Source organism: Chrysemys picta, chromosome 20 (genome assembly GCF_011386835.1).
Source record: "Chrysemys picta bellii isolate R12L10 chromosome 20, ASM1138683v2, whole genome shotgun sequence".
NCBI lineage: Eukaryota > Metazoa > Chordata > Testudines > Emydidae > Chrysemys > Chrysemys picta.
The window spans coordinates 18,397,300-18,540,287 of NC_088810.1; the positions used below are offsets into that span (position 1 = coordinate 18,397,300).

At 46.1% G+C, this 142,988-nt stretch overlaps 5 protein-coding genes across 19 annotated transcripts in view; 1 reads left to right on the top strand and 4 right to left on the bottom strand.

The window, feature by feature from the left end:
* Positions 1-9,054: 9,054 nt before the first annotated feature.
* On the bottom strand, positions 9,055-52,485 carry RPRD2 (regulation of nuclear pre-mRNA domain containing 2). 4 transcript variants are annotated; one of them, XM_024106999.3, is made up of 11 exons: positions 52,149-52,485; positions 35,934-36,063; positions 23,907-24,007; positions 22,403-22,480; positions 20,985-21,037; positions 19,967-20,093; positions 17,924-18,099; positions 16,788-17,073; positions 16,111-16,371; positions 15,284-15,487; positions 9,055-14,358 (listed from the first exon to the last, which is right to left on the bottom strand). In XM_024106999.3, the coding sequence occupies exons 1-11, from the start codon at positions 52,348-52,350 to the stop codon at positions 11,636-11,638; spliced, it is 4,341 nt and encodes a 1,446-aa protein (XP_023962767.2). In that variant the 5' UTR covers positions 52,351-52,485; the 3' UTR covers positions 9,055-11,635. The 4 variants fall into 4 exon arrangements, with proteins under 4 accessions (XP_023962767.2, XP_065429809.1, XP_008168533.2 ...); XM_065573737.1 differs by lacking the exon at positions 22,403-22,480; XM_008170311.4 differs by lacking the exon at positions 15,284-15,487.
* A 5,244-nt stretch (positions 52,486-57,729) lies between these two features.
* Positions 57,730-80,923, bottom strand: PRPF3 (pre-mRNA processing factor 3). 8 transcript variants are annotated; one of them, XM_005293673.5, is made up of 17 exons: positions 80,764-80,923; positions 78,537-78,666; positions 75,871-76,053; positions 74,726-74,856; positions 70,779-70,925; positions 69,444-69,527; positions 69,095-69,315; positions 67,773-68,079; positions 66,732-66,898; positions 65,887-65,969; positions 64,731-64,874; positions 63,764-63,863; positions 62,497-62,610; positions 61,605-61,723; positions 60,815-60,898; positions 59,177-59,238; positions 57,730-58,013 (listed from the first exon to the last, which is right to left on the bottom strand). In XM_005293673.5, exons 3-17 carry the CDS (start codon positions 76,013-76,015, stop codon positions 57,867-57,869), a joined length of 2,055 nt encoding a protein of 684 aa, XP_005293730.1. In that variant the 5' UTR covers positions 76,016-76,053; positions 78,537-78,666; positions 80,764-80,923; the 3' UTR covers positions 57,730-57,866. The 8 variants fall into 8 exon arrangements, 5 of the variants coding, with proteins under 5 accessions (XP_005293730.1, XP_008168532.1, XP_065430141.1 ...); XM_008170310.4 differs by having other exon boundaries at positions 78,537-78,649; positions 80,764-80,921; XM_065574069.1 differs by having other exon boundaries at positions 64,731-64,955; positions 78,537-78,649; positions 80,764-80,921.
* A 1,973-nt stretch (positions 80,924-82,896) lies between these two features.
* On the bottom strand, positions 82,897-95,654 carry MRPS21 (mitochondrial ribosomal protein S21). The gene is made up of 3 exons (XM_065574072.1): positions 95,574-95,654; positions 94,522-94,725; positions 82,897-83,348 (listed from the first exon to the last, which is right to left on the bottom strand). Exons 2-3 carry the CDS (start codon positions 94,602-94,604, stop codon positions 83,168-83,170), a joined length of 264 nt encoding a protein of 87 aa, XP_065430144.1. The 5' UTR covers positions 94,605-94,725; positions 95,574-95,654; the 3' UTR covers positions 82,897-83,167.
* Positions 95,655-109,086: 13,432 nt separating this feature from the next.
* CIART (circadian associated repressor of transcription) lies at positions 109,087-119,972 on the bottom strand. 3 transcript variants are annotated; one of them, XM_008170309.4, is made up of 7 exons: positions 119,836-119,972; positions 117,268-117,434; positions 114,705-115,277; positions 113,804-113,879; positions 111,332-111,410; positions 110,369-110,492; positions 109,087-109,850 (listed from the first exon to the last, which is right to left on the bottom strand). In XM_008170309.4, exons 3-7 carry the CDS (start codon positions 115,263-115,265, stop codon positions 109,239-109,241), a joined length of 1,452 nt encoding a protein of 483 aa, XP_008168531.2. In that variant the 5' UTR covers positions 115,266-115,277; positions 117,268-117,434; positions 119,836-119,972; the 3' UTR covers positions 109,087-109,238. The 3 variants fall into 3 exon arrangements, with proteins under 3 accessions (XP_008168531.2, XP_008168530.2, XP_065430693.1); XM_008170308.4 differs by lacking the exon at positions 119,836-119,972 and adding an exon at positions 117,909-118,846; XM_065574621.1 differs by lacking the exon at positions 117,268-117,434 and having other exon boundaries at positions 119,836-119,927.
* An 18,102-nt stretch (positions 119,973-138,074) lies between these two features.
* Positions 138,075-142,988, top strand: part of CA14 (carbonic anhydrase 14) — a 20,423-nt gene continuing 15,509 nt past the window's right edge. For all 3 annotated transcript variants that reach the window (XM_005293670.5, XM_065574769.1, XM_065574770.1), the window contains exon 1: positions 138,075-138,294. In XM_005293670.5, the coding sequence (XP_005293727.3) occupies positions 138,237-138,294 (58 nt within the window). In that variant the 5' untranslated portion in view covers positions 138,075-138,236. The remainder of the gene's footprint in view (positions 138,295-142,988) is intronic.

A 142,988-nucleotide genomic window follows, 5' to 3' on the forward strand; every position in this document is an offset into this window, starting at 1 on the left:
CGCTAGTCTCCCACTGTGAAATCTTTATAGTATAGGGTAAAAGCACACAAAAGACCAGATTTCACCCGGGGGGGGGTGTGTGACCAGATTTCACGGTCCGTGACGCGTTTTTCATGGCCGTGAATTTGGTAGGGCTCTACTCATCCAGATTTAAACATGCATTCAGAAAGAGAAACAGCTACCCTTTGGCTCCAGGCACTCTTTGATACATTTTAAAAATACGATACAAAACAGCCCCCCACACCCTACCTCTTTGACCAATAATTCACATATAATCATTGGCACCCCACAGCTCCCAGTAACCTTAATGCTCACCACATCCTGTGCTTATAGACTTAGAGCCTAACATTACTTCTTTCATTCTCACTCCTGACATTTTAAGAATTTTTTTTTTAATTCCTTATTCCATGGAGCTGTTACCTTCTCTCCCGATGAATACAGCATAGCTTTGTTCTAAAAAGTGTATTTGGAATTAAGGGCTAAAGCCCTGATCGAGCAAAACATTTCAGTATGCGTGCACATCCCACTGACTTCAAGGCCTGTGCTTAAGTGCTTTAGCAGAACTTAGGCCCTGATTCATCAATCTGTTACACTGGAGTAAATCCAGCCACACCGTGGCAATCTTGGGAGCAGAATCCAGCCCTAAGTTTGAACATAGATTCTGCAACTGATTTTATTATGTAGTATTTCACTGTGATAGCACCTAAGACCTAGGATGCTAGACACCATACAAAAAATGAGGGGGTTTCATTGTTTGGGTCAGCTCATTGTCTTTTGATTCACCTGTTTTGATACCATGCAACAACAAAAAAAAAATTAATTTAGGCCCTGCTCCTGAAATGTATTTAGGCATATAACTTCCATTGATTTCAGTAGGATTTAGGTGCTTAGGAACCAAATTTTTGGAAAAGGACAGACATTGACAGTGTCAGACTGAAATTCGAGTAGTTGTATTGCCTCCAGCATGATCAACACAAGAAAGTTGACCTGGGTGTTACAGTAGATAAGTCAATATGCATCTACAGTCAAAAAAGCTAACAAGATGGTAGAATGTATAAGAAATGGGATGAATAATACAGCGCTATTATAATGTTTTATATAAATCGTGTGCTCTCATCCACATGTTGTGGCCACCCCATCTCACGAGGCTATTGCAGAACTAGGGGGGGTTCAGAGAAGAGTAATGAGAATGACCCAAGGGTATGGAAAAGCTCTCCTATGAAGAGACTGAAAAGATGGGGATTGTAACCTTGGAAAGGGGATGGATGAGAAGCGACAGATTAAAAGTATATAAATACTGAATGGTCTAGAGGAGATCGACTGTTTTCCCTGTCTCATAACACAAGAGTAAGCGGACAGCCATAGAAAAATAAAAATGAGAAATCCAAAGAGGATACAATTTTTTTTTTCAGAATGTGTAACTGGACTGCAGAATTCACTGCCACAGGATGTCAGTGAGGCCAAGAACTTAAGATTCAAACAGGGACTGGACATTTATACAGGTAGCAAGAACGTCCAGAATTATCATTGATGACAAGAGTTTTTGTAAGGGATATTAAAACTCATGTCTCAGGGTTTAAACCAATCTAAGTCTTAGAGATCAGGCTGAGATACAGGATACTGGACAAAACAGGCCTCAGGTCTGGCACTTCTTAGGGGAGTGTATGCTCCCACTATGAATGCCTCTCAGTCCTGTCCCAGAATACTCTTCTTGAGGGTAGAGAGCAGAGTTAAGTCTCCATGGCCTATTCTATCCTTAGTGGCTCTGCTCAGGCTGCCAATTAAGTGTCATCAATGAAGGATTGAGGTGTTTTTGGATTTGGGGGGGGTGTTTGGTGATGGAGACATTTTTTGGGGACCAGGCACACACCGATTCTTGTCATACAGGCAAACAGCCCACCATCAGACCATGCCGTTGCCCAGTCGCTAGTGACTGGAGTTGGTATTACTGTGATCGGATGGTAGCCTGTGTTTCAACTAGACATCTTAATTCAGTGACTTCCCTTTTCCACACACCCACTTTGTCACCCACAGAAAATGTAACTTGTTTGTTTCTTCTCTTGTACAACAAAGCTTCACAAATGAGACAGACACTAAGCATTTCTTGTATTTTGTTCACTCATAATTGTCAGAAATATTCCTTTAAAAAGAAAAAAAACAGTCCGCGCCCCTTCCCCCAGGAATGACATTTTCTAGATTACCAAATCCCATGTACATTTCACCTATTGCCTTGACAAGAGGCAGATTGGTCCAGTGCTTAGGGTATTGCACAGGGATTGAAGAGATGTGTTCATCTCCAGCCTACTGTGTGATTTTAGGCAAGTCACTTCCCCTCTCTATGCCTGTTTCTCCTCCCAGCCGTTACCTGGTCTTATTTAGTTTGTATAACACCTAGCACACTGAGGCCTTGACCTAGATTAGGATCTCTATGCATTATGGTAACACCACTAATATACCTCAACTAAAGATACAGCCAGGTTCCTTCACTTAATGCACCATAGGTGGTCAATCTGTTCCTCTAGTGAGAGCAAACCTCAAGGACTACCAGCAGGATCTTTAGAAGAACCCAGAACTGGCCTAACTCTGCTCCCACTGACTTCAATGGGTCAGAGCCAGGTCAGGGGTGGGTGCTTTGGAGAAATCCCACCTTCAGTATTTTCCATTAAAAAACAACTCTCCTTGCTTCTTCGTATTAGCGCTTTGGTGCCTGTTACCTGTTAATTCAGCAGCAGAAAGAAGAGAGCTGCCATTTAATTGCCATGAGGCTGAAGATATAAATGTGGTGGAAGAGCATGCTCTGGAGCTAGACCAAGACATGGGAATAAAAGACAACTACAATTAAAAGCGGTTTTTATTCAGCTATGGGTGTTAAAAGAGCTACTTGTGCTGTGGAGAAACAAAAGCAGTTGCTTATTCTCCTCGCTTTGATGAGAATAAGACAGGAGGCAAACAGAGGCGCGGTTGTTCCATACGTCAAGCCCTACTGGCGAGATACCCTAAAACTCCCATTAAAGGTAGGGGGCCTCAACCTCTTAAAGGATCTCTAACCTCATGCCCACAAGCAAAAGGTTGGGAGAAGTTGTTGGTTTATTACAGAAGTTGTCCATCGTCTCTTTCAATCAAGATTGGACGCTTTTCCAAACCATCAGCTGTAGTTCAACCATAAGAGCACTTGGCCTGTGTGACACAGGAGTTCCAACTGGATGATTCTAGTGACCCTAGTTTCTGGCCTTACAAAAAACCAACCACCCTATGAGTCTATGAAGGGTACGAACCTTTGCAACTCCCCAGCAAGAGACTATGAAGGCGTGATAAGAATTGGCCACCCGCCGCATGTGCTATTAGCTGCCAGATTGGGGGGTCAGGGTTGTCCCAGTTCTTGCCCAGAGAGCTTAATATATAAGGTACTTGAACAGCTGATATCAGATAAACTCGGACCAAGAAACAAATTCAGTACAGCATGGCAGGGAGGGGAAGGAGAGAGTAGAAGTGGAGGAGAAAGGCCTCAAAGTGACAACTAGGCCCCATGAGTGCTGCAAAATGCAAGTATCTTGGGATGTGCTACTCCAGCAGGGTTGTTTGAAATACAGATTCTTTCTGCACCTAGGCCAGTCTTGAAAAAATGGGACTTGCGACACTTCTGAAAATTTTACCCAAGAGCTAAAGCTTCTATAATGTAAGATGCTGCTCCCCAAGCCAAGCATATGTTAGCTGTGCAAACTGGAGGGGGAAGAGGAGAAATGAACAATGTAAGGCTAGGAGCCTAAGAAAATTAGGTGCCAAACTCAATTTCAAATGGGATTTGGGCATCTAACTCCCTTGGGCTCCTTTGCAAATCCCAGCCTTAAACCTATGCTGTCACACTGGAAGCCCAGACACCAAAGTCCTGTCCCTGATAGCACTATTAAAACGTCTTTGACGTTTATCACGGTTTAAGTGGGAAGTGTGATATTAAGTCAAATAGAAACCCCAGCCAAGGCTTGGGGGGGGGGGGGGGAGAAGAGGGAGAGGAGGTGGTAGCTAGTCAAACCACTGGTCAACACAACTGGCTTGTCAACTAGTAGCACAATGAAAACTAAACCAATGTCGAGCTTTGGTGTGTACAGGCCTCGGTACCTAAATGCAAAGCAATCCGGTCTGTAAAGGTAAGACCCTGCTGAATGACAGAGTTTGCAAATGTTTGAATTATTTACTTAAAAAACAAAAACCAAATGAGCTATTAATTCCTGCCAGCCTGTGGAGCAGAAATCAAGATTTTCAGAAGAGACACTGCCCATGTGGGGAGCGCAGCCCGGGCTGTTAACAATGGCTGATAGGGGAAAGGAGGGTTGAGGCAAAGAATTGGCATTCTCCGTACACTGTGGCGGCACAACGGCATGGCTTTGGATCAATGGCTGTGCTTGGCACTGCTACCCAGGACAAGGGCTTGACTACTGGGTTTGGCCTCTGAACTGTAGGAGCAAATTACACGTTGCTGGACAGCAGCCATTGTCAGCGGATCTCAAAGTGGCGCCATCAGCTTCCAAACTAAGCGCTGCACAACTCCACCGGAGCGAGGGGCCCCTTTGCTTTGCAAGGTCCACAGTGGGCAAGGGAATGATGGACATTAGTGTTGCTAGATGCGTGCCTAGTCAAGAAACGCCTAACCTCCAATCATTTAGCAGGAGGGATACACCACCCCTGTGCCATGTTCCATCCCCAAAGCTCAGCTCGCTACACCACTAATTTTCAGCACATTCTTACAAGGGTGAGAGACAGGGCAGTCACTGCCCTACCACATCATATCTTGGGACACGCCACAGTCACCTCAAAATGGCAAGCTCCCTCAGTTATGGTAGCACAGCAGTCGACACAGGAAGGGAGGGGTTTTTCAAATCACTTAAATGCTTTATAATCCCATCTGAACACAGCAAAGATGCCAGTCTATGGGACAAATGCATTCCCAACATTCTACAGTGCAGCCCGGGGCTGCCCTTGTCTTCAATACGGTGGCTCAGCACATGCTCTTGGCACACACTGATGAAGGTAGAGAATTGCATATAACCAGCAATCCCCAGGGGTTGCACTGATGTAAAGTGGGAGGAGGCGGGAAGTACCTGCAGAGTGCAGCTCTCAAGCTCCGGCCAAGTTGCTAAAACAGCCCTTCGGCTGGCATATGTTTGGATGCCCTTGCATAGGCTAAGAAGCGCGTCACTGCACGAGCAGACTGAAATCTATTTTGCAAGTCTGCAATGGGGGGTGGCCGGGTTGGTGGAAAATGGCATTCCTTCTGATGCTAACTTGCCAAGCTATGCATAAATAAGCTGAATGGAAGCTCACAGAAGAAAATCTTTCATGTTTAAAAATTTAAGCACAATTAGTTGATTCAAATGGGATTAAAAGACAATGGAGAATTTTGTAGCACTTCTACCCTGGGCTTCCTTATTGCTTGTACCACATAGCAGCCCACATTCAACCCAAACTCAAGGAACACCAACTGCAATTTAAGCAATTTTCAAATACCCTGCCCAGTTTTATTCGTGCGGGGAAGTTCTCTTTACCCTGAGCATTCGGAGTGCTGGGCTGAACCTAAGGGATCATATCCCCTTGGAAGACTGATGCTTCAGTCTCAAAGATAGTGCCTGTTCAACCAATCTGCATCACACTCTCAACACATGGGCCTCCAGTTATAGATTCTACAGGTCTGTCTGCATCAGGGATAAGTAACAGTACAGAAGAGGAATGCAGTGCCGGTGATACTTCAAACTGCAGCCCTGCTCTGAAAAGTAACTAAAGTGGACATATTTATGGAACAGGTCTGCCCACTCCCCATATTCAGCACTATGCATCATCTTCGTGACCTTGCAGAGCGCAAACAGCTATAGGACGAGCTGCTGGATTTTATTCTTATTTATAAGCTCATGCAGCAACTGCGAGTAGTTAACAATTCAGGACAAGACTTTTACACTTGTGCCTCCTCCGACAGAATTTGGCCATGCATGGTTCTGATGCAGCAGTCCAGCAGAAACCAGCCCAACTTTCAGATCCAAGATGAAGTTTTCAGGGCTGCCCTTTAAAAAGCTCCACACCCACCTTCACTTGAAAATAAGAAAGATCTTTAAGTCGGTGAAGTGCAAATATGGAACCCTACCAAAGTCAGTTTGAGGTAGGTCAGAATAGAGGGAAGATAAATAGAAAATATGGCAGGACTCATCTCAAGAGCAGGTAGAGAGATTCAGAACACCCACTGAGCTGGGGAGGAACCAAAGCCCCTCATGCTAGAGGGTAGCAAGTGACCTGCTCTATATTAGTACATCCATAGTGTGACCTCTCTTGAAAACCTTGGAAAGGACTTTGTGAAATCCTCTCAAGATGAGAAATGGTATCAAAAGCAATGAGATGAAAAGGGAGGGAAGGGAAATGGGTCATTTGAGACTGACAAGGAACAGTAATTGCCCTTGGTTGGATGCTAAAGGGTGAGTGGATGCAACATCACAATAAAATGACAAATTATACTCCCACTAAGACTGGCGGATACAGAGTGCTGTGCAGGAGATGACATATTTGTAATCTGACCAAATTTGCATGACACCTGAGCTAACGAGAGGAACTTTTATATTTCAGACACACAGTCTACTACTTTAGAGATGTATTGAAAAAGCTATAAATAGGCTTACTGAATTCAGCAGTATTCTCCCTCAGTCACAAAAAGCTTGAAAGGCTTGGAGTTCCACATGAAAGACAGCACTAAATACAGTAATCAGCATGTTCCCAAAACTAGGGCTGAGTATTCATTAGATTCACAGATACTGGATTAGAAGTGGCCTCTTCTTTTTGTATTGATTCCCAGAGGCCCATGAGTTCCTCATTTAATAGTGCCTTGCTCTTGAAATGTTTCATAACCTTCCCTGAATAGTTATTCTATCTAAATGATCTTTAACAAAATGACATGTGGACATAAGTTTAGATACAAAAATTGTAGCTTGGAAAATAAAATAGGTTTCCTATTCTAGAAACAATTTCAAATAAGAGTTCCTTGTTTATGTACGACTTTGAAGCACCTGGAAGCCAAATTACTACTACATTCTATTACTGTACCAGAATGCAGAGCGTAGCAGGCTATTCTTATTGTCCATATTAAGTGAAATGCAAAAAGTAGCCAATCAGCATAAGTGGCAAAAAGTAAATTCACTGTTTAAAATTCTTTCCATTTTGATAATCTAAGCTAGCCCAGCTAAAGCAATGTTAAAAATTAATGACCACGCACCTCTGAAGTTATTAAAAATTATACTCTTTAAATTGCTTCACATAATTGCTTCTTGCGTTATGCAGATATAGATTGAAAGTGAGGTTCTAGCAGTAATCACTCAGACCAGCTTCTCTCGAGACTGTGTAGCCAGCTGTTCCCATCCCCCCAGCCAACAAAAAAGGACAGGAAGCCAAGACAACCCTGAAAATCAACATTATCACCCTTCAAAATTACATGACAGAACAGAAGAGTATGTACAAGAGGCCAGAAGCTAGTAAACTGGTGCAAAGATCTTACTCTTTTGAAAGGAAACCACACCAAGTAAAGTACACTTTATTAATATGCAATACAAAAATAAATGGGGGCAGGGGGAAAGTAACTGTTGTCTCAGCCCACAAGTACAGGTAGAATATTCCATTTTCTGTGTTTTGCTCTGCGAATTAACAGTAATTTCAGATTTGCCTCCAAACACCGTCTCTAAAAATTAAAAGAAACAGAGCCATCTTCCAACAACAGTTTTAAATTTCTTTCAGTCTTCTTCAAAATGGTCAGAGCCTGAGCTGCAGGCAGATGTGTGTGTGTGTGTGTGTTTGTTTTTCTTTAATAAGAATTTAATAAAAAAAAAAAAGGGTTAGGCCACACTAACCCTAAACTTGTAATTCAGCAACGATGAAATAAAGCCTGGCTGTTGTTCTAGACTGCAAATGTTGAGCAAAAAACTGATGTTCTCTCTTCAGCCCAATATTTTGGTCATTTTCACGGATCAGGCAATCTTACACCCCCTGTACACTTAAATAGAGGTTCCAGTTAAAAAAGAATATCAAAACATTAGAACTAGTTATTTTATTAAATGTATTAATACACATTTCAAAATGATCTGCAGTTTTATTGTCGCTTCCTCTAATGCATGTTGCTTTCTCCACACGGAACACTTGAGAATATAAATCCAACATATCCAATTAATCTTAACAGGCACACAAAAAAAGCAGCCAATATTTACAGCAGTTTTGAAATAACAGCACTGCAGCTTATTTTTGAATAATTAATTTCAGGATATGATCATTTATTCTGCATGGTTTTTTAAAAAATTACCATTATTCACATTATCTAAACAGGTTTCTCACACCTGAACAATATTTTACAGGTAAAGCATCTCTAAAATGTATTTAGATCACAAAGTCAGCCACAGCTGTAGACCCTCCTCTCTGATACACAGCGCACACCATAGCGTATGTTGAATTCTTCCAAAGAGGCAGGTATGCGTACTGCGTATCTGAGGGGACAGTAGAAATCTAAATGGTGCATACTCATAAGTCTGGTGACAAGAATATCTGTACTACACTAGCAGAAATCTAGAACAGGGATACATTTTAAGTGTTTATAACCTCTAGTAAATGTTAATTCTATTGACTGCCGTTAAGCTGTACCAGTGTAACGTTTGGTTTGTCCTCTCGGTTTCTAGAACAGCTGGAGTGAACACTGAAGGCTGTCTGCAATTTGCTTTTCTTCTTTATGAAGTTATGTCCTTCATGAGAGACACTGTTTCATGCTTTATTTAAAAAATACATGTTTATTTCTTTTTCGTATAAGGTGAAATACAAAAGTTCAAGAACGGTTGGGTAGTTTAAATCACAGACAGGAAAAAACGCCTTCATGTCCAGAAATAAGTTGTGTGGTTTCTACATATGTACACGTGTCTTCAGTTACTGTAGACATTTTGTTTAAAGTAACAAGCACAGAATAAAATGAAAAACCTCAAACAAAAAACATGGAGCTTTCATCATTAAAATAGTCTTTTTTTTTTTTACAATAAGTTTTTGTGTGTGTTTTTTTTTTTTAAATCAGTCATTTTACTTTTCAAGTTACCCAAAAAGCCACCTCCAAGAGCAATGAAGCCACTTGCCAGGCATGTCAGATGGCATGGAGAGCAGTTCTTAGATGGTCACCATCTGATTTTAATAATTCTTTACTTCGAAATCACCACTTTAAGCAAGAGCAGCAGAAATAATTCACATTCTTTTATTCTAGAGGGAAATTTTTTTCTAGTCAATATTGGTTCCATTCTTACATCAGAATCTCCTGCGTTTTTTCACCCCCTTGGTTTCCTCCAACAAAGTATCTTTAAGCTATGACTTCTCTGAAACTGTCCCTTCAAGCCAGGATAGATATTAAAGCAATGGGATTGTGTAGTTTAGGTTTGAGGTAAATGGAATGCCACGCTGTTACTGAAAGCTTCATTTCAAATGTTCCAGTAGAGCAAAGAAGTTGGGCTAAGCTATGCGTCATTTCCAATATATATCAAAAGCTGTGAAATGTTTTCAGTTTTCGTGCTGGACATTAACATTAGATATTAAAATATATCCACTCCTACAAGTCCTAAAATTTAAGAGCTGTATGGCTAGACTAATGAGAAATATGATCAGACATTCTGAGTGCTGGTGTATAGGGAACTGAGTTAGATCATTTTACTTCATATCATAGGATAAGTGAATTCTCACATCTTATTACGTAGTTTTCTTGCTTTATATCTTGACTGCTTTGTTTTTACCTTCTGAACATTTTGCTTAACTTACACAAGCTACCCTCACAGTAGTACTTCGGTGTGTTATCCATTCAATAATCATATTGGAGGTTCACTGAAAGGAGCTGCGGTGTCCAAAGACAACAGAACTCAGAAGGAACGGAAAAGGAATAAATACTGTTTAAATTTAACCCAAAAGTTTAAACACGCAATGTTTGCATGAATTACACATGCAGTTACTTTTTCAGGAATTCTATTTAACTGAAACAGTCCACACAACAAGGTGCACCATTCCACGATGCTGCCTAAATACACCCCCCTATAGACCAGCAGCAGCGACGACTGCTGCTGGCTGCAAAATGAAGTGGAACGCACGTTTTTGTCCTAAGATTAGAAAACAGAGGTGGTTTTTATGCACTGGCACTATAACATCATTCTTTCTGTAAACCCAGGGCAATTCAATAAAATACACCCATACAACCTTCCGATTCACTTACTTGTGTATGGAAATATAATTATACATATTATATATATTAAATAAAACACACAGACCAAGCACAAACGAATGCTCCGCCATTTTCTCATTCTGTAGTTATTTTTATAGATATTTTCCCATACCTTTATCAGACACTAGTATGTTGTATTCTACTCACTTTAAAAAAAAAATCAAATAAAGTAATTCAAACTCCACACAAAGTCCTCTATGCACATGGCAGCAGAAGTGAGTTTATGAAAACGTGGGAAGAGAGTTTAGGTATTGTTTTCACATTGCTACATGCAGTTTCTCTCTCATCTTACATGGGACTATGTGCTTCAAACAAAGCACAAGGAAAGGTGTGATTACAAAAAGTGAAGAATACATGTATGTCAACAATGCTCCCAGCAAAAAAGTAAATATAGTTTACTAGACCTGGGCCTAGCTCTGTGATATAAGACAAGAAAAAAAATGATGCAGCTTGTACATGTGTATGCAGACACGTTTCAAATATACACTGTATACATTAAATGTGTGTGTAAGCACAGATTTGAGTTTTACCACTAGCTACCTCCCTGCATTCACTTATTTGAAATGCATTACTTGATTTATATTCAGCAAAATATAACCCTCTTAGCATGTTGAGGAAGGAAGCCAAGTTGGAGATAGGAAGTGCACATACTTTAGAGACTGTTTTCTGAAACCCAACTTAGGAGAAAAGTTCAAGACCCTCAGTGGCAAAGCTGTCAACTGTGAAAAGCAGGTTTTTTCCTTTTGCATTTTGAGAAAGGCAGAAAAAGCAAACAGAAGGGCTGAAAAACTGACCATGTTAGTTGCCTACCCTCTCCCTATTCCTATCAGCAAGATGGAAAACAGCAAGCAGCAAGATGTTCCAAGGCTTCATAGCAAGGGACCGACTGAGCAGACATCAGTGAAAAAAGTGACTGATTAACCTAAACAAAAGGCACAAGGAAGGGTTAATATTTCTATTGCCACAGGGAAGGCTTTGAAAGCTTGGACCCTTTATCTTCCTTAATCAATAGTAGCAACAGAGTTCCTTCCCCCACCTCTATTTTTTTGACATGGGTTCGGAGGACTCATGAAGCAAAACAATTTGGTAATCAGCTAAAAATAACATCCCAACATCGCACATTCAATCATTTTTTATGACTAGAAGTTTTATTTCAACGGCAATACTCTTCGGAAAATTCTTATTTTTTGTTAAAACATTTTGCTAGATTTACGCCAACTGGTTGGCTTAAAAAAATAAACAACCAAAAAAAGTACCAGAACATATTTAATTTAGAAAAATGTTATGGGGCTCTTTAAGGAAAAACAAAAGTGAAAGCGCTACTTCCACTGCTCTCTAGAATATCCAAAATACCTTCACTTACAGAGACGCATGTCTGTTTCAGTACCTGGGAGGAAAGAACGGGCGTTTTGGTGCAAAGAATGGAGGGCCCCTTACAAGAGGTGGCCGAGGCCTTTTTAAGCTGGGAAATGGGTCTCTGTTTATGAAAGGTTCCCTAGGCCTAAAGTCTGGTCGTGGGTTCCTAATCATCATTCCACTCCGGTTTACATTGTCTCTATGAGATGGGCCAATGTGAGGAACGCTATGGGATGGCCCATGCTGATCTCTCGAAAGGGAAGTTAGGCCTATGTTTTCTCGAACCCGACCAAGGGGTGGACCACTGTGGTCTCGCTGAGGTGGGGCCACATGGTCCCTTGGTCCTGAATGCACATTAAAATGCTCTTTTATAGTTCCTTGATGAATAGTACCGTGATCCTTGGAAAACGTGACACCACCATGTTCCACGGTCAGGGGAGGGGCAGGAAATGGAATGCCCCCGTGTTCCCCAGAAGGTGGCGGCGGGGTAGGGAATGGAACGCCACCATGTTCCACAGAGTGAGGTGGAGGGGGAGGAGTAGGAAATGGAAGCCCGCTATGTTCCACAGAAGGAGGAGGAGGGGCAGTATGAGGCAATGAGAGTGGAGAGGATTTTTCTTTTGAAAAAGGATTAGTGTGATCCACTGATGACATGTGTGGAGGAACTGAGTGATCCCTAGGAAACAGGCTTCCATGATCCTTAGGCGGAGCAGATGGGGGCCCAGCAGGTGCACCAACTTGTTCCCTCTGAAAAGGAGTTCCATGCTCTATGGGAGGAGGTGGTATGTGACGCTCAAAGGCAGTGCTGAAATTATTTGTTCTGAAATTGTTTACACTCTCCTGAAATTGTGGCACGTGTTCTTTGTACTGTGTTTGAAAGCTGGCAATTCCACTGCCAGTACCCATGGTGGGCAGCTCAGTAGCACTTGAGGGCCCATTATCAAAAGCACTACCTGTATTACTTAGCTCAAACCAGCCTACTCTAGATGCCTCTCGCCCGTGTCCTCTATTTCCTTTCCCAAGAACTCTTATAGATTCTACTGTCTGAATTGGTTCTCCTGACATTCCCCTATTGGATGCATTATGGTAACCCAGAGTTTCTATAGGGGCTCCTTTTTCTTCAGTGCTATCAGGCAAGTCTAAACAAGACGACGACACCCTAGTTTCTATACGATAGTGCTCCTCTTGCTGTTGCTGCTCTCCGGTAGAAGTTCCAGCTTGGCTGAGACTAGATAGGCTAACCCCTTCATGTGAGCTACCTTTAGGAACCTGGCTAAAATGCTTTTCCTCAGAAGGCTTGCGAGATGCATTTTTAAGCATGTTCTTAAACTCAATTGTTGAAGTGGCAGAAATGGAAGAACCTAAAGATTTCTCCACACTGGATGTGGGTGGTCTACCAGCAGGATTTGAAAGAGTGTTTTGAGGAGAGAAAAGTGATCTGTGAGGAAGTGAATGGGGAGAGTCTGGATACTGTTTCTGTGACAGGCCAGAATGCATCACAGATTTTGATAAATTATTATGATTGGAGTCTGGTGTGAAAAACACATCGTTCTTACTGGGTGAAGGGGAACCATCAGATCCAGAGTCATTTGCTCGTAGGCTGTAACTTCCATACATTCCAGAAGACGATGACAGTGGATCACAGCTCTCATTCTGATCAAGAATAGACCTCATAGATGGAGGAAAAGACGACTTCACACTAAACTCTTGCGCTCTTTGACTGTAACTAGAGAGAACTGGCTGGTACTCTGCAGCGTCGGCAAGCTTACTTGCTTTCAAAATGGATTTTGAAGGCTTCTTCTCCAGGTTCATGATGGCAGATGGTGGTGGCCCAGAATATTCAAAGTCACGATAATCTTCATCTTCTTGAAAAGATGTGTCTGGGTAAAACTTCTCCTGAGGGGAATCCATTAAAGAAGAAGGTATTTCCATATTATCGGACGACTGCTTGTACATGCTGGCTGGAGAATCCCTGCCGAGACCAAAAGACCTATAGGCAGGCACAGAATTAGACAGTTCTTGGGGATATCCATCATCTCTGCTCTGAGGAGGGGACCTTGTGCTACTGGGAGTAGATGATCCAGGGCTTATAATCTTTGATAATAAAGACATAGTGTCAACATTGCTTGATGTTGGTTTATCCATCATCTCATCTTGGGTTGGCGTTCCACTTCGTTCATCACGGACTGGCGTCCCATCCACATTGTCCATAGAAGTGCTAGTAGGACCACGCTGAAAGTCAGATGAATGGCTTTCTGATGTGATGTTGGACCCTAAACTGCTTAAAATTGGAATATTCAAGTTTAGACCACTGAAACCAGGGTTTCCCTTTAAAAAATTGTGTATCTTCATTTCCAGGCTTGGAGAGGTCGGTTCTGACTCCAGCTTTGTTTTTGAAATCTCAGAGGACTGACTCAATGAGGTTTCTGTTGGTAAAAGGGAAGGACTGGTAGGATGGGTATTGACAAATCCAAGGGAATTTGTTGGTGGTTTAAAACTAGAACTTGAAAGCCCTGGGCTATGTCCAACAGGAGCCTTGTTAACCGAAGTTGAAGAAACCTCAGCAGTAGAAGAATTTGGAGAATAACCAACATTTTTAGACATAAAAGACTGAGTATTGGAAGGAACATTCCTCCCTTTCATGCAAGAAACAGTTGTATTGGCTGGTGATGCTGAAGTGCTCTGAGATGCTGTTTCACTTGATTGGGCTGTATTTCCAGCAACGCTTTGAAGTAAGGATGATAAACCTGGAGAAAAAACAAAACATTTTAATTACATATTTTAAAAAACTTGTGCTAAGCCATCATCATGATTGGTTTTGTGGGCAGAGAAGCTACAAACTTACATTTTTGAAACTAGCTGACATCTGAGCCAACAAAATGGTTAGACTTTGCCATCTCTACGTACTATTAAATACTAATTACTTTGCATTTCCATAGTGCTTTTGATCTCAAATTGTTTTACCAATATAAATTATAACACACATCTAAACCACATCGGTATTATGTTCATGTTACAGCTAGTTAAGCAGAGGCATGGAAGTAATATTATTAACCAAGATCATACGAGCAAGTAGTAGAGGGAACCCCCCCTCCAGAATCTAGAGTCCTCCACTCCTAACCCCCTGCTCAAACCACTAAAACAAACCTCATCCCAGAGCTAGGAATAGAATCCAAGAGGTACTCACTCATGGGTCCCCTGCTCTGCTACATTTTTTCCATGCAACATAAGATTTTAGTAAACACATTACAATATAATTACTTGGCTAACTGGAAAGCCAGGGTGAAGTCCAGCAATTAAACATATTCACACTATTTGCTTACTGTGCATCAACAACAAGATTTAGTCATAAAAGTTACAACTAATAAAGCAAATATAAAATGTTCTAGGATGGTATCCAACACCATCAGATTTTAAAAAGATTTTTAAAAGATTAAACATATAGGAAAATACTCCCTGAATCTGTTGCAAAATTGACTTGCCCATGCCAAATACACTACCTTGCAAAATGTAACTTACATTTGGAAAAAGTGTTACAAACAAGCTAATTTCCTCCCAGATAAAGTCTTGTTTCAGGAGCACACAGTAGGATGCTTTAGTATTGATGCTGTCATCCAAATATAGATGCTAACTATTTATATTGTGCAAAAGGAGTGGATTTTAAATACTTACTTTGCAATGCTGGTGCAGTCTGGGTCTGGGTTTTGGAGAGAACTGACAAAATGCTTTCAGGAGTTATTTCAACTTTGGAAAGAATATTTGCTAACGGATTTGGAGGACCAGATGGAGTCCCCACAACAGGAGTCTTCAGGCCACTAGTAAGAGTCGTGGGGCTCGCTGGGGTTCCTGGGGAAGGTCTTGATGCAGGACTGACCCCTGAGGTGAAAACATTTGCTGCTCAGAAACACAAAATGCTACTTTCCAAGAGCAATGAAAACAGTCAATAAATACACTGCTCATACATGCTGCTTTATTAAGGTTTTCTGGCTACTTTCAACTATTACTAATACCAGTAGAGTTGCAGTAAGCTGCTAGTGTAGACAAGTCTCCTGAAGCAACCAGCATTTAACAGCATCACACAGACCTACATGACACTGTTAAAAATGTCAGCAGCTGTGGAAGCCTTGTCTACAACTAGCATGACCACCTTCACTACTGCAGTGTTAACAACAGTAGGAACTCTAGCACAGACAGGCCCTAAGATCACTATGGTGCACAGACTTAGGTAGCACCATGTCCTACTTTGAAACTCTACACTACAGATGCTTTTAAATCATTTAAAAGGAAGCATGTTTAAAACTGATATTGAGAGGGTTTTTAGTACAAATATGTCACAGCTCTCCTGAAGTACAGAGTGAATTACAATTCAATGTTTTAGTTCTAAAATGTTACAGAAGCAAAAAAAAGATCTGAGCAACAAAGTTATTGCTTGTATAATGCAGAATTCTGTCTCTGCTGAACAGCACCACTCAGTCACAACCTGCAATTTAGACACTCACCTGTATTCTTCATAACGGAAGTTAAGCTGCTAAGAATGGAGCTGATCTTTGCTAGGTCAACGTTGGCAAGGTTTGGCAGACCAAGTGCCGGCGATGGAGGGACAGGCACTGTGCTCACTGTCTTGGGAGTTGGAGGAGTCTGAGCAGGAGTTGTTACTGCTGGTGTAGCAGCAACCACTGTGGAGGTTGTTGCTTTGGGGACACTTTCAGTCTTTGCAGGTGCTGAAGAAGGAACAACCTGTTTCTCCTTCCTCTCCTCCACTAATTCAAATATAGAGAGAAAACATGGAATGTTCAATCTGCCTCCCAGAATTCTTTTGGCCTAAGAGCTGCAGGCTTCTCAATGTGTCCCAGGTTTAAAACAAACTACTGTAAAGGCTCAGAGGAAAAGCAATTGTTGATGCCCTTTACTGAACTGTTAGAGTGTGTAAGGACAGCCTCATGAAAAGAGGTTTTTTTATGCTTGTTTTTTAAGTTAGGAATATCTGGGTCTGACTTCCCTGTTTTTTTGCTGGAGGACTGGCATAGCACCTGAGCTGCAGTATTCCCAGAACAAGGAAAGTTTCTCACCATCCTCTTGATTCTATATGAGGTCTGGAAAAAACTGTTTGCCTAGATAGTTTTGTGGATAGTATAAAACTATTAGCCCATTTTACTGCTACTTCCACAGAACGTACCAATAATTTTAGATGCGTCATCTTCCACATCAGACAGTTCCATGTCCTCCACATCCCGATTATCTGCCACAGGTTCAGGAGATACAGACTTCTCGCTTTCCACTGCTGGAGACTGGATGTCGTCCTCTTCCCCCATTCCCTGGAAAGGGGACTCAGAACCAGTGGGAGATGGAGCATCCATACTTGGAGAAGGGACAGGAGACTCTTCTGGATCAGGAAGAGTTGCTTTCAATTGATCTAATTTTTTCTTTAGATTGCTCACTCTATTGGCAAATGTTTTATAAGCCTAAGACACAAAAAAAGGATATTTATCTTAGTGTCCTTTATAAAGAAGGAAAAATAACATACCTTTGAACCATTTCTATAGTATTAATAGCAGCATATTCAACTCCCCAGTCATCTCTGCCCCTGCGTTAAGTATTTCGCTTCTCAATATGGCTTACAGAGCAAGAACCTCAGAAGGGATATTCACGTGACTACTTTTTCAAATTTAGTTAATGCTTTTGCTGGAAGAATCTTTTCAAACCCATAAACTATCATGTTTGATACAGTGCTTCAAGAAATGAGGAAAAACTTCAGTACCCAAAGGTCACTGTCAGATCTAGATTACCAACAAAGGTGTTCAGCTTCTCGAAGTTAACTTTACACTCGGCATAACAATGAATCTTTTCTTTTTTCACATGCAGAGAATTTGCAAAAACATATGAGAAAAATGGTAGGTCAAATTATTAGCGCCTACCAACCTTAACAGCATCTAATTATCTCATTAGTTGAACTCCATCATCTCTGCTCTCCTTTTAAACCATTTGTGTTATAATCTCACACAATTTCTACTTCATTCATTAGTACACTGAGATTTTATCAGTCATTCTTCTAGTAAAGAGTTTAACAAATGCAGATAAACTTTGATTATCTGCATGACTCAGACATTTTGGAAATCTGGACTAAATAATCTGAGTTTATCTTCATTAATACAAATCCCCAAATATTAGCTGAATTACAACATTAAGATGGCTCGATGATGTAATAGACTTCAATAATCCACAACCATATCAGTTTGTATTCTGCATTATGTCCTCTTATTAGTAATGCTGTATCAATAAGATATTTGCTATTGGGGAAAACTTTGCACTTACATTTGCCACCACCTTGACTTCCTTATATTGTGCTTCATAAAAGATACCAGCATTCTCAAGCACTTCAATTAGTGAGGGTCCATTTTTCACCTGCTTGTCTAAACCATTTACAAATTCTTCTAACTTTGAACTCGCTTCTTCAAATTCCTTGGAGAACTTTTTTCCTCCTGTTTTGTCTGAAAGAGATAATATTAAAGACAAATTAAATTATGCACATTACCTCCCCTGGAATAAACAGAGCTCCTCTCTCTCTCTCTCTCTCTCACACACACACACACACACTTACTTGGTAAGTTGGTATGTGCACTTCATGGTTTTTAAGTAGATAATTAGTTTAATAATTGGTAACGAAGTCATTGTAAACGCAAGGCAACTAGCTGTCTGTATTCTTTGTTTTCAAACCAGTGATTAGTAATAACATCTAACAAGGGTGTTTTTTTTTTTTTTTTTAAAGAACAAAACCACATTCTGTATGCATGTGAGGCCACTAGAGTTAGCCTTTTGAAATTCTACTCTTCCAATCACCTGGAGTCAGTAGTTTTGATCTGTTTAGGGGGCAAGAAAACATTATTCAGCTTTCTTTCACCATTACATTGGTAGGACTATGTTTACTGGCTGCTACATTTTTATGACAAATTATGGTATCCATCTGCAGTAACTGGATACCAGGTACTTTTAAAGCAATTCTATTTTACAATGAAACTTCCTATTCATTTGGGCAATGAAACTAAATTTGTTTACTCCCTTGTAACATTATTTCCAATCAAGTTTACATAGCTTCCAAAATCTTAAATTATTGTAGCTTTATTGAAGAACTAAGCAGCTAATTATTAAATCTGTAATGTTAAAGTTACAGACTACTGAACACATTAAGAAATCCATGCATTCTGAAACACACATCCTCCGAACAGAGTAACAAACAAATCCTGGTCATTTACGGTTTGCACTTTGTACTTGCCAGCAGCTCTTGTACATATAGGGACAGATTTACAAAGGTATTAGGTGTCTAAAGCTGCAGATGGGCACTTCTGAAAATCTCACTAAGTGCCTATCTGCAACTTTGGACACTTAAATAAATACCTTTGTAAATTATCAGAGGGGTAGCCGTGTTAGTCTGAATCTGTAAAAAGCAACAGAGGGTCCTGTGGCACCTTTAAGACTAACAGAAGTATTGGAGTATAAGCTTTCGTGGGTGAATGCCCACTTCATTTTTCCATTACTTGCGCCTGACGAAGTGGGCATTCACCCACGAAAGCTTATGCTCCAATACTTCTGTTAGTCTTAAAGGTGCCACAGGACCCTCTGTTACCTTTGTAAATCTGCCCCAGGGCTCTTATCTCCATGCAGGCTATGTACTAAACTGATGAAGTGTTCCATCCCCTTCTCCTAGCCAGACCACAAAGGTTGGCAGCCTACTTCAGGTATCTGCAGTTATTCCTTTAGCTCAAGCAGCAGAGATGTGCTCAAGCTCCCAGGTTCAATCTCAGAGTTGAAGTTGTTACTACATCTTGAGGACAAGTGCTCTGAAGTTCTGTACTTCAGACTGAAAGGGCACAATGTGCATCTTTAAGTTATTTGAAAAATAAAAACATTCAATACAAGCATTGGGAGAACTACATTTTTAATTAAAAACAACTATAGAAGGATTACAAGATCTACTACATATGAAAGCAAGATATTGGGAGACTATGTACATTAGGAGGCAGTTGATGTGCTCATGACTGAAATCAGAAACATTTCAGTCCTGTGATTTATGAAATACTACAGTGACAGCTAAAAATTTTGCAGTATCAATATTGCTGTAATGTACTGGATCACTAAAGTAGAATACTGCAGTACTGTATTTTTTAAATAAAAGGAGCTGATACCTCTGAAAATGTGTTAATTGTGCTTTGACATCATTTAGCATTCTACAATCTGAAATTCATTAGAGAATACGGCAGAAATCTAACCTATGATGTAAAAGAGCCCATGAATTACTACAACTACTGATACATTTTTGTTTCCTTTGATAATATGACTGCCAGAATACAGGACTTGTACCTTTTAAGCATTTAAGTGTTTCAGTGCTGCATACATCCACCCTCATGGTGGAAAGCTGCTTCTCTTTCAGTTCTATCTGGTCTTCTGAACGCTTATATAACAACAATTCATCAACAAGGGATTGTGGCTGAAAAACAAGAACAGCATCCTCATTATATTCTGCAGAAGAGAAGCCCTAACTTTGCAATGATAACATCATGGACCTGTTTTTAAGTAACGGAAATAAATATTCCATTGAAAAGCTGTCTCTGTATCAAAGCAGATGCATTTTCACTGATGCTGGAATAAATTAATTCAGAGAAACATATGGTTTAAATTCATAACAACTGGAAGTGAAATGAACAAGGTGATGATCAGAACTCTATGTCTGGTAAACAGAAGAAAGATTTGCCAGCAGAGGTATGTCAGGAGTGTGGGGGGAAAAAATTACACCCTCAACTGACAAACAAAAGCCTTTGTGCAAATCCAGTTATACTGGCCAAAAATCCATTTGCCAGTGTAGCTAATTCCATTCATGGAACTGTTGTAAGCTGCATCTCCACTACGGAGGTTGCAAGTATAACTCTACCAGTAAATGCTTAAGTGTAGACAAGGCCCTAATAAGTGTTCCTATATTTAAACACACATTAAAACAATGGGCAATCATATAATCATACTCATTGGCTACAAAAGCTACAGCAGTTCGCTCTTAGCAAGAAGGCAAACTGCTTTCTTGCAGCAGATAATTCTAAATGGTATGGAAAATATTAATTGCCTTTACTAACCCCCTCCAGTCCCTAGCTCTATTTCCATGCCCTGTTTTTAAATAGCACCAGCCTACATGATGCCTTACAGAACAGGCAGCACGCCTGCAGAACTTGCAGCCTCAGGGCACTATACAATAACAAACAAATCAACACTGAGGGCCACAGCTTCAACACAAGCCCCGATGACTCTTGGATATAAACAAACTAGTCAACATTACTACGGTCCAAGGACAGAGGTTAATGCAAAAGATGTTTTCACTTGCTAAACTTACTCTGAATTCAGCAACAATCTTCGACTTTAGAGCAACCTTTGGATTTGTGGATGCTGTTGGTATAAAAATGTGTAAAGAAATTAACATATCAATTACAAAGATTAAGTACAACAAACACTCAGTACTGACTGCAAGCAAAATTCAGAAAAGACTGTTTTATTTCAAAAACCTTTTAACACATTTCTATGCAAAACATACACAGGATGCCATTTCATTGTATTTCCCCCTCCACACAGAACATTGAGTGACATCTATCTGCCTTTCAGACACATTAGAAAGCACAGAGCTATGATTCAGAAGCCAAGTTAGACTGTAGAGTTCCTGTATTATCTATGCACTACATAAACAGTTACTGTGAAAAACTTTTCCAGATCTATTGTATATAAATGTTCTTGTAATGGTTCATCCACTAACCTAAAGTGCTAGTTTATAATTCTCTGAAGAGTTCTTGACCTCTAGACACAGAGAACTGACCCTCTGAGTTTAGTATTTCCTTGGGATGATAGATCACTTACTCCTTTACTTGGACTAACCCATCTCCCTCCTAAAGATTTCCCTGCCCTTACAATTATGTTCTAATATCTCATTTAGAGATTGAGAAACAGAGGAGAAAAAAATGAGATCTAAATCCATGTTACTAAAAAATAGCAAAGAAATGTACAATAAGATGATCACATAAAAAACGCTAACTCCCTTGTCCAATTTTGTTCTAGAAAATGGTTTTCCATACATATCTTGTGGCCAAATTCTTTCTGGTAATCTAAGATTCCAACCCTCTTGTCCCCTTTTATTGTCCTCCTAGTCCCAGTTGTCTCAGCATTCACACAAAGTGGCATGTGCCAAGTTTTACATCTAATGTGCCATCATCTTGCTTTCTTGCCAACTCAAGGATTCTCCATAATACAGTTATTGCAAGGTTAGAGACTGATACATTATAAATGTGGTTCCAGCTAGCAAGCTGTACTCCTGATAGTTTTGAATGATGATTCATTAACTGCACTGCCTCACTGTAAGTATTCCATTTATCCTATAATCTAGTTTGCTGTCGAAGATGTATTCCTGAACTTGAAGGGAATGTCCATGTTTCACTGTTGCCAATGTACATGGTTATTATGTCTGTCTTCTCTTCATCTCTGAATAGTCTAACGCCAGTTTCCAAGAAGTTCCACCAGATCTTTTCTCTACTGTTCATAACTTTTGCTCTTAAAATTTTATTCACATTTCATTCCTTAAAAAGTGATTTTCTAGCAGCAACTCCTTGGTGTTTTACACGTCAGTAAGGAACTTCACAAGTCTGGAAGACACATGCTTGCTCATACTTTAGGCCAGGTACTTTGCCAGTTTTGCACTAGTCTTTCTTCTGTTCCTCAAGAAGGCATTTTTAATATTAGTTCAGATAGTTCATATTGTTTCCTTACTTTGAGATTTCTTCCACGGCTTATTCGGTTGTTTGTTCAGAGTTTCTTTCAGCTGCTTCTGAGTTTTGAAAGTGGTACCTGGAAAACATTTCATTTTTTGCAGTCTGGCATTATGGGATTCCTTTAAAGGTCTCTGGTTTTGGTGTCATATGGTTGCATGGTAAAAGATTAACAGAAATTTGTTTTAAAATCCACAAACCAACTTTCCTAGATGAGCTGTTGAATGCCCAAGACAAACTAACTTTACTCAGGAATACAGCAACTTCTATGACGGTCATTCTATTTTTAAAGCAAGTTTCTGTTCGCCTTTAAAAGAACAGAGGATTCAACAATCACAGAGATTGACATAATTTGCTCTTTAAACTCTTAGACAATGACTTATTTATGACTGGCCCAAAAAAAGCAAATAGGAAAACACCACAACACATTTCAGGAGAAATAGTAAGGTATGTGGTTTAGTAGTTTAAATGAGCATTTACTTACCCAAAGTCTAAATTAAAAAGATATGCATCCAACTGAAAAGTTTCTTGTGAAACAGTGTAATAAGAAATATTTATTAAATCAAATTTAGAAGTGAGCTGAATTTTTTTTAAATAGCTGTATGGAGATTCCAAATCATTAACAGAACACATATATAGATTTCACTTTTATAGATTTGTAATGTTTAACTGAAAGTCTTTTCATTCGCCAAGAAGCAAGTACAGTGTTTTGTATTTCTCAAGTAACAATTACTGACCCACAATCACATAAAGCCACCTCTAAACCAGCAACAGAAAAGCAGTTTTAACTGTCAATAACGTAATCAGGGAAAATAGAATCATGCACTCATCTCCTTCACAATCAGAAAGAACAGATTTTCCATTATTTAGTTTTAATGTGCATACTGCTTTCAGTTAATATTTGGAATCTCAGGATTTTTAAAAAATATATTTACATGAGTGTCTGAGGACTTTTAAACTATTCCACACTCTAATGGGTGTTTCCATATTTTTTTTCAAATATGGTAGATATTCAACCTTATTATTATAATCTATAGATTGAAAATTGAAGAGATTATTTTTACTCTGCCCTGTTCTTCTCAGATGGAATCTTAATATCAACTGAAGTTGTAGATGTAAAGTCGGAATGTCCCAAAACCTCAAGATAAAGGGAAGAGGTTTAGGCATGATGCTCAGAACTCCTTTAGGATGAAGTCACCTTAAACATAATATAAATTTTCTATCAACTAGTACAATTGCAATTTACACTATAGCTAAAAATTAAAGGATTTAATATTGGCTTTATTTAAATGGAAGAATTGTCCAACAAATAATTATCGCAAAGCTCATTCATATTAACCTACTCTCTTTCCTTTTTATTAATTCCTGCAAATGCAGAAAGAGCAATGAATGCATTTAAACAGTGATTAATGAATGTTTTATTTTATTGACTTCAGACTATAACTACTACAAGCACATACTAAATTAGCTTATATGTTAAGAAAGGCAAAAGATAAAGGACTTACTTAAAGCTTCTTTTAGTGCCACAATAGTTTCTTCAGGGTATACATTTCTGTCTTCCCAGATTTTAAAGATTCTTTCTATAGATTTAGAGACTGATGGATCCCTGAAAAGAAGGGCATAAAATATTAGTGTGTTTTAACAGTATAATTTTCCATTATTCTGCAATGGAAAACTATATGCTAGAAGTGTAATCCCAGTGCTAAAGAAAAGCGAATTTCTAAAAGATCTTTGAGATATGTCAGTCTGTCTGTAGGTAAGCCCCAATTCAACAAGATACCGAAGCACACAGGTAACTTTACGCATAAGAAGTCCTATTTAAGTCAAAGAAGCTATTTTTAGGCTTAAAATTATGCATGTGCTGAACTTTGGCTAAAGAGTTTAGCACACAGAAGACTAGCAATTCTATCCTGAACAAGACAAGGTATTGTCCACATGGGAAAACTGCCTAATATAGCTATTATGGAATAGTTCCCCATGACGACACACTATTCTGGAATAAAAGTGACTTTTATGGAATAATTAATTACTCTGCTCACAAAATAAGAGTAAAAATTCCAGAATAAAATCACTTTTAATCCAAAACAGTGTCCACAAGGGAGTTATTCCAGCATAGCTAAATTACATCAGAATAGTTATTCTGGAATAGCTATGCCAGTCAATTCCCTCCATGTAGGCACGGCCTGGTACTACTAGTCTCAGATCACATATCCTTCTTTCGGTGCCTCTAAGAACCAGTCAGTCTCGGAGATTATGCAATTCCACCCATCAGGGACACTGATGTAGGTGGGTAGACGTATTTTACCACCATCTCACAAGATCAATTCTTTCTCAAGCCAACTATCTTATCTTGGTAACTTGATTCAAGGGTAAATTGATAGGAAAGTGAAATAACCTGCCTACCCACAAATAAGTACTCTCAAAGTATACAGATACCACACTTGAGTTAAATTCACACAATTCTCGCGATTTAAGATATCTCGTGGTATCTCCTGTACATGCAGCATGGTCAGATCAGTTTGAGCAAAAATACAGTCAAATGTAAAAGTTCTTTTTGATTCAATGTATTTTGTAATATACATTGTAAGAAAATTCTACCATGCAAATTGAAACAAACAAAAGTAAGAGACATTGTGAAATAGACAATTAGATTTTGGGGAGCTTTTAGTGTTCCTTAAAACTGACACTTTCCCAGTTCTCATAAATGTAAAGGCCACCTTTTTAAGAGTCAGGTTCAAGTTCTGCTGTCAAAAGCATGCCCCGGCACCTGTTACTTCAATAAAAGCCCCATTTGAGTATCCAAGGGCTGAAGTTGATACTTAATCCAGATCTTGAAAAATCTACTCCCTCAGGATGAGTGGAAACCTATCACAGCTGAGTACCAAATTCTGCAGAACAGCGCTCTCTCTCTTTAAATTAAGTTTTGTGGCCTTTACAGTTGAAAAGACAACTTTCCAAATGTGAACAAAATATTTACCTAAATCAGTAGACAGACACTTCCAAGGCCTCTGCCACTCCTCAGGCCTTCCCAAATTGCAAGCAGACTGACATTAACTGTTTCACAGAGGCTTTCCAAAACTCTGTGGGCCACAGTGAAATTGTCAAGTATTGGCTAAATTTCTTTCTGCTGATGTTTGCGGGAGTTTAGAGCAGTTGCGTAAATATATTTAGGCACTGGAGCTGTTAACTAGGGAGAAGGAACTAAAATACAAAGGCTGGTGAGGGACAGATTAATAAAGATTCACACCAGCACATTTGCAAAAGCTAGAGGAGTTCCAGAGGGAAAGGGGAGAAGAAGACAAAGAAGAAATGCATCTTCTCCTTTCCAGCAGCAAGAGAGCTCGAAGGAGTAGGCTTCAAATTTCAGACACCTTATTAGTCAGAGGTCACAGAAATACTCCAAGCAGTCTCTTCTTTCCCAGCAGTTTTGGAGGGAGAGAGGATTGGCTTGGACACTAGAGCCCTTCAGTTTAATCATCTGGCTATTGTATTTGGTAAATTTTTCTAGGAGATGGGCATGGATGGGTGAGAGACAAAATACAGGGAGGGAGTTATTCCTTAACTACTTAGTCTTAGGCAAAGAGGAAGATGGGGGGGTGGGGGGGGGGCGGAGAAAGACAGACAACAGACCTTTAAATAACTGAAGAAAGGCTACACCAGTATCTACTGATGGAAAGAGTAGAGTGAAGCTAGGAAGGGAAAGACGGGCACACAAAGGATAGGTAGAGTAAATTACATTTTTAGAAATGTATTAAATAAACTATGTTACAATTAAACACAGCACACAAACACAGCACATAGCTGTTATGTTCCCTTCAATGACAGTAGAGATGGCTTGGAGGCCTAGGCATTTTTCTCTAAGGCTAGTAAGCTAAGGCCTGGTCTACACAGAGTGGGGAGGAAGGTGGGGGGGGGGGGGGGGAGAGATTGATCTAAGTCTTCCGCTACGTGAATAACGTAGCTGAAGTCAACATACTTAGCTCTACTCACCGCGGTGAGTCAACAGCTGACGCTCCCCCATCAACTCCACCTGGTGGAGTACCGGAGTCAACGGGAGAGCGCTCTGCGGTCAATTTATCGCGTCTAGACTAGACGCGATAAATTGACACCCCGCCCCCCGCCCTGGATCGATCGCTGCCCGTGGATCCTGCGGGTAACGTAGACAAGCCCTGAGTCTTCTGGCTAAAGTACTGAGTAATTTTTTTTAAGCCTTAAACTTAAGTGACCAAACTGAGATAGGAGGAAGGTGGTCAATGCTGACAGAATTTGCACTTTAAGGGAAAGCACCTGAGATTATCTTAATTTTATTGAATAGCTGACTGAAAATATACAGGAGGCATTTTAAGCAAGTTTTGAAAGACAAAAAGAAGAACTTCACTTTTTTCTCAGATTCATGAACAGTGATTTCTTTACATAATTTTCAGCTTTCGCGAGAATACAGTTTTTAGCAGCAATAACACTTCAGACAAAACTTATTAGAGACGGCTCAATATATCGACTCTGCTTCTTCAACAATGACATTGTGACAAATTCCACATTGATATCAAGACCTATCCATCAACTCAAAGTGATCTGGCTTAACCTGGCCAGGAATCCAATGTTAACATTTAACAAAAATAAAGTCACAGATTTGTCAAGGCCATAAGAAGTTTTAGGTCTGTGCCCTCCTCTGTGAGCACAGGAGGGATAAGAATTGGGAGCTTGAAGCCATGTAAAAGGTATAAGATTGCTCTAACAAACAATACTGAGGTTTATTTCTCTACACCAGAGAGAAAAACAGGAATTTCCTTTAAATGTTAATGGCTTCTCAAGATCCATCCTGATGCTGTGGTGCGGGCTGGGACTAGACAGCACTCTCTAGGGCTATATACAGACAAACTTGAAACAACACAGCCAGAAATAAAAATCCCTCCCCATGCCCCACAATTCTTTGAATCAATACAAAAATGCAGGGATAAACAAGGAGTTCCAGAAACAACATGGGGAAAAGAAAAACAAGTAGTAGCACCTAGTCATCAGTCATTAGCCACTACAGGGAGTACTATTCCTTTCAAAGTAACCTTAATTAAAGATCACGTACACAGGCTCCAATGACAAAACAGTAAGAAACCTCAAGTGGAGGCCTAGGAACCTAAGGCCTGCTCAGCACCTACGTAAAAGCAATTACCCTAGAGAATTTGAGAGATGAGAATAATAAACTGTCTAATTGGAAGTACAAACTAATATCAAAGGAACCTTAGAGGCACTTCGCACCACAGCATCTCTCAAAGCTCATTGTAAGTGGGTTAAATCCTACACTCATTACCGAAGTCAACCCACCTCATTTTAAGATACTCTGCCAGGCAAAACTCTGGCGAAAGGAACAGACACAGTCTATTCAACTGAACAGGAGTAAAAGTTAACTTACCGCCCTTGGACATTGTAACTTAGTGATTGTGGGAAGTTCCTCAGGTAATGGGATGATGCATTTTCAGTATCTTTTGATGGGTATTAAACTGACAGGGAGAAGCTGGTTGGAAACAGACTCAGTTTGAGAAAGGTAATGCTGCTTTACAGTTTGAGAGGTTATGACGGGATTGTGCTTGGGGGCTTGGAAGTCTAAAGAAATCTTTGTAGAGTGATATGTTGAATCTCATCACTCATCAAACCTAGAAAGACAGAATTGCATTCTTCCAAATACAAGAGATGGAGGAAAGGTCTCCAAGGGTAGGTCAACACAGCAAAGACAAACCTGTGGCTGGCCTGTGCCAGCAAACTCAGGCTTGGGCTGTGGGGTTGTTTCACTGCTGTGTAGGCTTCTAGGCTCAGGCTTCCATGGTCCCAGAGCTTGGACTCCAGCCTGAGCCCAGAAGTCTACACACCAGTAAAACAGCCACACAGCTCAAATCAGGTGGCACAGGCCCGCCGCGGGTTTTTCTTTGCTGTGTAGACATCCCCAAGCATACATCTACACCGCAATAAAAAAAACGCAGCATGAAGTCTCAGAGCACAGCAGTGTAGACGTTCAGGCTCAGGCTGAATCCTGGACTGAGACTCTCCCCTCTTACGGGGTCTCAGAACCCAGGCTCCAGTCCAGGAATCTACACTGTAATTTTTAGATCCACAACCTGAGTCCCACAAGTTTGAGTCAGTTGACTCAGGTCAGTTGCAGGTCTTTTATTGCAGTATAGACATACCCGAAGATAGGTAAATTAAGGAGCGGACAAACCAAGTTACCCTGACATACAGCACTGGGAGAGGATGGAAGTAGTGAGGAGTGAATTCATTTCCCTAATTTAGATACTGCCTTTGTAGATGGTTTTATGGGTCTTTCCCCCTCATCTTTTATTAATTTCCATATGTTTTTCCTCATTTTCTTATGTAATTAGTGTTCCTAGAAGTTCAATATTTTCCTTAGTGTTGATGTATATGAATATTTTTGTTAGTTTCATCATCCCCTTGTGGCCAGCTACATTCAGCTGTAAGAGAATTAGTAGCCTAACTATGATCTGTCCCCAAACTCACGTTGTACTTAATCATTAGCTATCTGGTAGTTTCCACTCTGCCCTGAAGACACAGGCATTAGCTTATGGGGCTACTATTTTTATAACCACACTCTTTAAGAACTACTTCGTTACAGGTAGATTCTGCAACTGACAGGTCTAAAAGGTGCTACACTTAACTGAATACAAGATTATTCGAACGATAAATAGGGTTAAGCTTGCACCATCTGGCAAAGTGCCAATTTTAAATGTCTGAGAGTTTCATGCTATCAACAAATACTACCTATATTACTAAAAGTGTTTATGATGCAGAACTTAAACAGCATCTATTTTATTGCATTTTCATTTTTCTTTGGGGCTCTTCTGCTATACAACATATGTTAAAGCTGTAAAATTGGACTTGAAGTTAAACACTGCATTATTGAAATATGAAATCAGTTTACTATTTTTGATCACAGGAAACTAACATTCAGAGCCAACAGAGTTGTAGGAACAGCATAAATGTAAGGGACATGGATACACTATGCCACTGCTACAATGATCAGAACCCCCTACAGGACACCTTTCAAGATCCATGGATCCTACACATGCCCCAATAACAATTATGTGGGTGTGACCAGACATTCATTACGCTCTCGAATGAACTCACACAGGAAGACGATAAAAGACAAAAACACTATCACCTGTGGGTGAACACTTTTCACAAAGCAACCATTCTATATCTGATCTACCAGTCCTCATCCTCAAAGGAAATCTGCACGACACTTCAAAAGACGAGCTTGGGAGCTTAAATTCATTACTCTGCTAGACAATAAAAATCATTTATTGAACAGACACTGGATTTATAGCTTATAACAACAATCTGTAACCCACTAACCCTCTTTTTTTGTCCTGACTGTGCGTGTTAATGGAACTATGGGGTTTTAACAGGCCTCTACTTTGAACTGTCCTTTACAATGTGCTAACTTTTATGCTAAACAATCTGTTCCACCTTGTGTTTTGCTGTGACACTGGAAGTACCTTTCCCAGACCTGAAGAGCTCTGTGTAGCTCAAAAGCTTGTCTCTCTCACCAATAGAAGTTCGTGCAGTAAAAGATATCACCTCACCCACCGTGTCCCTCTGAAGCTCTGAGTCTATAAAACTTGTGTCCTATTGGGAGAAAATATCATTTCTGACAATTCTATACTGCCACAAAGTCAGGTACATCTGTCTGTTGAAAGTTTTACTCATCCAATTGCCTGGAGTGAATAACGTTTTTGACAGATGATTAAAATATAACTAATTATTATAGTGGTATAGGTGGGAGAGTAGAGTTTGTGCCTGGGCTGGTAAATACATACATTTCTATCATAAAAAAACTCATCAATACTAAAGTTACATGTCCAAAAAAACATTTTTTATGTGGAATTAAGGTAACCCACTGGTGCCCCATATCCTTCCAAAATGTGGAAAGTCGGTAAACTTAAACCTCTAAAACCCAGAAAATATAAAGTTATGGTACATGCTAACTCTGCAACGCAATCTTAACTGCCCCGAGAGCTGGCAATAACCACTGGGAATGCTTCAGTAAGTGATGAAAAGGTTATCAAATTACCATTGGAAGTGATGGATTCTCCATCTCTTGATGTCTTCAAATCAAGACTGGATGGCTTACTGGAAGATGCTTTAATCTATTACAAGCTATTAGGCTCAATACAGGAGTAACTAGATGAAATTCTCCAGCCCGTGTTACACAGGAGGTTAGATTAGATCACAATGGACCCTTCTGGACTTAAAAATCTATGAATATACAAAAAAACCTGCAGTATGAGGAAGGACTAAGAGAACATGCAATTGTTTGTTTTCCACAGATTTGAATTCCAGCATTTATACGCATGCACTCCAGCTGCACCCACTTTATTAGGTGTAGCTGTATTGAACAGTGGGGGGATTAGCTGAAGCAGTTTGGCAGAGCTGTGACTGCAACATGGAGAGTTGCATGTTACCTTGAGAGAATAAGTAGGCCTCATTTCTGCACATAATTTTGTAGGCTGTGTCTGTAGCACTGCACAAGGGTGTCTTCTTGCCAGGGGGTTGTCACCAGGCTGGTGGAGACATGACAGTGGTCTCCATGGCTAAATGAGGGACAAATGAAGGAGCTGCTTCAGAACGAATCCTCAAGGCAAGGGTGAAGGGGTAGTAACATTTAGTAAGTCTGAAGTGGAATGTGTGGAATAGGTTCAGTGTTTAAGTGCGGGCCCCATGCAGGGCCTCCTGTTTGCTATGCCTGACCTAACTCAAGATTTGCCTTAGCAAAGAGAAGCTGTAATACCGTCCTACAGTGCTCATTTGCTCTGTTCCCAAAGCATTCTGGAGCATCTGTGAGTGCAGAATGCTAGTACTCCTCTTACTGGGATACTGGGACATTGCTCAGAGACGGCTGAGTTAAGGCTTGGTCTACACCTATAACTTAGGTCGACCTAGCTACATTGTTCAGGGGTGTGAAAAATTCACACCCCCCAAGACACACAGTTAAGATCACCTAAGTTCCGGTAGAGACACTGCTAGATTTACGGAAGAATTCTTCCATCGATCTAGCGGTCACCTCTTGAAGGGGTGGATTAATTAGAATGATGGAAAAACCCCTTCTGTAGCAAGTGTCTCCACCTGTACTGCAGACATACCCTAACTTAGGCTGGATTACAGGGGATGGAGAATACCTTAACTTTATACTGCCTGATGTTCAGAGGTTTAAATGTAGCCACTTTCTGCATCCGGGAAGGACCTGAGGCACCTTTTATATTTCCTTGGGTTTTGTTTTTTAATAATATCTCTGTTCTCTCTCCCCCCCCCAACAACAGCTCACCTCTCCCCATCCACTGCCTCCTTGGTAATGATTACTCCATTGACAGAATGGTGAATACATGGAGGTGAATACAGCTTGAAACAATAGCTCAGAGAAGTGAGAGTTACCCCATTCATCTCAGTGGATGTTCTTATCCCCTCTACCTTGGGCATGTAGTATCCAGGCTCTCACATAGGGGGTAGGAAGAGGGGTTAAGACCTTGCCAGGAGAGGAAGGGCTCCGGATAAATTGACTCTCATAGGGGGCAGGGTCCCCGATCCCAGATCCACACATAGGAAGGCAAGGACCTTGCTCCCCAGATCCCGGCTTACCTTCGGGCACGGAGGAGGGCTCAGACCTTCCCAGGAAGCAGGACCCTCCTGAGATCCTTGCTCACGCAAAGGAGGGAGGGAGGCTATCCGCCATATCCCCCACTTTTGTTTGAGGCACACCCCTCGTCAGCCCCCAGCCACAGAGAGATGGGGCTATGAATCTCCCACCACCACTCAACCCAGCCTGGGGGACCAAGGGAGCTTCAAATGGAATGGGAAGAATGTCGGGCTGACAGTCCCCTTGACTTCTGCAGTGATCCACCTGCATGTTGCCCCTCTCTCAGCCTCCCACCTCTCGCCTCCCACACTCCCATTTATCTTCCTCCCCTTGCCACAGCTCCAAATGTCCCATCTTCATCCCCTAGTTCCCCCATCCTCTCCTTGTACACACAATCCCCACACCCCTTGCACTGCTCTACCCCCGCCCCGCAACATTAATCTGACCCCCCTCCCATATTCCCTAGCAGCCCACGCTGGAGGAGCTGTGTTCAGGAACTCCTTGACCAAATGACGCAGCACCTAGCTTTCCTTTGATCTCACGCAGTCCCACTGTTCAGGAAACAATATCACGTTATCCTAAATGCTTTCTAGAGTCTATCTTCCCTCTACTTAACGCTAATTTCCTTGCCAATACTTACAAATTAATATCCTCTTGCAGGCTGAGATATTAGAGCACTTTCAAATATCACTCAAACCAGAATCTTTGGTCTCAAGACAAAAATGTGCAAAAAGTTGCCCCCGCAGAATGCAGGCAGAGAGCAAAGAGTGTGCATAAGAGACTCTCTGGAAACTGCCCCGGGGTAGAGTTCATACTCATAGTGCAGGGGTGCAGCCCAGGTTCAGTGACCACAGCATGTCACCCAGCTACTTTTACAACAGGCTGCCTGGAAACCCTTTTTCTTCAACCGACCCCTAATCTTGCTGCACATACTCATTTCACCTTTTTAGGCATGTGCTGACCTGGTGTACCTAACTTAACCCTGAACAACTGTTTCAATATTTCTAAGGGATAGTGGGAGCCGTGCACTAGCTGATATAAATCCTGAGCAACTGAGATCAGTTTGGAGGAGATTAGAGCCAGAGCGTGCACCAAAGTTGCGCGTGTGCACACACACACACACACACACGTCTGAACAAGATGACTTTGTAAAATGCTATTTTGGGGGGAGGGGGAGGCTGTATCTTGGAACCCCCTTGCTTGGATGAGCTCAAATTTGGATCACTACCACTACCAAACACTCCTGAGGCAGAACAAATTTCAAGATAATTCAAGTCGGCATATGGATTTTAGAACATTTAGGATAGTCCATCTACGTAGAAAGCTAGTGCTCTGCTAGAATAGAAAAAAGAGGATTAAAAACACATTCCGCAAAGTGAATGCACCACAAATATATCCTCAAAGCTTGGTCATGTTTTTTAAGTCATAAAATCGTAGCATTTGGGTTTAACACATAACTGAAAGGCACTCTGGAGAAAGGATAGTCTTGTGGTTAAGGCACAGGACTGGCAGCACAGAGGTTCAGTTCTATTCTTGCCTCCACAACAGATAACTGGAATGATCTTGGCATTCGAGTCACTTACGCTCACTTTACTTCTTTTCACATGTGTAAAAATGAGGACAGCACTTCTTTGCTTCTTCACAGAGACAGAGTACCATTAACTAAAACACTAATGAAAAGGTGCAGTTAAAAGCAAGATGGAAACTCTCCAATAAAAGTTAAAACAACTCTAAAGGCTCTATTTTTCTGTGAAAATTACTGAGCTGCCACAAAACGGTTAGCACTTCACTTATGGAATGAGCAGCAGGAGTACATCTAATCTCAAGAAACAAAGAGCCGTTTACATTAGTATTTGTGAATGAATAGGCATTGCCTGCTTCACAGCCCTTCTGCTTGATCCTGAAGTGAAATTACAGTCCAGCCCAGCAATTAGGGTGTCAAGCAACAAATGAAAATATGATCAGACGCCTTAGAAAGTTTCCACCTTGTACAGACGAAGCAGGTGCACAACTGGTTGTAAAACCATACTCAAAGTGCAACTCTCAATGATTTACTGTCAAACTGGGCCAACAAATCTAGTGGGGTCTGTCCTGGGTTCAGTACTATTATATATTTTCATTAAAGACATGGATTGGACAGTACGCTTATAAAATACGTGGAGGACACCAAGAGGGGAGGGGTTGCAAACACTTTGGAGAACAGGATTAGAATTCAAAACGACCTTGACAAATTGGTCTGAAGTCAACAAGATGAAATTCTATAAACACAAATGCAAAGAATTATATTTAGGAAGGAAAAAAAAATCAAATGTACAAATACGAAATGAGGAATAACTGGCTAGGCAGCAATACCACAGAAAAGGATCTGGGGTTATACTGGATCAAAAACTGAATATGAGACAATAATATGACGCAGTTGTGAAAGAGAGACATTCTGGGGTGCATTAACAGCAGTGTGTACTGTAAGACACAGGAGGTAATTGTTTCACTCTACTCTGCACTGGTAAGACCTTAGCTGGAGTATGGTGTCCTGCTTTGGGCACCCCACTTTAAGAAAGATGTGAATATGCTGGAGAGAGTCCAGAGGAGAGCAACAAAAATCATGGAAACTTTAGAAAACCTGACTTTATGAGGAAAGGTTAAAAAACCTGGGCATATTTAGTCCTGAGGAAAGAAGACTGGAGGCGGGGGGAGGGGGGGAAGGGGGGGGGGGAAGAGAGAGAGGAGAGAAACACACCTGACAATAATCATCAAATATGTTAAGGGCTGTTACGAAGAGGATAATTGTTCCCCATGTCCATTGAAGGTAAGACAAGAAGCAATCCACTTAATCTCCAGCAAGGAAGATTTAGAAAAATCTTTCTAACTTTAAGGATAGTTAAATACTGGAATAGGTTACCAAGGGAGGTTATGGATAGACCCCTGCATGGATACAAAATTTGTATCCGCATTAAATCCACAAAAATGGTGCGTGGATATAAAGCGGATATTCACACACTTGCAGGGTTCTAGTTTTGGAATCGCCCACACTGGAGGTTTTTCAGAAGAGATTAAGCAAACATCTGTCACTGATGGTCTAGGTATCCATGATCCTGTCTCAACATGAGGGGGTAGACTAAATTGACCTCTTGAGGTCCCTTCTAGGCCTACATTTCTATGATTCTATGAAAGACTTAAACCCTTAAGAACACTTTAAATACAGTAGCATATATAGGTTAAGATAAAAAATGTGAAAATAAGGAGGTGAAGAGCAGAAATCAAGGAGACAGAAGGCAAAATAAGAAAAAGTGTTGTAATTAATATGGCTCTAGCAAAAAAAAAAAACCCTATCAGTCTTTCTTCACAACATTTTTGGTTTTTTTTAAGAAAGCGTATTCTTAAAAACAGAGAAGGGATCATAAAAAAGTAACCTTGTCAGACAAATCAAAGCCCTCAAATTATACCTTATTTACATAGTGCGTACAGAATATTAGGTGCTTTACAGGTAATTTATTCATGTTTCACTTCACCATGTTTCCAGTCAGACACTTCATATCATTAAAAAATATTTCACAGTTTAAAAACGTCCATAAAGCCAAATATACACTCCCTTCTATTCCCGTCCCATATCAAGATCCTCAACTGGCATAGTTGTGTTTATGTCCTCTCCAGCGGAATTTTTTTTTTTTTTACCAATAAAAGCAATGTTCTAATGCAAGAGATTCTGTTTTTTGCAAATGTGAATGCACCGATGCGTGCATTAACGATCTTAAAAGGTGGGACAATTCGTTGAGTAAGTAAGGAAACACCTTTGAAATATTTCTAACACTTCTATATAGCTTGATCTGTTAGGGCAATCACAAGTAAATTCACATTTTTAAGCTATTAACCCACAAACAAAAAACGTATCACTTACTTAACTAAAGCAGCTGCTTCAGGAAGCACTTCGGCAAATGTATCCCGAAATACAATTGCATTTTTCCTTTTACAGTTCTGTATGACATCATTGGCCAGGTAAAACAGATTCAATCGATGAGGAAAAGCAGCTAAAGACAAAATGAAAAGAAATTCAGTTGTACTCCAAAGCAAAGAGTACCATTAGCATTTCTGATGAAGTTTTATAAATGTGTGATGATTTTTTCAGCAATATTTCTATTAATGGTGCAACGGTAACAAGACAGGACTAGGAGTTAGAACAGGGGACTGGGAGTCAGGACACCCAAATTCTATGCATCGCTCTGACAACGATTTGCTGTGTGACTTTGGGCAATAACTTCAGTGTCTCCATTTCCTCATCTGAAAATTAGGTACAATACTAATTTAGCTCAGGTATGTTGTGAAACTTCATTTTGGGAATTGGTTCAAAATCCTTGCATGAAAGGTGCAACTAAGTGAAAGCATTCTCCCTACAAGTACCAAGTCTCGTCTAGTCTAAAGTTGGCCATATAAGGAACCTAAATAAATAGCAACGGGTCACTGACTTCTTGTAACTTTTATAATCTTTACTCAACTCATGGGACCATATGACCAGAAAGACTACTGACATCAAGGGGTGGTAAAAATAAATACTATATGTGATCTTAGATGCAGAAAAGGCCAGTTTGGCCCAGAAAATCTGCATTATATGCAGCCATTACAGCCTTTGAAGAAGCACTGTAGCTTGCAGTTTTTGGCTGCCCTGTTATGAAAAATATTGTTACAGAAATGTCATTAAGTAATTAAGAAGCCTGCTATACCTAAAAAAATAATCACTCATATAGGGTCCCTTTGGCTGGGCAGCTAGCCTATAGCCACACTGAGTGCAGTGACTGGAATAACAATATTACCAAGGAAAGTGACAAATAATTGACAGATTTTAACCTGAAGAGTAATCGTATTACCATACCTTTACTATAAAGGAGCATTGTCAATTTGGAAAGCTTGTTTATCTGAAAGTTTTGCCCCCAAAATAGCTACAAACAACACCTACCATTATTTAAATAGTTAAGAAAATTTAGTTTTTCCTCATTTTTCAATTTGCTCACTTTGTGAGTGAGAGTGCTTCGTGTATAATCAGTTTACATGCTTTCCCTTGTATAACAGGTTCTCCCTTGAAGAAAAGATCCTTATAAACAACAACAGAAAGCAGTGAAAAGTCATAAAAATGTTATTAAAGGATTTTTTTCAGTTTTCAGTATATATTTGAAGAGGACTTTAACAGATATGGGATTTAAAAATGGAATTTTTGAATTGATTCAAGCTGACACACTACAGTACAAATTATTAGTACAGAGCAGTATAAACTAATCTAATTTCGAGTTTTATACTTCAGCCCATCACTAGAGAATGTGAGCACCTTCCACATATTCAATGCCAGAGTTATTGCATGAGATCCAAAGTTACCATCGTCTACCGCCCTAGCCCCACTCACTGTTTCAACCTCTTTCTTTCCCGGGGGCTTCCAGAATCTCCCCACCTTCCTTTCCCATTCACTCCCTCCGCAAAAGGTCACACAACAAAGCTCTTCTCTGGTTGTGGAGGGATGGATATGGCACCCACTGGAAACTATTTATGCTGCACCTTCATTCAACTCAAGGTGGTTACAGCAAAGAAAAGCTCGGCCTTACCAAAGAAGTAGAGTGTACGGCTTCCCAGCTCCTCCTCTCAAAGAGCAAGCTAATAAAACCAAGCAGGCCAGTCCTCTGCGGCTTTGCTTCTGTGTGCCTAGTCCATTTACTACCGCCTCACTTTCCTCCCTCTTCCCCAAGGAATAGACATGCATTGCTGCTTGTGCACAAAGCACTTTCCCAGCAACAGAACTGCAGTGATACACAGGCCTAGATCCTGCTGCTCCTGTTGGGCCATGGGAAAAGCATGGTGTTGAAACACAAGAGGTATAAATCCTCCGCTACTTTTAAAAAGTTGATGAAAGGAAAATGATTATGCCTTTGGTGCACCTATATAAAGCTCTTTCCCTACAGTCCGACCAAAGCAATACAACAATTCCAACTAGGTCTGCCCTAATTTCACTATGCTCCTACCAGTACCACTGAGGGAAGGACTGCGCATCAGAGCAGTAGCACAGGTGCTACCCTCTCCTGCAGAAAAAGCAAACATCTTCCAGAGGGAAGCGGGATATACCCCATTAAAAACCACTGGAACACCACTACAGTAGCCTCAAGAAACCTTTCCTTCAGTTGTTGATGCTCTTCCAACAAGGTGTCGTACATGGTCATATATAATGGTCCTCTGTTAACATGCAAACGGAACGTTGGGGTTTTTTAAATTCCCCACTTGTAAACTTCTTTCAGACTATTGTTCTGAGCATGACTTTTCATATAACCATAACTCCACTAAACCCATTTTAGCAAAATTACTGCTACTCCAAATGTGAACTAAATTCAGGAAGCATAGTAAAAGAGCTGCATAATGACATTTCGACAATGCATTTCTTTAGCAGAGGTCGAATGGTTCATATAGTGTTCAGGTAAAACATTTCTATTATCATAATGGGGAAAGCTATGAGAAGGAAAAATGTTGCCCATAATTTTGTAGCTTCAATTATAAAGCATATGCAAAGAGGGCTATCCTGTATTGGGCTCTAATCAGAGAAGAACCCTAAGTATCTCTCATCAACACTTAGATATTATGGTATTAGCAACACAGAAAATACTAAGATAAATCTCCTGATACATGAAATGTCTCTTCTGCCCCTCATTCCCCTAGATGTTGTGTTGTTCCTGCATAGCCAAAAAATAGTGACACAGCAGGGAAGTGCTAGATGCAGCTTATTTTATTTTGCTGTCCTGCAACTGGCCTGAACAAGTCATGACCCAGTAGCTAAATATTTTAACTTTCAAAAGTAAGAGTGTTAGGAGAAATATAGATTTTCATTTGATGGCATTGCTCATTGAGATGAGAAGAGATATACTGTAACTCATTGTTTACTGCATTGGTCTCATTCCATACCATGTAAACAGTCAAATAATAGTAACAAAAAAAGTTTATGGGAAGCAGCTCAGGGCACCTCCTGCTTGAACAGATGACCAAAGAGATTCCCTTGGAGCCACGTCATCTATGTTCTGATTTTGCTAGCTGTTACAGTAGAACCTCAGAATTACAAATACCTCAGCAACGGAGACTGTTCATAACTATGAAATGTTCGTAATTCTGAACAAAATATTATGTTCATTATTGTTCTTTCAAAAGTTTACAACTGAACAGCTTTGGAACTTTACTATGCAGAAGAAAAATACTGCTTTCCCTTTATTTTTTTAGTAGAGTGTTTAACAAAGTACCGTACTATATTTGCTTTTTTGTGTGTCTGCTGCTGCCTGATTGCGTATTTCCGGTTCCAAATGAGGCATGTGGTTGATCAGTTCGTAACTGTGATGTTCATAACTCGGAAGTTCTACTGCACCTCTAATCTACCTATTGTGAATTCAGAGGTATTCACTTAGTGTTTCTCTTTGACATGTTTGATAACATGATCTAGACCAGGCAATAGGCCTCTATGGATATGTCTACACTGTAATAAAACACTTGCCACTGGCCCATGTCAGCTGGCTTGGGCTCTGGGACTTTAAAATTGCTGTGTAGCTGCTTGGGCTGGAGGGTCCCCGAGACTAAACATCTCCACCTCTATTTTACAACCCTGCAGCCTGAGTCAGCTAAGCAAGCTGTGGGTGTTATAGTGCAGTGTAGATAGATCCTATATAGCCTAGTGCCTTGTCTACATGGGCAAGTTTTATCAGTTAACTCTATACTGGTATAACCGCCCCCCACACACGGACACTTTTATTAAGGCAAAAGACTGGCCTTTTTCCTTTTAGATTACACTCCTTCCCAATAACAAGCTAAATGAAAAATGGCACTCTTGTACTAGAAAAAATGACTACACAGGGGGTTATACCAGTATAACCATATTGGTATAAATCCATGCCTTGGGTTATACCGAAAAATCTTTCCCATGTATACTAGGCCTGCAGTTCGGGCAGGAAATATACACTAGAGAGAATACGTTGCAGCCAGTTGAGAAATGTGATCACTCACATGTTGCAAATTTAAACAGTCAGTGGCCAAGTTTCTTATATATTTGCTGCACCTCATTTATTGAAACACCATTGGCCACACCCTATATTTCTTCCAAGGAATGAAGTTAAGGATGCTTAATGCAAACACTTGTGGGATGTTACTGAACCTCTAGAAAAGAGATGTAGCCTAATGAACCAATCATCTCTCTGCTTGCCTGCATGGAAACATCTAGAGAGGGGAATCTACTTATGGGTATCAAGGGATATGCTGGTGACAAGATGATGGCCTCAGTGAAGGGAAAATACAGTGAGAAGTCTTATGATTTGTCAAAATGAGCTCTTCTGCCCCCCTCCAAAGGTGGAAAAAAATTCAATTAATTTCACAAGTCTGTGTTTGATGACTGGCAAGCTGTAGCACATGGTAACATCACAGTTGCTCTACTAGAATCAGAGCATAAGGCGAGAAGGGACCACCAGATCATCCAGACTTTCCTGAATATCACTTGCCACTGAATACCACCCGACCACCCACACACACCAAGCCAAGAGCTAGAATTAGACCAAAATAGAACTGCCCTCATGAGACTAAGCTATTGTGTGCCATGGGCTGAGAGCAAAAGGGACTGAAGTGAACCAATGCCTGTGGCCCCTGCAATGGCAGGAGTTGATTAATAGAGATATAGACAGATCTTGGGGAATGATGTGAACCCCATGATGCACAGGAAGATGAAAAAAAACAAGGTCACTGCCACTCTGAGTTGAAGGAAAATTCCTTTCCAAACTTGGTTTAGAAGAGTAAGTTACAGGTGTGCAAAGTGTTAGCTATAATCTCTAACATCCTATTATAGCATGGGCCCTGACTAACTAGAAGACTAGGTCTCTTTCTATGAGCCATGGTGTGATAGATTGGGGTATGTCTGTGTCAATTTATGAACTCAATCATGTTTTGTAACCATAGGGTCAACAGCTCTCACCCCTCCACTACTAGCCTGTCCACAAAAACAATGAAGTCTCTACATAGAAGTCTAGTCTGGGGAGGGGGCTGGAGCTCCTCAGCCTGGGCACATTCCCTAGAGGAGTCAGAAACTATATTTAAGGGGTAATGGTCTGTGAGGAGTGGCCATCCAAGACCTCATGCCAGAAGGCCAGGGTAAGGAGAGGGAAGCCAGGAAGGCCTCGCTAGATCAGCAGTTTTCAAACTGTGGATCATGACCCCAGAGTGGATCGTGACCCCCATTTTAATGGGGTTGCCAGGACTGGCGTTAAACTTGCTGGGGCCTGGGCCTGAGCCCCACTGCCCGGGACTGAAACCCAAGGGCTTCTGCCCCGGGCAGCGGAGCTCAGGCTTCGGCTTCAGCCCCAGGCAGTGGGCCTGAAGCCCATGGGCTTCAGTTTGATTCAGGCGGGCTCAGGCTCCGCCCCCTCTCCTGGGGTCGTGTAGTAATTTTTGTCATCAGGAGGAGGTCACAGTGCAATGAAGTTTGAGAACCCCTGAGCCTATGGACACTGACCAAACCCAGAACTCGCAGGAGGGTGAGATGAGACACAAAGGGGCACATTCAGGACTGTGATATTTTCCAAAGATCTGCATCTCTCCAGTGCTCTTTAACAGTAAAGTACCTGTGACTAAAAAATTCCTTTGCTAAGCCTGTATTCCTTGCCTGCCACAGGGTTGCTGAAGGGATTAACATAGAAGATCAGAGCACCCACAGTGAGGGGAAACTCTAAGGGATCATGTACAAGTAACGGGGGGCCCAAGAGGAATGGAGATCTAAGGAGGCCAGATTGCAGAGTCCCACTGCCCAAGAAGGGTGTCAGACATGGGGACTGAACCTGGAAGTATGCCTGAGAGATCCAGAGCTAGGAACAGTGACCAGTTACCACCCAGAGCCAGGAGGCTTAAAAGCACATGGGATCCAGCAACTGAGTCCAATCAGAACAGGCTGATGTCCATCCACAGAGGGGGAACTGAGCCAGGCTGCCACAAACCAACAGCTGAGGAGCTTGATGTGCCTAGATTTGAATTTTGGAGGACTAAAGGCAGGTGCTTTCCTGAGAGAGGATGGTCTTGGACTCTGGAATTTTTGACCCTTACCAGTCTACCAAAACTCAAAGCCAGGGCTTCTCCTTGAGGAGAGGTAAATGGGTAGTGTTTCCTGTATCAGTAGTTCTGGTAGTGACGTATTCCTATTATATTAGCTGTTGTAGGCAGTAGTTGCACCTATGCTTTTAATCCACACTGTAAATGTGCCCATGCCATACAATGGGCACACTTATAAAGCCCAAAATAACCGTTACTTCTCACAGTGGTAAAGTCTACAATTTCATCTCTACACCTTTTGTCTTCAGAAAGCAAAAATTAAAAATAAAGCTGTTATGAGAACATCTTTTCAGCACTTAGCCATAAAATTATCAAATGAAAAAAGCTATGGGACGAGTTGGTCAAAGCTAGTTTAGTGCAGTTGGCACTACCTGTGGCAAAGTGCCCATGGTGAACTTATTTTAAAGGTGTGTGTGTGAGATCATGAGTTGCAAAGAATTTGCATCAAGTGTGGGAATGTATGCAATGATTACTTATTAATGTGTTTTCTGAAGCGTTAAGTCACATCTGCTTCAAGACACTGACTATACATAGTCATTTAGGAAGATATCCACTGGAGAGCTAACTTCAAGACCTGAACATTTTACTAGACTCTAACAGGCCAGTGCCCAGTTAAAAAAAAAAAAGATTACACCTCCCAACTCAAGTTGTGTCCAAGTCGTCCCAAGGTAGTGATCTAAGCTGCTATTGCCCACCCACCTCGAGTCTTTTGTATTAGCTTTGGCTAGCAGATGACAGGGGGAGTGCTATGTTCAGTACACAATCAGGAGGAAGTCTCTTCTCCCCATCCCTGTCATTTCTGGTGCTGAGAATGAGGGAGAGAAAAGACAAGGGTAGATAGGTGTGTTGAGGGAGAAGATGCGTGCGCACAAATGCTGCTTCTTTGCCCTCCCTTTCTCTATCCTGTTCTATGTAGTTTTTCTGATGCTTTTCCTCTCCATTTGTGAGAGCATGCCCACCTACACGCCTCCTTTTGGGAAAGGCAGGCGAGGTCTCCCTGCAGGATGAGGCCCTCCAGCTGCTGTGTCAGTGAAGTGAAACTGATTATAATCTTGTAAATTTCCCTATGCGGCTCCTCTTGCAGACCTGCAACATGCAGAAGCCACAGACACTGGCCTGCTGCTTCTGCAATCTCTTAGGAGAAGGAAGAAGCTCTTTATTCCCAGCCCATCCCAAATAACAGCAGAGGTTCATATGAGACTCTCTTCTACTGCTACACGTTGCACACCCCCAAGTATAAGGCCAGAAGCAGCAAAGGCTGCTAATGGGATAGTGGGACTAGATACATTTATCTTCCTCCTTCTCCAAGAGCAACCCAGTAGCAACAGAATACAGTCCACTGTCTCTACTACTCCTGCCCACAGGAGGGTCCCAGCAGGAGTAGAAAAGTGAAATTTACAAGGCTCATGTCAGGCTCACTTTTCAGTTCCCAGAGGGAAGTCTTTTTCACTCATTACTGATTAGCAGAAAAATAATTTTTTCAAGTATTTATGGACAATTATTGTTGCTATTATTTAACACAGATTTCTTGCTATTTTCATTATGCTGTGTTAACTGCGGTAACAATTATGAAACAGGACACAAGTAGTTTAGGCCCCAAATTTATGTTTAATAGAAAACCCGATATGAAAAAAGTTAAGATTTGTTATTTAATAATAAAAACAATTCTTAGTTCTGTAGTGCTTTTCATCCATAGATCTTAGCATGTTTTTACAACGATCAGTATCTTTCTCTTCATTTTACAGATGAGGAAACTGAGGCAGAAAGCAAATGACTTGCCCAAGGTCATCCAACAGGCCGGTGGCAGAGCTGGAAATAGTGCTCCATCCACCAGGCCACTGCCTCCCCCAAAAGATATTTTGAATTTAAACCTTCCTCTACAGTACCGTGAAACACAAACAGCAGAATTGTGCTAATACATGACTCAGATGTAAGATGAGTCAATTACAAAAAAAATTTAAAACAAGCAGCCAAATTGGTGAAGAGCAGGTGAAACTTTAAAATTCAGTTGTATTAATCTACTAGACAACTATTCAGCCAAATTAAGAAGGTTTACCATAATGTTATTAAAAATTCTGTACAACTTTGTTAAATCCATCCGTTGGTCACTGGATGCATTTGTGTCACAGTTGTATTGTCTACACAGACTTCCAGAAATCTTCTATACAATGCCAAAAAATTAGACCACAAGAAAATTATAATAATTTAAGGATTTATTTTAAATAATTTGTTTTGGTTTTGCCAGGGCTCCTTTAAATCAAGTTTTTGGTTTCTTTAAATCAACCATCCTATAGATTTCTTCAAGTGGCAAATAAAGTCAGTTAGTTCTAACAGCTAAATTCAATTAATTATGCCACAATCCAGCACTTGAAACCTCACAGTAGTTTTCATGATGTTGAACTTTAACACATGCACCAAGGCAGAAATAAGATTTTTTTTTTTTTCAGTTAGGGTCAATTGGTTCTTCTAACCCTTCCAAATTACAAATTACAAAAAAAGTATGTTCAAATAAATCAGAGTTGATAAAGCTATATTTATAGTTATACACAAGTCTTAATATGCAGTGGGTTTTAGCGATTAAAAACTATATCAAAATAAGAACACACTAACTGCACACTGCTTTTATGAAACAGAATCATACGCAAAAAAGAAGCAAATTTCAATCGCATCATTGCATTATGCAACTGGTAAACTGGGAATGCATGCAGTTAACATACTGGGAGGTACCTGAATAAATCTTTATTATAGATCAATGAATGAAGAGACCTTTTATTCGATCATGATGTCTCAACAAATTGTAAAGGAGACATCAGTTCTTCTCATGAAACAGTAAACTGCATTATTGATCTCACACTGCCAATGGCCAAATGTTTTTCAAATTCTTCTTCAAGTGCGCCTCCTGTACTTTTTTTTAAAAGTGATGTTATATTGCTTGATGGATTAACATGTCTGAAATTAATAAATGCATAGCTTACTGACCTGAAAAGCAGTTATATTTAATTTGTGGCTAAATAGTATTTATGCAAGCACACTGAATAAATTAGATAGTCCTGTCAGAAAGTCTTTTATAATATAGATTCACAGTAGTGAGTTTTGGAGAAAAAGTGATTCACTGCATTAAATACCCTATACTTCTATAAAGAAAATATTGTCTATTTTAGTGAAACTTTCAGTTTTCACATAAGCAAGCTGTCATTGTCCATATGATTATACTACTAGAACAAAAAACTGATGAAGAGATAATTCAATCATGTGCTGACAGAGATATCGAAATGTCAGCGCTAATTCTGCATTAAAAAAAGGAATGGTTCCATTCTAATAGCATCACATCTTTTGTATAAGAATTACATAGTACCTTATCTGTTAAAAGACTTAAAGTAGAGAAATGCAGAGGGAAAAAAATTTGACAGGATTTGACAACACATACATACTATATGATATAAACAGAGGAAGAAAACTTTGGAATTAAAGAAAATAACTCAAATACCAAAACAAAAATCAATAAATGTTCTGTCTCAAGCGGTATCTAGAGGATGGCAGAAACCAGTAGATGAGAACCTAGCTAAGTGTGCAAGACTGACTATAGGATGGTGGGTGTAAGTGGGGAGATTTCTTCCTGACCACAGTTTGCATGAAAATCAATGATCTTTTTAACAGTGCTGCTAATGTCACTACAGATGACATTATAGAAAAAATTCTAATTCCCTTATTCATATGTTTAATGAATTTATAAACCAGAAAAAAAATACTGTATAAGACAAGTATCATTTCAGAAATACCACCTATAACACTGCTCAATTTAATTTTTGTACAATGCTTTCTTCAAGAGTGTCACCCTACTAAGAGACGTAAACACCAAGCTATTTTTTTCAGTTCAATATAAGTACAAGCAATAGAGACCTGCAGTGGGACTGGGATCCTGCAGGTCCCATAGGATTTGCTGTCTTAATAGCAGGATAACAATTCAACAAAAAATGCAGGAGCGATTGGGAATTGTGAGGTGGGATTAAAAAATTGTCCCATACAGGGCTCTAACAAGGAGAACCTCATTTATCCAATCTAACTGGGACTTGGCCGGCAGCCAGCTCCCCTCCCGCTGGTGGCCCGCACCGATTAACTCCTCCCCTTCCCTCCCAGCACCTCCTGAACGCTGCGGAACAGCTGTTTCGCAGTGCGCAGGAGGCACTGGGGGGACAGAAGGGGACAGGACGCGCTCAGGGTAGGAGGTGGAAAGAGGTGGGGTGGGGGTGGACCGGGGAGGGGAAGAGGCGGGGCAGGAGTGGGGCCTTGGGGAGAAGGGGTGAAGTGGGGGTGGGAAGAAGCGGGATGAGGGCTTAGGGGAAGGGGTGGAGTGGGGCCTGGGACTGTGCAGAGGTTGAGCACCCCCAGGGAAAATTAGAAACCGACATCTGTGACTCAGGCCAGATCGGATAACCAAAAATTCGGATAACCCAGAGAATGGGAAAGTGCGAGGCTGCAGTGCCATCTAGAGGGTACAGGAGAGATTGCCCTCTTTTGGACCTGTGTGCGCTGGTTGTTTGGTTAATAAGGAGAACCGGTTAATGGAGGGTCAGACAACTGGGTTCTACTGTACCTTCATCTGAATCTTATAAAAACTTTATTGAGAATTCTGGGACAAAAAGCCACTCTCTTATCTTATTAATTCTACCCTTTGCAAGAGGCTCTCAGGAAATAACAGCTATTAAAAGCAAGTCAAATTTTCTTAATTATTACCAGCTATTATTTGTATTATCATGGACCATTACTATTCATGGACCAGGACTCCTTTGTGTTAGGTGCTGTACAAACGGAACAAAAAGACAGTCCATGCCCCAAACTGCTCACAACCTAAGGGCGGGTCTACACTACGGAGTTAAGTCGACTTAAGTTACACAACTCCAGCTACATGAATAACGTAGCTGAAGTCGACATAGCTTAGTTGGACTTACTGCAGTGTCTACACCGTGCCGGGTCGACAGGAGAAACTCTCCTGTCGACTTACCTTATGCTTCTCGTTCTGGTGGAGTACCGGAGTCGACGGGAACACAATCTGCAGTCGATTTAGCAGGTCTTCACTAGACCCGCTAAATCGACCCCCAGTGGATAGATCGCCACATCGATCCGTGGTAAGTGTAGACATACCCTAAGTATAAGGCAATGAACAACTGGTGGATACAGAGACAGGTAAGAGAGTATGAGGAAACAATGAGACAAATTGGCTCAGCATGATATGCGGTGGAGTCAGTACAACGCCAGCTAACTATTGTCAAGTTTTTGTAGGGATGATAGAAAAGGAGAGTTTTAAGGTGGAATCTGAAGAAGAATAATTAGTTTTGTGCTGTTTATGGGGAGTTCCTCTCAGGCATGAGGGGCAGCATAGAAGAAAGCATGAAGGTGTCGGAAAATGTATCAAATGGGTGATGGAAGCTGCATCATTACGGCCTTACAAATTCATGGACCATTTTGGTCAATTTCATGGACATAAGATTTTAAAAATAATAAATTTGAGTTTCAGATATTTAAATCTGAAATGTAATGGTATTGTAATCGTGGGGGTCCCAACCCAAAACAGGTAAGGGGGGGGGGTCACAAGGCTATTGTGGGTGTGGTAGTGATACTGCCACCCTTACATCTGTGCTGCTGCTTTCAGAGCTGGGCAGCCGGAGGGCAGCTGCTGGCTGGGTGCCCAGCTCTGAAGGCAGCACCACCGCCAACAGCAGCACAGAAGTAAGGGTGGCAGTAACATAAGAATGGCCATACTGGGTCAGACCAAAGATCCATTTAGCCCTATATCCTGTCTTCTGACAGTGATCAGTGCCAGTGCTTCAAAGGGAATGAACAGAACAGGTAATCATCAATACCATAGCATACCACCCTCACTTCTATGCGGCTGCTGGCGGTGGCGCTGACTTCAGAGCTGGACTCCCAGCCAGCAGCTACCACTCTCCGGCTGCCCAACTCGGTGAAATCTGGTCTCCCCTACAACAGTCAGATTTCAGGGTCCATGTCGTATTTTTCATGTCCGTGAATTTGGCAGGGCCCTATGCATCCTGGGCTGATGGGAAGGCAGGAAGTCAATGTCTCAATGGTGCACAAGCAAGAATATGATTTAGTTGCAGAGGTCATGGATTCTGTGACTTTACTGCATTTTTGTGACTTCTTCGGCTTCAGCTATCAGTGGCAGGAGATGTGTGCCCCCCAGCCCCTGCAGTGGGGCTCAGGCTGCCAGTCCCCACACAGTGGGGCTTGGGCTGTCATTCCTTCCCTCCCCCCACACTCCCAGTTATTTTTAGTACAAGTCACAGACAGGTCACAGGCTCCCATTAATTTTTGTTTATTGCCTGCGACCTGTCCATGACTTACTAAAAATAACTGTGACAAAATCTTAACCTTAAGCTTAAGAGATGATAGGTAGGGAGCAGATAGGCCATGAAGCTCCTTCAAATTGAAAGTAAACAGCTTGTTTGATGTGATAGAGAAGGGGGAACCGGAGGAGGGATGCAAAAAGAGGGATTACATGGTCTAAGAAAATGATCTTTGTGACAACATTCTGAATGGATATGAGTGGAGCAAAACTGCATTTCTCGAGGACAGAGAGAAGGATGTTGCAGTAATCGAGATGCGAGAGGACTGCCCGAACAAGAGTTTCAGAAGTGGATGAACAAGAAAGGCCCTGTGTGGAAAATTAAACATAGCCTAAATTTGAGGATTTAGAGAGAGATCTGAATCAAAGATGGTGCCCCGGTTAGAGGCCTGAATGACAAGCAGGACGATGGTGTTGTCCACAGTGAACGGGAATGGAGGTAACAGGGAGGTTCGTGGGGGACGAGGATTAAGAGCTCTGTTTTATCAATGTTGAGAAGGAGCTGATGGCTAGGCATTCACAAGTAGATGTCAGAAAGACCGAGATTTTAGTTTGGACAGAAGACAGGTCTGGAGTAAAGAGGTTGATCTGTGAGTCCTTAGCAGAGAGAAATGGTAGCTGAATTTTCTTTGCAGGTGAGATTACACAGAGGTAAAGTATAGAGAAAAAAGGGGCCCAAGGACAGAGATCTGTGGAAACTGCATAGAAATGTGGGGGATGAAGAGGATGAGCCAAAGGACACACTGAAGGAACAATTCGAGAGGTGACAGGAGAAGACACAGTCATGGAAGCCATGACAGGACAGGATATAAAGAAGAGCATGATCAATGGTGTCAAAGGCAGATGACAGACTGAGGATGAGGATGGAGTACTAGTTCTGAGCTTTAGAAAAGAGGTCACTAGAGGTTTTGACAAAAGCAGCTTCTTAAGAGTTAATATTTTGATTCTTACACATACCATTAAAAAAAAACAACTTAACTACTTGTCACGCTAGCAAAACAAAAGAAAATTATGAACTACTCTATTTTGCTCTGCCCAGCAATCCCAGCCCTAGAAGTAAGATTCACTTCTCATTAAGATATTCATTTGAGTTCACATATCTGAAAATAAAGTTTAATTACAACCTTTGATAACAAACTGTTTACAATTTCAGTAAGTCAGACAACTGTACTGTTGAAAATTTCAACAATTAAGTGTTTTTTATGCTAATTAGAAGGAAAGGAAAATAGTTTAATTTTCTATTTGAACCCACATGCTAGCTGAGTTGCAAATGTCTCACTCTCACAAAATGTCCCCTTTACTTGCAGACTGCTCCAAAACCTTAATTTTCATTGACATTTGTTGCAAGATACATCTCAGTTTATTCCAAATGACAAGCAAGTCTTGCTTTTGAGACTTTCAGACTGCTAGGAAGAATTGTGTGATTTTAAAATGCAAACACAGTTATGCTAACTGAAGCAGTGTATAATATAGTTACTCGCCATCATCTCTGCATCTAGACAAATACCTGCAATTCAAGCCCTAATAACTGTACCTCATAAGTATCAAGATTCATAACAATTTACAATCTATTCTGCCAATTAATTCACAGCATTTATCAGCCTGCACAGATTAGAATAAGTGATGTAAGTGCAGGACACAGCTCCTGAATGAGGACTCAATCCTGCTTTCCCTCCTGTGGAGAGCCCTCAAATACAATCAAAGTAAACAAGGAAAAAAGGGCACTCAGCAACTTAGAGAATCATCTCTTAATATGGAAAATGAACTATTTCTAACATTTTTAAGCATAACAGAGTTATAATGCCACTTTAATGTTACCTTCTTGCTCCTGCAAAACTTACTTTAGCGCATACTGAGACAGTACAAGATTTGAATGTTTTAAGAACATATGAAAGAGCAATTCCAGCAAAGATGATCAAACCATGTTTAGACTAGTGAAAAAGATTAATCTCTCCACTGTCAAGTCCACAATACACCTACGGCCAGTGCTCTCTAGATTTGATTTTAATATCCAATACTCTTCCTCCTACCCACATCTAAAGAGACTACTATTTTGGGAGTGGGGGAAGAAGACTGTGGCTAGCATCCAAAAATGAGAGCTGATGTTCAGGCGGTTAATTTACATGCTTATTTTTTTCTTGGAATTGTATACGAAAATCTTTACCTGAGACTCTGGAGAGGACTCCCCAGCTACTGGTTAACACTGTAAGCAACATACACAGCAATGATAATGCCATATGATAGAACTGAGAGAGATCATAAGGGCTTGCCTAGAAGTTATGTGCTCCAAAAATTTCTTCTCTGTATAATTATGCCCCAGAGAGCCTTAACTTCAATAAGTTAACTAAAGCTGGAAGACGACTAGCTATCAATTATTAAATATATGTTTGATACCTGTGGTACAAGAAGGTAGTTATCTCCCCTTCATCCTCTCAAGACACTCCCTCTCTCCCTACCCCATACATTCTGTTGATTCCCACCACAGTTTTTGGACTTTTGTGAAGTTGTGTTAGAATGTCTATTGCTGTAAATGATATACACTCACATCCACTTCAAACTGAACATTTCTGCTTGTGAATCAAATACCACACATACAAACATGTTAAGCAATGCAACAGATTTCCCAGACTTGTCCTGAACTATAAACAAAGATCTCAACCAATTTAGAAATTCACATCACTAAATTCCCAAATTCGTAAGCAAGATTTTTTAAATTCTGAAACAGATCTATTTTAAAGAGGTACAATGCAAGAGGTACCATGCATTTCTATTATTTCTTATTAACACAAATCATCAATAAAAGAAATGGCATTTTTTAAGCTAAGAAAACCAATGCATTTTGCAAACATCTCTGATTGTACCAGCTGTACACAGACTGATAGTCTTGTTTATAGACTCCAAAGTATTTAAAACACAATAAAGGAACCATTTGGGTAGGAGTGGAGGTGGCTTAAATAACTAGGGGAAGCCACTGAGAACCTAATGCACAGTGAGGGACTATAAACAAGATGCAGATTAAAGAGTCTGTAGGGTGGGAATCATAGGATAAGTGACATGGAACCACAGATTTCTCAATAGGGTTTGGATAACGGGGGGGGGATTCATATAAGGGGAAATGTCTGGATTAACAGGGTTTGGAAAATGGGGAGAAGGGACTAGACATGGAAGGCAAGTGAAAGGAAGAAAGGGGTTATTTCCCTAGAGTCCCTCACAGCCCCTAATGCCTCCCTCCTAATCTCACTCTCCCAATTCATAGAATCCAAGTCAAGACGGGACCACTGTGATCATCTGGCTTGACCTCCTGCACAACACAGACCAGAGAACTTCCCCAAAACAATTCCTAGAACATGCTTTTTAGGAAAACACCCCATCTTGATTTTAAAACGGCTAGCAACGGAGAATTCACCATGACCCTGGCTAACCTGGTTCAATGGTTGACTGGAGAGCCATTACATTTGCCTCCCTCTCTCTCTTTTCCTCCAATGAAAAATTATGGGGTTGTGGTGCCTACTTTCCTCGATGCCCCGCCCCCCACATCTCCCTCCTGGTGCCCTCTTCGCTCATCCAGGGACAGATAATGAGGCCGTGGTTCTTTTTTCTCAAGAGCCCCCCTCCCCATCTCCACCTCCCGCCATGGTGCCCCCCCCAACTCACATCTCCTCAGCCACTTCATCCAGTGATACACGATAGTGTTGTGGTGCCTCTTGTTCTCCAGGCACCAGGACGACAGGCCCTGGATGGACTCCATGGTGTTGGTGACCGACTGGAACTTCCTGTCCAGCGAGGCCTCCAGGGCCCCCGCCGAGGAGGACGACGACGAGGAGGCCTTGCTGCTGCCTCCGCCGCCGGCCGCCATCTTCCTCCCCTGGTCGCACCAGCAGCAGCGCCGCTACCCTCCGCCGCGGCCGGGAGCGCGTGCACCGCTCAGCCGTCCTCCCCTCCCCCCTCGCCCGGGGGGGGAGCGTGCCTCCTGTGCGCGCGCCCGGGCAGAGATGGGCTGGGCTTGCGGCCGCACGGGGGTGCTATATTTAACCAGGGCCGCTGCCCAAGAAGGAGGCATGTAACAATGCACCCGCGGCAACCCTTCGCTCCTGGCGCCGGGGCTTCGCCGTCCGGCTCGGGGCGTGCCAGGCGGGAATGCGAGCGGCGCCACCCCGTGCGTGCGGGGGGTTTCCCGGTCTCCCTCGGGCGCACCCCGCAACGCGCAGCAATGCACCTGTGCCCGCCGCTGCCTCCCGCCCGCTGACGTCCAGTCCAAGGAAACACTCGTTCAACCCCGGCCTGCCCGCGATCCGCCCGCGCGCGCGCAGCCCTGCCTACGGCGCGCGCGAGGGTCTCATCCCCCCTCCACCCCGCAACAGCAAGCAACGCCCCCCGCCCCCCTGCAATGGAGCGGCTCTATCCCCGCCCCCTCGAGCGGGCACAACGCACGGAGGTGACACCCCGTCCCGCCGGCCGGGGCCGGAGCGCGAGAGGCCGCTGCACCCCTCCTCTCCCTGGCACACAGGGGTGGCTCTGCCACCGCCCGGCCTCTCTCCCGGGCCCGAGACACTCCGGCTGGGAAGTGCGCGCACTCGCGCGAAACGGTGGGAGCGTCGCGCGGCCGCCAATGGTCGCGGGAGCGCGCGCCTCACGCTACCGCCCCGGGCACGCGCCGCAGCCCCGCCCCCTCGCTTTCTAGGGGGCTTTTAACGGACCCCTTCCCCTGAAGGGCCCCTCCTGTGCTCGCTGAGCCGCTAACCGGTTAGGCGGCTGCCAGGGGCTGGTTACTCTCCATCCCCAACACAGCTCGGAGCCCGCCCATCTGCCGCCATTTTGTACTAGGTTTCTCAAGTTACCCTCAGAACCACAGCCATCTAGGACGCATGCGCCAACCCCTCTCGGGACGCTGCCAACTACGCACGCGCCGAGCCCCTCCAGGCGCGAGGTGTTCACGACGCACGCGCCACACAGTGGTTGCGCATGCGCCAAACCCCTCGTCAGCGTCGCGGAGCATACTGGGCATGCGCGAACGTGGCCGCGCAAACGCCGCCTCTTTCCCAATCGATTGTGCGCAAGCCTGAGGAAATGACGTTCCTGCGCATGCGGGCCGCTCTCTCTAAACAAGCCCCGGGCGTGCGCCGTGAACTGAGGCGCTCTTTCCACTCACTGCGCATGTGCGAAGTGGAGGGGCCAGACGTGAGGCGGGAAGGGAGCGCGAACAAATGACCGAGGCCTTTCCCCCTCCCCTGGGGGAAGGGTCAAGAGTGTCAGTCCAATCAGGGCTTCCCAGCGCGAAAGGGGGAGGGAGGTAGCTGCCTTAGGGCTGTACAATGAAGGGCATGATCATGCTCCCTCCCAGCATCCTTTGTGCTTCTCCCCCATCTCACCTTGACCATGCTCCCAGCATCCTTTGTGCGTCTCTCCCCCCCCACCTTGACCATGCTCCCAGCATCCTTTGTGCTTCTCTCCCCCCCACCTTGTCCACGCTCCCAGCATCCTTTGTGCTTCTCCCCCCCCCACACCTTGACCACGCTCCCACCATCCTTTGTGCTTCTCTCCCCCCCACCTTGACCACGCTCCCAGCATCCTTTGTGCTTCTCTCCCCCCCACCTTGACCACGCTCCCAGCATCCTTTGTGCTTCTCTCCCCCCCCACCTTGTCCACGCTCCCAGCATCCTTTGTGCTTCTCTCCCCCCCCCACCTTGTCCACGCTCCCAGCATCCTTTGTGCTTCTCTCTCCCCCACAGACACCTTGCTGACGCTGCCAGCATTCACGGTAGTTCTTCCTCCTCCCCCCCCCCCCCCGCTTTAGTCACACTCCTGGTATCCTTTGTGCTTCCCCTCCACTATTGGCCAGTGTCCCAACATCCTTTGCACTTTCTTCCCAGCTTCATGTTTTTTCTCCCAGCAGCCTTTGCACTCCCCCCACTGCATTGACTAGAGTTGCACTTGGCACATGGCCACAGGCCCTGCTGGCCCAAGTCATGGCAGAATGCTATGCTCTTTGGTTCTCCCCACCACCCTCCCTTCTTCTGCCCAAGAGAGCAGCATCACAGACAGAACTGGCCCAGCTCATTCAGCACTGGTGCCATTTTGCAAAGGCACTCCACACCACTGGTAGAACCTGCACCAGGTGGTTTGTAGAAGAGAGCAACAGGTGGTTTTATTAAGCAGAGCCTGCCCTAGAAGAGATTGAAAAGAAGAGGATGGATAGAGAAACAATTACCACTTTTAAAGGAGTAGGAGTGAGTAAACCTGTAAGAGCTTGATTTTTTTTTCTTACAAGAGATAAGCTCTCTCACTTGCTTCATTACAGTACATTTAAAAAAAAACAATTAACAGACAATATTAAGTGATTTACAGCCAAAGTAGCTGAGCCTTAGCCGAAGGAGAAAAGGATTCTAATACTGTATTGTCCTCAGCCAAAATAAAAAAAAGCAGCACAAACAGTTAAAAAATTACATGTTGTTAAATTAAGATGGCTCAAGAAATAATATTTGTTTTTTTAAAAATGTGAATAAGATTGTCTCTTTACAATGAAGAGGCATATTTTAAAGCTCTCTAACAAGATAAACATGGAAGTAGTACTTCGCACCAGCTTCTGCAGAAGGCAGGCTGATGGAAGAGAGGTGGGTTCCCGGGCTTTAGCTCACAGGTTTTTGGGAAGCTACAGAAAGCTGTCTCTTTACCACCAGCCATCCCCTAGTTCCCATCATACAATATTTTGCTCCTGTGGTAGACATCATAAACTCATGTCTTGGATCCTGTTCCTGCTCAGTGGTTTGAGCATTGGCCTGCTAAACCCAGGGTTGAGAGTTCAATCCTTGAGGGGGCCATTTAGGGATCTGGGGCAAAAATCTGCCTGCCTTTGAGCAGGGGGTTAGACTAGATGACCTCCTCAGGTACCTTCCAACCTTGACATTCTATGATTCTATGAGCAAAACAGGCTTATTCTGAGAATTGTCAGTGCACAATTAAAGAAAATCTAGAATTAGATGGTAATACAATTGAGTCTTTCCTACATTCAGGACCCAATATACAAAGTCCCTTTCATTGTTTAGAATGAGCTACAGCAGGAAGTAGTGTTGACATCAGAGTATAAATAGTTGAGAGTATAAACAGAAGCACTGTTGTGCCAAAGACAGCCAAAAAATGACTAATCCTACTAGAAACCTGGAGCGCAACTATGCAGGCCATACTGATTAGCAACAAACATTTATTATGGCATTTTCTACCTATCTCCAACCATCTACCCCAGCCCCCAGACACTAGGTGAGCTGCTTATTCCTCCCTTGAAGTCCTGACTCTTGAAGACATTCTCAGAAGTAGTTTGACTCCAGCTACGGAATGAAGCAATAGGACCAGATTAAAACAGATCTTGCATTCGTAGAGATAACAAACACTGTTTAATTCTCCATTGTCCTGCACCTTGCACAGTCATTCCCACCACTATGAAATGAGTGCAAAAGGCTACCACGCTGATCTGATAGCATTTGACATCCACTTTGCACTGATCTAGTTGTCTGCAGAAGGTGAAAGGACAGGATCAGACCTAGTGTTCCAACCTTGAAAAATATTCTATATTTCCTGTGATGCAACCACCTGTTTAAAAGCTGTTAACCTAATTAGGGATGAGTGAAAACAACAAAATCTGCTTATAGGAACCCTTTCCCACTTCATTTAAAGAAAAAAAAAGGACACTGGACGGCTGCTATTTACTTTTCATCTCTGCAGGAGCTGGAATAAGCATCCAACTGAAATAAGTGAGATGACACCAAAGCATTTCCATGAATTTAAAAGCAGGTTCAAAGCTGGTCATACCTTGAGGGATGTTACTTGTATGAAATACAAGACAAACCAGTTCTGGCTGTAGAAGCTCATGCTAATGTTAATTGAAGAAACCCACTCAACCAATTTAACAGATAATAACTTCCTCAGTAACCATAGCACAATGTGCACTACAGCTGCACGTGCTGATCATACTCACTGCTGCAATTTATAATGCTGCACAGGATATTACAAGAGTTCCATGTTTTCCTAAATATTAAAGTTCAAGCTTCACAACTCTACCTCTTCATTCTTGTCTGCTCGTCTCTCCAAACATCAGCCTCAACTGCTGCTACCCACATCAGCTTCAAAAACAAAACAATTTGACCCTTCCTCCACTTTGTTTCTTATGTATGGAATATCCTCCCTCAACTCATCTGTAAGGCCAGTCCATTTTCCTCATTAAGTACCTCTTCAAGATCCACCCTATGCTATGCCTTTAAGAGATCAGCCAATTAATGATGGCTAGCTGAGCTGGCATCTTTTACCATTAGAGAACTACAAGGGTCTACAAAAACATGTATTTGGTTGTATCCTTCTCCCCATAAACTTTGTTACTTCTCTTAGATTTTAAAACTGAGGCCTGGTCCCCACTAAGCCCCCACTTCGGACTAAGGTACGCAAATTCAGCTACGTTAATAATGTAGCTGAATTCGAAGTACCTTAGTCCGAACTTACCGCGGGTCCAGACGCGGCAGGGAGGCTCCCCCGTCGATGCCGCGTACTCCTCTCGGCGAGCTGGAGTACCGGCGTCGACGGCGAGCACTTCCGGGATCGATCCCAGAACATTGATTGCCTGCCACCGGACAATCCGGTAAGTGAAGACGTACCCTGAGAGCAAGGACCATCTTCTCTCCATGTTTGTAGCAGAGCAGGCCCCTGATTCTGAGGCTACTGTCAAACAATCCTTCCAAATATACCCAAGCTATGGTTCAAGATTGATGCAAGAGCCAAGTACAGAAGAACGTGGTTTGCATTGAGTAACAGCAGACTAATTGAAACTCCCATGTAAAGAAACACATCTTTGACTTTCTTTTAAAAAAGTTTATTATGTAAATATAGGATGTGGGCTAAGTCCCCATCTCCTACTCTGCTTTACAAATTCAAATGCTCCATACTGCATCCACAGACCATTCGGGGCTGCTCCCAAACTGCCTCCCTGCCCACCAAAGGAATAATCTCTGATTGTATGCACCATATTGTTTGTCCAATGTCAGACCTCATCTATGGAACAGCTGACAAAGCAAGGAGGTGTCTGTACCTCCATTTGAGACAGCTGTATGTGAAGGACTAAAGAGACTACTGAAAATTTTCTCTGCCCCTCCCACCTCCTCAAAACTGAATTCTCTGGTGGATACCACTTTCCAGTTGTTTTGCACCACAATTTCCAAGAGTTGGGTTTATCTAGAAAACAGGGTAGCTGTGATTGTTGTTTTAAAAATATTTCTTTAATCATATGCAACGTACTGTGGGGATTTGAGGGGAGGAAGGGAATTCTGTCCAAGTTTTCAGCCAGGTACTGTTCTCAAATTAACAATGGGAACGCTGGGGGCAGCAGCACCCTCAGTCTGTGGATTCCAACACGGACTCGCTCAGAGCCAGGTCCCAGTAATGCTCAGCTCCGTGTTTTTTAAAGTGCTCCCGTGCCATGTTTTCAGTGGGGCACTGCTTAAATTTCATTTCACCAAAGCTGCGATCCTTCGCTGTACCCTGAAATAGACAGAAAGAGGAGGAGTTTTCTGGTGCATCTTGCTGGCAGGAAAAAACCACCAAGCAAATGCATCAACAAGCAAATGCAACCACAATTACAAGAGGAATCAAGAATAAACCTCTTTACAATCGAAAAAGTAATTTCTCAGGTTTCTAAACAAGTGTTCAGAGAGGAACTATGATTTGCATAATTAAATTAGTGCTATTTTTATTTGTGCAGAGGTGAAAAGTTGTGTAGAAACATGCTTAAATAAGGGCAATTTCCACTGTCACTTAGTAATGTTTTCTTTTAAACGAATGGCCAGGAAAAGACTTTCCTTTGATACAGTCTGCAACAAACGGAAGTGTTTAAGAGCACTTCAGTGGCTTTAATTGAAGTTACATGTTTTATTCCAGTCTGTGTCCATCTTTGTTTGGCACGGCCAGTGTCCTTTATTATGCCATGCAAGATTATCTCCAAAGACTGTGGAGATGCCAATATTTTTATATAGCATCTCAAAGGATGTGATCATGAAAACTGAAGGGTGCGGGCCCCAACCTCAAGTCACTTAGAACACAACGGAGTCACAGTACTTCTGGCCAGGACACCTCTTGAAAGCTGCCAACTTGGTTCCTGTCACTAGTTAGCCATAGAAAGCACTGACTGCTTTCTCCACCACAAGGGCGGAGTATACTACCTCCCTCCACCAGAGCAAGAGAGTCTGAAACCCAGCTCTCCTGCATTGCAAAAAGCAGCCAATAAGTTAGCCCTGGACGCTTCCTTTGAATAGTGATTAGATCTTTGAATAGGATCATGCATCCTCTGCATTTCCCAGCATTATACCCTTCCAAATGCAAAAATATTCCTGTGTGGACTAGATAGAGAAAGTCACCACATTGTTTTCTCCATCTGAATGAGGTTTAAAAAGATAAACCCCGAACGTTTCATATTGAAACCCCAGGGCCAACCTAATTCAATCAAAACAAAAATCAAGTGCCATCAAGTTGGTAGTGAAATGCTTTATGCATAACCATTTGCAAACAGAAGTGAGCAGCAAGTAACAAGGCTTTATAGCTTGCACACATGTTTTAATATTGGCAGTAATGAAAAGCCAAGTGACCCAGAAATTAAGCACTTGAGCTTAAGGCCCCAAATGCTCCATTAAATCAAGATCATAACTTACCTCCCAAACCAGAGAGCACTTGTTTGTCTTTTTAACAGACTCCTCGTCAGATTCATCATCATCTGAAAAAAAATAAAGCAGATTTTAGACCTACGGCCAATAAGGAATTCCAGGCAGTCACTAAGAAAGCACCAGCATTAAAAATACAAGTCTTTCCTACCCCAGAGCTCTAAGCAGGGACCTGACCTAAGTCCTGACCATGCTTCTATTCTCATTCCACTCAGAGAACTTCTCCCTTCTAAATCCAAACTACATTTCTGCTATTTAAACTAAGACTTTTACATTTCCCTCATTTTGGGCATGCACACAAATGTTTGCTGATTTCCCTTCACCTTTCTCTACTGGTGTTTAGGGGGGAGTCCTCCATAGCTATTAGTAGTTATGTGATACCTGACTTCATAATCTGACATTTCAAGCACAAAATCGAATTCAAATACTATGGAAGATCTAACTTACTTGCACAGAAGATTCAGCAGTGAGTACATCCCTCTATCACATTTTTATTCCCATTTCAGGGTCCATCGTGTGCCTAGAGCAGTGATACTCTGATCTCTGGTTCAGGAGCCAAATTAGCAACCAACATTACCTAAAAGAGCCACAGTAGTAGCTGGCTATAGTACTATGTATTCATATTTAAACAGTATGACAGGGGAAATAATAAGTTTTGATATATATAATTATTCCCACAGCAAATAAAATAACTTAGTGCAAGTTGATAACTTAATTGGTTAACAACACAGTAAAAGCATCCTGATTGGTTAATAATTAAATCAGTGTTTTAATATCATCATGTGCTGCAAAGAGCAGCAGGATACACATTAAAGAGCCACTTGTGGCTCCTGAACTTCAGTCTGAGTATCACTGGCCCAGAGCCACGGACTGGTCTCTCACATTACACACTACACAATTACGAAATATCTATTACAGTAGTACCCTGGGGTCATCCAATCAGGATCAGCTCCCCTATTGGGCTGAGCATGCATAAAGTACATACAAAGGCACAGGTCTTGCCCTGGAGAGCTGACCCATTTAAGAAACTGTTGGCCAATGACATTTACACAGGCACTACATTTATAGAGCAGTGGTTCCCAGCATTGTCTGTGTACCAGTATTAGCCAGGGTTGTGTGATTTGGGGCTCTGACTTCCTGTCTCAGGGATACATACCTGTACTGGGATCTAGAGGACCACCCTGAGTGCCTCACAGAATTAAGACATACGCCTCCCTGGGAGTATTTGCCTCCCCAGTCTGCAAGGACTGGGCTTCATTCAGCAGTACACACACTTTCCCATACCAGCTCAAGCTCTACTGGGTGTCAGAAAACTTACAGCTGAATAGGACAGGCTGACACAGCAGAAGGCAATCTGGAAAACTGATGTAAATAATAGTAAGGAGCATAAGCCAGCACTGAAGTTCTTGGCTTTTTATCATCTAAATCACAGTCCCAGTGTTGGTTTGCTTTAGTAGCATTACAGAGATCTTCAAATTTACAACTCAGACGATCAGATCTATTATGTTCTGCATCAGGATTTGCATAGTAATGGCTTCTCTTCCAGGTTGCAACAAAGTGACCCTATTGCCACTTTCATACAGTCACACTAGCCACGTTTCATATATATCCACATGGGTCTATGCTTACCATCTCCCTTCGTGTTTGATGTCTGCTCGTCCCACTTTATTCGATGGAGCATAAGACGTTTGAATTTCTTCTGTGCTTTTGGGCCTGGAGAGAGAGATGATGGTCATTTTCACTCAGTTCTTGCTCGTTGACAACTTCAATTTAAGAGTCCTAATAGGGTTACATTCTGCCTCCAAAAAACAGTGAAAGCTAATGACAGCTGAAACCATGGAGGAAAAACTAAACACTCAAACACCCCGCACAGTTCCAGCTAAAAGCCCTGGGCAAAGAGAATACTGTAGATCAATGACAAAGGAGTATAGTCTCTAACCTAAGAACAGGGCTTGGAGACAGGAACTCTCCCGTGGCCTTTGGCAAGTCACTTCACCTCTGTGCCATCTCAGTTTCCCTTGCTGTAAAATGGGGATAGTATCTCACGAAACGTGCTGTGAGAATGTTTATAAAGCACCATGCAAATGGAGGCATTGTAGCAGACTCAACCAGGGCTGGCAGAGTCTTTCCTGAGAAGCTGTCACTGTCAAAGCATTGTGACTTCCAATCTAGCAGATTTAATAATGCCACAGTTTAAATATTTAGAGGATTATTTAAAATACTTAAGTAGCTAACATACTTGATTACCCAAGGGCTGGTGCGGAATAAATCTAAGCAGCATTCTGAGTAGAGTAGCTTAATATCTTCCTTTACTTCCATAAAGCCCAGTAATTGGCAATTGGGTATCTTGGTTAGTAACAAGCTTTTGAATGTCTAATGTTCTAACCAGAAAGTTCACCCCCCCCCCCCCGAGCCTTACCTCCTTCTACTACCACCACGTTGACGTCTTTGTGTAAAACTACCACTCCTGTTAAGTACAGTTGCCCAGCATTTGCTTCAATTTTGAATTTTTTTGCTGGGTTGCCCAGATTTCTGACTCTGAGGATAGAAAAGCAAAGGTTTATCTATTCGAAAAAGGAACTACAGAACTATGAATAGTGGACAACAGAGAAAGAAGGTTCCCTTACTCTCCTCCAATTCAGTCCAGTACTTCCTCTCACTTTAAACTCTCCGGCACTGTGGGGGTTTTCAAAAAACCTTATGCTCAACAGGGTTTTATTCAGTGTGGAGCAGGGACAATATCTATCTTTTTACAGCACCTAGGACAACAGGGTCCCATCCTTAGTTTAGAATACATTATTACATCTATTACATTATAAGAGCAGCTTTCATCTGGCTTTTGAATGGCGTTTTATCAGATGTCAGGACTCCTGGGTTCTATTGCCAGCTTTGCTTGTGACACTGGCCATTCCATCTCCCAGTGTCTCAGGTTCCCTGTCATTAGGATTAAAAGTCAAAGTGCTTTGTGATCCTTGGATGGAAAGCGCTATAGAAGCGCTAAAGTATTAAGAAACTTTCTACATTCACCTTGAAGGCTCACACAGAATGAGTGAAGAATGGAGTTACCTTTTCATTTATTTACTTTTGAGAAAGTGGGGCTGTTTCTCTCTACCATAAAATAATTTGAACAGCATTCAGTGTTTCTAATGGAGTTCAGGGAGCCAGATGACAATAGCCTTGCATTAAAGGAACACTCCATATTAGCACACATTTATAGACAGGCGTTTGTCATCTGTATTTATAAAAAGTCACATGAGAAAAACATCTGTTGAGACAAAGCCCCTCTAGGGTCTGTGGGAAAAGGCACTCACCTGTACACAGATATATGCACTCCCTGGGAAATATCTTCTTTAAGTTTTTTAACCTTCTTTGCTTTTCTCTGTTCTGCTGTTAGTTTTCGTGCAGCATTGGCCTCTTCGTGAGCTCTGGGTAGGAGGAAAAGAGACAACAGGTCAGCAGAAATGCAGCTTGTTGGTTGTCTGTTCAGAACACTGGAAGGGGAGTGAGCCTTGGAGTGTGCCTGGTAGACCCAGAGTTAGGAACAGAGAACCAGGCTCTGCCCAGACCCGACTGGCTTAGAAGCATGTGAGTGGGTTACATCACAAGAGACTGGTTTCCATCCTGAGGGAAACCGGACCAGGTTGTAACAAGTATGAACAGTGGCACTGCAAGCTTCCTGTAATGTGACCCTCCGATTTGCTTTCAATGCCTCTAGTGATGAGGAATCAATCCATTTAGTCCTTGGCCTCTGCTGAAAGAGCAATTAGTGCCAGCTGTAATGGTGGAAATTTGTGGTGTGAACTGGATCAAAACCCACCATCAGATGGTACAAACTTTCAGTCAGTACTGCTAGAGGCTGCATTTGATCTAGTGGTGATGAGGCATAAGGCCCTGTATCGTTACCATAGCCTGAAAAATCCAGCCATCTGGTTATTTGCAGTTTCAGACGGCACATACGAACTTTTAATTCCGGTACTTTGCTTTAGATTAGTTTCTTAAAGAGCCTACTCAGTTCACCTTTATTACAGCGAAACCTTTGCATTTCCCAGATGACGTCCCTCGAGGATGAATGTGTGCATGCACCACCTAACATTACTGTGGAGATGTTGCTGTTTGGAGCAGTCAATTGCTTAGTATTAAACCGGAAGCTATTCAGGGTAAGTTACTGAACGTAGTGAGCGGAGGAGGACCATGCTTCAAAGTCATTACTCCACAAGCAGTTGTTGGAGGGTCTGTGAAGCAAGTCAGGGTCTCAGTCCAGTTCCCAGCAGATAGCTGTCCCTACTCAAAAGCCACCACTGCAATTGGGCCTCTTGCTGACAGTTTCAGGACAAGGGGCCAAGAACGGATGGGTCATGAACACTCAACCCTCTTCTAGCTCTCAGAGAAGAGCATTTCAAGACAAAGTTGAAATACATTGTAGGGTCATCATCTGAGTAAAATTTGCCATTCCTTCTCCCTTTGCTGCATCTGATATATGCTTCAGTAGAGGACTTTAGTTGCTAGGGCTGTCAAGACACCACCACCATCGAATCTACTTTAAAATAAAGTTTTCTTATTCTAGAACATGCAACCTACTTCTGTCTCTTTGCCATCTGTGCTCTAACGTGAGCTTCCACTTTTGTCGGGTCCTGAACAGCTTCTGTCCCCAGTACTCGCATCAGGTTAGAAATTCTTACTGCAAGGGAAATAGAGAGAGGAACATTTTAAAGGGATCTATCAAGTACCAACTTGCCTTTTGCGTTTTTGACGCAAATTATGACATCTGTTACTTCCTATAAGTATAAGCTTAAAAATGAGAAGATCTTCAGAATAGAAGTTTTACTTTAAATAAAACTGAGTGCAAAGATTATAAGAGTGAAACAACATTGGGGGAAACCATCTGAAAGAAAGGTACAAGTTAATTTCTAGGTGAGACCAGATCTCCTCTCTAAGGCTTGCTTCAAAAGCCTCCCCAGCATTATTTAAAAACAGCCTTCTGTAGCATCTTTTGTCAGGCTCAAAATGCTTTACCGAATTACTAGCTACAAACACACATCACTTGCCTCTGAAATGCAGGTATTTCCAGGTGCAGCGTGGCAACTGACTGACAAGACACAGCAACAATGCATGAAATTTAGTAAAGAGCGGTTCCTCCGTCTGAGCATTCCGTGTAGTATGTACATTTGTTGTACCACGTTCTGCCTCTGTGCAACCCTAATGAAGTCAGTGGGGTTGGATGGGGTGTAAGTCACCCCAGAATACTGCCCTATGCACACGGGCCTTGAAGCAGGAATTACTGAGTGAAATTCTATGGCCTGTGTTATGCAGGTCACACCAGATGGTCATAACAGCCCTTTCTGGACTTAGTTCTATTAATATACATGCATGAATGTAAATTCATGAACAGAGTAGATCTATAGGATTTCTCTCGCACAACTCCTTTGTCTGCTGCAATTTACCAAAACGGAGTTTTTAACTAGCCAATGTGACACCATTTGGAGATAGTGTATGTTTTAATGCGGCGTTTTGCATACAGCCTGTTCTCCACAAGGTCGTCGCCTACCTTTTGGTTCAGGAGGCGGCATTAGGCCCAGCCTGACTTTCTCCTGCAGTTCCTTCTGTGCTTCTCTCCGCGTCTGACGTCGTAACTTCTTCTGCTCTTTTTTAGTTAGATAAACGCCCAGAGTCACTGGTGTGTCACTGTCCACTAGGAAGGCAAACCAATGAACAGTCACTTTACATTTCCCAGTTCCACAAGGGCAGGACCAAATACTGTTTACAATCATTACTGGGGAAAGAAAAGGGAAATAGCTGCAGTCTAAGAGTTATAACCAATTCCTCATGCTTAAGGCTAAGGCAGCCCAACACCACCATTTTTGTCCTCCAGTCTGCTTGTAACCTACAAACCCCCTCTTTCTGAGCATGTATGTATGCGCCTCTGCTATCCCATATTAGATCATAGTTTCTCTCTGCTACAATCTGTGATCCTTGAGTTACTCCAGATTGTTTATATCAATGCTGAACCAGAAAACAGAGGTTACAATATAGTTTATGTTAAACAGATTAACCACTAATCATCTAAACCTTTCTTTACTATCCTATGTCCCTTGTCTGGGTCTGTGTTACCATGTGGATCACAGAAGGAATTTGAGGTATGTCTACACTGCACCTAAACACCTGTGGCTGGCCTGCATCAGCTGAGTCAGGCTCACGGGGCTCAGGGTGTTTAATTGTGGCATAGACGTTTAGGCTTGGGCCCGGGCTCCACCCCAAACCCAAACGTCTATACAGCAATTAGACAGCCCTGCAGCCCGAGCCCGACTCAGCTGACACAGGTGTTTAGTTGCTGTGTAGACACCCATAATGTCCAAGTAGCAGTAGCCATCCCCTCTATCACATGGGAGTCTACCAGTTTCCAATATCCAGTTGGTCACTATGCTTTTAAATGTGATCGCCTCCAGTCTTTTTGCAGACTCGCCTTCCTAGTCTTAGCTGTCTCACCACCCTAGCAGAGCTCTACTTTCTATCTTAGCATGATTTCTTTCATGGTGAGAAATGAAGTCATTGGAATTACAAATGGGGACGGTCTTAGCCTGGTTCAGGTCTCATGCTGCCAGTGATTTGGAGCACTTGAAGGGTCTTGCTACAAAACTCCCTGTGTACCATAAATTGATCAAGACTACAAAGAGGCCTTGAACTAGACTGCTACATAATAGTACCTGGTGGGCTTAACTGTGCTGGGTGTTCCACAAGGTTTGTGATCCCAAAGTAGTCGTCTCTTTTAGAGTAGACTCCAGCTGTTCTAAAGAGGAGAGAATTCGTATATCACTATTTGTCATCTTAGGGCTGGGCTTCCCACACTTCCTTCAATGTTTCACAAGCCACAGCATGTGGCGAACAAAGCAATTTGGCTCCCACACACACACAACCACCACAATGCTAACCATTAAACTTACACAAGTTGCTGAGAGGTACTCTAAAGCCAAGAGTTCAGGGGAAGCAGGGAGATGCATGGGTCCTACATAAGTATTAAAGTCCCTCCCATTGCCCCAAATATTCTAAATATTGATCTTACATTTAGACATTAGAGGCAGAACTTTCAAAAATGCTTGACTGACAGTCAATGGGGCTTGTGCTCCAAAGTCATTTAGCTGCTTTTGAAAATCCCACAATGGCTTTTAGCCAAAATCGCTCTAACAAACTGCTGTTTCGATTGCACACAGGAATTGTTCTCAGTCATTGGAATAAGAAAGCTCTGGAATGGAATATGGCAGCTCTTTGGCACCACATCACACACTGGAGCAGGGAGCGAACACAAAATACAACAACCTCCCACGGGGAATTCAGGGGAGCAGAATGCAGTTACTCAAGCGGAGGCACTTGCTTCTGTAAAAGATGCAGTAAAGGCTTAGGGCCTGATTTTCAGAAGCGCTGAGCACTTCAGCTACCAGCAGCTCCCAAAAAATGTCAATGGAACCAGGGGTTGGTCAGCAATTCTCAAAAGCCAGGCCATTAGTTTCTTCTCTACAATAAAATTATCAAAGTCCGGCAGGTAATAGCTTACAGGTCAAAGCCATTAGGGATGATATACGAATCCCACCACTCTATCTCAGGGATCTCCCCTTCTTTCAGCTCCTTTTTCGGGGTGATAAGAGCTAGTTTGGTAGAGGTGTGGATCCCAGTCTTTCTGGCAGCTTGAGAGATCTCTGCCTGTAATTTTTCTAGTTGAGCCTGAGAACAAGAGGAGAGAGATGGTACAAGCAGGTCACTTCCATGGGCACATGCAGAAATAGCGAAGCCTTTAAAAAGCAAAGCACACTGGATATATTCTTTTACAAGCTGATCAGGGCATGTCACAGAGGAAGCACCGAATGGAGCCTGGGACTAACGGGTTGTTTTGTGGAGGTTTGTGGGTGTTACACCTGCCCCATGCAAGCATTACTGCACAACCCTAATACACAATTGTTCTCCTAGATGATACTTTAAAACTGGGCTGGGCAACGTACTGGGAAATGTCTTAGCAATAATACTACCTAGCTCTTGCATAGCACTTTTCATCAGAAGATCTCAAAGTGCTTCACTACTTCTTTGGGGGAAATCTCTTCCATGGTGTAACAGACCTCCGTATCAGAAAGGGTTTTCCCAATATCCAGCCTAAATCAGCTCTTCATTCCAAGAGTCCTCATTATATCTTACAACTGCACTAGTTACTGGTACGTTCACTTATGTTTTTGCGCAGGGTTAAAATGTAGGCAAGTTCTCTCCCTTTAAGTTCTTTCAGCCCCCAAATCATTTGTTTCTATTAAAAGTAGGTCAAAAAGTATATTTTTCCATGGAAAATTTCAGCTTTTCATAAGAGAACTAAGTTCTTTGTGTTTTCAACAAAAAGTCAAAAATGTATACAGAAAGACACTTTCCACAAAAACTGAAAATCAATTTTCCATTGAAAAAGTTTTGATGGAAAATGTTCAACCATCTGTAGTGGAAATCTTTCTTGTCCTGAAGCCTCCATCGTTCTTGAATGGGACACAAGAGTTCAGTTCCCATGCCACCCCCTGCTTCTAGTGCTGTCCATTAACACCAGCACTCAAAAACTAGACAATACCTTTGTTCGTAACCTCTGTGCAATTTTTTCAAATTTGCCTTTGTCGTGGAACTTAAAGGTGCGTTTCTGACGTTGGGATGAGGCTATGGAGACCCGGGGGTCAAAGTAAGTGTTGGATTCCATGTCTTCAGAAGGTTTCTCTTTGAGCTGCTGTTTAAACTGCTCCCTCTTCACAGCCCTGATGTTTGCTTTTAGGGTCGGCATACGGTGCGTCAACTCAATCTCTTTACCAGTCGCATCAACAGTTCGGCCTTGTTCGTCCAGGATCAATGGGGTAGGCTTTGTCTGGTCCTTTAGCTCTACTTTCCTGATGCAAGAAACATTTTGTTAAAATGCAGTCAAGTAGCATTAAACTCAGAGGAAATATAGAGTGTATTGTGACCACCACCAAAATAGGTCTTGAAAAGCGTATGGTCTGCTCTTTGGTGGTTTTTGCTAAGCCTTGTTAGTCAATATCATATAAAGGAAACAGATGTGAAGCCGTTTTAGTGCAACAGTAATCAAAAAGTACGTGCCAGTATTATGATCCAGAGCCTAGAGCAACTTCAACTATTATAAGTCTGACCGAAGCATCAGCACAGAGGTTTCCACATTTTGATCCCTCATAGAGCATCAATAATCTAAACACTTCTCTCTTCTTGATACTTCGGGGAACAGAGGTGAGTTTCATACACCATGAATGATATGGGTATGCTTACACTAGGGGTCCAATTCTCATTTGCATCAAGATCTCCTTACATCTCATTGGCAGCATAAAGGGGTCCTAAAGTGGGTGTAAATGTTATACAATGAAAATGTTATGCTGCCAGAATGGCATAGTGTAACAATGTCAGCCCTGAGGCATTGCCCCCCGTAAGATTTCCCACTGTTGCATCATTGCAGCCATCAATGTAGCTAAACAAATGATAGCAAGGACCAGTATAGTTAAGGTGATGGAGAGTGGTCTTGCACTCTAACCATTGTGCAATCTAGAAAACCCTTAGTGTAGACAAGGCCACAAGGATCTGATGTTGTTTAGACTACTCGTAGTTGACCCTGAAATGGACTGAACATTCAAAGGACAACAACAAGTGTTACAGTAGAGGTGAACAACAGCAGACAGACAACATCCGGAAGGGCAACGCCTGTCCAACATCACTCTCTGGTGCTTCTATCACTGACACAGAGCCACCAATTATCCAGTTTATGAATCCGAGCCAATACACATGAATTCTGGTGGAAAGGCAATGATGAAGGCTGACACTATGCACACCTAACATTTCTCTTGTTCCTATAGGAAGTTACCAGGGGTACAGTGTACTTGGCAAGTTGACTGTACTCACGGAGGTGCAATTCCCATTGCATGCAGGTTGGCCAACCCCACCATGTTGGCATTGCCAATGAGCCCAGGTTTCAAGGCCAGCTGAGCCTGGATTCGGGCCTGCAGTTCAGCAGCTTTCCTGGCTTTCTCAATAGCATCATTCATGAATGTGGCTGCCTGTGAGGGCTGGATGGTATTGCCGATGGGGAGACGCTCTGGCTGGGATGAAGAGGGAGTTTTTGGCTGGGGAGAGACGTACACTGTTAGATACATATCAGAACAATCACGCAAGTCACTGTTTGAGGAGAAAGGCAATGCATCCATTTGAATCCTGTGACAAAGGATCTGCCCTTTTGCTTTCCAGGCTGTACCTGGGGTGCAGGAGGACTGATGAAACTCAGTTGCTTTTTCCGCTCCTCAATCTGACGGGTTGCTGCCTCCATCATCTGTTTGATCTGCAGAAATAAAAGTTGGAAAGTTAGGTTTCTTCCCCCTCCTCACAGGAAGTCAGAAGAGCTAAAGCACTCTTCAGAGGCTCCTCACATAGTGGCAAATGAGTGCAAACCCAGCTACCAACCGGGACAATTCTAACCAACAACCTCCAATCCAGCAGCAGCAACCCCGGGTAGTCAGTGCCCACGGCCATGACCTGTGCCTTCCGATTCAGCTCACCCTACAGAAAAGGAGCCTGGTTTGCCTGTTTCATTTGTGAAGAGGGTCTTACCCTCTCTTTCTGTTTCCTTGGCTGAATTCAAGTGTGACCACGTGCTTTACATGTTCCAAAAAAAAAAAAAGTGAAAGGACCTGCAAAATGGATTTTCCTGGACTGTTCTTAATCAATTCAGTCTGCTCACTGACACCGCAAACGGTAAGAACTGAATTGCCTTTTCCTGGTGGAAATCACTGTTTCAAGATGATATACAGGAGAATCTCACTAATTCTAGAACACCTCCTCCATTAAACTCAGTGACATTAATCCACTAATTAAAAATCTGCAGTGCTTTGAGATTAAGCCATTACTGGTAAACTACTTCATGTGTCTGAACTGTTTGGTCAGCCTAATTTAGACTAAGAGCTTTAGTCCAAGCATGTTTTCTGAATCTGCAAAACTTCATGTACATTTATGGTACCGTATAATTAAAAAAAATAATGAAATGTGCCAGATCATACAGATGGCATTCAGCTAATGAACAGTTTATACTACATAACTGCACATGAACACATTTCAGTGCAAGTCAACACTTCTCCAAACAAATGAAGGATACTGCATAACAAACGTATTTTCTCCATTTATTCTCAGTATAGTTTAGTTGTATTCATTAACATTTCATAGTATTTTATCAGACGTAGATTCTGTATGAGTAGCAAGTTTTAGCAACACAAGGCATCAACATGGCACTCTCTCTGTCACTCCGTTTTCGAGAAATGGCAAAGAGGACTATTAGGCTTGTGAATTTGGGAACTTCTATTGAAATTGGCCAATAGTAGCAGCAAGCTCCGAAAAGGACACAGTGGAAAGCACTTGCCATTAGTTTTCAAAAGAAGGATGTTAGGCCCTGACATTCAAATTTCTAATCATGATATGAAGTATAAGATACCTGAAACTTTTGTTATTCCCTCACATTGAAACTCAATGTTAAGATGTTAAGATCCAAGATCTGTGTTTCTTGGGAGGTGGCGGAGGAGAGCAGCCTGATAAGACAAACCTGTAGCTTGGTCAGCATTCCAGGACTCTCTGAAGGCGGGCCTGGGATAACCTCCGGCTCCTCCTCTACCTCCTCAAAACGTGGAATACGCCGCTTCTTAACGCCGGAAGACTCCTTGGAGATCTCAGAGTCATCCCCAAACACATCCTAACAGAACGGGAACAAGACGAGATAGCTTACGATCAATGATATAACAAAGCTACTCACGGCTACTGATGAAGACAAGCAACCACCACTTGAGTCCAGCAATTTAGAATTTGAAAAACATTTTGGTCAAGCGGTCACAGCAAAGGGCTTGAATCCAAAACTCCGATGTTGGATTCTCAGCCCTGCCGTTTACCCACTGTGGGATCAGGCACAAATTCAATCTGTCTCTCGTTTTCTCACCTGTACAATGGTAAGTGAGATCCATCTAAATGAATGGTGGTGATGTCGAGGTTAACTGTTGTTTGCAAAGCACCCAGATCCTTGTGTGAAAGGCACTACCATCCTTCTGCATGGGTTAAAGAGTTCCTAGGTCCATCGTTCTTCCCAGTAAGCCTGTGTGTTCTCTCACACACCTATCCACAGACAGATCTGATCTACAAACTGAACTGATTTAACTAAATTGGTCTCTAAATCTCAAACTGATGTAAGAGTCACTACTTCCCTCTGCTGAAACTCACACCTTCTTGTCAACTGTTTGAAATGGGCCACCCTGATTGCATTGGCCTTGATAGCACAAGAGTAATTTTCCCTCCCTTGGTATTCAGTGTTGAGAACAGGCCACTTCCACCTTAATTGAATTGTCTCGTTAGCCCTGACCCCTCACTTGGTAAGGCAACTCCCACCTTTTCATGTGCTATGATATATATTCTGCTTACTTGTATTTTTCACTCCGTGCATCTGATGAAGTGGGTTTTAGCCCACGAAAGCTTATGCCCAAATAAATCGGTTAGTCTCTAAGGTGCCACAAGGACTCCTCGTTGTTTTTGCTGATACAGACTAACATGGCTACCCCTCTGAAACCTGATTTAAGAGTGTGTCTACAAGGAGATTGCACTAATTTAGTTAAATGGGTGCCATTTGTGTGAGGAAACAAGCCCTTAATCTACCATACAATAGACATACTGTATTATAAGTGAATGTTATTTGAAAAGAAGATATACACACCGGTTGTAAGCGTTAGTTGAAATCCCCTCTTCACTATTATGGTTCATATTCTACAAGGACACTTCCTCAGCCAGACACAGGTACTTCTTGGAATACCTACAAGTTCAAGAGAAAGGACTTGCCCATAGTATAAAGTGTGTAGACCATTACGTTTTAGTTCCTGAAACTTCCCAAGCAGTGATCTACCCCATGAAATGGTACAAGGGAGAGAGGAGAAAGAGGGCCAGACAGAATACTGAAAGACAGCTAATATGAGTATTATCTAATGTTTTTATCATTCCTCTGTCCACCACTACAATTCTAATTCTGTGAGCATATGTAAAAGCAGGGCTAATATCAAGGGAAAAGCCAGAAAGGAAAAGTTATCCTAGTTATACCACCTTGGGCTGCAATTCCAGTAGATCTCCTGCTAAGCAGGGTCAGGACAGATCAGTGTCTGGATGTGACACTTCTAAGGAAGTTAACTCCAGGAAGAGGAGCTGGAGGTTCAGTAGATGACACTCTTTTCCTTGAGTCAGTGCCCCACCACAGTGTGTTTGGGCATGCTGTGCTATTAGGAGGGCTGAATTTCAGATCAGATACAAAACTGAGGGCCTGGAACACTTTTGGTCATTCAAGATCCCACAGCACTTTTCACTAGAGATGGGGCATTAGCCCCAGTGCCCAGTCCAAAGCCCAACTTGGGTATCTAACCTACCTCCATAAGATTCCCCATAGAGTTTCAACAGAGTGTAACCGTCTTTCCTTCCTGTCCTATGACGTTGTACAGTGTTGCTATTTGATGCTAAGTAGCATTCTTGTATGATGTGGAAGCATGTTCCGGGTGAGTAAAGCACTGTCTTATCAATGATTTGTAACTGTGAAGAGCTTTGGGAATCCATTTGTATCAGAAGTGCTACAGAAGTAGAAGATAATCATCACTCGTAAAGTGTAGACTGTAATCCATCTGCTAAAGGATTCATCTGCAGAACCATCTGCTTTACAATGAGATGTCAAGTGGCTGCATGGCATAGTTCAGATATTCCAGTTTCTTCTCTGTCTCCCCAATATACCAGAGGTAAGAGACTGGAGATCTGGCCGGGATAAAATATGATAGCTTACTGGCTTTCAATCTGAGGACAGCTTGGTGGCTTATGTGAAATGAGTTAGTGAATTTCAATCTAGTTCCTAATTAAATGTGCCCACAGCACAAACATGCCAGCACGTAACACTAGTTGGCTCCCTTCTTGATAGTTTCAGTAGAGGTGCCAATGACTGAGAGCACATGGACACTTAAGGCACTGCATCGCTTTAATGAAAACACTCTACGCTGACAGGAGAGAGCTCTCTTGTCGGCATAGTTAATCCACCTCCCTGAGAGGAGGTAACTATGTCGGTGGGAGAAGCTCTCCTTCCGACATAGCGCTGTCCACCCGGGGAGTTAAGTTGGTATAACTACATCGCTTGGGGTGTGGATTTTTCACACCCCAGAACAATATAATTATACCAATATAAGTCTGTAGTGTAGACCAGACCCGAGCTATGGAAGATTGAACTTCCCCACTCTCTCCCCTGGGAGGGGTGGGGCTCACTCCAGATCAGACGAAGGCACATTGGCAGGGAAGCTTGCACCAGCCTGTACCTGTTCTGGGGATAAATGCCTCTTTTTTATGCATGACTATTTAACCAGTGAATGTAACTGGAACCTGGAAGAGGAAAGGCAAGTAGACCCTTCTCTAGCACATTTTAAAGCCTCAGCCAGGCAGAGGAGAAAAGTAACAGTTTCAGACAGAAAATATTGAGAAGTGTAGGCAGTCCCTCTCCTAGTACAAAGCACTTTCCCAGAGACACCTGGAAAGGCACAGCTGAGAGCCCTGCAAGGGAATATACTAGGTAACTGATGAATCAGGAACGGATACAATGCAAAACTTCAAAAAGAGAAATATAAAATGCCATAAAATAGGAACTTCAGGAAAAAAGTGAAAGGGAACTTACTTTAAGACCAGGGAACAGCTTGTCGAGTAGCCATTTTTAAATTCTGTATGCAAATGATGAAAAAAAATTGTAATTCCATGGTCAAAAGCAAAATCTTCAAGATAGCGGGGAGAAGTAAAAGACAACTGTGGATGCATGAGACTTTCCACCATCCCAGTCAAATGTCAGATGGGAAAACCACCAGAACACTAGAAAATCCTTGCTGTACTTAAGGACCTTGAATTTGGTGGGGAAAAAAGGTTGCCAGAAGTTGCATATTATGGGTCCCAGATGAGCTTCAGCGCATGGACAGAAAGTGAAAATCTACAAGGTAACCCACCAACATTCATTCACTGACAGTTGTGAAATCATCCGTTTAGATTTTATGATGACACGTCTGAGCAAGGAAAAGCAATGGAAAGTTACTATAAGCTGTGACCGACTAACCCAGACTCCTAACCTCTAGTTAATGAAGACTCAACAGTATGTCAAAAATGCAGTGAGGGATAAAGGAGTAAGAAAAACAGCAGAGAGCCACAAATCCTGCTATTTAAGCTGTTCTATTCCATTACACCTACTAGGGGATTGTTAAAGAAACCAGATGCTCAGGCTTCCAAGTCAGGACATGGCCAGGGAAAGTATTTGGTACCTCATGGCACCTCAGAAGAGAGTAAAAAGAACTGAAATGTAAAGGCTCACACACTTCATTGTAGAGAAGGGTCTTTTCTCTTGAACTTTAAGCATTATAAGATGTGCCTTTCTGGAAGAGGAGAATGTGGTAAAGTAACAGCACTGCATTCATGGCCTTTAACGAACAATATAACAATCAGTCCTTAGCTTACCTTCAATTCTCTCTTTCGGTTCCGGTCACTGTTGGATTTTGAGTGCCTGGAGCTTCGTCCTTCCTCTACAGCTTCAAAGAGCTTGTCAACAAACCGCAGAGTGGAATCATCAAGAAAAGGCTTCAGATGGTCTGGCAAGGAAGATAAATTTGTGGGACTAGATCATGAACATTTTTGGAGACAAGAATACGTGGATAAAAATTATACTTCAGCCTCTCAGTTTACAGATTGCCATTCCCCCGGACACCTAGAATACAGGACCTATGGGTTTGGAGATTCCATGCAAGCCTCTTTCACTGACTACAGCAAATTTCTTCAGTTTCTTTATCAATGGAGTCTTTCAACTGCATTTCCTGTCTTGTCAGTTTCTGTAACACCCTTTAAGTGTTTTGGAAGTGTCTTAGACAATGCCACTTTCTGCCATGAGGAAAAGGGGAGTACAAGAAAATCTGTCCAAACTAAGCTTCTATTACTACATACTTACAGCCTGTGAAGTAAGTCTAGAAATATTAAGTACATAAAAATTGGCTCTGAGTTAAGAATTAGCAAGGACATTCTCAGCTAAAAAGAGGTGTCATATCCATGAAAAGGGGGTCCATCTAATGGAAACACTGTCACAACCTTAATTAGTGATGAAGAAACAATTTGCCGCATACAGTTTAGCACCACTAAAGTCAGGTGAAAAGTGCCCAAGAATAAGGAAGATAAATTTAAAGCTAACTTAAAGACCATTTCAAATGCAGTGCAGCTCTTCTAATTCCATTTGTAAAGCTCACAGCTACTCACAGGAACAAATACTCATTTATTACAGATACAAATTTGAAAGCTTCACTTGGTTGCTTTCTAGACCAACACAAAGTGTCTATATTGTTAGTTTCATTTTCCTGAGTGATGCTTCTATTCCTTTTCCAGCTCTGCTACTGTTTAGCTTGAAGGCATGGTAGGATACAATTTATATGAAATACTTTGCAGAAAAATGGATTGTATTGCTAAATAGAAATCCTGAGAGATTCAACAGGTGGTCGCTTTTAGCACTTATTTCATACACACCTCCCTCTTTTTTTGTCAAGGATCTTTAATACTCTTAAATACACAGCAATGGATATGGGTGTTGTGAGTGTCGGAATGAAAAGCCGAGGACATACCAGCTGCTTTCTTTTTGTCCATTCCCTTCCCAACACAGTTCAATGCTGCAGTGACCACAGTGGGTTCTGAGAAACCCAGGACCCGCTTCACTGTCTTCTCGATCCATGGCTTCAGCTCATCCAATTCCCGTTTAGAGAGCGACATCTTCACCGGCAGACTGACTTCAATTATTTGAATTTTGCCTATAAGAAAAATGAAGAGTGTAAAAAGCATCACTTAGAAGAGAGACTGGAGTAGCCAAATCAGCATTATATTGGTGGCCATTATATTTTTATTTTTTTAGTGTGAATTTAGAGCTAGTGGAAGGTGCAAAGCATTTTTTTTAATGTATTTCTACCTAGAGACCCCAACCAATGTTGGGGTGCTATTGTTCTAAGTGCTGTATAAGACAAGGAATACTTCCTCCCCTCAAGACCTTACAATCTAACTAGACAAGACAAAGGAAGTATTAGACTCTTATTAGAGATAATCTCTCTGTGCGTTCGTTCTTTAAGCAGCTTTCTCAAAGTTACACAGGAAATCTATGGCAGAGCCAGGAACTGACTCGAGATCTCCTGAATCTTAGTCCAGTGCCACGACTACAAGACCAACCTTCCTCTTGTGGAAGGTGTCAAAATGACACTCTTGGAGACTATGCAGTGTTGTTATAGCCATGTTGCTCCCAGGATATTAGAGAGACAAGGTGAGTGAGATACTGTCCTATTTATCCACAGAGCAAGTAACAGGTACCAGCAACACAGTTTCCAACTCCTACAGACTTACGGCCTCATAAATGCCCCCAGGACAGAGGGGGGAGTTCCGTCTTCGTGGCCCGTTCAATCTTTGGCTTGTGCCAAAGGGAGCCAATTAGCGACAATCAGGGTGATGGATTTGTGATGTGAACCCTTGACCATTACTCACTAGACTGAGACCTATCCAAACATATTTCACATACACCACTTGCACTTTATATATCAGAATAGTTCCCCTCTCAAAATATTGTAAAAACAAGTCCATCTTAGGCAATGTGGATGAAATACATTTTTGATAAACACTGAAAATTCTAGTACACACTAGTTAGTGCTTAGTACCTTCCATTTGAAGATCTCAAATCATGTTACAGACATTAAGCCTCAACATCTTCACAAGGTAAGCACGTGCAGCCTTCTACACTAGAGGAAATTAAGGCAGACTTGTCTAAGGTCACACAGCAAGGGGACATCTCCCAGGTCTCCTGACTCTCAACCTCACTATAGATTCAGACTTTAAGGCCAAAAGGGACCATCATGATCAACTAGTGTGACCTCATGCGCATTGCAGGCTGCAGAACCTCACCCACCCACTCCTGCAAAAAGCCCCACAACCTCTGGCTTAGTTACTTAAGTCCTCAACTGTTGATTTAAAGACTTCAAGTTAGAGAAAATCTTCCATTTACTCTAGCTGAAATCAGCAAGTGACCTGTGCCCCATGCTGCAGAGGAAGGCCAAAAAAACCCTGGGTCTCTGCCAATCTGACTTGGGGGAAAATTCCTTCTAACCCAGATAGGATGATCTTAGACTAAAAGATCATCCTGCCTCGCCAGGCATAAGCACACACACATGAATCACTGTGCAATCTATGGCCCACATCCTGGAAATATTTATAGGCATGCTTAAGCCTGAGAACCCCTTCTGCAAACTACAAGCCCATATTCCCCACTCCTACTATTCTGAATCTAGTTGTGAGCTACCGATTTTGGAGACAAGATCTCTCTCCACTAACTGTTTGAAATAGAAGCTACTATGTCAAGAGGGTTACACTCTACAAATGAAATAATGTTTAATTATGCACCCAGACCCTGATCTGATTTGGAAATCAAGCCTCCTTTACCTAGAAAGAGGCAGTCTTCTTAAGGAAATATGCTCGGCCTAAGACATTTCTTCCCTACAAGGAAAAAACTGTAGGTAGTTCTGTACTGTATAATTACAAAGTGTTACTATTGGTCCATAAAATCAGAAAGGGAGTGTCAATGTTTTAAAATAAAGATTTTCATATATAGACATTTTATGGAGACTAAAAGAATCAAGATTTTCTGTTTGTATAGTCAAGAAATGTTCTACATATTTCAACTTCAAAGAGCAAGGAAACAAAGCAACAGTAGGTGTAGCCCACAGGCATCCTTTAGCTACATTTCAGTTATGGCTGCTTGTTTCATCATTTCAGACGATGATTGTTAAATGTTAACATTTGATTCTCATGATCATTAGTTCAGCTAGGTTAAGAGCCATGATTACATTTCATAAAAACATGTTGCCATATTAGTATCCTCATTTATATATTGTAAAAACAGGCTAATATTGCTATAAGAATGAGTTATGCCTTGATAGATTTTACCTTCATTTATGTAATTCAATAAGACCCAATTGAATACTCAGCCTCAGGCGGGTTAACATGATATTTCAGTATCTGAAGAGCCAAGAGTATATATGAGCATTCTCCATTATGTACTACCTACAGAATGAGAACACTATCTTTCAGCCATGTAAGTATTCTATATACAGCTAAACCTTGCATATAAGGCCAAATGTGTGTATTAAAATGTCTAAGAAAGTAGATAGACCAAATATAATAGAAGATTTCTACCAGGCGGTCCAATAGTGAAACTGCACAACACATGCATCTCATATTAAGGTTTACACCCACTAACCTTCTTCACTATGTTATTCCTCAGTAAACGGATAATCTGAAATTGATGTTCTCACAAAGCTGTTGTCAAAGCAACTGTGGCTCCTTCAGATAAGCAACATATTTAGCTTCATTCTGTAAAACATGCATGCCTAAAATTAAGTAAAAATTCTGATTATAATTAGAGTTTCCAAAGCCACAGTGAGATGTACAATGCCCCTTTTCAATAGAAACCCTTTTGCTCACAGCACTGCCCAAATAAGACTACTATTTTAAAGGTCTGAGTGCTGGCTATGTTAAGGCTAAAAATCTAGATGCCTTGAATCAGACAAATGTAACTGTAATAGGAAAAGAGTGTTCTTATAACTGCGGAAAATTTTACCAAATTCTGCAAGTGAAAATTGTGTACATAGGAAGATCGGGCTGTCCCCCTCCCATTCCCAATTACTTCTTTCTGAGAAGCAACCTAGCACAAATGTAACATGTTTATGGGCAGACAATTCTAATCTTACTTATAAAACTCATTTGCACTGGCAAAGGTTAAAACCCAGATGGACACCTTTTTGTTGCCGTTGTTCCATTTTATTTTATTTAACAAAAATGCTTGTTTATCCAGAATGGAAATAAATGTGCCAATTCCCTCCCCATCACTATGTGTGTACCTTTGAATAGTCAGCAAAGGAGGCAGTGTAGTCTAGTGGTTAGAGGCAAAATGGGAGGCAGGAGTTCTGAGTATTAGGCATGGTTAACTGTGTTAGTCTCTAAGGTGCCACAAGTACTCCTGTTCCTTTTGCGGATACAGACTAACACGGCTGCTACTCTGAAAAGAACTTCCTTATTGTTTCACATCTGCTGCCTCTCAATTTTATTGGATGACCCCTTGTTCTTGTGTACTCAAAGTACTATTATCCTCCCTAAAGCAGCCCTGGTGCTACAGGAAGTATCCAGAAGACCCAAGTTTAGAATCAAACCTAATACACACCATTACAGAGGATGCTTTTTGCCTATGATGCATAGAGAATAGGAGATACAAAGGGCAAAAATTCCTCTTGACAAAACCATCACTGTGACAGATTGATGGGATTGCCCCTCCAAGTCACTTCTAGGCTAGATGTTAGGGGGGAAAACTGTTTATATAGCATGTTCTCTCCAAAGCACCACACTGATTTTTTGTCACTATACTCCTGTGAGACAAGTTAATATTACTAATTTTCTAAGTGACACAGAAGAGTTAAGTGACTTGTCTCAAGTCAAACAGCAAGTCAGTAGCAAAGCTGAGATCTGAACTCAGGGGCCCTAACTCCCAGTTGCCTGCCCTAGTACCCAAATCACACACTTCTTGTGTGAAGAACGTGCAAACACTAAAAAATAGGAGTATGCAACAAAAATAAAGAGTGCAAATCTGAGTGCTCCCTGATCCGGGCCAAAATGATATAAGCAGCATTTCTAGAGGAGCTCGAGATTGTGGCTGCTCAGAGACTTTCCGAGATTCCCAGAATCATTCACTGAGATGTTTTAACTGCAAACATTGGGCTAATAATTCACTTGTGCTTGATCAGTTATATTCAGGAGCACAGAGGGAAAAGGGAACATGGTGATGAGCCAGGGGTACCAGTGATGGGTCCAAGCCTGCCCTCAGTACCACACACCCGGGGCACCTGAGTGTGTGTTGCTCACCCTCCTGAACAAGGGAGTCCTTTAGGACAGGGAAGACGTCTGAGGTTTAACAGATAATGGGGAAAAAGGGGGAGTGTGAAGACAGACGAGGAAGGTACCATGCCATCACCAAGAGCGTCATTTATCAACTCTGGCACGCAGAGTGGAGACTCCCCACTGCACCAGGACCTGGAGGGTGACGGCCAGCCAGGACACGGGGGTCGCTGTCAAATCCTCAGGAGTATGAGGGGCAGGCTGGGGGTCTCCCCCCTTCCTTAGGGCCTGGGGGGGCCGGCAGGCCAGTAAATGGGGGTCCCTGCCACCGCCTCAGTAATATGAGGGGCAGGCTGGGGGCTCCCCCTTCCCCAGGGCGTGGGGGGGCGGCTGGAGGACTCCCCCCTTCCCCAGGGCGTGGGGGGGGGGGCGGCTGGGGCGCTCCCCTCCCTTGGTCAGCGCCCCGCGCGCGCACACGAGGCCTGCGCCGGCCTAGCTCAGCCCTCGAGCCCCGGGGGGCGGATCACGCGGCCGCGCCCCCCGTCCCGCCCCAGCCCGGGCTCGGCGGCCTGCCCATCCCCGGCTCCCGCGCTCCTCACCTCAGCGCCGCCCGGCCCTGCCCCAGCCCCAGCCCCTGCCCGAGCCCGAAACTTCCGCTCCCCGCCGCGGCGGCCTAGCGAGGACTCGCTGCGACTGACGGAGACGGAACGTTAAAGCGGAAGCGGAAACGGCCCGCGTGAGGCCGCCCGGCGCACTCGCGAGGGGGGGGGGGAATTAGGCACCAGCACGTGACGCAGGAACCCAGAGCCCAGCACGTGACGCAGGAACGCAGAGCCTCGATGTGGTCGCGTGACGGAGGAGCTGCAGTCTGATCACGTGACACGGAAGACGACAACGCGTTTGGGTCAGTCACGTGACTGGCGAGGGGGGGGGGCAGCACCTCCTGTTCCATGCCAGGAGCTGCTGCAGGGCAAGTGGAAAGGGAGATTTGGGGCCAGGAGCTCGAGGGCGGCTGGGGTCCTGGCCCCACCACCTACAGGGGGCAGGAGCTGAAGGGCAGGGGATCTAGAGGAGCTGGGGTCATGGCCCTATCATGCACAGGGGCCAGTTGCAGGAGCTGGAGCGCAAGGGACCCAGAGGGGCTCAGGTGCTGGCACCCAGCTTTTGCTAAGGGAGAGGGGGGATGTGAAGCAGGGCTGGGTTCTTGGTCCCCAGCTTCCGGAGGCCCAAGAGGAGCATAGGAGAGAGGGCTGTCGGCTTGGCAGAAGCCTGCCCTCATGGCACCCGTCATAAATGGGCCATGGTAAAATCATGTCAATGCCTTGCTGTGTCATGCTATCAAATCACCTTCTTGTTCCTCTGATGATCTTGGCCATGCCGCTCTGCAAGCAGCAGCAGGTGAGAATGTCATTGCACCATGCAAGAAAGCCGATACAATGCACTGTAAAGCTGACACCTGCAGTTACCATGGGACAGCATTGCAACACACTGCCAGAGTGTCAGTATGGGGGCTCATGAGGTCACCGAGGCATGTTAAGGTTATAGTGTACACCCATCCAAACTCATCCCCTTTTATAAAGGTTCTCACACTGCTCTTCACAAAGGACTTCCTATTCACATGGGATTGGCTCCTCATTTCTAGCTGCCAAACTACATGAAAAGATATCTAAAAATACACTAAATACTTTCCCCACTGAAAGATTTTGAGGACCTCTGAGATGGGATCTTGGAAACAAACCTTTTGTTGTGTTTTTTGTTCTGAGTGCTAAATTTTATTTTATTTTTCCATTGGGGGCAGCCAATATTATGTTGTCCAACTATTCTGTATTTTTTATACAAATCACTTCTGTGGACTCTAGCACACAACACACAATAAAGGGCATTACAAGATACTACATATGTGTGAGATTGTCAGAAAAAGTATAATTGTGTGAAAAAAACAGGATTGACCACGTCCAGGGAAGCATTTACAGAAGCAGGGAAAGGAGGGGGTGAAAATGATATCTGCAAGCTTAACTTCTACATTTCCCAACATAATTGCTTAAGAGGAACATTAAAAAAACTGGAGAAAATTAAATGGAAACTCCAGAAAAAAAAAAAAAACACTACATTGTTGACACAGCAAACACAGCTGTACTCTCCCAGGACTCTGAGGACTTGTTTTTATTTTTTACTCTTATTTTGTCAGTGTAAAAAGGCCTGGAAGTGGGTGGAGATATGTTTACACTCATTTTAAGGCCCCTTTACACTACCGGAACTGAATACTGGAACAACTGTATAAATGAGGATAAGGTTCTGAACCTTCACCGTTTTAAAAATAATCTGCAAATGATGTATAGGAATTCTATAATCTACATCCTTTGCTGCCAATCAACAGAGAGTAAAATGAAGGGAAGGAAAATGAAAATACTTGCAGCAGCATCTTTAGTCTGGAATAAATCAGACCTAACTCAGGTTTTTCACAAGCACTGCCAACTAGGAGATTATAATTAGAGCCCGGCACGGAGACAAAATTTGGTTCTATATCCACCCGCGCTCTGCAAAAATGGTCCACGGATATCTGCATTCACAGCTGCGGATTTCTGCCGATATCCACGGATTTGCAGGGCTCCAATTAAAATGAGCAGTAAGCACTATTTAAAGGAATTGTTCATAAAAGGGAAAGCTAATTCTAAACTCTGAATGAATATAGTTTGCTTATGTTTGTGTCACCCAAGAACAGCAGGACAACATGCTAAAATGGTCACTTTATTAACAGATAGAAAGACAGAACACGGCAATTGCTCAGAAACAGATTCTATGGTATGATGTCCTTCATTCCTGCCCTGGTGGAGAAGGGAGATCAGTCTCCCTGGCCCAGTCAATCATTAGCCTCTCGGCTCAGACTAGCAATGAGGTGATCAGATCTGACAGTGGTGTGTTCTGGGGGGTTTTTGTTTGTGTTTGTTTGTTTTAAAACAGAAGTCACTGGGCTGTTTCCCCAGCTATTGTAATTCTTTGGATCTAACAGCCTAGCCAGGGGTCCTGTCGATTCTTCCTCATTAGAAATGCAATCTTCCTGGCCATCTCTGTGTTATAAATCCGCCGGCACGTCTCGTAGGTTTCCCGCTGCCGCTTGCGGCATGGTTTCTCATAGTACCGGCGCTGTTTGGCATCCTCAATGATCCCATCCATTGTGAGAATTCTGAGGAAATTAATCAAGTGTCAGATTTTGCATTTCTTGAGGGCCTTACAGTTGAGCATAATAATGAGCTTTACAAGCATACATTCATTAAGTCTAAATCACAGTGAAGTCAATTGTCCACACAGTAAATCGGGGGAAGTCCTATCTCTCAGCCCCTGCTCTCACCGTCAATACACACTCCCTCCCAGTCAATGGCACCAACAGGTGACTTCAGCACAATTGGCATAATTGATTAAGCAGCAAAAATAATGTACCCTCCCAGCTGCCTCTCATTACAAAAGATATCCCATTTTGCAGATTCAAATTTGTCCGCAAACCGGATGTTTTCTAAACTGTTTATTTCTATAAATATTAACATCAAAAATGCCAAATCAGAAAAAAAAAAGGGTGATTTCAGCTAGAGAAATGGGCCCCATGCAATTTTCAAATCTCCTGTATTAATCAGTATTTCCTGGGTCTGTCGTACATTGAGAACTGTACAGAGGAAAATAAAATCCCTTTAAAACTTTGTTATTAAACTATCTGGTAGCTGTGAAAAAAATCATGGATTAGTGGGACTGTGGCAGCTACCTCCATTGTTAGATTTTACAGTCTCTCTCCTCTTTAGGCTGCAGGCTCATACATGTGCTAGTCAGCAGAGGGCAGTGGTGCAGAGAGATTAGAGAAGGCCACATGTAGTCTGACCCAGACACTGCTGCAGGCAATAGAAAGACTCCCACTGACTTCAAGGGGCTTTGGATCAGGCCTCCCCAGTGCATCACCACAGAGATGAGGAATCTTTTATCCACAATGTGACATATTTTGTAAGAGAACAGACTCAGCTACATAAAGGCCTCCTCAATCAGGCTGGCTTACATCCAATTCACTGACTGCAACAAGTCTATTTCAGCTGCATTCCTGTGCTAAGTGATTCACGGAAATGGTCTCAACAGCATTACTGCCGCCAAGCCATCCGTTCTAAGCAAGCAGGATTGTGTCCTTCCCCATTCTGTAACTGAGCAGGTGAGCCTTGCCCTACCGAAGTCTTCCTTGCCACGTCAACTCTCGTTCTCCTTCTCTCACAGTAGGACTGCTACCAGAGTTCAGGTAGTGGCTCTCAATCATTCCCCATGTATTTTAACAGAATAAGGGTTAAGAATGTGTAGCTAAAAGGTTCCCGACTGTGTAGCCTATAGGATTAACCTGCTTGCTTGTATATATATATATATATATATATATAAGTATTTCGTTTATTGTAATAGGTTTATAGATTTATATTAAAGTAAGTTTGGCTGTACTGCAAGGGACCTACAGACCATATCCTATACGTTGAGCTAAGGCAAAGTTAGCATATCTATGTCTGGGACCTTTCACCCAGATAGCAAGTCAACACCCACACATGTCTGAGATCTTTCACCTAGATAGATAAATAATGGAAGAATGGCATAGGGGGTTTCCAAGTCTGTACTCACAGACTTAACAGGTGCACCACATGGAAAGAACCAAAATAACCGAAGAACAAAAATAACGTGTGTGTGTATGATCTAATGTCATTAATATGTATGTACATGTCCTCAATACATACAAACATACTAGCCTATGGAGTAAGTGTACCCTAATGTTTTTTGCGGGTGAGGAATGAAGTTTGGGCATAGGAGCAGGGCCGGCTCTGACTTTTTGGCCGCCCCAAGCAAAAAAAAAAAAACCCACAACGGGCGGCCAGAACAGCAAAGCAAAAAAAAAAACCTGCGGCCGGGCTCCGCTCCGGTCAGCAGGGAGGGAAGGAAGAGGACTGCCCTGCAGGGCGCTCTGGTTCTCCGTGCCACCGCCCCCTACAGGGCGGCCGGAGCGGAACAACAACAACAAAAAGCGGCCGTGCCGCCCTAGGATTGGGCAGAACGCCGCCTCGAACAATCTGCCGCCCCAAGCACCAGCTTGCTCAGCTGGTGCCTGGAGCTGGCCCTACATAGGAGGAAGGATTTCAGGCACTTGTGCCCTATAAAAGAGGTGATCCACCTTGCTAGAGGGCTCTATCTACCATGACTACTACTATCAGGAGGCTGCACTTGTTTTTAATCAAACTTTCGAAGTTCCAAGGGGACTAGGCTAAGCTTGGTTTCCCTAAGCTTTCGTTCTTAGTTTTGTTCAGCATATGCAATCTTGGAACTGTTTGCAATGGTCTTTGAGAACATGTGGAGGAAGGGTGAAGTCCCAGAAGACTAGTGAAGGGGAAACATAGTGTCTTTAAAAAGGGGAACAAAGAGGACCTGGGGAATTATAGACCAGTCAGCCAGACTTCAATACCTGGAAAGATATTGGAACAAATTATTAAACAACCAATCTGTGAGCACCTGAAGGATAGCAGAGTTATAAGGAATAGCCAGCATGAATTTGCCAAGAACAAATCATGCCAAACCTACTTAATTTCCTTCTGTGTCTGGGTTACTGGCCTAGTAGCTAGGGGAGAAGCAGTAGATGTGCTATATCTTGATTTTAGTAAGGCTTTTGATAGTCCCACATCACATTCTCATAAGCAAACTAAGGACATGCGGTAGATGAAATTACTATAAGGTGGGTGCACAATAGGTTGAAAGACCGTACTCAAAGAATAGTTAATGGTTCGCTGTCAAACTGGGAAGGCATATCCAGTGCGGTACCACGAGGGTCAATCCTGGGGCAGGTATTAGTCAATATTTTCATTAATAACTTGATAATGAAGTGCAGCGTATGCTCGTAAAATCTGCAGATGACACCAAGCTGGGAGGGGTTGCAGGCACTTTGCAGGACAGGATTAGAATTCAAAACGACCTGGACAATTTGGAGAATTGGTCTGAATTCAACAAGATGAAATTAAATAAGGACAAGTGCAAAGTACTTCACTTAGGAAGGAACAATCAAATGCACAGCTACAAAATGGGGAATAATTGGCTGGGTGGTAGTGCTGAAAAAGATCTAGAGGATCACATACTGAATGAGAGTCAACAATGTGATGAAGTTGCAAAAAAGGTTAATATCATTAACAGGAGTGTCATATGTAAGACATGGGAGGTACTTGTCCTGTTCTACTCAGCACCGGTGAGGCCTCAGTTGGAGTCCAGTGTCCAGTTCTGGGTGCCACACTTTAGGAAAGATGCAGCAAATTGGAGAGAATCCAAAGGAGAGCAACAAAAATGATAAAAGGTTTAGAAAGCCTGATCTGTGAGGAAAGGTTAAAAAAACGGGACACGTTTAGACTTGACAAAAAGATGACTGAGCAGGACCTGTTGATAATCTTCCAATATGTTAAGACCTGTTATAAAGAGGGCAGTAATCAGTTGTTCTCCATGCCCACAGAGTGCACTTGCAGAACTACAGCGGGCTTTCTGATATGCCATGTCAGACTACAGGCATATTTCACAGCTTCACATGAGGAGCAGGGTGATTTAGTGGTTGCCGAAAGGCCTTGATGCAAAGGCTGAGTTAGTGACTTCATTGGATAACCTTTAACAAGACCCTTGGATCTCAGCCAGTCCAGCTGCTAAACTGTGTAAATACGGATGCTGCATAAGAATTCAATTCACATAAAATTGCCTGAGATCCATTTTGCCTGTGGCTTAGGACGCTAACAATAACTGTAGCATAGGAGCGTACAGGGCCGGCTCCAGCTTTTTTGGCGCCCCAAGCAGCGAAGCAAAAAAAAAAAAAAAAAAAGATAAAGCCAATCGGCGGCAACTCCATCGCGCCACTTCATTCTTCTGCGGCAATTCGGCGGTGAGTCCTTTGCTCCCTCTCTTCCTCTTCAGCAGCACTTCGGCGGCAGCTCAAAGAGGAAGAGAGGGACTGAGGGACCTGTCCCTGAATTGCCGCTGACAACCTGGACGTGCCGCCCCTTTCCATTGGCTACCCCAAGCACCTGCTTCCTTCGCTGGTGTCTGGAGTCGGCCCTGGGAGTGTATCTCCCCCTTCAGGCACTAGAGGAATTTATCTGTCACAGCTGTCAGTCAACGACAGGCTTAGATCTTGTCACATCGGAGTCTGCAGCTTTTCCAAAGTAAGATCAGGAATAGTTGCTTCCTTTGCTTTCTCCTGCACACATTGGACATCGAGAGGAATTTTACAGAGAAGGGAAACAGAAGCAGAGAGATCAGGGGAAGGGACTTGCCCCAGGTCACAGAGTGAATCTGGCAAAGCCAAGATCATAACCCAGACCTTCTAGCTCCCACACATGGGCAAAACCATCCTTCCTCCTCTGTCAGAGCAGTCACAGAATAACAGAAGTAAGAGAAGGACCTATTAAGCCATCCAGTCCATCTCTACGCTTAGGCCCAACCACTTGTGGTTTCAAGTATCAGGAGGTAGCCGTGTTAGTCTGTGGGTAAGTCTTCACTTACCGGAGGGTCCAGCGGCAGGCAATCGATGTTCTGGAATCGATTTATCGCGTCTGGTTAAGACGCGATAAATCAATCCCGGAAGCGCTCACCGTCGACACCGGTACTCCAGCTCGGCGAGAGGAGTACGCGGCATCGACGGGGGAGCCTCCCTGCCGCGTCTGGACCCGCGGTAAGTTCGGACTAAGGTACTTCGAATTCAGCTACGTTATTAACGTAGCTGAATTTGCGTACCTTAGTCCGAAGTGGGGGCTTAGTGGGGACCAGGCCTGTATCTACAAAAACAACAAGGAGTCTGGTGGCACCTTAAAGACTAACAGATTTATTTGGGCATAAGCTTTCATGGGTAAAAACCTCACTTCTTCAGATGCATAGAGTGAAAGTTACAGATGCAGGCATTATATACTGACACATGGAGAGCAGGGAGTATATAATGCCTGCATCTGTAACTTTCACTCTATGCATCTGAAGAAGTGAGGTTTTTACCCACGAAAGCTTATGCCCCAATAAATCTGTTAGTCTTTAAGGTGCCACCAGATTCCTTGTTGCACTTGTGGTTTGTGATGTTCAGTTTTACAATGTACTGAGTAAAGAGGCTTCTACCACTTCTCGAAGGAGAGGAATCCATAGCCTAATATATCACACTACTGGGAAGTTTTCCTTGACATTCAGCCAGGATTTTCCCTTTCTTAATTTCAAACCATTACCTCTGGTTATTCCACCCTACTTAACTCCTCTCCTTCCTGGGTAGTTACATATTTCAACTTGCACCTTATTCCTGCCTTTTAGCCAAATTACACTTAAGATCACTTACACTACGAACACAAAACTTTTTCTCTTGCTTGTGTGGACAGAAAAAGACATGTATAGGAACCATGTTTTAGCCTAAGTATCTTAAAGGGTTTAAACATGGTTTCCCAACATCTATATGACAACTTGTTCTCACCTATGCAGGCAAGAATAAATCCTGTTCTAACACTGTTCGCCGACAGCCATGCTTAGACATGGCTATTTTTAAAGCACAGACAGGGCCTTAATCTTTCCTGTGAAATTGATCCCTCCACCTGCCTGATCATTTTTTGTTGCTCTTTATTCTTCAGGATTGAAGAAAATCAGAATGCACAATAGGGGGATTTCACCACTCCGTGGAGAAAACTGCTGTTTAGCTGTCCTTTCATATAAAGTACTTGATGTGTCTACTTGTGAATCTCTTATCAGCAAAGAGCACGTCAAGGGCTAATTCAGACAGAGCTTATACAGATTTAGCAACCTGCTGTAGTGATGCTTAACCTGTCCAGTAATACAGCCTTGATCAAACCTGTTACAGATTTTAAAGGGACACTGTCAATTACAGTCATTTAGGCCAGCAATTTAGGCATGTAAAGAAAAGGTTTTACAACCCTGATTATTAACAAGAGAGTTTTAATTACATTATTAAAAAAAAATCAATGAAAATTGTTTTTTGTTGAGATTTAAAAATTTCCTTTCGGCATTGGGAACTCAAACACTGCAACAGCTCTGACAGGACATGTGAATCAGAAAATGAAACTGACCAGAAAAACATGAAATTGATTGGTTAGTTTTCATCGCCCAAACAAAACGAAGGGCCAAATAAAAAAAAAACATCAATAAAAAAAATAATGGCAGATAAGTTAGATTTTAAAACAACATTACTCTTGAGGTAACAAAAACAACAAGGAGTCCGGTGGCACCTTAAAGACGAACAGATTTATTTGGGCATAAGCTTTCATGGGTAACTTTCACTCCATGCATCTGAAGAAGTGAGGTTTTTTTACTCACGAAATCTTATGCCCAAATAAATCTGTTCGTCTTTAAGGTGCCACCGGACTCCTTGTTGTTTTTGTGGACACAGACTAACACAGCTACCCCCTGACTCTTGAGGTAACAGTGTAAAGTACTGCTGGCATCACAAATAAAGGAATCTGCTTTTTAAAAAAATATTTTTTTTAATTGGACAGTTTCCCTTTAACAAAGTTCAGATTTGAATAGAAGCCTTTTTAGAGAATCAGCATTCACATGGCAATGCACGCAGCCTGTATGTCAGCAGATAACGTGTGTAAGATAAATAGTCTTCAATGGACTGAAAAACCCACCCACAAGTGTCCAGCATCCAATAAGATACAGCTCAGTTCTCTCTAGTTCCCCCTCCTTGTCACAAAAGGGCGGCCAATCGGAAGGCAGCAAGTTTTTCTGCATCAAGCACTTGTTATGTAACATCGTGCGCTTAGTTAGTCCCACGGGCAAGGGCTGAGAGATACACATGTTCAGCTCACCAGCTGCACAGGCATTTTAAAAACGTGTTGCCCTTTGTACGGTTCTGAACAAACACTTACGGTGTAATTGCAGTCCAATCTATATATAAACCGACAACTATGAGCCGCTAATCTGCTGGGCACAGAAACGAGAGAAGGAATACCAAGACACACATTGTGTATACTGCTGTTAAAAAGGGATACAGTCAAGGATCTGAGGGCCAGAAGCTGTCCTGCAAATACGTTTTTTTTAAATGAGCTAATCAGTGCTGAATGGTTCCCTCTAGCCATGGTCAGCCAGCTCCAACCCAGTTACGACCTGGCATGCACCATGCTGCAATAGCACAGCGATCAAAGAAGCCCAGTGCAGCATGGATCCAGAGTACAGGGCATTGCTTTGCAAAACTTGTTACATAAAGGGGTCCTTTGGATACAGAAGTACCGGACTTTGCAGAGCCATACCATATTCTTAAACACCACTTCCTGGACTCTAGTGTCATCCAGCTCCGCAAGTCAGTGAAGTTCTCAGTTTCACATCACCTGGGAGTGGTAGCTAGATAGAAAATCAGAACTATGGGGGAGACTTAAATAAAAGGCTTTAATATTTAGGAACATAATCCTCTAATTAATAGCCTTTATCATTTTTACAGCACCTTTCAAATCCACGGGATATAAAAGCACATCGCAAACTACATGTGTGTAGCATCGCTGAAAGGCAGCCAGCTCTGGGGTGAAGGGGGCTGACCAACGGATACATAGCATACTGCAGAACAGGGCATTGCAAGGGAGAATAAAGGTTATACTCTGCCTTTGAAATGAAAGCAGCTGTCTTTTCTAAACTTCCTTAGGATGATGCAGAGCTGATCTCAAAACCACCCCCACGTAAGTGAAGTATTTACCTTACACAGCAGAAAAGAGGTTTTATGCTAAACAAAACCCCAGGCCTGAAGTCCAATCTTTTCCAAAGACAGTCTCATTATCGGACGGGAGGGGAAAAACACAAACAGAGGACCCTAAAACCATGCAAACACACACATAATGTGCAAGAAATCACAATTTTAGTCATAACTCCTGGCCTCAAAACACTAGCCCAGGAGATCAAAGTACTTAACAGACGCTGAAGCCTGTTGCCAGTGTCTGAATCAATGTCACAATGAAATTGAGAGCTAACAAAGAAAACATATTGCCCTTCTGGATTTTTAGCACTGAGGCCAGCAGAGGTCAGTATGATCACAAGACTGAAGAAGAGTAAGTCTAACATTGGCACACAGCACAAAACATTGTCTACCAGTTACCACAGATTAGTAGATATCTGAATGAAGATACAAACATGCATGCTAGTAAAGCAAGTAAAATCCCAAAGCAAGGCAATATTAAAGCATATGTGCTGGGCTTATGGGACATTAGTGATGTGTCTACACTATACAGCTTGGCCATGTCGCTAAAAGTCGGGCAGTGTAAACGCTGTTTGTCAGCACTTTTGCGGACAAAATACTTCCACTCCCTACGAGCAGGGGATGCGTTGTGGACAGGAGCGCACTCCTGCCGACAATGAGCCGTTACACTGCCACTTGCCGCGACAAAAGTTTTGTCTTTCAGGACGGAGGGCTTTTTTAAGCACCTGTGAATCACAAAAGTTGTGTCGTTCAATTGGCAGTGTAGACAAAGCCTTAGACAAGCTTCGTTATATTTGTGGCTCACTCACTCAGCCATAGTAGAAGATACAATGCCCATGCTAGCAAGAGCCCTGGTCCCATTATTCTAGTGCAGTCTCTATATTCATATGCCTGCAATGAGGGACCCTCAAATACACAAACATGGACTCAGGGGAATCCACAGAGGTAGAGTGGTGTAGTGGTTAGTGCAGGTCACTGGGCGTCAAATCTTCATACTATTCTCAGCTCCACCACTGACTCTCTGACACATCTCGAGCAAGTCACTTCACACACCCCCACATTCTGGTTTCCCCATCTGTAAAATGGGGATAAACCACCTATCTCATGGGGCAAGGAAAATAACTGTAGGGCTTAGTTAATGTTTGTTCCTCAGATGCAAGGGGCTAGAGAAAGACAAAGTATTATTATTATACAACATGTTACATTTGCAGACATTGGTTACTCTACAGAAGGGAAGTATAGTATTTACATTTTGCAGATGGAGAAACACAGATCTTGACTCACAAGCAGTGAGAGAGTTCTTGTCAAAGCCAGAAATCGATCACAGAACCCTGGCTCCTATGTTCAGACCCATTATTTACCGAGCTCTGACAATATACTTGGCAATGCACAAACACAGGAAAATTCCCTAAATCACATACGCATCTTTGATGGATGGAGATCTACATACCCTCACTGTAGAGCACTGCCCAAGGAACTCACATTAACCTGGAAGAATCAAATGATGGCCAGAGAACAATAAGGGAAAGGCAATGAAAAAGACATTAAATTCTAAACATGGTCCAGCCATGAGGCTTGACAATTTATCTTGAAATGAACAGGCCTGGCATAAATTAATATTTCCTTCCCCAAGACAGAGTTCCCCACTCAACTAAGACCTCATCCAGATCTGATGAGCATTATCCTTAACGCCTTCCAGTGTTCCAAACAAAGGCATCCTACCACATGTATGCTAGACCTCATGGTCAGACAAATGTCCCTTCACAGTATCATTCGGAATAAGAAAGCACGTGTCACAGTTCAATATACAGACACTGCCCAGTGATCAAATACTATATGATAAAACACTTAAGCATTTTAGTCTGTTGTTTCTGAGGAACAAGTAAAGGGGGTTAATAACAAGGCAAGAAGTTTACTATCCGTACACAGTGGAGACCTTTGTTTCTACCAGATACTGCAAGCTGAAGGTCTTGTCTTGAATTCAGTCAGTGGCAGTTTGGGGTGCACAAAGAATGCAGGACCAAGCTGTAAGCCATCATGCAAGTTACATCATTTTAATTTGCATGACAGCAATTTCCTCAAGAATTAAAAGTTCAGCTGAATTTCCACCCTTCATTTCTCTTTGTTCTAAACTAAGCCTCCCACCTCTGTGCCATCCTTCATAGGCATGAACAACAATCATATTTTATCCTTCTCTGATGCTTTCCATCTTAGGATCTCAAAGCTTCCCAACACATCTGCAAGGTGGGCATTATCCTCATTTTCCAGGCGGGAAGCTGAGGTGCAGAGAGAAGTGATTTTACCAAGGCCAGACAGGACAGGTTTATCCAGATGATATATCAGCAGCAGATTGGAAAAATGAAGCCATGTTTCTAGTCCACAAAATCATCCTTCTTGCATACAATATGGAAAAGGCTTAGTGGGCCATCTAGTACAATGTTTCTCAACCTTTTTGATACCTGGGACTGGCTTACTGCCTTCCTAAACTGTGTCAGGGAGATCTCAAGGACTGGTCGTTGAAAAACACTGATCTAGTACACCCCAATGCCAATGCAGGATTACTCCCTCCAGTCCAGTTTTTAGTGGATTGTCCCTTCTCATTGAAACGAATGAGCTTCACTCAAATCTATAGAATGTCACAGTCCAAAATCTTGATATTAGCAAATACTTCCTAGTATTCAGCCCATGTTTTCCTTTTCCTTAAATTGTCACCCCAATTTTCTAGTTATAATCCTTTTGTGCTGCTCTAAACTAGTCCTTCCACTCATTGGCATCTACACCTTTTAAATACATGCACATGTTTTTTGTGTCCATCCCCCCTCAAATGATCAATGTGAAATATTCATTCTTTGGCAGGCTTACTGGCTTTAATCAATGCTAAATGTTACCTTTTCCTCTTGAAATGTAAAGTAATACAGATTTAAATGTAGTGATTTTAATTAACACAGTGTTGGGACACTCATTTTCATGTGACAAAATGAAAATGTTAAGTGAAGCTGAGAGACTGTTGTTGCCTTGTGCATTCCACATACATGACGAACCCAGGTTTGCTGAACTCCATTTCACTGATGCTCAGTTATTATTAATTAGGATTAATGAGTTCTTCCCTTTGCTTGGGATCAGGGCCTTTTGCCATGCCCAGGACCAGTCAGCTTGTTTCAGACTAGATAGAACAGCCTAACCGGATCATAGCCCTGTAAAGCCACTTGGGATTCTCTTCACTGCAGTTTAAAGTCAGGGAACAGAAAATGCACACTTACCAGAACTTGTTAAAGGCCCCCCCCTCTGATTTTTCTGTGTTCTCAAGTGTCACCACCCACTTTGGTCACAATCATTCAATTGACAGAAGTAAGAATAGAATCCAGATTCCTGACCCCCTCGGCCACTGCTCTAACCACTAGACCACATACGATTAAAACTATTACTACCTGTTAGAAATCTCCCTTCCCCTAGCAGGGGTTGAGAATGTGATTTGCTCAAGTGTTTCTTTGTTCTAACAGTATGCAAAGAAATACAAATCACAATTTATCTGAATAGAAGTAACCAACCAGAGACAAACCTAACAGTATTTGCCACAAACAAATACAGAGGACTCACTTTGCTCATCAGTAAAATGAAGCCACTTCTGGAGTGGACTCTGACAGCTGTTAACATTTACCTGTTTAGTGTCCTGTAGGCAGCATCCACATTCCCATTCTGGACCATCACCGTTCTGGCAATAAATTTCAGGTGATGTGACATTTTGGGGGTAGCTGTTCCTGAAGAAGCTTAAATCACAGAGCTAGAGAGCTCTGTGCCGTGTTTTTGGCTGCCACACAGATAACCTGCTCTTCGGGGAGGCCACGGAAGTGAAGTCTGAGATCTGGGGGGGAAAGAAGCCCCAAAACTTAAGCATAAGTAACAGATTTCTAAACAGACATTTCTTGTGCCTTTTCCAATTGATGTGTATGGTGCAAAGCAATTGATTTGTTTCTATCCTAAGGTCCTTTTCTTTAGAAAATTTTAACCAGATCTCTTTTGACCCTATGAACAGCAAACTGTCGCACACCAGCAGAATTCTTGAAAATGCTACTAGATGTGCCCAGATTTCCTCTGGTCAGGCCTTGCTTATCCCGTGCTGCACTGATCACATTTTTCATGACTATCCCTTTGAAGACATGCTTTAAAAAAATAAGAATTGTAAAGTACATAGGGGATTTGGGCTAGTTGGCGCTTTTTGCTCTCCAATGGCAAGAAAACGTTGGCCAAAATCCCACATGTAATAAGTACTGTTAATTAATTGCACAAGGTGCAACACAGCAACTCATCTCATTGAGGGATCCTTCTACCCGCTCTTCCTCGGCTGGGGGGGTGCCATGCCCCCCACCCCTCCTCTGCAGCCCCTCCCCAGGCTGGGGGTGCCATGCCCTCCTACGCCCTCCTAGCTGGGAGGGGGAACCCACCGGGGGGGGGAATCCCTCACCCCTCCTCGGGCTGGGGGGGCGTCCCCCTATTCCCTCCAGGGCTTGGGTCCCCCTTCGCCCCACCCGTTCGCTGGGGCCGGCCGATCCCAGCCTGCCCAGGAGGGGCCCGGCCACGACCCCGACCGCCTCGGCGCCGGGCCCAGCTTCCACGCGAGCCCGGGGATCCCGAGCGGCCTCCGGCCGCAGCACCCGAACCGCGCCCCGGTCGCCGCCCCCACGGGGGACCCAGGCCCTGCGAGACACTCACCCCGCCCGAGGCCCCCGCGGGCAGGCCAGACACCGGAACCGGAACCGGAACGTAGCACCGCCCCCTCCCCCACATCCCGCCTGGGAAACCATGGCAACCAGGCCCGCCTACTGGGGAGGTAGGAGGTGTTGGGGTGCAGGGCAGGGGGATGTTGGGGCGCAGGGCGGGGGATGCTGGGGTGCTGGGCATTGGGAGGTGTTGGGGCGCAGGGGAGGGGGATGTTGGGGCACAGGGGAGGGGGATGTTGGGGCAGAGGGCGGGGGTGGTGGTGTTGGGGTGCAGGGCGGGGGGGAGGTGTTGGAGTTCAAGGCAGGATGTTGGGGTGCAGGGCAGGGGGAGGTGTTGGGGTGCAGGGCAGGGGGATATTGGGGCGCAGGGGAGGGGGATGTTGGGGCAGAGGGCGGGGGTGGTGGTGTTGGGGCACAGGGCAGGGTTAGGCAGTTCCCATATTTTCGGGGCATGTACCCCTGGGGCTATGCAGAGGTCTCCCAGGGAGTACATCAACTCATCTAGATATTTACCTCGTTTTACAACAGGCCACATAAAAAGCACTACCGAAGTCAGTACAAACTAAAAGTTCATACAGATAAAATGAGAAGTTCAGCAATTTTTCAGTAACAGTGCGGCTGTAACACTTTTGTATTTTTATGTCTGAATTTGTAAGCAAGTCGTTTTTAAGGGTGATGAAACTTGGGGTACGCAAGACAAATCAGACTCCCGAAAGGGGTACAGTAGTCTGGAAAAGTTGAGAACCACTAGCTTAAGGCACAATGTTCCGCCATCCCTGTCTATCCTGCTGTTTTACAGAATGGTTACTTTATTGTGTTTCTAAAACTTAATTTTTTTTATGAGGCTAGACTGGTCTATTGTTCAGCAGGGCCGGCTTTAGGCCGATTCCCCCAATTCCCCAGAATCGGGCCCCGCACCTAAGGCGCCTTTTTAATTTTTTTACTCACCCGGCGGCGGTCCGCTCCGGGTCTTTGGCGGGGGGTCCTTCAGTGCCACGAAAGACCCGGAGCGGACCCCCCCGCCGCCAAAATGCCGCCGAAGACCCGGAGCGGACCCCCCGCCGCCGAAGTCCCGGACCGCCGCCGGGTATTCGAATCGGGCCCCGCAGTTCATAAAGCCAGCCCTGTTGTTCAGTTCCCCAACCTGGAAGACCAATGTACTACTTTTCATCTGGTCAATACCCTATGACTTGTCTGACTTGGGTGGCCCTACAAGGAGTTAAAACTCCCACTGGCATAGCTCTCAGGGTCACTGGAACACACAACCCTTTCCACTATATCAAGGAGCGGTCCCTAGGGAAGGATAAATTAGAGTTCAAGAAAATGAAAGTATGCAAAATATGGAACAAAGCTTATTTATAAGGGACAAGCCCTTTCCTACCAGATGTTTAATTTATGGTACAAAATCAAACAGTACAGTACTCTAATGTATGATCCTTTGCTGATATAGAAGTGTGTTTATTGATAAGGGATGCAGGACATTAGGCACTGAATGCATGCTTTGGAACACAGGAGAGGTGATCACCCTATTAGGAAGTGTTTGTGGTTAGGACAGGGGACTGGAACCAGGATTTCTGAGTTCTGTAACAGTTCATGGCAACCTGTATTCCCCCTCCGTGATCCAGCAAAGGCACCCGCTCCAGGCTCCTCAGCTGTCATCTCTCTTGGGTAAAGACCCACATCTCTCTCCCTTCTGACCAGGGTTTTCCAGGCTGCACAGTTCCTTTCCTATGCTGTGAGTTCCCCAGCAAGTCAGGCTGCCTAAGCAGGCCTGACTGTGCTTTCTCCTCAGGGGCGATAAACAGCGCAATTGCCCACAGGTCTAACCTGTTACTGCACCGCCCGTTTTAAGCAAGCACATTTATTCTTTAAGGTGAAGGCATTACAGGGAAAACATATTAAAACAATAAAGTAACCTACACATGCTAAGAAGCTTACCAGAGATCACCCCTACTCCAGTAAGGCTGTTGCCAGTGATCAGTTCTTCAAACCCCAGCAAGGAGTTTGTCTGTGATTACAAGTTCATAACAGCTGTTAGCACAGAACAAGCATGCCCACAAATGGTTCGTTCTTTCCTTTTTTTTCCAGTTAGGGCCTTTGAGCTTGTCCTTATGTAATAGCTGATCATTGGACAAAGGTCCCCATCTCCGGGCAAAGCTTCTAAAGGCTGAGTTCTTGCATAGCCAGAGAAGGTACATGTGCATAAACTACCCCCTAAATATTTCCTGGGAAACCCTCTTACCTTTGGTTGCCCCAAAAGTTTATCCTTGTCTGGAATATTGTTTCAAAGCTTCCTTTAAAAGTCATAACATTGCTCAGGGTTTAGAGTGGTCACATCTCCCCCCTAGAGAAGTTACAATCCACAATATGACATAAACTTCACATTTATAATACAATGAACTCCAACACCATTTCAACTTCATTCAATGAGATCTCCTAAAGATATTGCAGAAAATTGCCATCTCCTGTGACAAGTTCCATTCCCAACTCTGGCACTGAGCCGCTGTGTGACCCTGGGGCAAGACACTTTGTATCTCTGTGCCTCAGTATTCCCATTGATAATTCAGACTGGAAATAAGGCGCACATTTTTAACATTGAGGGCAATTCATCATTGGAACAAAGGATCGAGGCTGATGGTGGATTCTCCATCACTAGTGATGTTTAAATCAAGATCGTATGTTTTTCTAAAAGATCTGTTGTAGTTCAAACAGGAATTATTTTGAGGAAGTTCTGTGACCTCTTTTATACGGGAGGTCATAGAATATCAGGGTTGGAAGGGACCTCAGGAGGTCATCTAGTCTAACCCCCTGCTCAAAGCAGGACCAATTCCCAACTAAATCATCCCAGCCAGGGCTTTGTCAAGCCTGACCTTAAAAACCTCTAAGGAAGGAGATTCCACCACCTCCCTAGGGAACCCATTCCAGTGCTTCACCACCCTCCTAGTGAAAAAGATTTTCCTAATATCCAACCTAAACCTCCCCTACTGCAACTTGAGACCATTATTCCTTGTTCTGTCATCTGGTACCGCTGAGAACAATCTAGATCCATCCTCTTTGGAACCCCCTTTCAGATAGTTGAAAGCAGCTATCAAATCCCCCCTCATTCTTCTCTTCTGCAGACTAAACAATCCCAGTTCCCTCAGCCTCTCCTCATAAGTCACGTGCTCCAGCCCCCTAATCATTTTTGTTGCCCTCCGCTGGACTCTCTTCAATTTTTCCACATTCTTCTTGTAGTGTGGGGCCCAAAACTGGACACAGTACTCCAGATGAGGCCTCACTAATGTTGAATAGAGGGGAACGATCACGTCCCTCGATCTGCTGGCAATGCCCCTTCTTATACAGTCCAAAATGCCATTAGCCTTTTTGGCAACAAGGGCACACTGTTGACTCATATCCAGCTTCTCGTCCACCTTAACCCCTAGGTCCTTTTCTGCAGAACTGCTTCCTAGCCATTCGGTCCCTAGTCTGTAACAGTGAATGGGATTCTTCCATCCTAAGTGCAGGACTCTGCATTTGTCCTGTAGGTCAGCCTAGATGAACATAGTGGTCCCTTCTGGCCTTAGTCTCTTTGGAGCTATAAGTAAAATAGGGTAAATAGTACTAACCCTACCTTCGGGCCTAGGAACTGAATCCATTACAATTTGTAAAATGCTTTGAGATTCTCCAATGAGAGATGCATTTCTGGTGAGCGAGCTCTGAAAGGGCACATTATCTGCCCCTCTCTGTTCATCAAACTCACTCCACCAAACCACTACTTGTGAGATAGCTTGCTCCCTGCTCGACAACCAGTGTTTTGTAAACTGGGGGAGGGCTAGCAGAAGCACTAGGCCATCACTGAGGCTAATGTTTGTCACACATACTCTCTGGGCTCCTCTGTCAGCTCGTGTGGAGTTTGGTCAATATCACATTAACATATGGGGAAAGTCATTGTTCTGTGGAACAGCACTGGAGCAAAATGTCCTTCCTAAGGGACAAGTGTCAAAACTGACAGGGACCTGTAGAAAAATGAGTGTTGGCGGTATGTTCCAGACAGATTCCCCCGCTCCCCCCAGGAACTGAAGTCCTCTGTTTATCCATGGAACAGTACAGCATGCTGGGCACGTTACCCATACATTGTCTCACCAGTGGGTGTCACCTATACCCTAGAAGTCCCATCGCTAGTGGCGAGAAAGGAGTTCACTCCTTGGTCTTATTGAGTATATTCTGCAATAGCTATTCCAGTCAATTTCCCTGGGTAGGCAAGCCCGTACATGTTTTCAGTGTAACCACAATAAAGGATGTCACTGTTTCTCTCCCACACCCGCCCCCAGTCAGCATGGTTTGCACAGACTTCAACCTGCCTCATCAAATGCCTGGGAGAAAATATGAGCCTTGTAGCATGCAAAGGAGGTTAACAGGGCCACAGTCTGATGGACTGAGGCAAGGAGAGAGTTGCCTTCGCAGAAATAACTCTGCCACTAGCCCCTTTCCAGTTTAAACCAAGGAGACTTCACCTCAGGCGCCTCCACCGATCACAACAGCCATTGGATCACACAAGGAGAGAGGCAGCCTGTCATGTAGCGAAGCCCTAAATCATTCGGGGCTCCGTTCTCCAATCCCACTTCATTAAAAGTGTTGGGTGAACCCCAGAAAGGTTCCTAGTTTGGGTTTGGTTCAGATCAACATCCTGTTCTCTGGCTGATCCAAAACCTCGTGTCAGCAAACTCGGGCTGGAAATTTCATGATGTCAGGCTCACTCATGAGATTTCGGGAATCAGAAGGGACCACGGATACCATGAAAACAGACTTTCTTGCCCATACGCTGGTGCTTCAGTGTCCCATCATGGCCCAGCCCACACCGGGGCTCAGCAGTGAGCAATAATAAGATATGGATTAATCACACATTTCAGGACCTTCCAATCGTATTCATTCGAAAAGCAATGACTTCAACGGGCTGTAGATCAGACTCTATCTGCAGGCCCCAATATTCCCAGCTGCTCCATGCAGAGAAATCTCCGAGGCCATGTGGAGACCCCATGGTTGTACATGAACGCAGGGGTTTGCCAGCACAACGCGGCTTCCAGGATCAGGGCCTGTTCGTTGCTGAGTGGGTGAGAAAGGGAAAAGAGCTGGCTGGGGAGGGCAAAGATTTTTGTCATGTCTCCTGCTGGCTCTCAGATTCATGCTGAGTTTGATCAATATCACATTAATGCAAGGGCAGCTTTTCAATTACAAACCCATTGCTAGGGGAGTTTACAAGTGGGGTGTCTAAATTCAATAACATTTGACACAGAAGTTCTCTCAGGGGTGAATATTACCAGGGGTGATGGTTTAGAAACAATATCTGAAGAGGGATGATGGTGGGAGTCAGCGCGTGGTCTGAGACCAGGCGTGGAAGCCAGGATTCTGGAGATCTAATCTTGGCTCTACCATTGACTTGCTCTGTGATCTAGGCCAAGTCACTTCACTTCCCCCTGTCTCCCCCCGACAGTGCATAAGACGGTGAAGGTAACATTTCCCAGTCTGGCAGTAGAGGTAGTTAGGATTAAATTTGGTCATGCTTGCAAAGTACTGCAGAAAGGCAACATACTAAGTATTATTATTATTACCAGGTCAACAATCTATGGACTAAGATGGGTTTACACAAATTAGAATGGCTCCCTATGAGGCATTCCACTCTATTGGGTTAAAATCCACATTTTAAAAAACGCCTCCATCCAGATTTGCTCAGCAGACCAGAAGAGCTCAGTAGGGGGCCTTTAAGTGAAAAATTGGTGCTTTACAACCTTCCATAAATGGTCTTTTGGGTTTGGGGCTTTTTCTAAAACTCCCGTTAAAAGGACACAGTCTCACCTCAGTCATCACTTACCTTTACATTCTAGCCAGGAAAGCGACCTCATGGGGCTCCCCCATTTATTCCTTCTCCATCTTTTCTCATAGCAGCTCAGTTCACAAGCCAAAAGATATTTTTCTAGTTGGCCAGGCAGCTCTTTGAATTGAACCTGTGGGGTCTGAATTGGTAGCCGGGCGTCTTTCTGCCTCTCACCTCATCAGCAGTAATAAAGATCCTTCAGTCAGAACTTAGCTGAGGAGGTGCCAGGCAGAATGGACTCCAGCTCGCTTGGCAGGAGCTGCGGTGGCTGTCTCAGAGCCAGTAGGGTGAAGCGCGCTTTTAGGCAGGTCCTGGTGGCAGAAGTGATTCAGAAACTCACAGGGAACAGTTGGGGAGTACGGAGGGGCTAGTTTTACAACGTTACTTGTCAGAGAAGACCCACATTTTTATGAGTATGGGTGTGCATTTAAGGTGATGCCCACAGCCCCGGAGACCCAGATCCTCTGTATATCGGCAGAACAAGGTGAGACTCCCACCGTGAGCTGATCAGTGTGTCTCAGTCCTGACCAGGAGGCCAAGGAGAGCTGTGTCCATAGCTCATTGGTGCCTTGGCCACTCTAAGATGGCCAGTGTGGAGCCTTGTCCACATGCAGGACTGGATTTAGTGGCTGGTGACCGCCTGGGGTGCCAGGCTCTGGGGGGCTCTGGGTGCTGTTTTCGTTGTTAGCAACAAAAGGGAAAATAAAATGTTGGAAGTAGCATGTTTCCGGTATTGATGATAGTACATTTCAGTTCTTCTTAACATGAAAAAGTTTCTATAAGCTTAGAGGAAATGATTTTTTTTTAATTTGCTTATATATGGCACGAATAAATACCCATTTACAGATCCTGGTGTGCAAATTTATCCTCTTATATGACAGGGCTAAATCATGCATGCAAAGTCATGAAATGGACTACAAATGCAATAAAAAATAAGATATTCAAAAGTTTAACAAAGGGGGGGGCACCATTTGGCCTTGCCCGCATGTGCCGCCCACCCCAAGCACCTGCACTCACTCTCTCACCCTCGTCCCATGGCTACATACACATACCAGCCGCACTCGCTTGTTCCCAAGCCCCTTCCCTCTCTCATTGTGATCCTAGACTCTGGTGGAGGTCATATGTAGGATTTTAAGTCCACCGTGAGGCTAATTGGACCAGACAGCTGTAAACATTTGGTGGTCTCCGCTCCAGGGTACTAGTGGGACTCTGACCCTGCCATCTCTGCATCCCACTTAGCCCAGGCCCTGACAGGGCAGCTAAGCCAGGCAGTAGTATTCCTTAAAAGCAGAGGAGTTTGATGTTCCTTGAAGGATAGCATCCCCCCTGCTGGGTCTCCATGGAAACGGCCATTCAGTCTAATTCCTGCCTCCTCTTTTCCCTTGCTCCACTGAGCGTTCACCTTCAATAATTCACATCAGCAGTCCCCAAGCCCAGCACGGGGGTTGGGAAAAGAGCCCGACACGGCCTAGCCGGCGCATAAGTTGCGTCTCGACAAGGAAAACAACTCTATTTTCCGCTTTGGACTTTAAAAGCCTTTTTTTAAAAGCTCCAGTCCAAGAGGGCTGTCAGTTTCCATTCCTCTTCCCACAAGCTTACCTGCCGATGGGCTTAATTTAACCCTTTGGAGACTGGGGCCATGCAGACATGTCCCTCTTAAGCAGTCCGTCATCAAGGAATTGCTAGCCTTTTCAGGGGGAATGTTTTCTTGTGCCGCTTGCTCAGGGGTTGCTGAGCACTGGAAACTGCCATTGATTTCCCTGAGACGTGGGGAGGCTCGGCGCAGGATCAGATCAACGTTGTCTTCTTCATTTTTGGAGGAGTGGTAGCTAAGAAAAGGCAGCCCTGGTTCCATCACACGCCCCCGTCCCTTCTACAGCACCCAGGCGCTTCGTGGAGGTTGGTGGCCTCGGAGACTGGCGAGGCTACATCGACATGAAGGTGTGTACAGACTTGGCATCCGGCACTAGGAAAGTGTCATGCCCTGTCAAGGCTCCAGGCAGGGTGCTCTGTCCTGTCAGCCTCCAGTGAGCTCCCCAATGCTGTGGGCAAAGCAGACGGCCCACCTCCGTCCCCTTGATCTTCACGTTTAGGACAGCACCAGGGCATCTGAAGACAAGCTTAATCACAAGCCAAGGGAAGGTGAAAAAGGCCAAGAGTAGGGAGCAAGTGGCCTTCTATACAATCCCATGTAGGCCATGCTATGCCCAGCTGCTCCATGCCAACAAGTCTCTGAGGCCACGCACAGCCCCATGGCTCTGTATGAACACCGGGATTTGCCAGCATAGAGCAGCTCGCAGGACGCTTGCAGGAGCGGATGGGTATTATTTAAGAACTCTTTGTCCAACCCTCGAACTCAGGCCCCAAACCTTGGAAACATCCATTTCACTCATGATTTAAAAACGATTTCCCCCCACCCTTTGGCGCTGCCCAGTTCCAACAGGGAATCACGAGTGGCACAAATCACATAGGCAAGAGCTTCCTTGGACAATTACTGGCTCTGAACCAAGCGGTTTGGATCGTTCATATCATCAGCCAAATGTCTGGGCGTTAATCTAAACCTTGGTTCACCCATCATTGCCCAAGACAAAAGGGCCGAATTCCCCCATGACCGAAATCAAGGTGAAATCCATGCAGGGACTTTGGCCAGGCTCTGCAACTCGCTCAACGAGTCAGCAATCACCTGATATAGAGCGGACAAGCCGCATGACAGAACCATGGCAGGACCACCAAAGTCTTGGAGTCCTTTGAACAGAAGAAATTCTGGGCCTTTGACAGTTGTCTATTGCTTGGGACCCTTCACGGCTGTTTCAAGCACCTCTTGGGGAGTGAACTGGCCTCAGGTGAGAAGGCCGAGGCCCATGTGGGGTCGTCTTGCCTAAAACTACAGCTTGTATGGAGAATAAAATCTTGCCTAATAGCAGAGAGCAGCTGGTTCATGATACATGCTGGCGGGGTGGGGTGATGCGGACATGGCCATGCCAGTGATTGGCATTGGACATGACCAGATCTGATTCCAAGGGCACACTTCACATGAATTGGTTTTCTTCCTTTCACCCCCTGCACTGATGAGAGGCTGACGAGAAGAGGAAAGGGATTGTAATATTCTGTAGCTGAAGGGAGCGGGGGAACTGACTGGCTTTTCCCTCTAGTTGCCCAGTTTGAATCTAGCTTTAGTTGAAAGGCGTTACTGTCTGATTGCTGGCCGGAGGCTTGGCTGAAACTAGTTGATGGACAGGGGTCAGTGTCAGAGAAACCATCACGACACTTGGCACTGATTGGCCCCTAGGTGGCTGGCTCAGCAAAAGGCCCACAGGCTGAGCTGGCGCCGAGACTGAACTAGATACATGTTTTGAATGTGCCCAACCCCATAGCGTCATGATGGTGCCTCTTTCCTACCTCCCATTGCTGTCCTTCCCGGGCAGGACTGCAGCATGTTGGCACAGGAAGCTTGCCATGCAAACTTTAGTCATTCTGTAGCTGAAAAGTGGATTTCAGTCTTCAGTGTTCACCCTTTGAAGCCTTTAGCACTGAGGTCACATAGACGGGCACCTTTCACAGGCACTTAATTTATAATACATACAGTGCCAAAGAAACGGAGCTCACTTCTGAGCAGAGGGCAGCAACTAACAGACATATAGCATGGGCAGGTGGGAAATTTGGGCCAAGGGCTCCAAGACAAACCCCTACACTAACGAAAAGAGGGAGGCTTGGAAGCTAACGCAGAGCAGACAGGATGGCGGTGTCTTAAGGTCTCGCGCAAAGGACCCATATAGAGTGAACTGCATGGCACTCTTCTGATCTATTTTGGAAGGGCAGAATGGCCCCTGCTGGGACTTGCATGGTTCTGGAGTCTAGTATTTCAGCTCAGAGGTTTGTAACCAGGGCCGCCCAGAGGATTCAGGGGGCCTGGGGTCTTCGGCGGTGGGGGGCCCCCGCCGCTGAATTGCCGCCGAAGACCCGGCGCTTCGGCGGCGGGTCTTGGGGCGGAAGGACCCCCCGCCGCGGGTCTTCAGGGCACTTAGGTGGCGGGTCCTGGAGCAGAAGGACCCCCCGCCGCCGAATTGCCGCCGAAGACCCGGAGCGGAAGAAGCTCCGGGGGCCCAGGCCCCTCAAGAGTTTTCCGGGGCCCCCGGAGCGAGTGAAGGATCCCGCTCCAGGGGCCCTGAAAAACTCTCATGGGGGCCCCTGCGGGGCCCAGGGCAAATTGCCCCACTTGCCCCCCCCCTCTGGGCAGCCCTGTTTGGAGCACTCAGCCTTCCTTCTCTGTTTCTGGCATTGCTGCTGTTTTGAGGATGCTGCAAACCCCAAATGTCAGTTTCCCCTTGTTCTTTACACTCCCCAGTGACATAAAACAGCCGCTGCCTAGTAACGAATGCCAAGCCCCGGCTAAACTTCTGAGCTTGGCTTCTCTGGAGGTAATAAAGAAGCAGGAGCTTTGATCCGTGCTCTGGCTAGACATGTGCTTCGCTCTGCAAGTCGGGGCACACGCCGAGGCCCGGCCATTGACAGGGTGTCTAAAGCACAACCGCTCGGCTGAATCCAGTTCTCCCACATTGCGCAAAGCACGCCGCCGTGCAAGGAACCAGTTGTGCGGTGGCGGCCCGGGTGCGTCAGCGCAGAGCGCAGCCCATGGTGCTGGCGTGGATCCTTTCCCAGCTGCATGCCCTCTGCCACGTGATACCACGCGCCTGCCGAGGTTTAATCCCCAAGCGCCAATAATGGAAGGAGATTGCAGAGGAGACCAACAGCTGATCCTAATGGAGCCCTCACCTTCACCTCTTTATGTTTCGGAGGCAGCTGGCCAAACAAAGTAGGGGCAATGTCTCCTCTGGGCAGCTCGCGTCCTCTCCCCCAAAGCAGCGTAGCTAATACCCTCCTTCCCAGGAGAGACAGCTGAGCACTGAGGCTGCACTGAGGCTCCCTTCCCATCCCAGGCCTGCTGCTACCCCTGCAGATGGGGTGCAGAGACAACACCCAAGTGTTACAGGGGAGCCTGTGGGATTTGTGGGCTTGTCCCTGTTTTGTGGGAGTGGCTTGTTTTCCCTTCTCTCATTATCACCTTTAAATGATCAGCTCCTTTTTGGGGCGAGGCCTCTCTCTCTGTTGTTTCTAGAGCGCCGAGCTCAATAGGGTGCTGGTCCATGACTGGGGCGCCTAGGTGCTACCATAATACCTCTAATAGCACTGAAACATACAGCACCTTGCACAATGGCTGCCTGCTCGATGACTGGGGTGACCAGCCACAACTGCAGTGCAAAGGCTGAATGGTGCCTGTTTATCCAGAAGGCTCGTGCGCAGAGCGGGCTGAAATTTCATTCAAAATGCTTTTTCGCCCCGCAGTTTTGTTGCGGGAACGGATGCATCCATCATCCACGAGGGCTTGTGTGTTTTTGGAAAACTGACAGTAGAAAAAAACAACGGGTTGGGGTTTAATGAAAACTTTCCAACTTGTTATTAGCTAGAATAACGGCCTGCTTTACATGGACAGATTACTGTCTTCTTAGGTGGCTTCTCCATTCCTGGAAGTTTGCAACCATGGCAGCCCAGTCTGCAGGATCCCCTGCTAACCTCTTGGTGGATGAATAGGCCTTTAGATCCACCCAGGATACCACATCGGCCGTCCAGCATCGTTTTCTGCCTCATGTTCTTCTGCCATCAGCTTTTCCTTCCAGTGCCCAATAACATGCATTTCCCACTCACCCTCTTAAAACGTGCCCCACCATGCAAATTGAATCTTTCTTTTTCATAAAAATCTCTGACTTGTGTTTACTGAGTTCCAATCCATTTTTTACAGGACCGTTTATTCCAAAAAGATATAAAGGGGACATTTTATCAAGGCTTAGTTTAGAGTTTCAAACCCTAGTCCTGTATGGTCAACATCCATCAGAAGGCAGCTAACTGATCAGCACATGCCATTGCTTAAATAAGAATGGTAGGATTAAAGCCAGCTTTAAAGGTTTCATCTTTAATTCTCTTAAAAAACAACAACAAAAACCAAGCAGCACATTGTCATGCAGTGTAACACTTGAGAAAGCCACATCGCACCATGTTCTTCAAGCACAGTGAAGGTAGCTTTGAGCCTTCCCACCGCCCCCCTTAAAATCAAACAGCTTTAAGGGCAACATACAGCCTGCAGTGTGTTCTGCCTCGTGTGGACAGGTGTTTTGGGTGAGCAAGCACAGATGCCTTTCAAAACACAAGGCGGCTTTTTGCTTTGACAAAAGAAGGCGCCTCCTGGAGCCCAAAACCCAAGTAATCAGGACCATTGGTTAGCAAGTAATTGAGCATCTTTCATTTACTCAGGCTGAACTGATTTAGGATTTCAGTGTAACAGCAAATGCTGTCCTTACCCACTTCACTGCAACTACAGCATCCGTTGCTGGGATCCCATTCTACCACGTGGCCTCGGCTGGGTTAGTACTGAAGTGGGAGACATGGAAAATTCAAGATGCCAGAGAGCACATCTGCAATTCAGTTACACACTTACATTTTAAGTCCCTTGGGGCAGGGACTGTCTTTTTGTCCTGTGTTTGTACAGCGCCTAGCACCAGGCGCTCCTGGGCTATGGTAACACAAATAATAAAAAATGCAGCTCTCACCTCCAGGTCCGTCCTGAGGCCGTGTTGTAGCTTGGGGATGGGAGATGCTGCCACTGCAGTTGGTTTCTTGGGTGACAAGACAACCACAATCTGACCCCTTGTCATCACTAAAGATCCCATGCCAATTATTGCAAGAGTTCTGGCATCCAACCCAAATACCCATCCTCGCCTGCCTCAATCCCCTTGTCATTTCTAGGATTGTTTTTCCACTTCCTGCCCTGGAACACATGTAGTGGTGTTGCTGCCTGCCCACAGTGACTACACGTTCCACTCCAGAACTAGGTGCACTCTAGTAGCAGGTGAGGAGGGCCTTCAGGAGTTTGCCTGATGTCACGGGATCCATCAGACCAAAAGGCACCAAAATATAAGGTGTTAAGGCAAAGGCTTTGTTCCACTATACATGTGAATTGTGTGAGCCTGGTTTAGAAACATGCAAGGAGGGTGTGTTATGCCAGGGAACGTGATCCAACGATGCACAGCCACTCCTGTCTTATACAAGAGCAGCCCATTCTCCTGGGAGATGGTCTTAATAATATACTTAGGCATACTACACCGTTAGCAGTTTGCACTTTCTGACTCTCCCCTCAGCCTTTCAGAGATGTGCCAGGTGCTGTATCATCTAGTTCAATATGTATTGGTGAAAGAGAGGCTACGAGCTGTGGGACTGGTCTCAGCTTACTTTGCAGTCGGCAGTACCTACTAGCTAGGTTCACCGTGTTGTACACAAGTATTCTCCTTGTTTTACAGATGGAGAAACTGAGTCACAAAGAGAGTGGACTTGTCCCACAGCCATGGGTGAGAGAACTGAAATTAGAACCCAGGAGTTCTGGGCTCTCAGTCCCACGCCCAAAATATGCATGACAATTTATCTACCTCCCAGGGGAGGGTGCGAGTCTTAGTTAACGGAGTTCACATTGACCTGAAAGGCTCTAGAGAAGCACAAAGCATTGGTGCCGCTGGACCGACCAGGTATTAACGGAGGGGCGGGCAGGGGAAGTGCATTTCCACCGTCGAGCATTTATCAACAAAGATCACATTCGTCTGGAAACTGCTCTGGTTTAAACCTTTTAATAACATTAATTTTTTTTCCTCCTGGAAGTTTATCAGACTTTTACACAGGCGTGAAATGTTTTACTTTAAAAAAAAAAAGAAAAAAAGGCAGAAATAAAATTCACACATTTTGGGAAGTGCCTCAAGTCGAGCATCAAGAAGAATACACGGGCCCTTTCCTAGCCAGCAGTTCTGACTCCCGATTCCCAGTCCAAGCGGCTGCTGGCTTGGATTCCTTGCTGGAGGAGGGCAAGTGAGGCAAAGATTTGGAGTGGCTGCCCGGATGCTGGCTAAGCACGTAGCTCCCTGCTTCCATGGCCCCGGGCACACTCTGGCATCTCGGGGGGTCTCCCGTACCCGGAGGTTGCGTGGGGTGGCAGTAGGCGGGCGAGCTCTTGTCAGGAGTGACGGAGGTGGAGCGGAAGAAGGGCGCGGGGGCTGTCAGGTTGTTGTGGAGGAAGAGAATGACCCCGCAAGCGTTTGGTCCGAGCAGGGCCTGGCTGAAAGCAGCATTCAAGTGCCCTAGGTTCGCCAGCCCCAGTGGCGGGTTGCAGATGGGTGAGGTGTGCATCCAGGTCAAGTTCATGGCAGACCAGTCGGCCAGAAAGCAGGCCTGCTCCCTCCACACCGCGTCAGCTTTGCTGTCGGCTGCGGCCGGGTCCGTGAGGTGCAGCTTCTCCACAGCGGGGCTTTGGGCAGAGTCTTTGCTGGGCACTGCGGGCTTTCCTGCGTAGCTGTCCACTGCTGAAGGCTTGGGGTGGGACTGCTGGAGGAGAGGGGAGAAAGGGGGCACCTTAGGCTGAGACGGCGTTGACTTTCAAGAGCCTTGGCTGCTACAGCCAATATGGCCGACCTGCTGGAGCTCCCCGCAAGGCCGACAGATGTGGCAAGAGCGGGCAAGGAGGAACCCACAGCTCCCATGGGGAGACCAGACAGACCTCTCGGCAACACATGGCCCTCACGGACACCAGGCAAGCCCCTATAGGACCCACTTCACCCATGTCCCCAGTGCAGCATGTGCCACAGAAGTTCCTCCCCCCAGCTAGCATCCCACCTGCCACAGACCCAGCTCCATCCCCATTCTGCTGGACCGAAGCTTTTACATGCTGCAGTTCTACTAGTAATTCCCACCTCTCTCCCAAGGGACAGCTACCTCCAAGTCTGCCAAACAGCACATCGCTCGGACAAGAACAGACCTAGAGGAGCCTCATCCGTGGGCCTTTAATCCGTATACAGATGGAAGGGGTTGAATAGACCGGTTACCCAGCAAGAAAGCCCCCTTACCTTCGCCAGCTTGCGTGCATGCTCTGCTGGATTGGAATCAGGACAGGAACTGTTCAAGGCGACATGAGGGAACCAAACTTTCAGCATCATTTCTACCTGCAGCAGGGTGCCCAAGTATCGCTCCCTGCAAGATGAGAAAAGAAACAGGGGGTTCCTCTCAAGCCAGGGGAGATCGTTGTGCAGTTTTACCCTGCTGAGCCCAGACAGATCAGTCACAGCCTAGCGCCTTGCACAGGTATCACACAATTAACGTGAGAAAGAAGAGACAGTCAGGCTCCCGCAGCAAGGAGACTGCCCTGTTATTCCGTACGGCTGCCTCTCTTTCAGAGAGGCTTCCAAAACAGGCCAAGTTCCCCCAACAAAAAGATGGGCCTCAACTTTTAAGATCTGGGCTTTGAATTTCAAGTTACAGAATAGCAGAAATTCAGTACTTTGACGCCTCCCCTCCCCTTTGTCCAAAAGAAACGTCTACCTCCCTCCCCAGAGCTTCCCTCTGCCATAGGATTAGATTTCAGTGAAGAAAAGGGACGAGGGTAGCAAGTGATTTGTGGTTTCAACGAGTGCCAGGACTTGGCTCGGTTCGAAAAGCCCAGAGGCATTTCCTAGGCTGTGTGCAACGGTGCAGTCCAGCACTACCAGTCATGGGTGATTGCTGCCAGTGGGGGAATCAACCACCAGGAGTAGCAGAGTGATAGTGCCAGGAAGAATCCAGCTATTTCTCTACTGACACCCAAGGCAGACCTCAGCCCCGGGGGTGTTTAACCTGGGGCGCCTGCGAGTCAAACGGCAAGCGACTCGGGGCACCGACGTTCTCAAGGAAACAGCACAGAAGTTCAGTGGGAAGTTTGCTGATGCTGGAAACGCTGGACAGAGTCTGTGCACGGTCTGTCTCTCCCTCCCACAGCCAGTCACACACCAACCTCTGCGGAGCTCTTATAATGATTTTGCGGAGGAGACGCTTACCCCATTTCTGGCTTTTGCAGGACTCCAACTATCCTCTGAATCCTGTCCATGGCCACGCTCCGCTGGAAGCTGCTTAATCCTGGGGGGGGGGAAATAAAAAACAGAGCAAGGCTATTAGTTTACAGACAAACCGAACCAACTTTACTGCTGCGAGAGAAGGCAGTCGCTTGGGAAGCCACGGCCAGGCTGATTCAGCCTCCACACTGCTAAGACTCTGATTACCCAGGGGAGATTATGGCGAGATCACGCCAATTACATGCAGCGTGGACAGACGCGAGAACCTAGCCCTCAGATTAGCTGGAGGAAAAGGCCAGCACAATGCGGGGGGGTTGAGACATTGTCATGTCTTTGCCCTCCCACTGCAGATACAGTGAATTGCAGCCTCTGCTCCTTGTAGCGGAGGCTGTTGTACTAGGAGAAGTCACCCCCGTAATGCAGCCAGCATGGAAAAGGGTTTGTATGCTGGAGAAGCAGGTGCCCCTGGGGCTCTATTAGCACCATGTGATGACTTTCTGAAGGGCAGGTATCACGCCACACCAGCTGCCTTCTTGCACGTTATTCCGAGCCATAATCATTTCTTCACAGCCAAGAGTGGGCGTGACACAAGCAGGCAGCGCGACACGTGTCTGGCTGATGGAACTCGCACGCACGGAGACACGTGTAACCAGCCCGCTGAGAGAGAAAGGAGAGCAGGCTCCCAGCGCCGAGCGGGAGCTTCAATGAAAGCCTGCTCTTTCAGATTTCCAACAGCGTGTTCTCAGGGCAGGAAAGCAGCGATACAAAGCGCAAGCAGCTCCCTGGGAATTTCTCAGCTCACGCTGCGATCAATGCAGCTTACAATGGCCTTCTTTACTAGGCAATTTAGCACAGTCAACCCAGGGGCAGAAATTAAGATGAGGGCTCAAGAGAGTGCTAAAAACAGAAAGAAGGAATTCAGAGAAGAAGATCTTGTAAGGGGAATAAGCTAATGCCAACAGACTACACATTAGCCCACATCTGGCCCTTCAATTCTTTTCGGGGGCAGAGGAATAAGGGGAAAACAATGAGTGTTGGGTACGTAACACACTAGTCTCTTAAGTACTGAGCAATGGTAAAGCACCCGTATCTACTCTAGTATCCTAGAATATACAGGATCTCAGAGCTGCGACACCCATTAGATCCTCAAATCCCTTCCCATTCCAGGGCAGGGCAGCTGCCTGCTAGCAGATGTAATCAGATTAATATGTAAACACAACGGGTGATTGAGCCATAGGGCCAAGATGATGAAATAGCCCCACGCTGGGAAAAAGAAGTCAGAGGGATTGGGCCAGATCCTCGGCACAGATCTGCTGACTTCAGCGGCACGACATTAATTTATACCAGCGGGGAATCTGGCCCATTCTCTCAACGGCATTTCAGGCTGAAGGATCCTTACCACTTACAGAGCACTTTACGAGCGTTAATGAATCCATAAGGAAGGGCCAGATTCTGATCTCAGTCGCATCAGTGAGGAGTAAATTCACAGAAGTCAAAGGAGTCACCGTAGCGTAACAGAGCTCAGAATCTGGTCCTGGGAGAAGGCAGCTTTAGCACTGGGGTAAAGCCCTGGATGCACCCTTATAGAGAGTGAGAAATTCTGCCGTCCAACACATGCACGTTACAGGAGCCAGAAATCCTCTTCCCCCCCATGGTGGTGATTACAGGTCCTTAATCTAGCGCACGCATTTATATGCGCAGGAAGCATGGAAAACGAATGAGAGATGCCACCGCTTTCCTCGGGGATGTGATCTCAGAACCAGATTGGCAAGCGTGCAGCGCCACAACTGGGGCCAGGGTCAGCCAACGCGCTCAGCTCCCAATGTGGCACTTACGGCTGGGTTTCCAGCACCCAACTTGCCCAGCTCTTACAAAACCCCCGGCCTCTCACCGTGGCGCTGGGCTGGGAGCAGATCGAGCCCTTTGGGGTTTTCTGTTCTGTCTCTAAAGTGGCAACTGCAGCGTGGGCAGCTCTAATTGCCCATCCCATCCCCCTTATGGATCATACATGTCCCCGCCACTCCTTCGTTTGCTCCCAACCCAGCCCCGTCCTGAGGCCGTTTATGTCTCGGAGCAGACAAGCGCCAGGTAAAGCTGTCTGCCCTGCTCCGTTTGGGGCCCCAGAAGGAACAAAGGGCTGATTGAAAGAGGGCGATATTAAGAAGAAAAGGTGGGGGGGGGGGGGGGCAGGAAAACCCTGGACCAGCCACACAAATTGCTCAGACTGGGGAAACCGTGCAGTGGGCGACTCCCCATGCCAGGCAGCAGCTGTTTCTCACTGGTCCCCAATTCTCCCACCCTCTGAATGCCACTCCAGCAAGAAGCCCGGAGACGGCCACTGGCCTCGGATTTAGGGATCAAAATGGGGAGAGAGGGGAAATAATTCCCTGCGGTTAAATAGCCGCGTGGCGGCGTCAGACGCTCTGGGGAGGGACAAATGCGAGGAACAGCACTTACCTCGTTCGTAGCGACCTTTCTTCAGCCCGTTCAGAAGCTCTGCGAGAGGCCTGATGAAGCCCTGGAGTTCCCGGCACTGCAGAGAAGGAGCACAGGAAGTGAGCCAGCCTGTCCGGGACGATCCCCTTTCTGGGCTCCCCCCAACCCCTCCGCGCACACCTCTCCCTGGCGCATCCCTGGGGCTAGTTTTGCACCTGTGCAGCTGTGTGGGGCGGCGAGGTGTGAATACAACGAGGTGGGCTCTAAAGCACTCGCTTTAATCCCCAGTAATGCACTTATTACATCTGATTTCATGACCCTCCTCAGACTGTAAGCTTTTGGGAGCAGGGACAGTCTTTGTTCTGAGTCTGTACAGCGCCTAGCACCAGGATATGGTCCATGACTGGGGCTCTTACACGTTGCTGCAGTATGAATACTTCACACCACTAATCCTGAAGGGCTCATGGTGCTAATGCAAGTGACTGCAAGAATTCTAATTCCCATCCTTTCACTTTTACGATGACGCTGACCAACCGTTTTCCTTCCCCATGCTAGTCCTTCCCCACTGCCCTCAACTTTTTCCAGTCCATAGGGTGCCCAGCTCACATCTGAGTCTGCACTGGCCACGGCACATGGGAAACTGAGGCACAACCCCCCTGACACTAATAACACAGACGGCCAGATGGCCAGCGGCTCACACCACGTATTCCACCCACCAGCTTCAGCATCTACAGGGCCTTGGTGCGATCAAAGGTGCAAAGAGAGCGAGGCTTTGCCAATGGTATTGGTGCATCAAGCCGGCAGGGGAGAAATCCCAGCCTGGATCAGGCCTCGTGTCTCATTTGATCGCACATTTCACCCCTTCCCAGGTAACTCCCTCCTTGCTGACACCCGCTTCCCCGGATATTCTCATGGAACTCACCTTCTGGGCAAACAACCGGTCGCCGTCGGTCAAGGGCAACGTCGGAGCTTCCCTCATCTCCGTTTCCCCATTCCTTTGCCTTTTTATCCCGTGGGCAGCGGGCTTTGCAGCATACTCGGGGTATTCCCTCTCCCCCGCGGGACGGATCAGACGCTTCCGTCCGCTCTCCATCCTCTTCTGGTTCAGAGTCCTCCCAGCCAGGCTGCCATCCCCGTCCATCAAACAAGCGCAGGCGGAGGGGTATCTGCCTTCCAACGCCCCGGGAAACCGGCCGCACTGACTCGACGGCCGTTGTCTAGCAGAGCTCTGCAAAGTGGGTTTCACTGTCCTGCGTTTGCAGTCCCGGCCCGGCAGGCTGGGGCTAGTCCATGCCGACTTGGGAGAAAAGAGAATCCTCTCCCCTCCAGAGCGGGCGTCTCTCCGGCGGCTCAAACCGCCTACCTCGCTCTCGCAGTCCGACAGGAAGACGCCGAAGTCGTAACACTTGTCCTCTTCGTCGCTGGCGGCGCTGTCGACCGAATACAGAGACTCGCAGGACGACATGCTGTTGGGGGACTCCATGACTGCGGGAACCTGTCAGGGACCAAAAAACGGGCAAACAAATGAAGAAGATGCCAGTAACAGCAACAAAAGATGCCTTAGAGATCCTACCGTCTGCCTCCCTGGCATCCCCAGACCCTACAGCCCAGCGGCTCTTAGCACGGCTGCTGAGCAGAGTTTATAGAAGGAGGCTTTAGAATAATTTCCTCGGGATCAGCTAAAAATCAAGCTCTCCGCTGGTTTACTGGGGGGGGGCGGCTGAAAACAAAGGGGTAAAGACAAAGGGAGCCAAATGGACCCTGGGCAGTTGCAGTTCCTGGATAGAGCTTGCCAGCAGAAACTGTTCCAGATGTGACCAATCTGTTCCCATCGGGGCTGCACCGGGACAAGGCACCCACTAGATTTCATTGTCGGGGGCAGCCAGAAGGGTCCACAGAGCAGCCCTGCAGCGGGTGGGTGCCCAAGTCAGCTCCCAGACACTCGACGGGAGCGTGAGGCGGAGTGACATACACAGAGCCTGAACTAGTGAGGGAGGGAGGGTGCAAAGTTCACGACAGGCTTCCCTTGCCGCCCTCGGTGGCATTATAGGATATGGACAACAAAAATATCCTAGCAACCTCATTGCCACGGACACAGGCAGTTTCAAAATCAGTTGGGAAAAAGCTACATGTCCTGCCCGGTTTTACAGCACAGTCTGCTAAATATTAAGAAGGGGAAACACAATTCTTATGTGTATTAAGGCAGCAGTAGGAACCCGACTCAGAGACCAGGACCTTCCCCCTTGGGGAAGGGAGTGGGGTTGCTTCCACTTGGACACACTGAAACATATAAGGTGGTGTTTCATTTTCTGGCTCACATGGACAGGTGCTGCAAGGTTTGGGTTGCAAACACAGTAGGGAAAAGGTTTCAAACAAAACAAAAACTGGCATTAAACAAACGCTCTCTCTCTCTCTCTCTGATCAGTCTTAGTTTCTTAAGATCTCTTTTCTGCAGAACCAAATTGACCCGTTAAACCACTTCTGTGGTGCATCGAGAAAATGTTTACTCACCGAAAATGTTAGCAACCCTAGGGTATAAAAGTGACCACTAACAATGTAATACTAGAGTGATATTAGCCTGTGTCCTTTTGATTTGGACTGGTATAAAATGAACAGCTCATAAGTCAATATACTAAACACAAGTGCCCACCAGACAGGAAACAAGTGAATTAAAAAAAATCAAAAAAAAATCAGAGAATCTCGGAGCTGTTCAATGCAAGAGTTAAACCCGGCCCTTGAGGGTAAAATAAGCAGAGGACAAACTACCCGTCTAAATGAGAAAAGGTTTCTCCAATACACTAGAGATAAGAGCAGGGTGTGTCAGTCTGATTTGAAAGGGACTGTCTGGCTGACTCAATGCAGTCAGCACCTGTGGTCTCTGTAACAGAGCGCTGGCCCCAGCTACTGGGCAACATAGGATCATAAATTTAGGGACGGGAGGGCTCCAGCCTTCCCACGCTCCCCATCACTGCAGGCAGACAAAAATCTGTAACCCTTTCCTCTATGGAGAGGCAGACAAAGATGAGATGCTTCTACGCTTTATTCTCCTGCCCTGTTTTAGACAGATGCCTACTGCCACCTCACAGCAGCGACCCTGCCGCCAGCCAAACAGCTGGAGAGAAATCAACAACCCCTAAGTGAGAAATGTGGCATTTCACCGGTAAATTGGCCAACAGAGAATGGCAGGCAGGGAGAAATCCTGGAGAGGCTGTTCTAAGGGCATGCTTCACGCAGCCAATGTCATAAAACAGTCACAAGTGGCTTCCACCCCCAAAGATCCCAAACCACACACAAGATACGCAGCATCGCTAAGATCCCTGCCATCCTGCACCCACTTCCTAGGAGCAGAAGGGATCAACACACTCACCACCCCCACCCGCCTTTCCCTACATGGCATGCTCTGTGTGTGCGCGCGCACGCACACACACATGTGGGATTTTTGGTATACACACGTCTTGTTGTTTTTTAGATCTAGCCCAACGCACCTACACAGGTATCCCTCCGGGACTCAATAAACGGATGAAGGGTTGTGTCCACCTTGCTGGGAATTCAATCTGCCTCGGTGTTTCCTGGTCTGGTGTTGGGCTCTCTCTGCAGCGGCACAGGCAAAGGAGGTGGTTTCCAAGTGCAGCAGGTGTTTTATCCAAGAAGGCTGGGGAACGACAGGGGCAAGTTAACCTACAAGTTGCCCTCAGCTGTTTTTACAGTTCAGAGTGACTTGGCGGTGACTCGATGGAGGGGTGGGGGTCCCGCTCTCTTGGCTACAAAACATTCCCTTCTCCCTATACCCCATGTCTCTTCCCGAAGTAATCAACCCCCTAGTGCCACAGCCAGCCTCAGCCGCATCCCTGCTTCTTACAAGACCCATCACCCCCCTCCTAACTTCAGAACCAGCAGCACCCTCCAGTCCCTTTGCTAAAGAAACCAACCCGCTATTCTTGGAACTCAGTAGGAGATCTCGAGTAGGAGCCCCCACGGCAGCTCCTTCGTCCCCAGCAAACCTCCTTCCACTAAACCCGTCCAGGGTCACCACCCTGAGAATCAGTCTCGTTCCTCCTTCCCTTCACCCAGAGCCTAGCAAGCACCTCGCCTGCAACGCACCCAGCCACCACCGCACGTTGCTGACCTAGATTAAACACGCATCCGCTCCTCGACACCAAGAGTCGTGCTGTCTGGATGTCTGCTGCAATCATGGACACGGCTGTCCCCATGCCACGGGACACAATGAGCCCTGCACGCTGGTCGAATTCTCACACACGCAGCCCTGGCCTCCCCTTCTGCAAGCAGGAACACACTCTCCCTGGTCCTTCCCTCTCCAACACACACACACACACACACACACACATATGCACGCCCTCCATGCCCCCCCCCGCCATTCACGCACTCATCCCAGCACACGCACTACTCACGTGTTACACACTCAAGTCACTGCCATTCACACCCTGCCCCTCCCTGCCATTCATGCACACACAGTCCTTGCATCCCTCATGCAGAACCCCCTGAACACTAGGGTGACCAGATAGCAAATGTGAAAAATCGGGTCGTGTGTGTGTGTGTGGGGGGGGGATATAAGACAAAGCCCTAAATATCGGGACTGTCCCTATAAAATCAGAACATCTGGTCAAACTACTGCACACACACCCTCCATATCCCCCTTCCCTTCCACACTCAGGTCACCACCCTTCAGACACAGGGCAGGTTAATCTCTAAGCCCCATGCGTGCTCCCACGGGTCAGGGTTGCTCCTGGGATTGGTGGGGAGCTGCAATGCTTGCCCCCGCGATCCGGATCGGACTCCTCTGTGCCCGGGGACAATGCCGGGATCCGGACACTCCACAGAAAAGCGTGGGGGGGGGGGGTCTGGATCCCCACATTCTGGTCAGAAAAGAGAATCCTCCCAGGGGGCGCACATGTGGGGGAGGGAAATCCCCTGATCCCCCCAATGGCACAGGGTCCTTTCACCTGATCCCAGGCGGGGGCAGAGGGGAGGAGCCCGATCCCTGATGCCAGCAGGTCACAGACCGGGGGTGGGGGCGGGTCCCAGGCTGGGGAGGAGCCCGATCCCTGATGCCGGCGGGTCTCAGGCTGGGGGTGGGGGTGGGGGGAGGAGCCCGATCCCCGATGCCGGCGGGTCCCAGGCTGGGGGGGGTGGGGAGGAGCCCGATCCCTGATGCCGGCGGGTCCCAGGCTGGGGGGGGTGGGGGGAGGAGCCCGATCCCCGATGCCGGCGGGTCCCAGGCTGGGGGGGGGAGGAGCCCGATCCCCGATGCCGGCGGGTCCCGGGCTGGGGGGGGGGGGGGAGAGCCCGATCCCTGATGCCGGCGGGTCCCAGGCTGGGGGGGGGGGAGGAGCCCGATCCCTGATGCCGGCGGGTCTCAGGCTGGGGGGGCGAGGGGGGGAGGAGCCCGATCCCTGATGCCGGCGGGTCTCAGGCTGGGGGGGCGAGGGGGGGAGGAGCCCGATCCCTGATGCCGGCGGGTCTCAGGCTGGGGGGGCGGGGGGGGAGCCCGATCCCCGATGCCGGCGGGTCTCAGGCTGGGGAGGGGAGGGGGGGGAGCCCGATCCCTGATGCCGGCGGGTCCCAGGCTGGGGGGGGGGGGAGCCCCATTCCTGATGCCGGCGGGTCTCAGGCTGGGGGGGGGGGTGGAGGAGCCCGATCCCTGATGCCGGCGGGTCCCAGGCTGGGGGGGGGGGGGGGGGGAGAAGCCCGATCCCTGATGCCGGCGGGTCCCAGGCTGGGGGGGGGGGGGGAGAAGCCCGATCCCTGATGCCGGCGGGTCCCAGGCTGGGGGGGGGTGGAGCCCCATTCCTGATGCCGGCGGGTCCCAGGCTGGGGCGGGAGGGGAGAGGAGCCCGATCCCTGATGCCGGCGGGTCCCAGGCTGGGGGGGGGGGGGGGAGGAGCCCGATCCTGGCCGGGGACGGACTGGGGGGTCCCGATCCCTGCTGTCCGCCCCCCGGCCAGCGGTTCTCACACCGCAGCGGCTCCCAGCTCCCTGCCCGAGCCCCGTGTCCGTCCGCCCCACTGGATCCCAGCGAGCCTCCAGCTCCTCACCTGATCTCCTTCCCAGCTCCGCTCCCTCTGCTCTGTCCCCTGGGCGGCTCCGTCCCCGCTCCACACCCAGCCCGTCCCAGTCCCCAGCCCGGTGCCCGGTCCCCGCCCCCGGCTCAGTGCGGGCGCCACGCGGCCACGTGCGGCCCGGCACGTGCCTCCCGCTGGGCCCCGCCCGTCCCGCTCCCATTGGCTCCCCAAGCCCACCCCGTGTCGCCGGCCACCGCCCTAGAGCCACGCCCCCTGCCCCTAATTGGAGCTCGGCGGCTCCCCCGCAGCCCAATGGCGGAGCAGCGCTGAACCGATTGGCCGGGAGGGTGGGGCTCGAGGCCACGCCCCTACATGTGGCTGCGGGAGCTGGATGCAGGGGTCTGGGGGCGGGGCAATGGAGAAGGACACGCCCCTTTGTGTCAGCCTGCCGCATCGAAGGGGGCTGGGCGGGAGATGCGATGGGGGACCCAGAGAGGGCAATGGGGCAGGGGAGGGGGCGTGATAGGGGACCTATAGGAGGTAATGGGGCCGAGGAGGAGAGATGATAGGGGACCCATAGGGGGTAATGGGGCAGAGGCGGGGGGATGATAGGGGACCCATAGGGGTAATGGGGCAGAGGAGGGGAAGCTGGTGAAGGCACAGGAGGAGACCACAGGGACTGGGGGTGGGGAGAGAAATGGCGGGACTAGAGGACCACAGTGGGTTAGGAGGCGGTGGAGGTGGGGCTCAGAAGAGGAAGCAGCTGGAGGACACAGAGAGGAGAGGGGCTGGAGGACTGGGGAGACAGGAGAGGGGATGGGGGGGGCTGCGATCCCCAGCAGGGATAGGAGGGGGTTCTGCCGGGGAAACACAGTCAGTGGAGAGAAGCAAGAGAAATGGGATGGGAGATGGGGGGGGAGAGGGGTATGGCAGGGTATGTACACAGAGTCGGGGCTGCTAAGGGGACAGCAGCAGGGACAGGGAGCATGAGGGGAAGGAGACAGGTGGATGGGGAAAGAGAAGGGAAGAAAGGAAAGAGCAAAAGAGATGGGGGAGGAGAGGGGTGGGAGTTGTGGAGAGGAGCTGGTGAAGGCTTAACCTGCCTTGCAGCTGCCTTGGCCTGATGGTACGAGAAGCCCGTCCCCTGTGCCCGGGCCAGGCACATGGACCTATTTACCTCAAAAGATGATGCTCCCCAAAGTCTCTTTGGTCTGATGGCTTTTTTAAATGAACAATGACTCCTCTTGTGCTTCCTGCTGAGGTTATGTGGTAAAGGTGGGTGCTGGCCAGGAGCCCAGCCCTGTCCCGCACGCAACTTCAGCTCTGTAAGGGGCTGGGTGCTGCAGACACTATTGTCCTGGTAATGGGTCAGTAGGAATAAAGGGCATATAGCGCTGCAAAGCCTGGAGCCCTGAGTGCCCCAAGGCAGCAGCTTGTCTCTATACATCAAAGCCCTTAAGCGCACGCGTAAGTCCCCTTGACTTCAGAGGGGAGTTAAAGTTAACGTACAAGCTTAAATGCTTTGCTGAATTAGCATTAAGGGGCATAACAAACTTTACTGCTGCGTGCATGCTCATGACCTCCACTGTCATGCCACTGTGACTGCATGCGGGGGCATATAGCCAACTCTTTTATGGCCCTGGGATGTGGCAAAAGCGTCAGCAAAGTGGCTTTTGTTTTAAAGTGCTGTTATATGCTGTGGGTTGGCAGAGGTCTATTATTCTATGTTCCCGGCTGCTGACATCAGTATCAGTTGTCCACATCCTGTAAAGGTAACCTGTGATCTGTCACTGACGATCTGTTCCCCCTCTACAGGCTGTGATGTTCAGCACTTAGAAAGCTGGCTTAAATGTGCTAAAACATGCGGTAGGGAATGATCCTGCATTGGAAGGGAGATAGTACATCCAGTTCCGACAGGTCTGTTCCATCTCTGGGTTGAATTCCTATTAATGTTCCCATCCAGTAATTTGTAATCAATTACTCCGTCCTCACTTTCCAGAGGGAGAAACTGAGCCAAAGAGACAGGAAGTGGCTTGCATCTCACCTCACAGTGAGTCAGTGGCAGACCTGGGAATAGAACCCAGGTGTTTTCATTGCTCTAAAAACCAGACCTCACTTTCCTCCAGAGCTGGAAAGTAGAAGATGCCCCGATCCTGAATGGATTCCTTGGCTGTTGCTGTAATATGAATGATTAATAATAAGCAGAATCTTGAAGTCCTGAATCTGTCAGTTTACAGTCCCTTAGTGACCAATGTAACAGCTCTCCAGCACTCAACAATAATTGGAAGGGGGGATTCATTTGTGTTTTGTAACGATCTTTAATTAAAGAACAATTCTAATAGGAAAATGGCTGTTCTTTCTCCCTGCACTGCGGATGGAAGTCCTTGTTTGATATTTATAAACTGAAATACATGCCTAAGTACAATGCTGAGAAATTTGAATATTCTGGGCATAAGTAGATTTTGGGCCCAGATTCACTCTAGGGGGAATCTACTCACTTCTGTGGATTTACACCATGGATGAATTTGATGCTTTGATTAGTATGCATGCAGCCTCTTTGGAACAGGATTTGTTCTCTGATTATTGTTCCCTGTAAGTGATTCAAATAGTCCACTGTGTTTATCCAACGCACACAACATTAAAGGGACAGCGTCAGCCTTGTTTAGGGTCCCCAACAGAGATTTACTTATGGAAACCAACACAAACAAAAAGCGAGCGAGCGAGAGATGCTACAAAACTGAACATGAATAGAGATGTTGCTGTGATTTATTCAATGAGAGCTTGGTTCATTCCATGCTTCTCGGGCAGTGATGGCAACCTTGTGCATTAGAACCCGGCACTGAATCTGATTGCAAACAAAAAGTGATATTGACCAGCTTACCTTTCCTGTCCAAGCTGAGTGAAATGCAAACAGGAAACCAACCTCATCAGTGCCGAAAGCAAGCTGGATTTTCTTTAACCACTCTCTTTTAAGAATCTAAGATGGAGTTAGTAATAACACAGGAAAGGGTCTGATTCTGCTCCCCAGGGAGAACTTCATCAAGAAGAACTTCAGCCACTCCAATGTATATTACATCAGAGGAAAGCCAGTATGAATGAGGTTAAAATCTGGAACATATAGAATTTTTCTGTTACCTCGACAGCATCCCTGAAAACAAAACTGATTAAAATCAAAGGAAAAATAACAGAGATTAGAAAAGCTTTTCCATCTATCTGATTTGATTTCTCTCTCACTCCCTCACCAGATGAATCCATCCATCCACATTTACACCCTTCTGTGTATCTATTCCTCCATCGCCATACACACCCATCTATCTATCTGGATATCTTTTCTACTGTGCCTATCACTGTGGGATCTGGTGCTGCTTATGTCTTTCTCTTGCACATCTTGTACGGCTGTGCAGAATCAGCGGAGTTGGATGTCTCAATTTCTTTTTACTGTGCAAACAGCCTCCTCTCTGGGTTTCCAACGCGTTTCTTCGCAGTGGAACCGTCATTCTCCGGCAGCCTCCATGTTCAAAATCCGCTGGCAGTGCTGTGACTGCTTGTGGTCTGATGTCACCGGTACTCCATCCATGTCCAGAAAGCCGAAGAGAGTGAAACCCCGGCCAATGACTTCTGCAGCTTGTGTTGCTTTTGGGGGGTAGAGTACAGCTTGTTAATTAGAGGGGAACTAACCCTGTGGTTTTTCTTATAACATGGACTCTTGAGCACAAAACAGATCATAGGCAAAATCTTAAACAGTGTCTCTGTGGAGCCATTTCCAAGCCTTGGACTCGAAATGTCTAACACAGGCCTGCAGTGCGGCTAGCTGCTATCAAGAGCAAGAGACAAGGCATCTCCTTGCAAACCATCTCAGATGAGATGAAGACAAAGACCAGTTCTCGACCATTTGCAGTTCATGATCGTTTGGCCATTAAAGTATCAGAGGGGTAGCCGTGTTAGTCTGAATCTGTAAAAAGCAACAGAGGGTCCTGTGGCACCTTTGAGACTAACAGAAGTATAGGGAGCATAAGCTTTCGTCTCAAAGGTGCCACAGGACCCTCTGTTGCATTTGGCCATTAAAGATTCTGACACACTTTTAGCAAAGGAAGGGCTGTTCCCCTGGAGTTCCCCCTGGTTAAGTCTCCCTGTGGATTCCCTCTGCAGATAAGGGGGTTTTCTTTACTTCCCAGCCCAAACTGTTGTGTAGTGTGCTGTGCACTGATCAGTGGCTGTCTCTTTCCAAGCTCTGTGAGAGTGAGGGATCGTCCTTCAGGCCAGTCCTCGCTTACAGACAGGCCCCCAACCTGAAGCAAATACTCACCAGCAACTACACACCACACAACAAAAACACTAACCCAGGAACCAAACCCTGCAACAAACCCCGGTGCCAACTCTGTCTACATATCTGTTCAAGGGGCACCATCCACAGGCGCCAACTTTCGTTGGCTCTGGTGGGTGCTCACGCCCCCCCAGCCCCGCCCCGACTCCACCCCCTCCCTGCCCCATTGGACCCCTCCCCAAATCCCTGCCCTGGCCCTGCCTCTTCCCCGAGTGCGCCGCATTCCTCCTCCTCCCCATCCCTCCCAGCGCTTGCCGTGCGAATCAGCTGTTTCGCAGTGCAAGCGCTGGGAGGGAGGGGGAGAAGCAGGCTGCGGCGGTGCACTCAGAGGAGGAGGTGGAGGCGGAGCAGAGGTAGAGGTGAGCTGGGGAGGGAGGGCGGGTTGGGGAGCTGCCGGTGGGTGCAGAGCACCCACCAATTTTTCCCCCTGGGTGCTCCAGTCCCGGAGCACCCACAGTGTCGGCGCCTATGACACCATCATAGGACCTAACCACATCAGCCACACCATCAGGGACTCGTTCACCTGCACATCTACCAATGTGATATATGCCATCATGTGCCAGCAATGCCCCTCTGCCATGTACATTGGCCAAACCGGACAGTCTCTACGCAAAAGAATAAATGGACACAAATCTGACATCAGGAATTATAACATTCAAAAATCAGTAGGAGAACACTTCAATCTCCCTGGTCACTCAATAACAGACTTAAAAGTGGCAATTCGTCAACAAAACAACTTCAAAAACGGACTCCAACGAGAAACCGAAGAACTGGAATTAATTTGCAAACTGGGGACCATCAAATTAGGCCTGAATAAAGACTGGGAGTGGATGGGTCATTACAAAAACTAATTTCCCCATACTGTTACTCACACCTTCTTGTCAACTGTTTGAAATGGGCCATCCTCATGACCACTACAATAGTGATGTTTCCTCCCTTGGTATTCTACTGTTAATTGAATTGTCTCGTTAGCACTGACCCCCCCACTTGGTAAGGCAACTCCCATCTTTTCAGGTACTGTGTATATATACCTGCTGCTGTATTTTCCACTCCATGCATCTGATGAAGTGGGTTTTAGCCCATGAAAGCTTATGCCCAAATAAATTTGTTAGTCTCTAAGGTGCCACAAGGACTCCCTGTTGTTTTTGCTGATACAGACTAACACGGCTACCCCTCTGAAACCTGTCACCAAATAAATAATGTTGCCATTGCAATTTTTGGTCAGCAAAGGATTACCTAGTCCACACCCAAGGAGACGTATGAGTAGTTATATAAGGGCACACTATAAACAGGAAGAATTCCAGAGAGGGTATGTGGTTAGAGCAAGGGAATGGCTGTCCTGGGTTCTATTCCTGGCAATGGAAGAGAGTGCAGACTACTGGTTAGAACAGGGGGAACTGTGAGTCAGGTAGGGTGACCAGACAGCAAGTGTGAAAAATTGGGATGGGGTGGGGGGTAATAGGAGCCTATATAAGAAAAAGCCCCCCAAATTGGGACTGTCCCTATAAAATCGGGACATCTGGTCACCCTAGAGTCAGGACTCCTGGGCATTAGGCCCGGCTCTGTCCACGAACAGCTATGTGACCTTGATAAAGTCTCTTCAAGTCTTTGTGCCTCAGTTTCCCCAACCTATCAATTGAGTATAATAATGAATGACCCCAAAGGAGCGAGGCAGGCTGGGAAGTTGGGTTGATGCCTGCACGGCAACATGCCCGGCCAATGTGCTATATAAGTGCTGAGTATTACGAAACGAAAGCTGGCAGCATAAGAACTGGAACAGTTCATAACACGGATGATTCCTCTTGGGTCAATCCAGTAGTTGCTTCTTGGCTTTAGCCCACCCCTGCATTCCTGGGGAGAGGAACAAAGCTAGCGCACCCCCATGCTATCAGTTGTTTGTAATGAAGGGAGCTGACCCTGCCCTAGGCACTACCAATAATACTCAGTCTCTGACACAGGACAGACAGGCAGGCTCCAGAGTGGGAAGAGGGATCCGAGCCCCAGCAGCAGACCGATGCCAGGAAAATCTGCACCAAGTGAGCAGTGCTGGGAACGTGCGCTGATCCCTCCTCGAGTCTATTACATAAGGGGCAGTTGCAAATTTAATCAAAAATCTGAGAAGAGGACATTGCGTTCTCCCAGCTCTGTTGCCTCGGCCCCTCCCCAGCTGCTGGGAACAAGGTGGTTTAGTTAGCAGAGGCGTAAATAAATAAACCCAGAGCCAGGTTGGTGGCTGCCAGCCAACTGGGGGAAGAGCACGCCTGGCTGGGCTGTTGCGTCAGGGGAGCTGGCTCCCTTTTGAGCGAGTGGCTTGCAGGGGCTGGGACCGGGACGCAGAGCCTGGGTGTCTCTTGGGGGGGGCTGCTGGTTCTGATCCAGCCCAAGGCTTTGAGTTGGGTCCTTGCTGCCGTGTCACAGCCCCCTACTTCTGGCGGCGGGGGGTTGGGGAGGAGTGCGTGGGAAGGAGAGGCAGAAAAGAGCTGGAGGGCTGCCCCATCCCAACTTCTAACGTGTGGGGGTCACGGTAAGAGGGTTTGTAGTCCCCATCCTCCCAGAAGTGCCTAGTCCTTTGCTTTCTTTTAGGATCTCAGAGCCCTTTATGAACAGCAGCGAAGCCTCCCAACAGTGGGCACCGTTCTCCGCTTTTACAAAATGGGGAAACCGAGGCACTGAGCCTTGCTAGGCTGATCCTGCGCTTTTCACACATCTAACTCCCATGGCACTAAATTAGGGGAGCAAGGGCTGCAGGACTTAGCAGCTTACCCAGGTCCCAGGGAACCCAGGAGTCCTGACTCAGCCATGTGTGTTATTTACTAAGGGCCTGATTTTGCAGGCTCGCTCTGTCTGAGGTTCTTTTCTTACCCCATCACTGTAGTATCGGAGCACTTCATAATCGTTAAGGTATATCCTCATCACAGCCTGTGGGGCAGGGCAGGGCTATTATCCCCATTGTCCCTGTGGGGGGAAACTGAGGCACGGGAAGGCTAAGTGATTTGCCCTGGGTCACCCAGGCAGCCTGTGGCAGAGCAGGGACTTGAAACCAGGTCTCTCAACTCCTGCACTGGTGCTCTAACCACTGCACCAGCCCATGAACACTTCAGCTGACGTTTGGGGAGCTGGGCATCCGTCATCAGGCCTGAATTATGGCTCCGCTAACCTGACCAGAGTTTAATGGCGTTTGCTGCAGATAAGTTTGGGGGTGTCTGTGCCCCCAAACCCCCAACAGTTAGTGGCACCGCTCATCAGAGGTCCAACTGATGGTCAGATGAGACTTGCTAGAGCAAAGGAAATCGCCGGGAAAAATCCCCTTCTTTTCCAGACACCACAAGCGCCCGGGATCCCAATTCCCTCTCACCGGATGCCTTCCTTTACCGAGCAGCTCAGACCGGGAGGATTTTACACTCGCTTTGCACCCTCCGCACAGACCCCCGAGAAGTTAGCCAAAGACCCCAGCCAGGGAAGGAATTGAAAGCAAACTGCCCCAGAAGGGAGGAAAGGGTCCGATGCTTCTCCCAGCTGCCAGCCTGTCCCTAAGGATTCCTTCCCGGTTACCTCTCCGCACCCCTGAGCTGTGCCGCCTCTCCCCAGAGCCAGCGCTCCCCTCCCGCTTCCTACAGCGCATTCGGTGAGAAAACGCCCGGCAAACTCAGTCCTGATGGGCCGAGGTGGTGATTGTCCCAGGGACAAGGGCAGGAATCCCTGCAAAAAGTGTGTGTGGGGGGGGGGAACGTGTCTCAGGCCTGGGTGTTTGTTTTGTTTTTTTTTAAAGCAAACACTGAGCAGATTTTTTCAAAGAAGGCCTTGGGGGGAGGGGGAGGCAATGGCAAGGCGCTCACATGGCCTGGCATGCGGCAGGGCTGTCAGCAGACAGCGTGAGTAACCAGAGCGCAAGCCTTGAATGGGCTCTCTCCCCCGCCCACTGGGCTGCGGCCTCCTCCAGCGGCGTGTGATTGGCAGATGGAGCGGCGTGCTCTGTTCCCCGGCCAGCCCGGCCTGCTGGTTACATAACAGAGAGCGGGCGCGCGAGCGGGAGCGTGGGCGCGCTTGGGCTCGCTCCCCGGCTGGTCTGTGCCACACACATAGACTTTACGGCCAGAAGGGACCGTCGTGATCATCTAGTCTGACCTCCTGCGCGTCACAGGCTGCAGAACCGCCCCCACCCAGCTCCTGTAATAGACCCCTGGCCTCTGGCTGACTTACTGCCGTCCTCAAATCATGGCTTAAAGACTTCAAGTGACAGAGAATCCAGCGTGTTTAGCTCAGCCCTGGGCCTGCCGCCTCCCGCCTGCTGGAGCCATGGCTCCCCACTGCTCTGACGTCACCCATGGGCCCTGGTGGGGGTGGAGCAGTTCCTGGCTGCTGCAGGAGCACGGGGCCAGGTCAAAGGCTGGGCGAGCCCTAGGGTGCCCCGCTCTTGCCGAGAGGCCCTGGGTTTGGAAGGGAGAAGGTGGGAGCAAAGCACCACAGATCTGACAGGTCCTAGGCATCAGGGCATTGGATTAACGCGGCATCAGCGTGATACTGGGATGTTCTGGGGACCGTTGTCCATTATTCACGAAGGATCAGTGATGTTATTCATTGTTATTCATTGTAGTATTATTATTTCCTTATGTGTCTGCTTAGCACTGACGGTGCTTGGGGCACAACAAACCCAGCTAAGGAAAAGGGCCCGATTCTAAGGGCTTGCGCACACTGGCACTTTACAGCGCTGCAACTTTCTCACTCAGGGGGGTGAACCCCCCCCCCCCCGTGCACTGCAAGTTTCAGCGCTGTAAAGCCCCAGTGTAGACGGTGCACCGGCGCTGGGAGCTACGCCCCTCGTGGAGTCGCTACGCCGCGACTACACAAGCCATGTTAACGTGGCCAGTGAAGACGTGCCCTAAGACCTCTACACTCTGCACCCGCCCTGCTCCCAACCCTGGAGGCGGGGTGTGGCTGGAGCACTCTGCACTGTTCTCTGCCTCCCAGGGGGCATAGGGAGCAGAGTGGAAATTGGAGCAGCCCTGAAGCTGCTCTAACTTGCTGAACTGCTAAGGGAGCTTGTGAAAAGAGGCATGACGGCGTCCCAAGCCCAGGATCAGAGTCACTGGGAACCGGGGCCAATGCCGGGCAAGGGGCAGAGGCGGAGCTGCCCAGGTTTGAGTTCAAGCTTAAATGGATATTCAGAGCTGTGGAGAAAATGTGTAGAAACAAAGCCAAGGACAACATAATAAGAAGAGTCTCACCTATTATGAAGTACCTTTCTAAAGACTCCCAGAGCCCTGGACAGTCTGTATCTACAGTCGTGCTGCTGCATCCCAAGGGTGGTCGAAATGCAGCTGTCTCTGGGGTGGAACCAGGGCTGGCTCCAGGCACCAGCCCACCAAGCATGTGCTTGGGGCGGCGCCTGGAGGGGGGCGGCGCGGTGGGGTGCTCCGGCCCGAGAGCGGGGCCACGACTGGGCTCGCTGCCCTCCCCGCGGCGTTCCGGCAGCCGGGGAGAGCGGAGCCGCAGCGGGCTCGCCGCCCTCCCCCCAGCGCTCTGGCCACCGGGGGCTCTCCGCCCTCCCCCCAGCGCTCTGGCCTCCGGGGGCTCTCCGCCCTCCCCCCGGCGCTCTGGCCACCAGGGAGAGCGGAGAGCCCCAGCCGGGCTCTCCGCCCTGCTCCCAGCGCTTCGGCCCAGTCGGGGATTGCGGGCCCGCGGCCGGGCTCAGCACCCTCCCCTGCCGCGCGGGGTGTGTGTGTGTGCGCGGCGGGTGGTTTTTTTTGCCTAGGGCGGCAAAAAAGCCAGAGCCGGCCCTGGGTGGAACCCAGGCAGTTGTTCAACCGCTCAGAGCAATGTCCCACAACAGTTTAGGACAGGAAGTGAAGAAGAATCCTGCATCTGATTGAAGGTGAAAAGGCAGCAGGATCTGCCCTACTGGAGCAGACCTTTGGTCCATTAAGCCCAACACCTTGGCTTTGACAGTGGTCAGTACCTGATACTTCCTTATTATGTGTATTACCAGAGCACCTAGGAGTCCCAGTTACGGACCAGAACCCCATGTGCTAGGCGCTGCACAAACATAGAGCAAAAAGATGGTGTCTGCCCCCAAAGAACATAGAATCGCACTCCCTCCAGCCATGGCGTGCCACAAGGAGAGGAGATTCCTTCCTGACCCCTGTATGCCCTGAAGCATGGCATTGGCTTACCCGCAGTGTCTTCCAGGAGGCCCCCATCCCAGACACAGAGTAGTAGTGTCCCCATCCCTTGGCAGGAAGCTGCGGTACGCCCATTAGGGTGGAACATGGGGACTAGATGATTGGGGAGAGAGTGGACAGGTGGGCAGGAGACAGCATGGTCTAGTCACGTGGCTAGGACACTGGACTAGGAGCTGGGAAACGTGGGTTCTGCTATTGACCCACTGGGGGACCTTGGGCACTTCCCCTCTGCCTCCCCTTCTTTGTCTATTTCAATTGTGAGCTCTCTGGGGGCAGGGCAGTCGCTTGCTGTGTGGGGGCTCTGGGCCCAGCGCATTGTGGCCCCAGCCCTGGGTGAAGCCTCTGGTAGCTTTGGTGAATATAAACAAGACGGATGCCGGGTGCGCAGCTCACACCCAAGGTCCTGTCGGTAGCAGCGGGTTGGTGATCTGTCTGGAATGAGTTTAGTAGGTCTCGACCCAGTTCTTAATGACGCCACCACAATTAGCTCTAATTGGCAGCCTCAGAAAAGAGGCCGATGAGATAGAGCTCTCCTCCTCACCCCTAGAGGGCATCTCTCCAGAGGCGGGTTGAGTCCCATTGGGAAGGGGCAGTGGATAGGGGATTCTTGCCTGGCCACAGCTGCACCAGTACCTGTTGGCTGGCTAAGCTGTCAGGCACCGGGGATCTTAACCAGCGGCTTTCTCCAGCACTAAATTCACAGGGGTGGAAACCAAATTAAAAATCAGCATCTCTGAGCAGGCAGGAGACTGCGGCTTGTGCTAGTGAAAGTGCCACCTCTGCAGGAGGGAGGAGGGAATGCTCGGAGCATGAGCCAGGCGGTGGGGAATCTAGGTTTACATTTGGGCGTGTAATGACGTCAATGCAGGGTGGACAGGTGAGTAAATCCCGGAAGCTGAGGGAGGTGATGGCCCACTTTGTGCACATGTGTTGTAACGCCACCTCTTTGCATCAGCAGATCTCAAAGTGCTTGACAAAGGAGGTCAGTATCATCACCCCCATTTTGCAGATGGGGAAACTGAGGCAGAGGAAGTGACTTGCCCGACATCACCTAGCAGGCTAGTGTCAGAGCTGAGGATAGAACCTAAGTGTTCTGAGGCCCACACCAGTGCTCTAAACACTAGGCCCCATTGCTCCTTGAGGTAGTGCTAACTGGGGTTAGACCCACCCAGTGGGGGTTGGTAGAGAGTGGGAAGGAAGTCCCCTCCCCCAACAGGGAACCTACAGCTTCCCATTCTTTCCAGAGAAGGGATTGTCACGACTCAAAAAGCAAAGCAGGGTTGAGCCTGGCCAGCGCTAGCAGGAGATGGCCTACTAATGCTCTTATAATGTTTGTGCTGGCCCTTCAAAGCCCTGACTGAGACTGGTTCTGCCAGGCGCCGCACAGTCACGGAGTGCGAGACAGGCCCTGCCCCAGAGTGCTGCCAGCCTGAATAGACAGGACAAGCAAAGAGTGGGAGGGGAAACTGGAACATGGAGAGGAAGTGACGTGCCCAAGTCGCTCAGCAGGTCAGTGGCAGAGCTGGAGTCGACTCATAGATTCCAAGGCCAGAGGATTGCTCCAAAGGAATTCCTAGAGCAGATCTTGTAGAAAAACATCCAGTCTTGATTTAAAATTGGCCCGGGATGGAGAAACGGCTGGGACTCGTCGGAAATTGTTCCAGTGTCAATTACCCTGTGCGTGGAAAACGTGCACCTCATTTCCAGCCTGAGTTTGTCAAGCGTCAGCGTCTGGCCAGTGGCTCGTGTCAGACCTTTCTCTGCTAGATTGAAGAGCCATTACTAAATATCTGGTCCTCATGTGGATTCTTCTGACTGTGATCAACTCGCCCCTTAACGGTCTCTTTGTTAAGGTCGATAGATTGAGCTCTTTAAGGCAGGATTTCTAATGCTGTAATCAGTCTCATGGGTCTTCTCTGACCCCTCTCCAATTTATCAGCATTCTCCTTGAACTGCGGGCGCCAGAACTGGACACGGGATCCCAGCTGCGGTCGCACCAGTGCCCAATACAGCGGTAAAATAACCTCTCTGCTCCTACTCAAGGTTCCCCCGTTTATACATCCCAGGATTGCATGAGTCCTTTGGCCTCAGTGTCTCACTGGGAGATCATGGTCAGCTGATTATCCCCCACAACCCCTAAATCCTTTTCAGAGTCCCTGCTACCCAGGACAGAGTCCCCCAGCCTCTAAGTATGGGGTGCATTCTTTGTTCCCACATGCACACATTGACACTTAGCTGAATTCAAATGCGTATTGTTTACTTGGGCCCAGTTTACCAAGCAATCCCGATCGCTCTGAATCAATGACCTGTCCTATCCTCCTCATTATACCCCGCTCCTCAATTTTGGTGTCATTTGCAAACTTTATAAGGGAGGATTTTATGTTTCTGTCTATGTCATAATAGAGTAGAAAATGTGAAGTAGCGGCGGGCCAAGAACCCCAGGGACCGGTCCCTGGGGGACCCCACTAGACACACACCCATTCAATGGCAATGTCACGTTTACAAGCAGTACCCAGGTGGCCTGGTGTATGACTAGTCATGCTTTATGGCACCTCTAGCCCCTTCCAAATGGAGATCTCAGTGCACTTTGCAAGCAACTGAGCAGGGCAGTGGGTATTACCCCCCCCCCCCCCCCGTTCTGCAGCAGGGGCAACTGGGGAGCAACGCCTGCCCTGCAGGGAAGCTAAGCAGTCACGGTTCTGTTGATCTCACAGCTCCTTGGAAGTGCAGGCCAGCACTGCCTCATCCACATTGTGTCCATGGTCGAACTTCCAGGCCCGCTCTCCTGCCTCCTCCACCTGTAGTTTGACCACAAGATCGTATTCTCCCCCCTTAATAAGCCATGGAAAGGAATTTGGTCCGTGTTGTGTTTAGACTCCAAATCCCATTTCTCCCCCTACATCTTTTATTATTTTGACGTCCAGTCCGCTGACCAACAGGGGGCAGTACAACCCAATTGAAATCAAAACACGGCTGTTGCAATCAACGTGGGATTGGGAAAGTTCCTTCCCTAAGACACAGTTGGTGAGGAGAGCCAGGGTGACTCCTTGGCTATTTTACATATAATTTAAAAATGGTTCCCCGTGATTTCATGACATATCAGTAGCCATCGTGCCGATTATCCACCACGGCTACCCACGTGTTCTTTTCTACTCTATTATTATTATTATTATTATTTTAAATCCTTAAGGGCAACTGCTCCTTAGCACTGATTGAAACATCTGATCTTCTTTTCTAGATGGAAAGTGCCTCCTATGTGTTGGAATGAAACAGGCTGAGGAGGGTCCACGGGGCAGTGAATAGAAGGGGAGACAGGTTCTCGGAAAGGAAGGATGGTCCAGTGGTTAGAGCACTAGGCATGGCAATGGGAGTTGGAGACGCTGGTTCAGCTCCTGCTTCTCTCCCCCCACCCCCACCTCGCCAAAAGATCCCGTGTGACCTTGGGGCACTAGCTGCCGGACTACGTGCCCAGGGGGTTGGGCAGGGGTTGAACGTGGCCCGTGCTGCCGTGGCAACGCCGCTATTTTTAGGCACGTAGCCATCTACCCGTGCTGGGAATTACACTCCCATGCAGGGTGTCTCCGGGGCTTTGTTGCCTGTCTGTACAGTGGGGATAACAACCCTGCCCTGCCTCCCAGAGGGGTTGTGACGATGAATGCATTATGAGGGGCTCAGGTGGGGCCCAAATCAGTGTCTAAAAAAAGACCAATGGGGTGGAAAGTGGAGTCATGTGATGGCCAGTGGGAGGGGAAGTGGAGGTCATGTGATGGCCAGTGGGAAGGCTCACCCCATCAGGGTGCCTTCCTGTGACTGATCATAGCAGTCCGTTCAAGTTCTGCCTCAGTTTCCCCTACATCCCCTCTAGGCCGAGTTGCCCACCTTCTCCACCGCAGATCAGACCAACGGTCATCCCCATCCCCCGCCCTCACAGAGTCTAATTCAAGCCCTTCCAGGCATAATTACTGCAGTTTTGACCTTCAGGAAGCCAATTCTCCAACCCCTCAGGAATAAGGCAGGTTAGGATGGAGCAGTCCTCCAGGGCCTATCTCCAGGCTGCCCACCCGAGAGTCCATAATCCCTCTTCTCCCACTCTGGTGCCCCTACTCCAAGGTCTCCATGCCTCTGGCAATTCTCTGGGATTCTTGTGCTCTTCTCCTGCAGCCCTCAACTCAGGGCTTCCACTCCCCGGGTCCCTCTGCCTGCAGGTCACGGGAACCTCTCTCTAGAGTCAACCCTTTTGTTCGTGAGCTCGGCCTGCGCTGGTTCCCCCTTTGCACCAGCCATCTCCTTGCCAGGGCTGCCTTGCTCTGGACAGCTCTCCAGGAGCTCTCTTCTGGTGCCACAGCACTCTCTCATCAGCTGTCTGGGCTAGGTCTCTTCTCCAGCAGCTCCTAGCTCTCTCTTGGGACTCCGGCAGCCCTCATCAGCTCCCGGTTGCTCCTTCCTGCTCCCGTTCTCATCTACTGCCCCGGTCTTACCGGGCGCCTTCTCTCAGACTCCATCAAGAGGCAACTAACTAGTCCCAGGTGAACTGGTCCCCTTCCTTCTCGAAGGGGCCCGTCTCCCGGTAGCAGATGGCCAACGAGAGTGCCCAACAGATAATCTTGCTATTCTAATATGGTCCATGTTATGAAAAGGTTTGAGAGCCCTACGTCTGTTGTATCCACCCATCCGCTCTCCTGAGCGCCAGTCACCGTGGCTTAGAGTGACCAGATGTCCCGATTTTATAGGGACAGTCCCGATTTTGGGGTCTTTTTCTTATATAGGCTCCTATTACCCCACCACCCCCTGTCCTGATTTTTCACACTTGCTGTCTGGTCACCCTACCGTGGCTCCTAGGGGCTGGATGGCTGTGTCCGCACATTCCAGCGCTAAATCGTTCGGAGGACTGCACGTACCCAAGCCAGTTTTACCTGGTGAACTCTTTACTGGTCTGCTTAGCGAGGCAGCACTCCCCCTGCTGCCCAGCGAGTGGGGCCCAATGGCTCCCCAAGGGACCACACAGTCGATCTGAAGCCAAGTTGGCACGGTGCTCCAGGAGCAAGGACTGCGCCAGCATTATGCAGGAGCATGACGCCCTCACTTCTGTCGTCTTGCAACGGCCTGAGAAAATATCAGCTACCCAGCAGCTTCTGCAGGCCGGAGTTTCTATGAGCTGCAGCCATGCCGAGCGCTCAGCAGGAAGGGAACAGGAGCATAAAGCCGGGTAGTAATAGCACGCGCTGTATCCTTTGCTTTGGGTCTAGGGACGTCATCTTGATTCCCTGGAGCGAGGGTTTTAGTTACTAAAATAGCCTCACCTTATCCGGAAGCTGCAGTTACCCACGGCTGTAATGGCGGTTGGCAAAGGTGAATTCAGTGGGATGCCCTGCAGTCCTAGTATTGTGAGTGGACCCATTCAGCAGATCAGTCCACCGAGGCACAGAAAAGTGAGGCTGCCACGGGGTTACCCTGGGAAGAGAACCCAGCAGTCCTGGCTCCCAGTTTCCTTCTCTGACCCCTGACAGCAGTTGGTGAGAGGCGGGTCCCGATCCAGCAGGAAACTGGAGTGAGCCCAATGAACCATTTCCGGTGAGCCACGGAACAGAGATCAGACAATATCGACTTTCTGTCACTCACGGGCAGAATTGGTTTCAGTGAACAAGCTTCAATCCCGCTAGCCATCCAGCTCCTTCCTTTATCCTGACTTGCAGCGCCCCCTGCTGGTCTGCCTGGGCAGAGGCCGGGGATAGAACCAACACTTCTGTGTGCGCACCTTTTATTTTTTTAGCGTGAATCCACTGGGGACCAGAGTCAGAAGTGAAAGGCTGGGCCCTTGCCTTAGCCCCCTGACCTATTGCTCAGTAACAGGCATGTTCCAGGGCATCAGTGGCTGGGCTCCCTTCTATCGTCCTCTCCTGTCCCCTCTTCCTCACTGCAGGTCTGAGTGTGGAAGGAGAACTCAAAATTCACTGCCAAAAGGAGTCATTAATGCAGAGTTAAGGCTGCCCCTTGCTGCACTGTGTCCTTCTAGCAGGCCGAGTTCACCTACCACTCAAACCTCTGAAATCAGGAAATTCAGAAGTAAGGTTCACGCCACCCCACGCCCTTAACTCTGCCCCTCTTTGAGCAATGTCACAACCCACCCCCCCCCCACAGCCATCACAGCACCCTCCCCTTCCAGATGATACTGAGCCCCACAGGAGTGTGCAGCTTCCCACACAGACAGTCCAACCTGCTCAGTCTGCATTGATTTAAATGACCTAGAATTTTGTCCTAGTCTAACTCCGGTCATTCCACCCTGCCCACTTGAAACTCCCCTCAGGCAACTTCTTACAGATAATCTTTACCTCCTGAGCTGCTGTGTCCTGTTGCTGTGTCCTGTTAAACTATAACACTCCGCCCCAGAGGAGGCTGCATTTCAGTGATGGGTAAAGTAAATGATCTGTCTGTTTGGTACTTTATATGGCCCTGCATTGAGTGGACTCACTGCTAGTGCACCCCCTTGTGGTTGGGCATCACATGGCAGGCTCTCCGCACCTAGCACCCCCCAGCCAGTCCAGCCCTGTGGTGTTCTGCCTCTTCTTGTGACTCTGCCCTCCAGCCCGGTCTCTCTAAAGTCTCACCCCTTGCAGAGCGTTGATGTCTCGTACAAACAGTGTCCCACACAGCTCCAGTTATCAACACTGCACCTTCCCAGCCTCGGCTCCTCTGCAGTTCCACCCTTCTCTCAGAGCAGCGGGTTCCCCACGTCAAAACCCCAAACAAAACAAACCAACCTCCGACCATCCGGGCTTGAGCACTGGGTCCTGCTGGGCTCTCCTCAGCTCCCTGCTCTGGTTACAGGATAACGGCCCTGGGAGCCTGGGCCCTTTCCCAGGGCCTGTCTTCTCTCATCCAGCTACCCTATTGTCCCTTTCCCAGAGCGAGGGAACCCTAATCCCCTCGGAGTCCTGACTCCTTCCTCTGTAGCTTTCACTCCCTTCCATCCTGAAGAAGGCCCAGCTGGCTACAATAACAAATTCAGCCTTACCACACACCCTCCCGGGATAGCCAGGTGGGCTAACGCAGCTTGAAGACTCTTGTTAACCCTTTGTTTACACGGGTGGGGCTTACACCCCATCACTGTAAGATCTGAGCCCATCACAGTCTTTATAAGGCTGTTAGCCACCTGGGAGGCAGGGCAGGGCTGCTATCCCCCTTGTACAGGTGGGGAAACTGAGGCACAGCACGACTCTGTGACTTGCTCTAGGTCACCCAGGGAGAATGCAGCGGACTAGGGAATTGGACCTGGGTTTTCCAAGTCCCTAAACTAGCATCCTAATTACCGCTCCAGCTTTCCTTTCTAGAGAGGAGCACATTCTTGTCCCTATGTGACCACTGACACTAGGACGCTGGGTGCTGTAGAATGGACAACTGGGCCCGTTGGCTGCGGGAGGCTCTGTAAAGATCCTTGCTAGCTGGGATCTCTTACGTAGGAGCCACTTGTATCCAAACGCTGCATGTGCCCTTCCTGCCTTGATAAATCTGCCTCTGAATTCTTGGGGTGGGTTGTTTTGTTTTGTTTTTAATCCAGCTGAAAGAAAACAAATTTGCAAAGCGATTTTACTGGCCTGGGCTCGGAGCCTGGCCAGATTCCTCGTGTGAAGTCCCACAACACAAACATTGTTGGGACAAAGTATTTAAGGAGCTGAGAACATCATCTAGGGCTGGACTGGAGCCGCCTCCTGGAGCCACCTTAAAAACTGCTCGCCCCTGTCGCACTGCCTGAATGGCAATCGTGAGTGGCATGAGGTCTGTGTTCTGAAGTCAAGTGGAAAGTCTGCGCCTTTCCCCTCCAGCTGAGGAAGAGAAGGGTGGGATCCTCTCTGGGGCATATTTATTATCCCCCCCAAAATCAACTTTTTTCCTCCCCCCCCAAAATCACCTGCCACAACTCTGTGCTTTGGAAGATGCTTCTCGCTTTAATCCTCCTGCAGGGTTTTTCCCATGCCCTGGCTGCAAATCATGGTAAGTTGCATTGCTTATAAAGACATGGATGTCGGGCTCAACTCAGCCTTGCCACAGCTCTGGGTGCTACTGGCTGGCTCTGGGTGCTACAGCGGAGGGGGTGTGTGTGGGGGGGTGGCTGGATTTTTTTTGTGGAACCCCCAAAGAGTGCAGCACTCTGTTCCTTTCTTGTGTCCACAATGGAGCTACTGTTCCAACTCCCATGGGCCACTCAGCCTTTTCTTTTGTCTGCTTTAGAAACCAATTTCCTAAACAAATGGCACACCAAATGCTTTGTGATGCTTTCCAGCCAGTCACAGATGTGAACAAACTCCGCTTACAAGTACCCCGTAGAATTTCTGCAAAGAGCCTGGGTTACTAGTTATTCCCTCCAGGCCTGATCCTGCATCATCAACATCAGTGGGCGCAGGATCGAGCCCTCAGGTCCCTGCTCCAAAGACATTACGCTGGGATCAGGGGCGCTGGAGCAATTTTTATAGTGGGGGTGCTGAGAGCCCTTGAACCAAACTGTAAACCCTGGATATATTGGAAATCCCTGCAAGCCAGGGGGTGCGACAGCACCCCTAGTTCCAGCACCTATGCTGGGATCCCCGACTGAGCTGTGTGCTAAATTGAAGCGAGTATCCTTCAGAGCAGGGGTTAAAGCCGAGAAGGTGTTGAGAGAAAGTGTTCAACAAGCAGGCTAACCGTTGGCATGCCAAAGCTCTCTTTAAAGGCAGAATTTGAGGCCTCCCCTTAATCCTAATGCATTTCGCAGGGGTATTTCTTCCGAGGTTATTTATTGCGGATTTCTTCGCTGGCTGTCGACAGCTCTGAATCTCCTTCAGTATTTGTGCCTGACTCCTGTTGACTTACACGGACACTGCAGGAGCCGGTTGATTTATCCCCGGTGATTGTGCTTTAAAAATATAACCCAGACTCGGTGAGCTGTAAAATGCCACCAAAAATGTAAATATCGGCCACAGGTTTATCTCTACACCCCAAGGCCCTTTAGGAAATCGCAGACCCTTATTCCAGCAGCCATATCCCCATCATGATAAGAGCTGAGCCTTCTGGACACAGCACTTTCCAGGACTGGGGCCGGTGGCCGATACCAAGACCTAAATGTCATGGAGGTTGCTGCGTGGGCTTGGGTGACTGAAGTTCTGCATGATCAAGGGGATGTTCGCTGTAATGAATATGCATCCAGGGCTGTGACCCTTTTTGGTGTCAGTGAGGTTGAGTGTGTCCTGTATGTGTAATTCACCCGGATTTATGGGCTTTCGGGGGCTGCTCTATGATGCTTGAAACGTTGGAGTCTTTAGAAAACTGACCCTAAAGGGAAGTTGTGCGAATCCAAAATTGCTGTGATAGGGTCATTTCCTGGGCTCCGCAATTCACCTTTCAATCCGCAAGCCGGATGATTCATTTCTTGAGCAAAGCGTAAAGAACGGTAACCGGACACTGTGCAGATGTCCTGACTCAGGCAAAGCTCCACGGGCTGCGTAAAGATTTTAAGATATTATTTAAAAACATAAGGCCGTTGGGGGTGTCAATGCTGAAATCTCTTTGTATCAATGGATTAAGATCCTGAGGATTTTTCGCTGCTGGGTGGAGCTAACCCTGGGTTTATGTCATAGAGAGTAGACGTGATATGTCGGGTAGATGAATTCTGTTCTTTGCTCAGCAGTGATCAGTAGCTAAAACAGTGCGAGGGCAGATGCAGCAAGTGGGCAGAATAGTAGACTTTATGAAAACAGGTAATAAGGACAGCTGGACAGAAAATGCTTGGGATTTTTCCATGGAAAGTTTTGACTTTTCGTTGAAAAATTTCAGCTGAAAATTGCCCCAAAAGTAAGTGTGTGTGTGTTGTGTGCGGGGAGTGTTGAGGAAAAAAAACCCCAATGGGTTTTGGCCAAATATTTTCAGTTTTCCGAAGAAAAATAAAAAAAATGTCAAGGGAAAGCAGACACGCTCGACAATCATTTTCATTGATTCAAACCCCAAATTTTCAGCCAGACCTTTAAATAAACCTGATTTTAGCATGAAAAGGAACTCGCCAAGTCCCAGAGGACGGGACTGTTCCCAGCGACTGTGGCCTGGGACTCTCTGGTTTTCATTTGCACAATATGTTACCTTCCTGGAGGTTTAAATTGAGTTTGTGTGCTGAAGTTGGACTTTAGCATATGAGGGTTTGGTAGCAAACTGGGGGAGCTATCCAGCAGGGTTTGAAGACCTTCTGAAGTCAGGAGACCTTGATCACATATTTGAAGATCTGCTGATTTGACTGAGGTCACTAAAACACAGGATTGGGGACTTCAATGGCAGAGTCCAGGGAAGGGTTCTGTGGCCTGCAGCATGCAGGGGGTCAGACCAGATGATCATAATGGTCCCTTCTGACCTTAAAGTCTATGAGTCTATGAGTTCCCCCTGGAATCTTTTCATCGAGAGCCTGATCCAAAACTTGCTGCAAGCCAATGGAAAGATTTCCATGGGCTTCGGATCAGGCCCCAGATCGGTTTCATTAGCCCAAGCCTGGGAATCCCTTTTCCTAATGGCCTGACTTTTCACAAGCCTTGGAGCGTTGGGTTTGTGCAGGGGAACGCTCCTGACAGGTCTGTAGCAAAACAGTAATAAGGCAAATAAATGCCACATATAGACCCACATAGGGCCCGAGCCTGCTCTCACTGACATTACAGGCAAAACACCTAGCAGAGCAGAGATGTATTGTTTGTTTCATTTGACTGCTTTAAAACTTAGGCCAGATTCTGCTCTAAATTACCCCCCGGTTAAATCTGGAGTTGCTCCACCATCTTCAGTAGCATTACTCTGGATTTACACCCGTGTAAACAGGAGCAGAATTTAACCCATCATGCACAAAAGGAGACGCAACAAACAAAAGTAAGAGGCTTGCGAAGCATTGCCACCTCTCGTCCCAGAGCTGGGCTCTGCAAACAAGCCGTTCTACTATCTGAGCACTGCTGGAGACGCACATGAACGTCAACACTGTACCGTCACGGCTGGGCCTGAAAGGGCTGCGACGCGCTAATTTCTGCGAAGAAATGTCATCTCATCAGCTCGCATGCTAGCAGGGCCGGCTCTAACTTTTTTGCTGCCTCAAGCAGCAAAAAAGAGCGCCGCCCCCCGGCGAACACCGCGCCACCCCCCCCCAGCGTCGCCCCCCCCGCCGAGTGCTGCACTGCCGGAGCCCGCCCCCCCCCCGCCGGAACACCCCCCCCCCAGCGCCGCGCCCCATGCTGCCCCCCCGCCGAGCGCCGCGCCGCTGGAGGCCCCCCCAGCCAAGTGCCGCCGGAGCCCGCCGACCCCCGCCGAGTGCCGCCGGACCCCCCCCCCGAGCGCCGAGCCCCGTGCACCCCCCCGCCGAGCGCCGCGCCGCCGGAGCGCCCCCCCCCCGCGGAATGCCGCGCCGCGCTCCCCCCGCCGCCCCTTACCAGGTGCCGCCCCAAGCATGTGCTTGGGTGCCTGGTGCCTGGAGCCGGCCCTGCATGCTAGTACCAGGCCAGCCGGTGCCCCTCTTACCCCGCAAGCGAGCCCACTGAAATCAGCCAGGCTGCTTGGGGTGTAAGGCAGTAGGCAATGTTAGTCACGATGGGAGAAGGAGAGGGGATTGTACTGCTTTACGCAGCCCTGGTGAGACCGCCGCTGGAACGCTGCATCCAGTTCTGGGGTCTGCACTTTAGAAAGGATGTTGAAACCTTGGAGCAGGGGCAGAGAAGAGCAACACACACAAAAATTGAGGGCTGGAAAAAAATGTCTGACAGCGAGAGACTCCAGCAGCTCAATCGGTTGAGTGTATCAGAAAGGAAATCGAGAGGCGACTTGATGATGGTGTATAAGTACTTTCACGGGGAGAAAACACTGGATACTCTTAATGTAGCTGAGAAACGCAGCTCAAGAACCAATGGCTGGAAGCCGAAGTCAGACCAATTCCCATTCGAAGCAGGGCAGACTTATTTTTTACCAGAGTGGGGGATTAACCAGTGGAACAAACCGCCCGGGGAAGTGGTGGATTCTCCAGGTCTTGAGGTCTTTATAGCACAACTGAGGCCTCTCTGGAAGACCTTGAGTCAAACACAAGTTACTGGGCTCCACACAGGGGAACTGGGAGGAATTCTCCGGCTTGGCTTACACAGGACGTCAGACCAGGTGATCTAATGGGCCCTTCTGCCTTCACAGTTTCTGACTCTGATCCTTATAATTTACGTGGGTATTTCTGGGGGAGGCCTCTGTCTGGGAGGTGAAGATTCACCCCAACGAGAAGACATGCGTGTGGTTTGACTGGGCGGCAAAGGGGTCCAGCTGTCCCTGGTTAGCATTAAGAGAGGATTAGGAATTGAATCAGCCCCATAAAGTTTGTTTCCAACAGCGGCCAGTACAAGCAGAGAGCAGACGCTGAGCCCGGTTCTCCACTGCCCTGCCCCTCGTGGTGGCCTTTGCACCAGTGCAAAGCGCTAGTGAATTAGAATGAGCAGCTGGGGGCTGCTGGCAGAGACTGTCCCAAGGTGCAGGGCAGGCAGAGAATGGTCCCTTTGAATTTTTGGCCCTGGAGTGAAAAAGCACAAAGGAGCCCATGGTTCTCTCTGCCCCCAAATGTCTCTTTAAATGTGTTTGCCAAGCTGGGGGGTTAATTTTAGCTCAAGTCTCTGCCACCGGGACCTGCTGCCCTTTTAACAAGACAGCCGCTAATCTCGCCC

Coding starts and splice junctions, on each gene's coding strand:
- RPRD2 (XM_024106999.3), bottom strand. CDS start 52,350: ATGGCGGCCGGCGGCGGAGGCAGCAGCAAGGCCTCCTCGTCGTCGTCC. Junction 21,038..22,402: donor GCCGTGGAAGAAATCTCAAA/GTAAGGAAACAA, acceptor TTATACCAACAG/CATCCACAAATCCAAAGGTT. Junction 15,488..16,110: donor TTCCGTTATGAAGAATACAG/GTGAGTGTCTAA, acceptor TTTTCACCTCAG/GGGTCAGTCCTGCATCAAGA.
- PRPF3 (XM_065574069.1), bottom strand. CDS start 76,015: ATGTCGCTCTCTAAACGGGAATTGGATGAGCTGAAGCCATGGATCGAG. Junction 74,857..75,870: donor GGACAAAAAGAAAGCAGCTG/GTATGTCCTCGG, acceptor CTTCCTTGCCAG/ACCATCTGAAGCCTTTTCTT. Junction 60,899..61,604: donor CGTGGTGGTAGTAGAAGGAG/GTAAGGCTCGGG, acceptor CTCTCTCTCCAG/GCCCAAAAGCACAGAAGAAA.
- MRPS21 (XM_065574072.1), bottom strand. CDS start 94,604: ATGTCACATCACCTGAAATTTATTGCCAGAACGGTGATGGTCCAGAAT. Junction 83,349..94,521: donor GCCTACAGGACACTAAACAG/GTAAATGTTAAC, acceptor TAATTTCCTCAG/AATTCTCACAATGGATGGGA.
- CIART (XM_008170309.4), bottom strand. CDS start 115,265: ATGGAGTCCCCCAACAGCATGTCGTCCTGCGAGTCTCTGTATTCGGTC. Junction 111,411..113,803: donor GAAAGGTCGCTACGAACGAG/GTAAGTGCTGTT, acceptor CCCCCCCCCCAG/GATTAAGCAGCTTCCAGCGG. Junction 110,493..111,331: donor CTGCAAAAGCCAGAAATGGG/GTAAGCGTCTCC, acceptor CTCATCTTGCAG/GGAGCGATACTTGGGCACCC.